The sequence below is a fragment of the Myxocyprinus asiaticus genome, chromosome 18, assembly GCF_019703515.2.
Source record: "Myxocyprinus asiaticus isolate MX2 ecotype Aquarium Trade chromosome 18, UBuf_Myxa_2, whole genome shotgun sequence".
Lineage (NCBI taxonomy): Eukaryota > Metazoa > Chordata > Actinopteri > Cypriniformes > Catostomidae > Myxocyprinus > Myxocyprinus asiaticus.
Window position 1 is genome coordinate 5,390,514 of NC_059361.1, and position 139,336 is coordinate 5,529,849.

The following is a 139,336-nucleotide window of genomic DNA, read 5'->3' on the forward strand; positions in this document are numbered from 1 at the left end:
TGTAAAGTCATGTTGCTGTAATTTAACAGGTTCAGAAAGGTAATTTAATTACTGAAGTATTTTAATCAGGTCTTCCGTTAAATAGGCATCACTCTCTGTATTTTTTCTATATTCATTTGTCTTTAGAAATATAGTCCGCTTATGCTAATGAGACTATTTCAATTGTCGGATTCTGTGAGTTAGCGTCGGAAAAGAAAAAATAAAGACATAATATTGGATGCAGCGTGTTTTAGTGTATTGTCGGGTATTATGACATGATGAAAACACTGATAGTAGATCAGTTTGAGGAACTGCATTTGAGCAAAATTGTTTCTATAGAAAATGATCAAGGAAATTTCATCTTATTTAAATGTCGGTGCTGTTTAACCTCTGTGCCATGTGCTGAAATATAATATAGCGTTATTAAAGCTTCATTATAAATTTGACAACGGGCCTTTGATTCAACAAATGACTCATTTTAGCATATAAATTGAAGGCCTACATCTTTTAAGAGATTTCACATTTATTATTATTATTATTAACGGCTGTTGTACTAAACTGAATATTAAAATTGTCTTATCGAAGTGAATGCTGTTCAAACTGTGAAAGATAATCAGTTTATAAAACAGACAATAATTCGGCTTCATCTTACAAATAATTCAGAATCTCTGGTCATATAATATCTTAATAGTTAGGCCAATTCCATAATTCCAATATAGGCTATACTGTATATATATATATATAATCAGCTTAAACAAGATTTATTTGAACACCTATTAACCTCATTTTGATATTTTGTATGTGATTTTCACCATCTTGTGCTGTGAAATAAATGTTAATCATTGTTATTAATTAAACGATTATATGTGTAGACGAAAAGAGTGGAGTCTGGTGATTTTATGATGATTTTACATAGGCTAATCATTCAATTACCGGCAAATAGGGTTGTGTCTTCTTTGCATTCTCCAATCAGAAATTCGTTGCACAAACAGAGAAAAGGAAATAAAGAAAGAAAGAAAGAAAGAAAGAAAGAAAGAAAAAGGATGGTATGGTAGCCTATACTTTGACAACATTTAAAAATATCTATATAAAAAGAAAACGTTCTCTACTATTGCGCTGCATTGCCTTTTTAAGATAACTCAACCCACCACTGTTTAACAGAAACAACATTTAGCCTGTTTCTCCATATCATTCGATTGCACCTTCATAATAACTTTATAATGAAGTCTAATTACCACCTTAACTTTAACCATGTCAAACCCTGTGGTCAGCTGGAGCAGACGGACCCGTGACGTCAGAAGGGCCCGTGATGCAGCAGCTGTTCTGCAGTTCAGACAGAAGGTCAAGTGCATGACCGCAGGACAAAAGCCCAGAGCAGACCCAATGTGCTTATCTGCCCATCTGCCACCTTTCCCATTTCTTCTTTTGATAACACTTCGCATTGCAGTGTCCTTCGTAAACAACGAAATAAACCATGTGTATTTACATGCAGCTCCGCACAATAATGACATATTAAAATAAGCACGTTTTGTTTTGTTTTATTCGTATTATTCAGTAATGCTAATGAAGGAGTGCTGCCATATATATATATATATATATATATATATAACATACAAATATTTAATGACAAAAAGTGAATGTTTGCTATATGCATTAACACTCATATTCATAAATATATAAAATGCTTACAAATCAGTGGTCTATTGGATAAGAGGATTTTAGCTCTCTTTCTCTCTCTCTCTCACACACACACACACACACACACACACACACACACACACACACACACACACACACACGTTGGTGCAGCTATCCTTATGAGGACTCTCCATAGACATAATGATTTTTATACTGTACAAACTATAGATTCTATCCCCTAACCCTAACCCTACCCCTAAACCTAACCCTCACAAAAAACTTTCTACATTTTTACATTTTCAATAAAACATCATTTAGTATGTTTTTCAAGTGATTTGAATTATGGAGACACTAGAAATGTCCTCATAAACCACATTTATAGCATAATACCCTTGTAATTACCAGTTTATAACCTAAAAAAAAGTCCTGTTAAACCACCTAAACCCTCCCACACACACACACACACACACACACACACACACACACACACAAATCATATCTAGGCTATTTAAATCCAAGATAGCCTATTTATGAAAACAAATATGAAAAGGAATGCCCTAACCAGGATTTAAGATTTATCCTTGAATTACTTGAGGTCATAGTGAGCCGATATGAATGTGTTCTGAAAATTATATAGGACTATGGCGAGAATTATTTTGTGTGTGTAAATATTACCTGTAGACCACTGGGCTTGTTAAACTATATGCTCACTGACAGAGAGATGGTGTTACATTTGAAAGTGGTAGTGTGGGAAAAATCTATACACAGACTGACATCTCCTGGCCTAAAGGAGAAATGCATGATGATGATAAACCAAAATTTTAATGATACGGAACGGTTCAAGCCATAATTATGGGCCTAATATATCAAAGGCACAGATTTCTCTCCATCTTTTTTTTAAATGCACTATCTTCTGTGGAACTCCAAAAGAGATTGATGAGGCCATTCTGACAGTCAAGCTCCAAAAAGACAACAAAGTTCTTTAAAAGTCATATAATGCTTTACGATAGCTTTTTGTGGGAAACAGACCGAAATTCAAATCGTTTTTTGTTGAAAATCTTGCCTTTCATTTCAAACCTGGTTGGAGAGGATGTTTGTTTACATACACCCGGAAGTGCCGCTTAATGCCATTTAAGGAGAAGAAGGTGGGGAGAAGGAAGTGTACACAAACTTCATTGATTTCTTGCATGTATCATGAACGCAAAAAAAAGAGGCTATATCTAGAAGGTAACCCTTCACAAGAGTCTCATTTGCCGTTAGGGTTAGGGTTAAGATCACATTTAGGGTTAGGGTTGAGGTTAGGTTTAGGGTTAGGGTTGAGGTTAGGTTTAGGGTTAGGGTTGAGTTTAGGTTTAGGGTTATTGTTGAGGTTAGGTTTAGGGTTATTGTTGAGGTTAGGTTTAGGGTTATTGTTGAGGTTAGGTTTAGGTGTAGGTGTAGGGTTTCAAAGTGTGTTAATGTCACATTCGGTTACCTTCTATTGTAGACATGACCACAACAAAAGATCATTTTAGCCAATTGCTGTTTAATGAAATCTGGCGGGAGTAAGCAAAATGGTTGAAATAATCACACCACATTTAATTTATGAATACGTTGTGGATGGTAAAAATAATAATAATAATAACAGTAACAGCACACTTTGAAAGCTAGTACAGTAAATACACATTGCTGCCCTCTACCTATGGTTTATATTAAAGCATTTTTTTATTTTACCCCTAAATCCTGCTTTTTTCATTTGCATTTCCTATTCATTTATTTACATTTTACATTTGGCAGACACTTTTATCCAAAGCGACTTACAGTGCCCTTATTACAGAGACAATCCCCCTGGAGCAACCTGGAGTTAAGTGCCTTGCTCAAGGACACAATGGTGGTGGCTGTGTGAGATCGAACCAACAACCTTCTGCTTACCAGTTCATTGCTTTAGTCCACTACACCACCACCACTCCAGCCATTTATAGCCTGTACATATTCAAAACATCAATTCAGATTGCTTTTTATATTTTAGATATAGTTCTAAGATATTGCAGGATCCACACTAAATCATATGGACTTATTCTTTACACTTCAACACAGATATTGGATAAAATGTAAGCTTAAGTCTTAAAAAGCAGGGCTAAAGGCACATTTAATTTCATTTTCTCCCAAAACACTAGCAACAAAAACTAGGCCACCACAGCACTTTCCTTTCACCTTTTTGTTACTATAATACACTGAAACATTTTCCTAATCCATGAGATCATTGCATGCAATGTCTAAAGTTCGATTTTGAGGTTATTTGGTCTAATATTTAATCATTTTTAAAATGTTGCAAATGTATGTAGCTAATGAAAATCCCTGAAATGAACACATTTATTTTGAGCCAAAATACTTGACAAAATGTCATTTTCAGGATAGACCGAGAACAGTTAAAACAGAGGGACAGTTGAAACACTGAATATTTCCCTTCTAACGCAAGTTTGAACTTTCATTTTCAGTATGTACTGTATATTCAAATTAACATCATCTCTCTGTGTGGAAAATGTCAAGAACGTAGTCCACATCGATGAAAAATGATTAGAGATAATCAGTTTTGGGGGTCATTTTTAAATTTTCTTACCCCTCTTTCATTGGGAATTAATAATTATTTCTGAATGACCATGAAAGGAAACTTTGCTTGTAGTAATTGCTGATTTGTCTATCTTCAGTTCATGTATTTTGGGACGTCCTAGGATGTAAGGTCATGGAGAATATCAAGCAAACATGCAAGGTGATCAGCGGGGGACAGATGAAACACTGTGTTACAACTGTAGCCATCCCATTGGAAACATGGTTGCCAATGTTCCTCCTAGAGATTTGTTAGCTTGTAATCAGTCAGAAATCTTAATTAATTCAGTTGTTTGGCTTACTTATCTAAGGTACATAGATAGATTTGCATGTGTGTGCATGTCACGGGATGCCTCGTATGAGGGTGAGGAAAACCAAGAGAGGAGTTCCAGATGATTTGTTAGAAATGATACAAATATTGATTGCGGCTTTTGGAAAAGGTCATGAGGCATCAGTGTACTACTCCCTGTTAATTCAGAGTATGGGGGACGGAGCCTTAACTTCTCTCGAGAGAGTATGGGAGAAAGATTTCAACTTGGCATTGGAGGAAGGAGTGTGGGCTAAGATTCTTAAAAACGTTACGTCTGCATCTAGTGATGCAAGGGTGCGTCTTATACAATTCAAAATTTGCATAGATTTTATTGGACCCCCTCTAGACTGTATAGGCTTGGTCTTAAAGACACACCCACCTGCTGGAGATGCCAGTCGGAGGATGGAGACATGGCCCATGTTTTTTGGTGGTGTGTCGAGAGCCAGAAATTCTGGTCGAAGGTTCAGAATTTTGTGTGCGATGTGGTGGGCACTCGGGTTTCATTTTGCCCCAGACTTTGTGTTCTGGGCGATGGGGCAGTCATCGATGTGGGGGATGGCCATATAGGGAACTGGGTTCTGACATGTGTGATGATCGCCAGGCAGGTTATTTTGAGGGGTTGGAGGTCAGCTGGTGCGCCCCCATATCCGGAGTGGTGCACGGAGGTGGGGAGGGTGACAGCTTATGAGGAGGTGTCATCTGGATGACGGGGTGGCTTGGATAAGTTTGTTCGGAAATGGGGCAGGTATTTTGAGTTTTTGGAGGGCTCTCGGGTGGGGTGTGGAGAAAGTAGTGTATTATAGTTTGTATGATTATTATGTGTGTGTATGTATGTATGTATGTGTATATATATGTATATGTATTTATGTTTGTATATGTATGTATGTATGTATATTGACCACAGGGTTGTTTTTTTGGGGGGTTTGGGGTCGGGGAGGGGGGGTTGTGGGGTTTAAATGTTGATTTTTTATATATATATAATTTAAATAAAAAAAAATTAAAAAAAGAAAAAAAAGAAATGATACATATACAAGCATTATAAATATCTGAAAACAGAGTATAACATGTGTCAGTATATTTCACTTAAGTTAGACATAATGCCTTATTTAGCACATCACAAATGAGTGTTCCAACTGTCCCAGGGTAGAGTTTCAACCGTACCCGGCTTGGGTACAGTTGTAACAACAGTGCTCTTTGTCTTAAAAAACAAACTGTAGAAAATAGGAACAACGTATGCAGGTTTTTGGCATTTATTTTGTTAGTAGACAGATAAAGGTATCACATGTGAAAAAATGGCATGTTTATTCAGCTCTGTATTTGCGCAAAAAGCAAAAAGTGTTCCAACTGTACTCAGTACCCCTTGAGATGTTATGAAATGCCAAATGTGATTGAAATTAACAGGAAATCGTGCACTTTTTCTGAAGAAGTTATTTTGAATAAGTATTATGTTAATTTGTTATTTAAAAAAACCATCTTGATGTCTCAAAACTATTTGCCTAAGTTAACAAATTTTGCCCTATAACTATTGTCCCTATATTTACACGATGCCACTATAACCCCCTGGGGTCCTTTTACTCCACGTGTGATATAAAAGGACCCCTTGCCACCTTTTTATATAATAATAATTTTCATTATTATCAAAACAACCTTTCGTTATTATTTCTTTTCAAACAAATTATATTTCTCCATAATTAATTAATAAAAAGAAATGTATTTTTATGATACACAAAAGCAAATTTTCCTTAAAGTGTGCCTTTAGCTCCATTGCATTGAATAAATTAATTGATGTTTATGGCTGTCCAGTAGTTCTTTATGTATCTAAGCCTTTCTGGACTGCAGTCATTTACAAACCTTGGCCACATCTGTAGCCCTGTGTGAGTAAAATCACTTCAGCACAAACATCACTAGGTGGCAACAAAAGCATCAGTTAGTTGATGACCGGCCTTTTATCCCTGTACTCCAAGATTACATAAGCCTCTTAATGCATAGGAACACTTGTGCATTCACAAAGCAAGTGTTAACTTATTTAATGCATTGAATATTTAATTATCATAATCATTGACGGAAATACCCCATGTGACAGCAACCCTAAAGCTTTGTACAGTTGTACTAGTTTACCACGAGAGCAAAGCTGCTTTCTAAGCTTTTGTATTTTATCTGTACTTTATTTTATTATTATTTAAATTGCAATTTCTTTGGCAGATTATGTCAACCTTTCTTGGCAGAAATCTCTTGATTATAACCTTAATGCACAGATTATTTTCACAGATTTCTTTGGCCAGTTTCTGCTTTTAAATTCCACGAATGTGTTTCATAAAATACAAGCCCAGACTATACTGTATCCCGACTTCCAATCTCCCAGGGGAGAAGAACATCTTTGCCGTGTCTGCCTCTATTGACTATAATGAGACAGCTACATCCTCACCACCAAATATCTGACTTAATTTGATCTTTTATGTGGACCAGAGGCTCTTCTGCAACCCTTGTTAATGCAAATGTTCCCTTTTATAGTGTCTTCCTTTGAATAGGTTGCACTTGACATGTTGATGTAATGAGGATAGGTATTCAAAGGAGAAAAGCAATGTTGCTGTGTCTGGCTGGTCAGGATGCTTAAACAAACAGAGCAATGTTTTAATACCTCCACAGAGCCAGTTTCGGAGAAATCAACCTACAATGGCTTCCTTACAGTGGTCTCTGCATATTAAGCTGGGATACAATAAAGTATTTTAACTAGGGATGGGCATTCAGAGTAATTTTTTTGTTGATTACTCTAACACACACAAAAAACAAAAACAAACAAGTAATCGATTACTTGAAATGTAGAATTTAAGTTCAACCTTCAACTTTTGAACCTGTTTTTCTTATGAAACAATCAGCAATATGCACAAAAACAAGATCTAGATTGAAAAATGAAAACAAACAAACAAACAAAAGAAAAACATTTGTACTCACACATAGATACATGCATTCCAAGTCTTCTGAAGTGGTGCAATCACTTTAAATAATGGCAGAACTTTATTTCTGGGAGAACTAACGGCAAGTTTTAATTGAAAGAAGCAGTTTCAATGATGCCCACGGCAGGCAAAGGCACAAAGGAAAATCGAATTGCAATATTCGAGTAGTGATTTTAATAGCCGAATATTTAAAGCTGAACGAGTACTCGATTAATCGATTACTCGTGCCTGTCCCTAATTTTAATATTGAAAAAATTACACGCTTCAGGCTCACACTTTGTACCACAAATTTTAAGTCACATTTCTGGAATTGGAAAACCTACATTAAAATGAAAACTAATGACATCTGGTCACAAAACACTGTTGCAATTTTGTCATTTTTGTAGCTTTTGCTGAATATGAGAAAGAACTGTAATAAATAATAAATATCCATGTTTTCAGAGTTGTATATGAATGCAACAAAATCAGAGAAGCAGACTGATCTCACAGTGAAATCAAAAACTGTAGGTTGACTTTTCTTTAGCTAAAATTGGCCTGTGCTTCCCAAAAATCAAAACACTGCCCCCAGTGGCCAAAGCGGTAAGTGTTGTTGGGCGTATGGGTACGTGGGAGCTCCATTTTCCGGGTGTAATGTCCAAGGAGGGGCACCATAAGTGAGAAACAACATGCCATCTTCCCGTGTGATCAGATATAGGACCAGAATTGTAAGAAAATCTACAGTTTTATTAAACTGATAATTCATCATCATCTGTACAGAATTACACAAAACAAAAAATGTGATTCATCACATCAATATTACATGGCGAATGAGAAAACTGAGAAAATATCACAGCCATAACATTTTTTTTTTTTTTTTTTACAATGTTTAGTTAATTTGCAGTTCATATGAAAACGATTTTTCAGATGAAACATGGAAAACTGGCTTCTAGCAGAGGTTAGAGTCACGTTCAGTTCATTGGGTCTTTCAGATGAGCAGAGAAAGGCCATTTAAAACAGCAGGATCTTCTTTGGCTCTGCATTTATGACTGTTGTGACTGGCTTCAAGAAGCAACATCACTGGAAACATGTCATCGGTTTTGCTCCTGGTTGTGGCCTAAAAAGCTTTCTAATGAGACTCCCTAATACACAAAAACAGTCTATCACCTAAATTAAGTCCAAAATATTTTTATGAACCTTAAAAATATGGCAAATATGAATTGTGCACAATTTAAATAAGCAATTAAAAACAAAATCAGGTGAAAAAAAGAAGTTGTAAAAGTTGGCAATGCTCATGCAGAGACAAGACATCCTGCACCTCTTCCAAATCTGTTTAAGGATCGCTTGATTGACATGAGTCCAGGGTCTAGATCGCCAAATCAGCAGAACACAGGCTCAATTGGAGGTTTTAAAAAGTTTGCTTTGATGCAATACTTTTCAAATTTTTATACTCCAATGACACTCAACTATGTGGCAATTTACCACAATAAACCAGTTATACGTACAATAGTAAGATCCAATGAAAAGGCATTAAAGAATGAATAGAACCAACTAAATGAAAACACCATCATTTTCACTCTGTAAAAATATGAATGAAGAGAAATATATTTGGAATAACATAAATTTGAACATTTACTTATCTACAATATATAGTCAAACATGATCATGTGATCTGTATAATTTTACTGTTGCAAGATCCCATCAACCAGAAAGCTTTTACATGGTCTGCGATTTGCACATTATTTATATTATTTACAGAATATCATTGATATCACCAATGCTAGAGGAATGCAATATGCCTGAGTCCTCCTAAAATTACTTTTAGACAAGTTTTTCATGCTAAAGTCTAGCAAAAAATTTAAGTGTACAAATCTGTTCCCAAATTTTGGGGTCTGGGATATTTTTAAATATGTAAATACAAGGATGATGGACATATTGATTTAAAAATCTCTTCCGAAAGAGACGTTATACTAATTTTGATAACATTTTTGATTTAGTGGTATAGCTCCCGGGAAGAAAATAAAAAGACCATAGAGGGGTGAATTTCAATTTTTTTTACAAGAACATGTCCAAGTTATATTTCCCTCTTTAAAAAAAAAAATAAATAAAATAAAATAAATAAAATTATATACAGTTGTGCTCAAAAGTTTGCATACCCTGGCAGAAATTGTGACATTTTGGCATTGATTTTGAAAATATGACTGATCATGCAAAAAAAAACTGTCTTTTATTTAAGGATAGTGATCATATGAAGCCATTTATTATCACATAGTTGTTTGGCTCCTTTTTAAATCATAATGATAACAGAAATCACCCAAATGGCCCTGATCAAAAGTTTACATACCCTTGAATGTTTGGCCTTGTTACAAACACACAAGATGACACACACAGGTTTAAATGGCAAAAAAAAGTGTATTTGCATGATCAGTCATATTTTCAAAATCAATGCCAAAATTTCACAATTTCTGCCAGGGTATGCAAACTTTTGAGCACAACTGTATATATTTTAAAACACACACACACACACACACACACACACACACACATATATATATATATATTTTTTTTTTTCTTTTTTTTGAGAAAATGTAGTCTTTTTTGTACTATACTATTTGGATTAATTTTTTTACATTTGGGATGAAATATGACCTGGACATGTTTCTGAGAGATGGACCTAGTTACCAAACCTGTAAAGAAAATGTCCTGGTCCGTTTTTCCTAAAAAACAATAAAAATAATAATATACACACAGTATATTAAATAGAAAATGAATCTTATTTTAAGGCCATTGTGACATTTACATTTAACTCTCCAATACTCATTACTGCAATGCGAAGAGATTTTTACTATGATATATTAATTACCACCATGTGAAAAAATGATATATTATTTATATTATTAAGTTATAGTAGTACTCCCTTGGTCCAGCCTTTCATTTTCTTATATTTTTATTTTACAAATCATTGTACAACAGCATATTTTTTACTGTAGTACAGTAATGAGAATCATGATGGAAAACAATGGAAACAGTAAATGTTGCAATGTCACAATGCCCCCCGCCCCCACAAAAAAAAACGTAAGGGTCCTCTAAATGTAGGCTTCATTTTCTTTATGCAAAATATAATTTCATTTTTTTTTTTTAATGATCTGGGGTATGACCAGGACATTTACCTGACAGGTTTCGTGAGAATCACCCATACTATACAAACCAGAAAAATTCACCCAGGGGGAAATAAAGCATGCAAAGGACCTTTTAGAAAAAGCTTATGTCTGTGCTACTGAATACAGACCTTCAGCGTGTGTTATGCATATTATCATCACAGTTATAGTTATAGTAACTTTGCAAATTTTTTTAAAATATGCCATTCATTTTCATACTAAATACTAAAAGAGAAGTTGAGGGTACAGTGGGCCTTCCCAAGATATTCTCCAGCTTTAAAAAAACTACATACCCAACATCCAAGCAGACTTATTGTTTCCTTTCACTGGTATGACAGAGAACGATAAAAGGCAACAATAGAACATATAATTGAAATAGGTTCTAAAAACGTATGCATGTCTATGCACGCACACACACACACACACACACAAGCATGCACACAGGCACACACATACAGGCACACAAATATGAAAACAAGCTCTGCACATTTAAGTTATAAACAATAAATAAGGCTTAGGCCAACATAACAAAACATCAAAAAGTGCAATCATCCTGTTAACATTCAAAATACCTCTGAAAAAATACATCCAATAGGGTATACAGTTGTGTTTTTAACTCTTACAAAGTTGTTCGAAGGAGGCTTGGCCCTGGACAGTCATATTAACTTAAATGTTTAACCTTGTGAAAGAGGTCAAGGTCTATTTATATTTCGTACTCTTCATAAAGTGATCACTTAGTGTCTAATGCATCATACACAGACTGTAAACGGCCTGTACTGAACATTTAGAATGCTTGATCAATGGGTGAATCTCGAAGATGTCCTGGTCATATTTTGCCCCAAAATCAAAAGAAACAAATGGAACACTGTACAATAAAGTTTATATTCGTTAACATTAGTTTAAATAAACTAATAAGGAACAATACTTCAACAGCACTTTTTTTTTCTTTGTAACATTTTCTTTGTAACAGCACAGGAATAGTTCACCCCAAAATGAAAACTCTGTCATCATTTATTCACCCTCATTTTTTAACTATAAATTGTCCCCCATGCCCAGTAGGTGGCGATATGCATGTACAATGCGAATCGCCAAAAACAAAAGAAGAATGTGAAAGTGAAAGTGGAGATTTATAGTAAAAAAGGACTTTAATATTGATCTGTTTCTCACCCACACCTATCATATCGCTTCAGAAGACATGGATTAAACCACTGGAGTCAAGTGGATTACTTGTATGCTGCCTTTATGTGCTTTTTTGAGCTTCAGAGTTCTGGACCCTGTTGACTTGCATTGTATGGACCAACAGAGCTGAGATATTCTTCTAAAAATCTTTGTGTTCAGCAGAAGAAAGATAGTCATAAACATCTGGGATGGCATGAGGGTGAGTAAATGATGAGAGAATTTTCATTTTAGGGTGAACTATTCCTTTAATCTTAGCTGATGTTAATTTTGACATGTATTAATACATTTTTTAAATGAAAAGTTCTATACTTTAACTTTAGTTAATGCAGTATGAGCCAACATAAATGAACATTTACTAAGATTAATAAATGCTGTTAAAATATAATGTTTATTGTAAGTTCATAACTAATGCATTTACTAGAACCTTATTGTAAAGTGTTACCAAAAAAGTATTAAATTATATTGTGTTAAAAGAGTATTAAGCCTATTTTAAGGACCATGAAATACAATTTGCATCGAAGTTTGCACCAAATCCTCATTACCACAATGCTCGTCTTACTGTAATGCAGAAACACTAATTATATATTATTTAAATTAAAAAGTATTTATACATCATCGTAGGATTTGTTTATCCTACATTAACATTCATTAGCATGTAATGATGTCTTATGTGCATAATAATTGTCATGAAAATAATGTCAAATGACCTAGACATGTTTTCATAAGATTCACCCTTAGTTAGACTAGTTAGATGACAAATGTCTTTGACCTGACGATTAAGATCAGCGTTTAATGTATCAGGATCATTAGAGACATTGGGCATCAACTGTCATTCCTCATTTCAGACTGGAAAACCATCTCTTCTCCCAATCGCCAAAACATCACACAACGATATAACTACACCCAAAAATGAATCCCACCCAAAATGGACTCCACCGTATGATTTAAAAACCCCAAAAAACTGAAGTGATGATCCACAAAACAAAAACATAAAGCTGGCTTCTGAATGTTCATGTAAGCCACTGATTAAAGCCCCATCTATGAGCAAACATTCTCAAAAAAAATAGGAAAAGAAGACAAATTACACTTTTACAGTCAGGAAGTTAAGGCCATCACTCTCATAATCAAAACAAAAACAAAAATAAAACATATACTATAATACATAATCAAGGCATAATGTCCCAAAACGTTAGGAGTGTTTTAGAAGTTCAGCATTTGTATTCGGATGGGTTTTAGTGGTTGCGTTTGGCTACAGTGGGTTCCAAACATGGAAAACCAGCCCAAAGAAGGTCCGCTGACAGGACTGAAACTCTCAGTAGGTACAGTATAAGTACAGAGAACAACTTGGACAGGAAATGTGGTGTGAAACAGGAAGGGTGGGTCAGGTGTGTCCTAGCTCTACCTGTCTTTTAGTTCTCTGGTCACGTGTTTGGTGATGCGGCCACACAGCAGCCCAATGAAGAAGAGGATGGACACAGCCAGCGCGATCACGAGCAGGATGTAATTCTTCGAGGGTGACGTCATCACTTGCACGGCGAGGTCTGAGAAACCTTCAGCTGGGGCCACCTAGAGGAGCAGTTACAATAACAGGTAAAAGGAGGTGATGTGTGCATGGGACATGCATCGTGTGAGCTTCTAACAAAGACATAATATGGGTTATTTGCTGAAAACTGTCCCAAGAAGAAAGCTGAACCTAGTAGAGGTAAACCAGTAGAGGTAGACCGATATATAGGTTTTACCAATTAATCGGCCCCAATAGCTGCTTATTGGAACCATCAGTTATCGGCAAAAAAATATATGCCGATAGTTTTATTTATTTGTATTCCTCTGTGTTCCTCTGTTGCGTGCGCTTGAGGATTCTACAGTTAGAATGCATCGGCGTTACAGTATAAAAGCGGCCTTTAGAGGGCGAAATAAAAACAATCACTGACACCTTGTGGGGATCTAAATCTGTCATCATTGGCAATATTCATACATATTTTTAACCTCACTTCAATGCATATTTTGTTATTTTGATTAGATAAGTGTTCTAAATTAAAACGAGAGCATGCAAAGAAAAATGTGACTATATGGAAAATGTGCCCCATCAGGACATTTAGTACATTGTGTCTTCAACTTTATATCTTGTGAATAATAATATAAACACAAAATACTTTATATGGTGAATACATTGCCTATAAAAAGCTTATTTAGGTAAGTACTTTTAAATAGAGCACTGTAACGGAGCAAAGTCTCTATCATGTCAAAATTTCGAGCTTGTTTGTAGTTTTGTAGTTAGAAGTCCTGTGTTATGCACCAAATTGCATTCCCACCCCCCACCACCCCCCATGTCTGTACCCGTCACAGTAAGGAAAGACTTTTTAGAGATTTTTTAAACATTCAATAAATCGACTAAAAAAAATAAAATAAAAACTATCAGCTGATTAATCCGTTAATGGCCTTTTGCACCACCTTAGTTGTCTGTATCGTCAAAATCCACTGTCGGTCGACGTCTAGTGTGTAGTGCATATGTACCAACCTTAGCTGCATAACTCCACATGTCAACACGGTCCTGTAATCTTCTCTTACATTCAGGCTGCAGACGCACCTGCTTGTCCTGTAGAGCTTCCATCAAACACGACATTTCTGGGAAAGACAACATAGTAATATTATTCACCAACACAAACGTTTTTCAAGTGTCACAAACAAGGTCTCTAAAATAGACCCACAATCCTGAAACCTTTAACCTTGTGTGACCCCATATCCACATGCGTGGACGTTGTATTTTAGCTTCACTATACACAAAGAATAATTTAAGTTAATTTAAACTGACTGAAAACAGTTCACAACACTCTAGATTGTCATTTAGGGGTTAAAATTCTGAAGCACCGAGTCACGTGACACAATAACATGACGTCAATTTCTGTGAAGCGCTTCTACAGGCGCAGATACAATAAAAGTGCCTCTGGTAAGATTTTTCATTGAAACCTGTTTGGCTGTAAAGAATATCGTCTGTAGTTTCGTTTGATATGGCGCTTTAAAAAATTCATAATTGTTTTGCGCATCAGTGCGCTGATAAACATGATGTCCACATACGTAGATTTTAGGACTTTATTCCCCCAAAAGTTGAAAAATCATGTTAGTTATTTTAATAACTTTTAACATTAACACATCTGTGGGTCCTTTCGCTTCATTTTAATATAAATTTTGTTATTTCTATATGCATTTTCACATTGAGAATCAATAGATGCAACCAAAAGCTGTAAAATGTTGCTTTCAGAGGCTTTATATGGAGTTAGGAGGAAAATAAGGTGCATTTCAAACTGTTCTGAGACCAGTGCAGACAGACAGCACACTGGAGGCTAAGTCATTCACTAAATAGGGAGCAAGGGAGCATCCTATAACTCTCTATGCAGCTAAGTGCATTCAATCCTAAAATCCAACCAAACGTTCAGTTTCAGGCTGCAGATAATGTTTGGATCACTCAACATGTTTGGTAGACATGGGACACTAATCAGTACATAGATTCAGGATTTATCATGTATAATTTTATTTTAACATGGTTGGCAGTGATTGGATGATGCTGGACATTACTTTGAATCAGAATGAATTCTGCTAATTTCTGATGTAATGTCTGTAACATCTCAAAAACATGAATAACCAACATTTCTGGAAACATAATAAACAATTTGATGAAAAAAATCTGACTTTTACAACTTAGTCCCGCTGTCCACATTTGTGGACATACATTTTTAAGAAAAGTATTTGCTCTAGAAAATGTATTTATTTTTTCCATGTTTATGAGGTGCTGATATTTACAAATCAAAAAGGGAAATGGAAAATGCACACAGCAGTCATGCTTGGGTCTCAGAAGGTTAAAACACATGTAGCTTTCTTAATTTGGCATATTTCAGAGTGAAGCAGAATATATAGCAGGAAATTAGGCAATCAGGTGTGAATTAAATGGATTGTAAACAGTAGGCAGTGACATCCGAATAATATATGGTAAATATTTGCATCTGCCCATGCAGCAGACAAGTCAAGGTTTACATACGGGACAGTTCACCAAAATAAGAACATTCTATTATTTACTCAGTCATGTTGTTCCAAACCTATATTACTTTCTTCTTTCATGGAACATAACAGGAGATGTTCCGCAGAAGGTTAACGCCACTCACCATTCACTTTTATTGTATGTAAAAACACTTGTGCTGTCAGTCTATAACATTTTTTAATCGCGATTAATCACATAATGTTTTTTTCCGTTAATCGTGATTAATCACAGATTTTGAAAGTGCTGAAATTTGACACTATATATACTTCTTTTCTTGACAAAACGTATTTATTTCCATCCTAGGAAAGAAAAGAAAACAATATGTAGCAATATAATGCTTTATTAATATTTTCCAAACAAAGCCTTTCACAGTATAAAGATAGAAATGCACTAAAATATCACTAATTTCAAGTAACATTAAACGTTTCCGAACGTCTAAGTGGGAGTTTGGCTAATTGAAAGAACTATTTTCATCACATAGGTTGCATATTCATTGCAATGGGCATTAAATCTCTTAAACTCTCAACCTCCACAATATTAATTGGCCGGTAGACTGAGGTTATCCACTTTGTTACAGCAATCGTGAAGCTGCATTCATGATTTGCGTGAGGGCGGCAACACCAGCATCAAGTTTGCTTTGAACTCACCATATGCCCTACAAAGGCTGAAAAATACTTGATTTCTGTCACAAGTCCCATCTGGGCATGTTTTGTACCTCAAATAGCATGAAGAGCTCCTTTCTCCATCACTTTTTCACTGACAGGGAAGCGCTGTCAGAGATTCTTTTATTTATGGAGATAACAACCTCCGCGGTGCTATCATAGGAGAGAGCATAATGGTCAACTAGCGTGTTATGACAGTTCCGCCTATAGAATGTCAATAGGACCCCTGTGCTATGCTTTTTAATGCTTAGCTTGTAGTCTCTTCTTGGTAGAAGGGCTCTGGCGCTGTGGCGTATGCCTCAGTGTAATGACTCTGGTCGGACACATTACAAAGTTTCCGCCCTTCACACCAGTGTTTATGCTGTATTATGCGTTAACATGTTAATTCTGACAGCTCTAAAAAATAAAATAACATTTGAAAAATGAATAGTAACTGCACTTAATATTCTGACAAATATCTCTTTTTGTGCCCCATGGAAGAAAGAAAGTTTTACAGGTTTGGGACAACATGACAGTGAGTAAATGATGACAGAAGTTTGGGGGGTGAACTATCCTTTTAAGTTACCTTAAATATATACATTTTAACATCCTCTATAAAAGGTAAAAAATGTTCCTAAAAATCTAATCTAGGAGGAAAACATTGCCTCATTATGTAAAAGTTCATTTCTGAGACTGCTGTACAGTGTTATTGTCTGCCTGCTAATGCACCCTAACTTCTGACAATGGATTAAGAAAGTACCTAACAACCTATAAACATGATTTTATTTGTCTTAAAGTATGAAGATAGCTTTCAAATACATCAAATAATCCTAGAAAAAACCCTCCAAAAGCAACACTCACGTCTGCCTCTGCCAGGGGTAATGGCAGCACAGTGATGCTTCAAATCCAGCGCGCAGGCCGTGTGTAGGACAGGATCCACGAAAATGTCTGCTTTGCTTTCTTTAAGCATGTTCAACACCTCCTAGACATGGAGAGAGGATGAAAATGTACCAAGGGTACAATTACTGTTTGTACAGTATTCAGCTGTCATTGTCAGTGTTCTACATCAAAACTCTCTAAAACAGTATGAATCTCTGCCCATCAGAAAAGCAGACATGAGTTCAAAAGATATAGATGTGTTTCCATAGGAACGGATACGGGAAACCAATAGCGCAAAAAGTGTGTACAGATGAAGTGTGTTTGAGGATGTGTGTACCGTCTTGCACTCCTCTTGTTTAATCTTCAGCAGGTTGTTTTTCAAACACTCCTCCACTTGACCCGTCTGCTCCTGTGCCGCCGCTTCCTCTGCACACAGACGCGAGATCTAACACACAAACACAAATATACACACACGTTTACATGGCATAACTAAATGGGCACATACCATACTCCTCTAATGTGTTTATATAAAGCTAATTATAATTACTACTGACTAACATTAACCCACACACTAACCCCATACCTAAAGGAAACATGCTTGCACATATAGGAAATTTTTTTTTTTTTTTTTTTTTTTTATAAAAAAAAAATTATTATTTGGGTCATTGAGAGAGAGAGAGAGAGAGAGAGAGAGAGAGAGAGAGAGAGAAAAAACACGTTGTTTTCATAGAAATTTAATCTTTGAGTCCATGTTGGTTTCACAAATGTTTGAAAAACAGCATAAAAACAGCAAAAAAAAAAAAAAAAAAAAAAAAAGTTATTGGCTTTAAAACTGTAAAGATATTAAAATGCTTTCCTTGCACCTTGAATACATGAGATCATACACAACTTAATCATTAATTTAAAAAAAAAGTTTTCAGACATATTTTTATAGGTGAAGAATATTTTTGACAATTTTCATGCATTTTTGAGTCAAGAATATTAAGAAGTTTTCTCAAAGTTGCACCAAATGACCTGAACAAAATGTGTCTTTCATAAAAAAGTCAAAATATTGTTATATATATATATATATATATATATGTACATGTTGGTTACACCACCTGACTTTGAATTGGTGGAAAAAGGGTTTTCAAATATGATTTTCTTTTTTTTTTTTTTTTTTTTAATAAAATTGCTTCACTGCTTTTTTTTTTTTTAAGAAATTAAACTAAAAGATTATTCTGCAGTGCTCATGCCAACATTTATTTTTACAAGAATTTCAGATTTGTATTTTTTTATAATTTTTATTTTTTTTACTGTCTCCGGACGGTTTCACCACATGACATTTTTTTATTTTAAGCCCCAGAAAAAGATAATAAATAAAATGACACTGAACTCAGCAACTGAAAACAAGATTTTTTTTGTGTGAAATGCATTTGTAATTAATGTTTTAGGGCTGTGAATCGCTTACATTTTTTAATTATTTAAATCATGCAGTTTTCTGTGATTAATCTGGACTTTTTAGACACGTTGGGTCTTTCTTATTCGTCACTGGTTCAGATGAAAGTGAGTTCGTTTTCAGGCGATGTGAAGAGATACAACTTGCCCTTATCTCTACCACACCTGGCTCACTGCTTGTGGGTAAAGTCTCCATTGTCCGTACAGTAAATCCACTCCCGTGTTTAAGCCCAGGACATGCATCACACGTATTGAATAGCGTGCACTGCTCAACATTATCAGTTTCTGTGCCAGTTGAGCAGAGCGTGTACCTCCTGGAAATTTATTCCAATTTTAGCCACAGGAAGTAACAGATATTTTCCAAAGTGACCAAAGATACATAAGCATTTTCTGTTTTCTTCTTAAAGATCCGTCTCTCTCATTCTGTATGTGGCCTTCTGCCAGCACAATACAGCTAAGAGATCACAGTCCATTTTCTTTACTGGCCCATCAAGAGCTTCATTTCACACCATTTCTGCTTGATCGCTCTCAGAATTCCTGCGGCTCATGGACAACATAAATAAAAGGCTATGCTCAGACAGGCTGCTTACAGGAGGGCCTCTGACTGTAACTGTCCCCTCCCATTACAAACAAGCCATATTCAATCACAACAATTCTTGTATAAATCTTTGGGAAGATCTTTGCTTTTCTTAATTTAAGATGCTCATTTTGGCATTAAATACGAAATGCAACAGCATCACACGCAACATTCGCAGATAAGGCAGAATGCACTACGACAATCTCATTGAAAATTTTCAATCGAGTTGGTGGACAGAGTGGAAGGAAATGTCAATTAAAAGTATATTTTGTTCAGTACTGAGAAGTACTGATAAGAAATAGTCAAGTCTAATCAAAAATGCCTTATTTTGGGGGCCTGGGTAGCTCAGCGAGTAAAGATGCTGACTACCACCCCTGGAGTTCGGAAGTTCGAATCCCAGGGTGTGCTGAGTGACTCCAGACAGGTCTCCTAAGCGACCAAATTGGCCCGTTGCTAGGGAGGGTAGAGTCACATGGGGTAACCTCCTCGTGGTCACTATAATGTGGTTTGCTCTTGGTGGGGCACGTGGTGAGTTGTGCGTGGATGGCGTGAAGCCTCCACACGCGCTATGTCTCCACGGTAAAGCGCTCCACAAGCCATGTGATAAGATGCGCAGGTTGACAGTCTCAGAGGCGGAGGCAACTGAGATTCGTCCTCCGCCACCCGGATTGAGGCGAGTCACTATGCCACCACGAGGACTTAGAGTGCATTGGGAATTGGGCATTCCAAATTGAAGAGAAAAATTATTTCAACCAACACAACATGCTAACGTCAGACTCTATTGGAATCAACTATGAGTGGTAGTTGAGTATCTTGCAGGCCTCACGTGACGAGCACTATTTGTATGGCACGCTTGAGCCCAGTAAGTATAAATTAGCCTTTAAGGTGTTGCTGTCCATGAAGAGCGCTTAAAATCAATCATTGATAAAGTTTCACTTAATTTAGGATGCTGGTTATGTAGATAAATTTGGAAGAGCCCACGTTTCCACTCACCTCATTACTGCAGTGAGCTTGAAGCTGTGAATCCAGCCGGTAGTCGAGCGCAGACTCCTGAAGAATCACTCTAATCTGATCCTCACAGTCTGAAGACAGACGCTGGAAACCATGACAACCGTTATGAGTTTTAAACCGGTTTCACGGTCACACTAAAAATTCACTGGATTTTCTTTTGGCCATTTCCACATCACAACACTCCCACACATGTTAATTAAAGTCTGTCTCATTTTTGTAGGACACATGTATAAAAAGTATAAATACATGCATGCAATGACTGTCATTTATAAACCATGACAAGGTCATCAAGACCCTGACACAAACCAGAGGGGTTTATTTAGCAATAATGACTAGCTGACTGTAAACTATTCCACTTATAACATGGATATTACCAAATAAATAAATAGACATGAAATATTGAATTTAGACCACAGAGTGATATGAGAGACATGAAACTAGCACAGCTATGAAGGAAATCATTTGCCAGGTACATTGGTCAATTATACAAAAATATTTGACTGCAGAATGCTGTGATTGACCAATCAGAATCAAGAATTTCAGAGAGCAGTGTAATAGGTCTAAATATGCTGGTAATATTCACATACCTGGTCTGCATACTTGAGTTTAAGGCAGGATATGACTTGACCCTCCAGTTCATTGGCGTCACTGGCTTTGTTGAGAATATTCTGACAGAACTTGGGGATGTCTGCTTTACAAGCCTTCCTCAACACTGGGTTCAGTCTGTAGTCTAAATATATGAAGAAAAATTCCAGCATTACAGAAATAACAATTCAAATGACATTTCAAGAAAAGGCCAGATATAAACTAGCTTCAAAATAGAACTCGCAAGTGACAAATTAACAAGTAAGAGAACCATACAAAGAGATTTAAACGACAAAGTTGACTGACTTTGCTAAATCATTATGTGGAAAGGAAGTTGTACTAAAGACATTAGAGGAGGTGTGTTTGGTCTGTACCTGTGTTCTGAGTGATCTGTCTTTTTGTGATCATCTGCTTACACTTGGGATCCATCAGCTCACTGTTCTTATTCTGCTTTAGACACTGCAGCATGTTCTTAGCATCCGACTCTGTGCAAAAACGCTAACACAAGCATAAAGTATTTCAGATAGAGACAGAGAAAAAGACAGAGAAAGAGAAAAGAGGAGGAAGGGAGCAAGTAGGTAAGGAAGAAAGCAAGCAATGATGCAAGGAAGGAAGGATGAAAGAAAGGAAGCAATCAAAGAAACAAGGAAGGAAAAAAGAAAGCAAGGAAGGCAGCAAAGAAGGAATGAAGCAAGGAGGTAAGCCAGGGAGAAAGGAAGCAAAGAAGGAAGGAAGAAAAGAAGCAAGAAAAGAAACAAGGAACAAAGGAACAAAGGAAGCAAGAAAGAAAGCAAACAATAAAGCAAGAGAGAAAGCAAGGAAGAAAGGGAGGAAGCAAGGAAGAAATGAACAAAACAAGGAATGAAGGAAGCAAGAAAGGAAACAAAAGAAGAAATGAAGCAAGGAGGGAAGAAAGGGAGAAAGGAGAGAAACAAGGATGGATGAAGGTAGCAAGAAAGAAAGGAAACAAATAAGAAAGGAAGCAAGGAAAGAAGGAAGAATGGAAGAAAGAAAGTAAGGGAGAAAGGAAAGAAAGAAGAAAGGAAGCAAGGAGGGAAGGAAGGAGGGAAAGAAGGAAGAAAGAAAGGAAACAAAGAAGAAAGGAAGCAAGGAAAGAAGGAAGAATGGAAGAAAGAAAGAAAGAAAGAAAGGGAGAAAGGAAACAAAGAAGAAAGGAAGCAAGGAAAGAAGGAAGAATGGAAGAAAGAAAGAAAGAAAGGGAGAAAGGAAACAAAGATGAAAGGAAGCAAGGAGGGAAGAAAGAAAGGAAGAAAGAAAGAAAGAAAGAAAGAAAGGAAACAAAGAAGAAAGGAAGCAAGGAGGGAAGGAAGGAAGGAGGGAAGGAAGAAAGGGAGAAAGGAAACAAAGAAGAAAGGAAGCAAGGAGGGAAGGAAGGAGGGAAAGAAGAAAGAAAGGAAACAAAGAAGAATGGAAGCAAGGAGGGAAGGAAGGAAGGAAGAAGAGAAAACAAAACAAAAAAGAAAAGGAAGAAAGGAAAGAAGGAGAGAAAAAGGATGGATGGAAGCAAGAAAGAAAGAAAGAGAAAAAAGAAAGCAAGCATGGAGGGAAGAAAGAAAGGAAGAAAGGGAGAAAGGAAACAAAGAAGAAAGGAAGCAAGGAGGGAAGGAAGGAGGGAAGAAGAGAAAACAAAAAAAAGAAAAGGAAGGAAGAAAGGAAAGAAGAAAGGAGAGAAAAAAGGATGGATGGAAGCAAGAAAGAAAGAAAGAGAAAAAAGAAAGAAAGCATGGAGGGAAGAAAGAAAGGAAGAAAGGGAGAAAGGAAACAAAGAAGAAAGGAAGCAAGGAGGGAAGGAAGGAAGGAAGGAAGGAGGAAAGAAAACAAATAACAAAGGAAGCAAGGAGGGAAGGAAGCAGGGAAGAAGAGAAAACAAAAAAAGAAAAGGAAGCAAGAAAGGAAAGAAGAAAGGAGAGAAAAAAGGATGGATGGAAGCAAGCAAGAAAGAAAGAGAAAAAAGAAAGCAAGCAAGGAGGGAAGGAAGAAAGAAAGAAAGAAAGAAAGAAAGAAAGGAAACAAAGAAGAAAGGAAGCAAGGAGGGAAGGAAGAAAGAAAGGAAGAGAAAGGATGCAAGGAAAGAAGGAAGTAAGGAAGAAGGAAGCAAGGAAGCAAGCAAAAAAAATAAAAATAAAAAATAAATAAATCACTGATTATCATTCAAACTAATGTGTGATGTCATTCAGCATCAAACAGGGCTAATCATTTTAAAAGTGGGGAATCCTTTCTTAAGCACTAAGTTTACTCTCTCTGGCTTCACTCATTAAAGACAAGTTGATGACTGTTTCCCAATTCAGGACCAATCCATCAAACCCTTCTGTTCATCCCCTTCCGTTGATCCTATCGAGCTTAATTAACTAAAACAGGGAGAATAAACTATTGCTATTGATCTGATAGAGTAAAAACATCAGATCGTTCTGTCAGACAAGGCAGCTTTAGGTGATGAGAGAAACATCAGTATGTGTCTGAAGGGATATCAAGATGAGGAACCCAAGTAAGTGAACTGCCAAAACATCTCACCTTTATCATCTGCTTGCACACTCTCATTAGCTGGTAGTCCAGTTCAGGGTCAATCATTTCAGTTTCCTGCAATTTAAAGATCTTCTGGTGACACACCTGAGACAGCTGCTTCTTGTTCTCCTTCAGGCACTCAATGATCTGAGAAGAAACACAGGTAACAAGAACAATGGTCATCTGACACTACAAAGCCAAGAAACTTTCTCGAACAAGAGTTAAAGGGGATATATTCTACACCAGGTGTTGGTCATTTTTATTTTTTCTTGTTAATCACTGCACCAGCTGGGAGCTTAAAGCTTTCTAGCAAAACCAAACAAAGATTTGCAAAAGATTTATTTAGATAAACATTCCCATAAAGCCTTTACCTGAGCATTTCCATAGGCAACAGAGGAACAAATCTTGTTGATATCCTTCTTGCATGCGTCATGCAGCTCAGGTTCCAATCGAATGTCTTCCGACTGTAACGAAAGAGGACAGCGGAGTGTGTGACAAAGCAGTAAGTGTGTTTATCTGGATGAAAGACAAAACACATCTGACTTAACATTTACCTTCTTTCAAACATCCCTCATCCAATCTGTCACACTGAAGCTAAGTTAAAGGTTGTTTTCAACTGAATGTCTACGGACAGCATCTGTGGCATGCTGATGATTACCGCAGACAAACATTTCAACGTGTTCCTCAGTTTGTTAATAAACTTACGATGGAGGCTTAGCAGAAATGTGATGCTCAAATCTTCATTCTTACATTAATTCTTCAGTAACAAAATGTTTGCTATCTGAGCTTTAATGTTCTCAAACGTCTTTTTGAGATGGGACTACTTTTCGGCGGATGCCACAGAAGCAGTCAGAACTTTAAGTTAGAGATAACCCGCAATAATCCTTTAAGCTCTGGTTTAACTTGAGTAAAGGGAAGGTCACCATCTCCAGCTCTTCCACTCTCAGCTGTTTCCGGCATTTCAAAGACACTCGCTGATCTTTCACGTCCTGCAGAGTGTCGTTTCTCACCGTGGTGCTCAAACAGATGACCACATCCGTCCTAAGACAAAATAAGGCACAACATGTCACATGAAGAGGGTAAGAGAGACACCAACAGGGAGAGAATAAAGTTTCAGCATTTGTAAACTCACTTCTTCTTTATGTTAGGGCAGAGTTTGAGTACGTCCTCCTTACAGGCCATTTTGAACTTGTAGGAGAAACGGAAGTCCTTCATCTGAACCTGTAGGAGGAGAAATATGCTTGACATTTATATACATTATATACATTTATTTATACAAAATTCAATCTAAAAATGTGCCAATGCTGATAATGTCTTCCTGGACCACACAACATCCAAGAAAACATTTATTTGTGGTCCTTCAAGCCATTTAAAGGAAGTATTAATTCAATTATTCGAACACAGGAAGTGCTTATTTTTAATGGCTTACCAGCTGGAAGTGAGTTACGCCAACAGCACATTTATCATTCATTTCTCGTTGATGTTTGTTCTGTACTAGGCATTCCAAAAGATTCCCTGTGTCTATCTGATTCTCTGCTACATCCTAGGAGGACAGAGGAGACCAAAGTGGGAATTGTTTACATTTGATAAAAAAGGGCTTGATAAATTTGAGCTGGGTGTCTGTGGTCACTACTAACGTGGCAGTGGTTCTGGATGACAGGTTCACAGGCTCGAATCAGCAGGGCTTCAATCTGAATGTCCTGTAAACACAATGGCCATTCATTTAAGATAATTTGACACTCATGCTTCCTGAAATATGAGCTTTAAGCAGAAATTGACTGGATCACTAAAGTCCCAAAACAATCTAAAAAACAGGCTTGGTCAAAAAATCAAAAAATAAATAATAATAATATATATATATATATATATATACACACACACACACACACACACTAGAGGTGGGGGAAAAAATCGTTTCCGCGATGCATCGCGATTCACAATCAAATGATTCTGAATCGATGCTCAAAAGAATCAGAATCGAATCTGAGCTCAGTTTAAATCACGGCAGAGCAGTGGCACATGCCAAAGACAGATGTAGAAACAAAGACGTGAGTTAAGTACAAACACTAAAGTCAAGTGCTCAAACACGACTGTTTGCAGATCAGCTGTATCAAACACATGACCATTTGTGCCTGAATGAAACTACGATCCCGAAATTCTTTCACAAACCCACGCACATAGCAGCGGGAGAGTTTATTCGTGATAACGAGCCAACAAACAACATGAAAGATGAGCTTGCACCCATTATTGCACTGACTGCACACAACGGGTGAAAACACAGAATAAAATAATGACGAGGCAGCGGTTCGGGAGATGTTGGTGATGTTTTCATTTAATTCTTTTTTTTTTTCTTCGATGCCTTTCTCTACTCTTGCACTCTCCATTTCACTGGCTTTTGCTTTATTGCCGGTCACTCGCTTGTCAGGACAGTGCGCACACCTGATGATAAAGGTTTGAAATCCATCGTAGCTTTTGTGACAGGGTTGTGCGATCTTCTACTCCCAGAGCAAGTATAATTTTTTTTAAAACAGCTGTTAAATAAAAGCTGAAAGGGAAAAAATAGAGAGTAAAAAATAAATTTAGAAGAAACGTAAAAAAGAAAGAAACTGAAGGACAAGATGCATCGTGATGCATCGAAAATCGTTTTATAATCGAATCGTTACCCTTTGAATCGTAATCGAATTGAATCGTGAGGCCATTGAAGATTCACACCTCTATTCATCATAGACGAATATCTAGGTCCATTCATATGACATGTTTATGCTATAGTGTGGAATATGCCGTACCTCAGATTCCAATTCCGTCATGTTGCCCACCACATCTCTGCAGTTTGCCACCAGATCTTCTAGATGGTCCTGCAAACACTCCAGCTCCTAAAAAACAGAGAAGTACAGCAAACAGAACAAACACTCATTGTTAACATGGAGAGATGCTGCACTTTAAAAGACAAGGAACTCGTCCTGCTGTAAAATAAATTGCTATTCATTCCAAAATGACAAGACTATAGGTTTTCATCCCAAACCTCATTTAATTTTCACCTGTCCAGTGTCAGTCTTCTCACTACACCATTTTCCCAGGTCGGTCATGCAGCGTTTCTGTAGCTCTGGGTCCAGCTTCACATCTAGAGCTCTCTGATGAAGAATTCTCTGGACTTCTACCTTACAGTCTCGTGTGAGCTGCGCAGACAAGTCAGGGATTTTATCACATTGGTTTTACAATAGTGTCCTTATACAGTATACAGTACATTAATTAAGTTCATATTGCCAAGAAGTTCAATGGCTGAATCCAAATTTGCATACTATCTACCACCTTAAATAGCATACGAGATTAAAGAGAATTTTCTACAATCTAAATCGTATGAACTAATTTAAAATAGTATGCCAAATGTGCCAGGATAGTGTACTATTTCCTGTGGGTTTTTAATTAATTCATGTTTTTGGACTTATACTGCCAACAAGCTCTTGCATTGTTTGTGATGGTATATTGTGGAAATGGAGAGTTTGTCACAGTACATTAGATCGGAATGCATTTAAACATGGTTTGTTGTGATCAGAATGATGACAGAATTTTCATTTTTGGCTGAAATATTCCTTTAAATATGATTGCACCAGACCATCACTGCAGAATGCGTCATTGTGTATCTTTTGTTTGGATGTTCATTTGTTTCCTCACCCTTCTGCCCTGCTCTTCTGTCCGGTAGGCGTGTCGGTACAAGCAGGAAAACACAGCGCTGGGAGGCATCAGCTCACTGCTCTCATTCCAGCCCGGTGTGTGGCAGAGTCTGGATGCATCGTTCTGACATTTCCGATATAAGATAGGATCAAGCCTAGAGGAAAGAAACACAGACAAAGAAAGAAAAAAAACAGTCATGTCCAAAGCCAGATTTGTCTCATCCACATTCCCTGAACTTTTTACCATGGTATTTGTAGTAACAAACGGAAAACAAATATCACATTCCATTACTTAGAGGAAGTGATTATCTCTCAAATGAGCCCACACACACAAGGTAATCGGATGCATAGATCATTAGATAAACCACAGGAAGCACAATGTTACATATGACCACAAGGAGATGGCACCAAGTAAATGAAACAGACTCACTAAGTCAAAAGGCACTCACTCTGTGAAATCTCATTAATAAAATTATGTCTCCATATTTTGTAAACATTTAGTCAATGTTGTGTGTGCATGTGTAATTAGTTCTTATGTACAATTATTGTTTTATATGTTTGGAGAGGCTTTTGGACACATGGAGACGATTTTGGACACTATGATAAATTATTTTGTAATGTTATAACTTTTGATTGCTTTGTCGTATTTTTCTGATACAGTTGACATGATTAGGAACAAAACAAAGCAGTTTTTTGGAGCCACCTTATTTACACCCAGAGATAAACAATGTCAAATAAGAAAAAGTTCATTGTTGACTCAATTTTTTGTGTGATTTTTCAGCAGCTTCTTAGGCTGAGAGTCTCCGAATGTATCATAATCTATAACATGAAAATGATTTGAAATGTTTTCTTTACAATGATACCAAACACTTGACCCTCCTTGTTTTTGTTTTTTTGTTTTTTTGAGTTATAAGCCTTTAATTTGGGTATGCCACTGAAACAGGAAATCTTTAAAAACACCCTCAGAGCTTAAAAGGTTAACTTACTTTTTTATAGTTTCTATATATATAGTTTCTGCAGGTAAAAAAACTAAAACAAAACATGGATAGCCTACAACAGTGGTTACTACAATATTACTAGTAAAATCATAGTTAAACTATGGCATTTGTATAGTAAAACTATACAAACACTGTGGTTTCACAACGAATATCATGGTTAAAATATGGTTACTGTAGTAAAACCATGTTACATTTACTGCGAGGGAATGCAAAACATATTGTGAGGGCACACAAAACCATTTCAGAAAAACAATTCCTGCCCTGTCCTCTAAAGGGCTCCGATCTTAAACTGGCTAAACACAGAAAATACGCTAACAAATCGGACATCATTATGGCTTGCATGTTTTACTCTACACAAGAGCAGTATCTAGTTAATGAGATATTTTAGAGCAGAGAAAAACTAAATTCGATTGGGTCATTTTGCAGTGAGTCATGGAAGTGTGCCAACGCTGCAGAGCTCTTTTGCCGTACTTTTTTGTTTCTGGAACAAGAGTGTTGCACTGTACAGGGAACAAAATGACAGTCGCTCTGAGCTTGGAACAAACAAAGATTTTCAAATAACAGTTCGAGAGGCCAGTGAATAACAATGGACCATCAAAGCAAATTACTGCTTTAAACTGCTGTAATTAAAAATCACTTGACTCTAATGGGCTGTGAATGAAGTTAAGACCAGTTAATGGTTTTATTATAATGACAGTGTGTGGGAATCTTTCTCAAAACTGAACACATGAGAGATTGTGTTAACAGATAGTAGAAGGTCATGCCACAGACCACACAATTCTACCTACAGAAAAGGGCTGAGCTATTAAATACAAAGAAGCCCTTTGAGCGACTAAATACATATTTTAGCTTAAATTACAAAACACACAGGAAAAAACTACTTTAAAAGCATTTGAGGGGTCTTATTTAGTATGAATCAGCCGGTAAGGTCAGGTGAGGTAAAAGGAAATGGAAAGGTTAGGTTAATTACTTCCAGTCTCTTGAGATGAAGTACTGGAGCTCCAGCAGTCGATTTTCACAGTCCTGGACCATCTTCTCTGTATACAGGTGCTCCATTAGACACGAGAGAATCCTACACACACATACACACACACATGTAAATGTTTTTAACATTTCGTCCACAAAATGCAACTAGTACAGGAATAATATATATTTTTTCAAACTATGCTATGTTTGATTTTTCTATAGTGTATCACTAAACAATAACTAACAATTTTTATGGACATTGTACCATGCAATACCATTTTTTATGGACTTTAGCACTGCTTCTCTGAAGTATCTTGGAGTAACATGTCTATACTATTGGTACATGAATATATTAATCATTCAGTACCATTGTATATCAGGGTTGCTGCAGAGTTTTGTAAAGTCAAATTTAAGACTTTTTTCAGACCTGAACAAATAGAATTAAAACTGTATGTCCATACCACAACAAACCCGCACATCTCAAAATAACTAATGTATAACAGATTCTTTTACTTTCAACACATTCAACACAGCCTTTAAACTTATCAGCAAAACAGGGTATCTGCAAGTTTAAAATACTCAAGACATTTAAAGACATTTAACCGTAGAAATCATTCCCTGACTTAGGTCAGTTAGGATCACTACTTTATTTTAAGAATGTGAAATGTCAGAATAATAGTAGAGAGAATGATTTATTTCAGCTTTTATTTCTTTCATCACATTCCCAGTGGTTCAGAAGTTTACATACACTGTGTTAGTTTTTGGTGGCATTGCCTTTAAATTGTTTAACTTGGGTCAAACTTTTTGGGTAGCCTTCCACAAGCTTCTCACAATAAGTTGCTGGAATTTTGGCCCATTCCTCCAGACAGAACTGGTGTAACTGAGTCAGGTTTGTAGGCCTCCTTGCTCACACACGCTTTTTCAGTTCTGCCCACAAATTTTCTAAATTGGATTGAGGTCAGGGCTTTGTGATGGCCACTCCAATACCTTGACTTTGTTGTCCTTAAGCCATTTTGCCACAACTTTGGAGGTATGCTTGGGGTCATTGTCCATTTGGAAGATCCATTTGCGACTGAGCTTTAACTTCCTGGCTGATGTCTCGAGATGTTGCTTCAATATATCCACATAATTTTCCTTCCTCATGATTCCATCCATTTTGTAAAGTGCACCAGTCCCTCCTGCAGCAAAGCACCCCCACAACATGATGCTGCCACCCACATGCTTCACAGTTGGGATGGTATTCTTCAGCTTGCAAGCCTCACCTTTTTTCCACCAAACATAATGATGGTCATTATGGCCAAACAGTTCAATTTTTGTTTCATTAGACCAGAGGACAATTCTCCAAAAAGAAAGATCTTTGTCTCCATGTGCATTTGCAAACTGTAGTCTGGCTTTTTTATGGCGGTTTTGGAGCAGTGGCTTCTTCCTTGCCGAACAGCCTTTCAGTTTATGTCGATATAGGACTCATTTTACTGTGGATATAGATACTTGTCTACCTGTTTCATGCAGCATCTTCATAAGGTACTTTGCTGTTGTTCTGGAATTGATTTGCACTTTTCACACCAAACTACATTAATCTCTAGAAGACATAATGCGTCTCCTTCCTGAGTGGTATGATGGCTGTGTGGTCCCATGGTGTTTATACTTGCGTAATATTGTTTGTATAGATGACTGTGGTACCTTCAGGCATTTGGAAATTGCTCCTAAGGATAAATCAGTCTTGTGGAGGCCCACAAATTTTTTTTTTTTTTTACAAAAAAACTATTTGGCTGATTTCTTTTAATTTTCCCATGATGTCAAGCAAAGAGGCACTGAGTTTGAAGGTAGGCCTAAAAATACATCCACAGGTACACCTCCAATTCAGTACACCTCCTATCAGAAGATAATTGTCTATTTGTCTAAAGGCTTGACATAATTTTCTGGAATTTTCCAAGCTGCTTAAAGGCACAGTTAACTTAAGAGTATGTAAACTTCTGACCCACTGGAATTGTGATATAGTAAATAAAAAGTGAAACAATCTGTCTGTAAACAATTGTTGGAAAAAGTAGATGCACAAAGTTGATGTCCTAAACGACTTGCCAAAACTATGTATGTAAACTTCTGACTTCAACTGCATATATATATATATATATATATACACACACACACACATATACACACACAAAAAAAATCTGCTCATTCAAACAAATGAGGGAAATAAAACATGTACTCTTACAATCATCAACAACATATTACAATATAAACACCTTAAAGCAAACATTTGTCAATAGCAGATCATTAGCAATCCCTTGTGATAAATATGTGGTACGCACTAATTATGAACTGCTCTGAAACTGCTGGAAACACAATATCACGAGCTCTCCACATGCTTGAAGAATGTGCAACAGGCTCTTCACTTTGAAGAACGCAGCGCATGCATTTATTTCATTAAATCGTAGATTAAGATCTGATACTATCACTGGACCAAGTATGGCTCTGAAAATTCTACAATACATTAACGTGACTCACATTGGGTCTCCGCTGCGGATTTGTTTGCAGGCCGTCTGTATCACAGACTCACAGGCTTCATTCAAAGCTCGATCGATCCGGTAATCAGCACCAGGGTCTGCTGATTGTATTAGAGTCTGGAGCTACAGGAGAGACACACACAAACATCTAAAGTTTAAAATCTCAAGGCTTCCTTCCATTTAGTCCAGTCCCAAAAAACAAAAAAAAAAAACAAAAAAAACAATAATTGCATTGTTTTATTGCATTAACCGGCAAAAATGACTCATTCTGAACTTCTGAAAATTTCAGAGATTTTGCAAAGAGACCGTTTTTGAAGAATGGAGCAATGCAAACTACACAACTAAACAGCAAACCTGCAACCAGAGAGTAAACACTATTACTTATTTCACATGTGGGCATTTCATTGCAGTCTTAAAGGAACAATGGCAAAAAAAAACAAAAACAAAAAAAATGCCTGCTTAATTTAAAGAGTCAGAGAGGGTGGAAAATTGTAATTACAAAAAAAACTATATTATGAATGTTTTGGTGCAAAACACTGATTCAATCATAATATCATAAAATATGATTAACAAATTAAGATAGGTTCCTTTACAAAAGCACGACCAAAGCACTTTCACACCTATGACATTAAGATAAGTGTATTTGCTTTTCAAGCAGTGAATATGACAAAACATAATGTATTTATATAGAGAAGTTCTAGTAACTAAGTGATAAACAAAAGGTTTCCTACTCGGTCAGCAAACTTCCATGGGGGTCTTGAGATGAAAACTACTAATTCAACAACTGTTTTTACTTTAAGAATATACATTTCTTGAGAATTCTGGAAATCACAATTAATTATTTTATTGGTAATGCTTTATTTTAAGGGTCCATAATAAAGCTCTAGTTAAGCATGAATAAGACAGTAATTAACAATTAATTGAATGTAGATTAAGGCTATCTTTGCCACAATTTACAATTAATTAAACATTTTGTGTAGAAAGGAATGTAATTAATGCTCAATATGCAGATATCATATGTCAAGTTTACTACACATTACTAAGCCAGTCGTTAAGGCTAATTTGGCTTTACAAATCTGTTACTAGTAAATTAATAACTTGACCTGTTTTTAAGTGAAAGTTAATCTACTCAAGTTATGGGGTTGTTTTGCACATGTTTCAATTACAAAAAATTTAATTGACTGCAAATACTGAAATCATCTAATAAATGTCAGGCAAATTAATAACTTGTGTAAGTAAATGTTTCACTTTAATTCAAGGAGTCAAATTGTAAATGTAAGATTTTAGCAATCCTTTAGTAACAATTTAGTAAAACCAATAATTAGTCATAATTACTGTCTTAATATAGTTGAATAAACTCAAAATACAAACTAATAAGTGCACAACAAACCAATAACTTGAATAGGTTCAACTTTTACTTTAGAACAGTGAGTCAAGTTATCTTTGGTAGAAGATTTTAGTAATTTATAAGTAACAGCTTTGTAAAACCAATACTAATTAGCCATAATTACTGGCTTGATATTGTTTTGTCAAGGTAATATATGATATACAGTATATGATGTCTGAAATAGGGCATTACTTGCATGACTTTCTACACAAAATAAGATATTTAATAAGTTGTAAATTATGGCTAAGATAGCCTTACTCTACATCCAGTTATGCATGAATTACTGTCTTGTTCATGCTTAACTAGTGCATTACTGTGGTCCCTTAAAATAAAGTGTTACCAAGTGAAAACAAGCAGCTTAGCCATCATTACGGCAAAGTAACAGATGGACTGTTGAGTACTGTCTTGGCAATGAGGGGCCTTGAAGTAAAAAAGGCTGAGAACCACTGATTTAGCAAAGAAAGTAGGACCCCAGTGATTCTTACTGCTGTCTGGCAGAGGATATCCACCATGCCCTTGTCTCCGCGGGCCACTCTCATGAGACAGTGGAGCGTTCGGCCCTTGCGGTGCAGTCCAGAGCAGTGTGCCTCGATCTCTCCTCGACAGTGCAACACGATCTCTGGACTCAGAGAGAAATCCTCCATCAGCATCCGTCTGTAGTCCACCATCTCACCCTGACAGTCTCCGGTCACTGTACGGCCTGCAATGACCAATGGTAAAACATGCAGAATGGAATGGAATGGAATGAAAATCATATTAGATTGCAGTGGCAAATCGATCAATAGCCCCAAACAGAGAGAAAAGAGAAGCAGACAGAGGAATATAATGGCAAACTAGCACAGTGCTTACTGCACAGCATATACAGTAAACTGCCTACCACTTTTTCAAAATAGAATGAAAAGTATGTAGTATGTAATGCGAAAGTTTCAAACAAGGTATAATGCTACATTGTTGCCACATGACCACATTCGTTACATGTTAATGTTTAATTTATGTGGCCTTTTGCAGATCTGCGTGATTAACAATACATTTTAAAGTGAAAAAAGCTGACTTTATATTATTATATCAAGTTTATATCATTTAATCATATAAACAGTAGTGAACCGTAAAATATACAGGCATCAAAATTATATCCCGTAAAGACTGAAACATGGTTTTTTTACTGTAAATTTAACGTTTTTCTTTATTTTATTTTTTTACAGTGATACATTCCTAAAGGGATAGTTCGCCCAAAAATGAAAATTCTCTCATCATTTACCTCATGCCATCCCAGATGTGTATGACTTTCTATTTTCTGCAGAACACAAAGATATTTAGAAGAATATTTCCGCTGGTCCTTACAATACAAGTGAATGGTGATCAGACCTTTGCAGCTCTAAAAATCACAAAGAAAGCATAAAAGTAATCCTTATGACTCCATTGGTTAAATCTATATCTTCAGAAGAGATATGATAGGTGTGGGTGAGAAACAGATCAATATTAAAGGATTCGTTCACACAAAATGTAAATTCAGTCATTGTTTACTCACCTCTGTGTTGTTATAACCTATATGACTTTCATTCTTTTTCTTAACACAAAGGGAGAAATTAAAAAACTATCCTTAGGAGCAAAACTGTGCTCAGTGATGTCATTCAATGGCAGGTTATTGTGACCACCTCTTCAAGCTTCAAAAGAACACAAAACTATAATTCAGAAGTCTAATAATTTATTCCATGAGACTCACGATTGTTATGAAAGCATACGATAAGATTTGGTGAGAAACAAACTGAAATCTAATGTATTATTTAGTGAAAATGTTCACTGACCGTTGATCTCCTGTGCACGTTCATGAGTCTGCACGCGAGCTTTAGAGCTCTTTGCACGAGAGCAACAGTAGTTCCACAGCAGGCGCAAGATGGGGCATTCAACAGGACCACCAGTGATATTAACAACAGAAAACACAACATAGCAGCACACAAACCAGAGAGCACAACTTACAAAACATGTCTGAAGAGTTTATAGTCGAAAAATAGATGCATTTCTATGCCTCAATCAAAACAGAGTCCTCAATCAAACAGAGAGCTGAGGCTGAAGTTAGCTACAGTCACACCATGTCCTTCTTAGGCGGCAAATGACACTTAATAAAAGTTATTTTCTATGTTAATCTGAGTTTTTTGTCCTAAGCAGTTGTGACAAGCAACAGGACATTCTGTCGATTGCTTGGTTTCTATATTTGGCTGTCATGCCCAGTAACCCTGTCTGCTATGAACTGGCACCTGTCAAATACATGGCGATTGTCTGTGTTCTGATTTGGGTCCTTGAATAAGGTTTAAATTGCAAGTAAGGGCAGCCGGTGGAGCTTCTGGTGCCCTGCTAAGGTAAGATGAAGCCCTACGCAGACCCCAGTAATATGTGTATTGGGAGCAGCATTACTGGTAGCTACCTTCAGCCTCAAGTTCAAACAAATAAGGTTGGACATTGAAATACATCTATTCTTCCACTACAAACTCTTACGACATGTTTTGTAAGTTGTGCTCTCTGGTTTGTGTGCCGCTATGTTGTGTTTTCTGTTGTTAATATCGCTGGTGGTCCTGTTGAAGTGAAACAAAATGAGTTTTTGCTTGAACGCCCCATCTCGCGCCTGCTGCGTAACTACTGTTGCTCTCGTGCAAAGAGCTCTAAAGCTCGAGTGCAGACTCATGAACGTGCACGGGAGATCAACGGTCAGTGAACATTTTCACTAAATAGTACATTAGATTTCGGTTTGTTTCTCACCAATCCTTATCGTATGCTTTTCTTGAGTCACACGGAATAATTTATTAGACTTCTGAATTATACTTTTGTGTTCTTTTGAAGCTTGAAGAGGTGGTCACCATAAACTGCCATTCTATGACATCACTGAGCACAACATTTTTTCACAATTTCTCCCTTTGTGTTAAGAAAAAGATAGAAGGTCATACAGGGTTATAACAACACAGAGGTGAGTAAACAATGACTGAATTTTCATTTTTGGGTGAACTATCCCTTTACGTCCTTTTTAACTATAAATCTCCACTTTCACTTTCAGGTGTGAATGTGAAATTAAACAGGCACCACATGTGACTTTCAGATGTAAAAGTGAAAGTGAAGATTTAGAGTAAAAAAAAAGACTTACATTTGTATCTGTTTTTCACCAACACTGTTATATCCCTTCTGAAGATTCAGATTTAACCACTTATGGTTTACTTTTATATTTCCTTTATGTGATGTTTGGAGCTATAAATGTCTGGTCACCATTCACTTGCATTGTAAGGACCAACAGAGCTGAAATATTCTCCTAAACATCTTTGTTTGTGTTCTGCAGAAAAAAGAAAGTCATACACATCAGGGATGGCATGAGGGTGAGTAAATGAGAGAGTTTTCATTTTTGGATGAACTATCCCTTTAATGGCTGCTTAAGACATTACAAAGTAGCTAAACTATTTAAATAACAAACACACATGGGGCATGGAATGTGTAGAAATTTGTGAATGATGTGTGTCCCATTTTATCTGCAGAGTTGGACCCACTTTATATATGGTGTCTTTAACTACTATGCTCTTAAGCATTTGATACAATCTACTTATTATGTACATTCATGTTGTTGCATTATACTTGCATTTAAAGTACCTGCATTTAATTACATATGTAGTTGCAATTTCAATCTAACTCTAAATCTAACTCCTAACCTTAACCCTACTCCTAAACCAACCCGTACCTCAATCTCAGTAGCAGCAAATGTGAATCTTGTGAGAATTTTGCAGAACAACACGTAGTTACACAATAAATACATTGTATTGTAAGTATTTTAATGCAAGCACATAGTAGTTAAAGACACCTAATAAAAAGTGGGACCACAGAGTTTTCTGCGCACGCAGATTCCATGTGGCTATCAGGAATATTCCTAAGGAGTTAGTTTAGTGCACTCTGATGTATGTTTTAAGTCTCACATGAACACAGTTCTCAGCTTGTTTTGGATGTGTTGCATGAAGAAAGAATATGGCTGTTGCCCTAAACAAACTAAGTTTTTTAAATGTAATTTCTATTCATGAAAATGAATAATTATGATTACACTATCAAGGGAAATAATCGACAACTATGATCTTTGTCATAATTGTGCAGCAAAAGCCTGTTTATTATGGTATCATGTCATATGGAATATTATGGTAGTATGTCATTTCGAATACACCCAGAGTCTGTGTAAAATCAGTATGTAAACAAACCTCTGTGAACTGCAGACTCCAGGCAAAGCAGGAGGTAGGAGAGTCTGGCCTCTCTGGCCCGGGGCATGCTGGTGTCCGGGTTACAGTGGTATTTGCGTAGATCAGCCTTACAGGCCTTGGCGAGGGAGTAACTGACCTTATAATCCTGGGCAATGAGCTTCTGCCGAGTGGTCAGGGCGTTTCTGCACTGTGGACAGAGATGCTTATTAAGGCCACAGACAATCAGACAGCACATACACATGCTGTGCAGAACTGACCACAGTATTACTGTGGATTCTTCTAGACTATGGCTTTGGTTCTCTCAAGCATTTCCATGTAGACTGACATTTTTTTGTACATTCTGTTGATTCAAAACAACTGTAAATCAAACCAAGTATGTGGAGAAATAAATCTGTGAATTTTGGTTGCCCTACTGAAGGAATGTTCCGGGTTCAATACAAGTTAAGCTCAATTAACAGCATTTATTGCATTTAGTTGATTTCCACAAAAAATGATTGACTCGTCCATACTTTATTTAAAAAAACAAAAACAAAAATTGGGGTTACAGTAAGGCACTTACAATAGAAGTGAATGGGGCCAATCAATAAACATTAAAATACACATTGTTTCAAAAGTATAGCCACAATGCATAAACATTATACACGTTAACATGATTTTACTGTGATAAAATACCAGAGTTTATCAGCGTTGCATCGTCATGGCAACAAATTTGCAATATTGGACATAACCTTACCCTGATAAGGTTAGTAAGCAATTTTATAACATTTAAATAATGTCAACACGTACAGTGGTTATGTCCTGTAGTCATACATTCGAAACAGTGATTATTTTAACGTTTATTGACTGGCCCCGCTCACTTCCATTGTAAGTGTTTCACTGAAACCACATTCATATATATATTTATTTTTTGTGGTAATCTTATGCCAAAAATGCTGTCGATCAAGCTCAACTTAAACCCCGAACATTCCTTTAAGCTTTCTGGATAACATCTGTGCCATGCTGTCGATTACCACGGACAATAATTTCGAAGTTCTCTAACTTGTTCTTTTAGCATTTTATGCATTACAGACGTAATTCCTGTGGGGGGGATTTTCCTCTGTGTTAACGGTTCACTTCTGGTATCCTAATTTGTATTGAGCAAATGTTACCATTTTTCCTGTCTTTACATTAGTCATGACAGGAGTTGAAAGATTACATACAACTTTGCACAGAGAAAGATATTAAGCGATTAACCTAAAAAAAGACATATTATTTTATAATTTGTGTCTATACTTTTGAAGCCACGAGTATGTTAATATTTATCCTGGTGCAATGTCTTGCCCCATAGACTTCCATTGTAAGGGCATTACCCTAAATATGATTTTTCTTAGTTCTTTGAAATCGAGGAATGAGTTTGAAAATATTTTAGTCAAACTTATGTGGTAATTGACAGCATGTCACAGATGCTGTCGTAAGAGCTTGTTTTGAACCCAGATCCTTCCTTTAAATTCAATGCATTACAACATATATACGTAATTATGAATGTGACGCACCTTTTCTGACATTGCTTCTTCAAATTTATGGTTGAACAGACATTTGTACACTCTGCCCTCTCCCACTTGGGTCTGCAACAAAAAGCATCCATGAAAATGTTAAGCATCGAGACATCAAACCAGGTCTATCGGGAGATATTTGACACTTAACAGTCACACATCAGATATGTGTCTACATCAACACATCGCCCCATGTCTCCTCCTACACAAAGCAGCTGTGTAGTCTAATCCTGTCATTCTGAGTCACAGCACCTGAGGGGCAGCTTTCAATCAACTCTCATGCCAGCCCGCCCCCTTCGTACAGTTACTGCAGCAGTGAGAGAAAGCCTGCATTCACAATTTGCATACTATCTGTCCCGTGTAGTAAGCAAGATTTTGATTAGTGCTTCCAAAATCATTGTATATTAAAAATAGTATGCCAAAAGGTGCCTGGATTGCGCATTATTTCCGTATTTGTCCATGTATTTGGCCTAATATTGCCTAGATTCTAACTTTCAACTTATTAATTTGTAAGAAAATGGCAAGGAATACAAGACCGAAGCTGACAAAGTAGTTTTTAAACGTACAAGCTAACACAATCTGTGGAACAAGACACAATGTTATAAAGTGGTAATATGTCCCAATAATGCCGTACTGTCTTAGTACATACTCAAAAGTAGTGTTAGACCGATATATCAGCCAGGCACATTAATCTGCAATATTTAGCCATTTTGCTATTATCGGCTTGGTCGATTAACAAGAGTGTCAGCTTTCACTTGGGTCAGTATTATGTTTATCAGCATTTATATCAGCCATGCTGCTCTCTAGATATCGTTTCGGCCATTAAAAAACCCACATCGGTCGAACGCTACTCATAATGACATACTTTCCCTGACTTTTCCATTTATTTGAGATTTCTGGAAACCAATTTTTGTAATTCATTTTTAATTTAGACTGATTCGCTAATGAATCATTCAGACAGATGTGAACCATTTCGGCCAAATAACTGAAAAGAATATACTCAAAATAGGGATTCGATCAAAAATTGGACATCGCTATGGTTTGCGAGCAAGTTCTACTCTACACAACCCTATCAAGAGCAATATTTCCATAACTTGATAAAATTTTGTTGATTTCCATACTTTTTCCAGGCCTGGAAAACACGGTTTTAAAATTCCACGATATTTCCAGATTTTTCATGGATATGAATTGCGATGCAGCCATTGAGATAGATTAGGGTTATCAATTAAACGTGATCATGAAAGGAGACGTTGGGATTCTGTGAGGATTAGGTGAGAAACAGACGAGCCGGCACATACGTTTTCACAAAAGCGTTCCCGGTCGTCTCGGCAGGAGAAGTAGAGGTAGCGGTCGAGGTGGAAGTCATCGGCTGACAATTCAGCAACCCTCATGATGGCCTTCTTACAGTCGTCCTTGATTTGATGGGACTTTTCCTGCTGCTCTGCCTCTCTCACCACAGCTCTCTCCAGACACGCGATCACCTCACCTTGAGAGTGCAGGTCCTGAAACAGAAAAACTAAATAAGTAGGCTTTCACACCTGGGACAACTCGGCTTTGGGTTGACCTCATATGCTAGTATGTAAGTTTGTTTACATACCAATGAAAGAGGAAAAAAGGAAGATTAAAGCAATAAAAGTCATAAATGAACCACAAGTAGAAATTCAAACTGGTTCAATATTTCACAGAACATGTAAACAAATAGTGCTCTTAATTTCCAACAGATTATAACTAACAGCGGCACAGATGCTATCTTTATAATGCGACAAAGAGACAAGAAATGAGTGCAAAAAGAATTGAAAAAATTGTCTGCCCACAATCCATTATTAAAACTGGAAAATGCTGATTGGCTGGTTTTGTTTAAGGCATGCAGTAGCAAGTAAAGTGGATATACACGAGCAAAACTTTATATGTCTGCTCGTGTAAGTGCCACACTGGAACCCAGATTTTTGCTTTTTTAAAGAAAAATAGGGAGTCGTCGAAATGTATTTTTGTGGTAATCAAAATTATGCCACAAATGCTGTTGATTGAGCTTAACCTTGTATTGAACCCGGAATATTCCTTTAACAGTTCAAATTACACATTTTTGTACTGTATTGCTCATTAATCGTCATTTTAAACTCTCCGGAATGTCTTTCCTCATAGACGTCCTTTGAAAATGCATTACTGTAAACATGATTTTTGCTTGTTTTTTACAAACCCAGGGTCTAAGTTCTTTTCTGTAGTAATCGACAGCATGTCAAAGATGCTGTTTTGAACCTGGAACGCTCCCGAAGGACACAGGAATTGACACGAAACAACTAGTGTTATTTTAAGGCCCTTTTCAATGTCTGAAGTAGGAAGTGTTAGTTTTTAACACTTACATAACTGTTCCTAATTACTGCATAACCCATGCTCTAAAAGACTTTAAAACAAGATGTTAACACTCACAAAGTAGGCAAATACAAAACTTTTATCCTAGCTTTCAAACTTAATTTGCCATCTTGTATGTGTGGCAGTTTGAGCTTAGCAATTTGAAGTCAAGGAGCAGACAAGTCTAAAATTATCTCTGGCCTTTTTATAATTTCAGCAGAGAAAATAAATTCTCATTTGCATGCGCACCCGGGGGAATGAGGGAAGTGTGGTGACCGGGTGCCAATGTTCCAGCATGCCCGGAGGAGCATCAACATTTCAGGAATGGCAGTGTCACCTGGTGCAAAGCCAACATCCTTTGGGATGTTCTAGAGCGGCCTGAAGGTTTGCGGTTTTAACCGGGCTGGGTGTCAAAGTGTTCTCTGCTATTATTGGAATGCAAGCTTACTTTTTCTCCAACGCTGATGCTTCCACACTGCAAGGTGTTGATGTCTTCTCTGCATTTGTCCATGAAGCCACAAATAAGCCGATAGTCGCTGAAGATGATGGTGATCATCTTGGTGATGTATTGATGGCACTGGCGTTCCGTGATGTTGCTGCGGTGATCCACCAGGCAGGACATCAGATAGCCTTTCCCCCTCTCCTCATCGGCACACTCTTTCAACTGAGAAACACATTTAAGAGATCGACACTATGGTATCAAGATTCTCAATTAAATGTCGAGTCAATTTCTCTGATGAAGATTAAATTGTCAATCTAACCACAATGTACATCAAAACACACACACACACACACACACACACACACACACACACACACACACACACACACACACACATTCTTGCAAATGTTAGTGAGAAACTTGTATTGTCCATAGGGATTCATTTTTTAATGACATTATCACAGCTCTGAGAGTGCAGTCAAACATGCAAGCAAAATGCATTAGTAATGCATTTTGCTGGCGAGGCAGTTCCACTACATTTATACAGACAGCAACACACCTGTGCACACACACACACACACAAACAGACTGCAGTCTCTAAGGGAGCATGCCTAATTTGTTGGGTAACTGAAGAACAATGATATGACCCCTGACTGAAACTGACCTCTAACATGGTGCTTGTGCACACTTCCAGTGCCACAGACTCAAACTTGGCATCTGTAGTGAGATTCAGCTTGTAGTTCCACAACAACTGCCAAAAAAAGAAGGGCAACATTTAAAAAACAGTGCATATCAATGTCAACCATTCAACAGTGGATTAGAAAAATCAGTGAAATGAACAACCACAAACAGCCCTTCACTGCATAAAAATGAACTACTGCTTCAGAGTTGACATGAGCTCTGTTAATGGACTGCAAAGACAAAGTGAAAGCACACACTTTGATTTGGGTTTTTCTATGCCCGATTCGGTGTCTAGAGAGTCAATACATATTATACACAATAGATAAAGCATAATTTACTAAATTAAACATTTATTTAACATAACAGATTGTTAATAATGTACAAATATAATTCAAAATATATTACAGTACATAAAATCAAACATTCATTTTAACATATTACTGTATTTAAATATATAATGATTAAAAAAAGTTAATAACTAATCAGTATATATATACAGTTTATAAAATTAAACATATTTTATATATTTTATTATGTAAATATATATTAAAAATATACAGAATACATGCAACACATAAAACCAAACCTTCATTTTACATTATATTTTATGTAAATATTGTATATACTTAAGATACCTGTATATTATATACAACATTTAACATAATATAATAATTGTGTAATGTAAAACATAATAATTAAGCAATATATAAAAGTATACACAACATATATATATATACAGGTGCATCTCAATAAATTAGAATGTCGAGGAAAAGTTCATTTATTTCAGTAATTCAACTCAAATTGTGAAACTCGTGTATTAAATAAATTCAATGCACATAGACTGAAGTAGTTTAAGTCTTTGGTTCTTTTAATTGTGATGATTTTGGCTCACATTTAACAAAAACCCACCAATTCACTATCTCAAAAAATTAGAATATGGTGACATGCCAATCAGCTAATCAACTCAAAACACCTGCAAAGGTTTCCTGAGCCTTCAAAATGGTCTCTCAGTTTGGTTCACTAGGCTACACAATCATGGGGAAGACTGCTGATCTGACAGTTGTCCAGAAGACAATCATTGACACCCTTCACAAGGAGGGTAAGCCACAAACATTCATTGCCAAAGAAGCTGGCTGTTCACAGAGTGCTGTGTCCAAGCATGTTAACAGAAAGTTGAGTGGAAGGAAAAAGTGTGGAAGAAAAAGATGCACAACCAACTGAGAGAACCGCAGCCTTATGAGGATTGTCAAGCAAAATCGATTCAAGAATTTGGGTGAACTTCACAAGGAATGGACTGAGGCTGGGGTCAAGGCATCAAGAGCCACCACACACAGACATGTCAAGGAATTTGGCTACAGTTGTCATATTCCTCTTGTTAAGCCACTCCTGAACCACAGACAACGTCAGAGGCGTCTTACCTGGGCTAAGGAGAAGAAGAACTGGACTGTTGCCCAGTGGTCCAAAGTCCTCTTTTCAGATGAGAGCAAGTTTTGTATTTCATTTGGAAACCAAGGTCCTAGAGTCTGGAGGAAGGGTGGAGAAGCTCATAGCCCAAGTTGCTTGAAGTCCAGTGTTAAGTTTCCACAGTCTGTGATGATTTGGGGTGCAATGTCATCTGCTGGTGTTGGTCCATTGTGTTTTTTGAAAACCAAAGTCACTGCACCCGTTTACCAAGAAATTCTGGAGCACTTCAGGCTTCCTTCTGCTGACCAGCTTTTTAAAGATGCTGATTTCATTTTCCAGCAGGATTTGGCACCTGCCCACACTGCCAAAAGCACCAAAAGTTGGTTAAATGACCATGGTGTTGGTGTGCTTGACTGGCCAGCAAACTCACCAGACCTGAACCCCATAGAGAATCTATGGGGTATTGTCAAGAGGAAAATGAGAAACAAGAGACCAAAAAATGCAGATGAGCTGAAGGCCACTGTCAAAGAAACCTGGGCTTCCATACCACCTCAGCAGTGCCACAAACTGATCACCTCCATGCCACGCCGAATTGAGGCAGTAATTAAAGCAAAAGGAGCCCCTACCAAGTATTGAGTACATATACAGTAAATGAACATACTTTCCAGAAAGCCAACAATTCACTAAAAATGTTTTTTTTATTGGTCTTATGATGTATTCTAATTTTTTGAGATAGTGAATTGGTGGGTTTTAGTTAAATGTGAGCCAAAATCATCACAATTAAAAGAACCAAAGACTTAAACTACTTCAGTCTGTGTGCATTGAATTTATTTAATACACAAGTTTCACAATTTGAGTTGAATTACTGAAATAAATGAACTTTTCCATGACATTCTAATTTATTGAGATGCACCTGTATATATACATACACATACACACTACTGGTAAAAAGTTCTGAAACACTTACTTATTCTTTATTATAATTTATTTCACATTTTAGAATAATAGTAAAGTCATCAAAACTATGGAATAACATAAATGGAACTATGGGAATTATGTTGTGACTAAACAAAATCCAAATTAAATCAAAACTGTGTTATATTTTAGCATCTTCAAAGTAGTCACCCTTTGCCTAGAATTTGCAGACATGTACTCTTGACATTTTCTCAACCAACTTCTTGAGGTATCACCCTGGGATGCTTTTTAAACAGTATTGAAGGAGTTCTCATCTATGTTGGGCACTTATTGGCTGCTTTTCTTTATTATTTGGTCCAAGTCATCAATTTCAAAAACTTTTTTTTTTTTATTACATTTGAGATTTACAATGAAATAAATTAATATGGTGGCACAATTATATTTTTGTCTACAAAACTCATTTCAAACATTTAAGCATATGCCTTCAGATCAAAAGATTTTTAAGCTCATGAGAAACATTTCAGTCAAGTGTTTCAAAACTTCTGACCGGTAGTGTGTGTGTGTGTGTATATATATATATCTTATATACAAAATTACACATTTATACATAACATGTAAATATATAGATATATTAGAGGTAGACCGATATATCGGTGCCGATAGTCGCTTTTTGGAAATAACGGTTATCGGCAAAAATCTATGTCGATAGTTGCTGATAGTTTTTCATAATTTCGTCATTTTAAAATAAGAGTTCCCGGTGTGTTTTGGGCTTGTTTATTTGGGCCGCTTTATGCACAATTTTTTTTTTCTGGTTATTATTGGGATTTTGGTTGAACAAAAACTGTCCAAAACTGTTTTGGACTCTTTGTCTTTGCCCACCAAGTAAAAAAAGAATAACGTTTTTTTGACATTCTATAAATCGATTTTAAAAATTATCAGCTGATAAATTGGTTATCCGCCTTTCCTAACACCTTAGTTATCGGTATCGGCAAAATCCACTGTCGGTCAACCTCTAAAATATATAATGTATAAATATAAAATATCTTTTTATAATGTAAAAATATAATATCTAAACAATATTTAAAATATATTACACTTTACACATTATTTACTCAACATTTACTCAAATAAAATTAAAAACAGATAATATCAATTATCTAATTGGTGGATTTTAGAAACTCCATCTAACTTGAAGCCTGTGGACTGTACATATTATGGATTACAAAATGCCATTATATTTTTAACGCATTATAATTTTCCAACTATGAATAAAGCTATTATTATGATGAATTGCAACTGTTATTTACAAGAATATACAATTGATTATAAGGTATATTGTAAGGTATTATGAATGCATTAAGAATGTAGTTGTAATGCATTATATACGCAGGTCTTATGTGTTTGCAAAAAGGAATCTCAACTGCAGTAAATACCCATATACTTACTCTATCACTCTCTATAGGTCAGCATCTTGCCTCTCCGAAACAAGATTGCACATTAGTGCCGTAGCTTCTAATAGTGGTGATAAATGTTTCTCTCTTTCGAGTTTTAGAAATGTATCAGGTCTTTATCATAATTACTGGCCAACTATGAGCTGGCATCATGAGAGGGGTGACTCAGGCCTAATTCATATGCCCAAATTTTCTCCATCTTCGATTTGTGGAGCAGGCCTGTGCACAGCGGCTGTGATGAGAACATCAAAAGCACTGAAAATGAGGGAGTGAGATCAGGAGCAGATACCTCTCGAGAGACCTCACCAAATTAATTGCAGGATGCAGCCATCATTACACAGTGATTAGGCCATTATTCTTCTAAAATGACTTGTTGATGTTCCCATTCTCTAAATCCTACTGACGCATTCTCTATGTAAAGCTACAAAGAAACGGTCTGAAAGAATGAAGCATGTGTAGGGTCTTGTAAACAGGTGAGGGGGGTAGAGACATCTAAAGGTGAAGATGATTATAGTCATATTTGGGCAGAACGTAGACGTTGTAAAGACAGACCTGTTTAAGCACTTACATGGTTACAGTCGGCAGCAATCTCCGTCTCCTGTAAAAGAGAGAAAAAAGAGAGCCATTTAAACTGTTTTTATGATACTTCAACATTGATTTTTGGCATTTTTAAAGCCCGAGAGTCCCAGTTCCCATTCACTTTTGTTTGTTCTATGAAAAGAGTAGCCTAGATTTCTTGGGTTACATAAAAGAAAAAATCTATCATATTTGAATAACATGTAAATGACGACAGAATTATACATTTTAGGTGAAATATTCCTTTTCGAGCCTCACAAACGGGAGCTCCTGTGTTCTGTCAAACCTTTCATTTTCCTCCTTCAATGTATTCACCTCAGCATGTCATGTCTGGTTTTCCTCAGTCTGGCTGCGTTAGACCACTATCTGCTAACTGTCAACAAACACAATCCACAAACGCTGAGTGACTCATAGTGCATGAAAATGCAATTAGCAGTTGTCAAGGGATGACAACAACAGAGTCAAACAGGCAGAAATCAATGCACATAATGAACTTTGAAAAAACATACAAAGTTCTAGCAGTGGCTTAACAATAACGTGTCAGCACTTCTATAAGGAACTTAACTGTCAAACTTATTCTACCTGTGTTAACACAACAAGGTGTGGTAAGTAACAAAGTTGATGGAATAGGTTATATCCAGTAACAATCATACACTGAATGTACAAAGCATTATCTTTCCAAACAAGGATGCACACATTGGCACAGGCATGTGTAGACTTTACAATAAATGATTGCATTAGGTATCATGAACTAACAACAAACAACTATTTTTAACAAGCAATTACCAAGCTATTTCAAAGACCAGGAAATGAAGGCATGATTTTTAATGCAGCTGTTCACTGGGAGTTTTAAGACATTTAAGACATTACAGTATGATTTTATGTAAAGCTGCTTTAAAATAACATGTATTGTGGAAACCACTTTCCACAGACTTTACAATAAGGTTATTTTAATTAACAATAGTTAAGCTCTGAGGGTGTTTTACCAGATTTCCTGTTTCAGTGACATACCCAACATTAAAGGCTTATAACTCTAAACCAAAAATAAGGAGGGTCAAGTGTTTGATATCATTTTAAAGAAAACTTTTCAAATTGAAAAACTGAAACATTTCAAAATGATATAGATTATGATCAATTTGGAAACTCTCAGCCTAAGAAACTGCTGAAAAGTCGCAAAAATTAACTTTTTTTCTTATTTTTCTGATTTTACATATATATTATAAGGGTGTGAATAACGTAGCTCTGAAAACCTTTTTTGTTTCCAATCATGTCAACAGTCAATAAGAGTAAAATTTTGTTTTGATACGAGAAAGCAATAAAAAGTTATAGCATTACAAATAAAATAAAAAAACATCTCCAAGTGTCCAAAAGCCTCTCCAAATAAATAATAACATAATAACTGTACATAAGAACTAATTACACATGCAAATACAACAATGACTAAAGGTATGCTTTCTCTCCAAAGCATGCAGGTATGAGTAACGAGATCTCATTCAGTTCCATTCTGTGTCATTTGAGCCATCGTTGAGTCTGTGTCGTGTACTTGGCGCCATCTCCTTGTGGTCATATATATTATTACAATGGACGATTCTCTTTGCCCATATTTGGTTGACTTCCACCTCTAGGCAAATGCAGCATCTAAGCAACACCTGTTTACAATAGCTAAGTATATGTCAAATACATAGCTGTTACTCGCTATATTTTTATCCTTATATCTGTTTATCAGCTTTCCAACCACATATAACACATGGCTATTTGAGTCATATACCTATTACAATAAAATGTGCAGTGCAAAACTATTAATAAATTATCAAAACAGAACACTTCTGGGGCCTGGGTAGTTCAGTGGTAAAAGACGCTGGCTACCACCCCTGGAGTTCACTATTTTGAATCCCAGGGCATGCTGAGTGACTCCAGCCAGGTCTCCTAAGCAACCAAATTGGCCCGGTTGCTAGGGAGGGTAGAGTCACATGGGGTAACCTCCTCGTGGCGTGAAGCCTCCACACGCGCTATGTCTCCGTGGCAACGCACTCAACAAGCTACGTGATAAGATGCACGGGTTGGCGGTCTCAGACGTGGAGGCAGCTGGTATTCGTACTACTTTAGTATTCGTACTATTAACTAACAATAAACAATACTTTTTCAGCACTTATTAATCTTTGTTAATGTTAGAAAAATGCTAGAAAATGAAGAAATTAACATTAAGCAATATTAATAAATGTTGTAAAATTGTTGTTATTTTATTGTTCATATTAACTATTGTGTTAACCCTCCTATTGCTTTCAGGTCATTTTTGACCCGGGAGAGGTAGATAATAATTTTTAAACACCACATATTTTTTAGAACAGGAAGCAAACTTTGGAACTTTGTCAAGACTATCAAAATATACATAATTTTTTTCCAGATATTTTTATAAAATAGTTTAAGAAATATAACAATTTAAAAAAATGTTTTACATCTTTTGTGGATTTACAATTTTTTTTTTTTTTTTAACATCTATGAATTATTTGTACTTGTAAACACTTAACTTACATTCTGCCTCTTTCCCATCCTCTCTCACACACTTTTTTTTGTCTCTCACTGGGTCTGCATCTTGTTTACAAACATGCAAACACACATACAAATACAGTCACACACAGACACACATTCCTGTACAAAATATGACAGGTAGTAAAAAAGTATTAATGTTGTATACTTGAGTTGTACAGTTGTTTTGATGATGTTTAGTTGAAAAAGAATATGTTGGTTTCATAACTTTTGAACACCAAGTTGTATTGAGCGGTTATGAATAATAGGAAATTCTTTCAAATTACTAGTAATTCTCACATTAGATGGTTACATAAATTGTATATTAAATTTAGATAAAATTTTCATAGAAATGTTGATAAATGTTGTCTTCACACTGGTTTTGCTGAAGTTAATATATATATTTTGAAATGTCAAAATTTCTACATTTTATTATTTAAAAAAATAAATAAATAAATGGCATATTAATAACTTATATTTGTCAGTTAACATGCCAAAACTATAAATCTTTTTACATGTATGAACAGTTAAGAACCTTTTAATGACATACAATATAGTTTTAGATGAAAGTCAACAGGTTATGAATGATTTTTAAGCTTGAATTCCACCGGGTCAAAACTGACCCGTGAATGCAAAAGGTGTATGCATATTCTGAAAGCAATAGGAGGGTAACTAAAGTTAATGTATACAGTTCTGTAAAGTGTTACCAATACACCAAATGAAAAACAGGAGCAAATTTACAAACTCCCCTGGCACCAGAGAAAAAAGGAGACACAACACTGAACCAATATCTGAGAAAACAAGTGGCACTGACGTGCAAACACCACAAACAACAGCTTCATCATCAAAATTCTTGATGTGGAACAGAAGATGATATCACAGCAGAACTACATAACACAGCAGTGGCCCTAAATAGGAACATACTGATATTTGAGATCAGTCGCCACACCCGGAACAATCCTCCAGTTCCTCGTCCACAGCCAGAACAGGATATTTCTATTTGTACAACAGGACTCAGTGCTTACAAGGCGGTTAAGAACATATGTGGATCCATTGCAAATGTAAAAACTGGTGTTTTTCTCTGTAAAATATAAACATTAAATATTTATATTGAACATATATATATATATATATATATATAAAGTATAATAAATATATGTAAAAATACAAGTTTTTGTGACAAAGTTTGAATACTGCAGTTGTTCAAATGTGAGGCTCTCGTTTTTTTTGTCACTTCATTTTCTAGTGTTGAGAAATCAGATTTAAAGTTAGTTTGGGCGGTTCACTTCAATGAATCGATTCAAAAACAGAGGACTGTTTTCAGAAGTCCCTGTGTGTAATTTTATGTTCTTTGTAGCGGAATTAAAAAAAAATAATAATACTGCTGTTTTTCCCTATATGTTTCTTTAATGCTACAAATTGTGTCAAATTTTACATTGCTTATGATCCAAACATGTCAACTCACCCCACATTGTTAATTCCAAACAAAAGTTCTCTCGTACAGTTGAGCGATTTAAAAACGGTTTGTGAATCGGTTCAAATTATTAAAAAATAATTGATTCAAAAGAAAGATTTGTTCGCACATCACATATTACAACAGTTTTAATCTGTGACATCAATCCTCTGTGTCTGTTTCTATTCAAAATAATTGTTTTCATGTATACTTTATTAAAAAAATGTAAAAAAAAAAAGCAAAATATCAAAGCATACGTTTTGGATCACATAGCAATGAGAGCTGGTCAGGTGGGTGAAATGGATGAAACGGTTCAAATGTCAATGGTATCAATGGAAAAAGCTTCAGTTCATAACTTAACCCTTAAAGTCTGGTTGATTCATTACAAAGCAAGAGGAAACATAACAGACCACTAGACTTAAACAGATGAGCTCTATGCTCAATGACCTCCAATTTCTCTATGCAATGCATATCAGGCAATGTGGTTTGAACAATAACTGAAGTCACGTGAATTTGGCAACGAAACATCCATTGCATTTTAATGATTAGATGTTGCTTGCCGAAGTAAACACAGTTAAAGTTTAACACAGTTCTAATAAGGCTGTCCTACAACTTTCAAAAAACAAAAATAGACAAATAACAACCAAGGCCAACTACTCGGCTGCTTATTGACTTCAAATGGATCAAATATAGAGAGTTGTGTGTGTTCAATTCAAGTTTAATCAGAATCTCAGTCCCCTGTGAGACTCTGTTTTAATGAAACAGGCTTCCAAGAGCCAAACAAAGCCTAAGGAAAAAAGGGTCTAAAGCAGAACAAAAACGAAACACTTTCACTTATAATTAAAAGAGAAGAGGAACTTTAAGGACAAAGGTCTTTCCATTATACAGTGCATTCAGAAAGTATTCAGACCCCTTCCTTTTTTTTCACATTTTGTTATGTTGCAGCCTTATGCTAAAATGCTTTAAATATTTTATTTATTTAATGATAAAGGAAAAAACAGATTTTTGATAACTTTGCAAATGTATTAAAAAGGAAAATCTGAAATATCACATTGACATACAGTTGAAGTCAGAAGTTTACATACACTTAGGTTGAAGTCATTAAACTCATTTTTTAACCACTCCACAGATTTCATTTTAGCAAACTACAGTTTTGGCAAGTCGTTTAGGACATCTACTTTGTGCATGACACGAGTAATTTTTCCAACAATTGTTTACAGACCGATTGTTTCACTTTTAATTGACTATATCACAATTCCAGTGGGTCAGAAGTTTACATACACTAAGTTAACTGTGCCTTTAAGCAGCTTGGAAAATTCCAGAACATGATGTCAAGTCTATAGGCAATTAGCTTTGATAGGCTAATTGGCTAATTGGAGTCAAGTGGAGGTGTACCTGTGGATGTAATTTAAGTCCTACCTTCAAACTCAGTGCCTCTTTGCTTGACATCATGGGAAAATCAAAAGAAATCAGCCAAAAAATTGTGGACCTCCACATGTCTGGTTCATCCTTGGGTGCAATTTCCAAATGCCTGAAGGTACCACGTTCATCTGTACAAACAATAGTATTCAAGTATAAACACCATGGGACCACGCAGCCATTATACCGCTCAAGAAGGAGATGCATTCTGCCTCCTAGAGATGAATGTAGTTTGGTGCGAAAAGTGCAAATCAATCCCAGAACAACAGCAAAGTACCTTGTGAAGATGCTGGAGAAAACAGGTAGACAAGTATCTATATCCACAGTAAAACAAGTACTATATTGACATAACCTGAAAGGCTGCTCAGCAAGGAAGAAGTCACTGCTGCAAAACCGCCATAAAAAAGCCAGACTACAGTTTGCAAGTGCACATGGGGACAAAGATCTTACTTTTTGGAGAAATGTCCTCTGGTCTGATGAAACAAAAATTGAACTGTTTGGCCATAATGACCATCGTCATGTTTGGAGGAAAAAGGGTGAGGCTTGCAAGCCGAAGAACACCATCCCAACCGTGAAGCATGTGGGTGGCAGCATCATGTTGTGGGGGTGCTTTGCTGCAGGAGGGACTGGTGCACTTCACAAAATGGATGGCATCATGAGGAAGGAAAATTATGTGGATATATTGAAGCAACATCTCAAGACATCAGCAAGGAAGTTAAAGCTCGGTCGCAAATGGGTCTTCCAAATGGACAATGATCCCAAGCATACATCCAAATTTGTGGCAAAATGGCTTAAGGACAACAAAGTCAAGGTATTGGAGTGACCATCACAAAGCCCTGACCTCAATCCGACAAAATTTGTGGGCAAACCTGAAAAAGCATGTGCAAGCAAGGAGGCCTACAAACCTGACTCAGTTACACCAGTTCTGTCTGGAGGAATGGGCCAAAATTCCAGCAACTTATTGTGAGAAGCTTGTGGAAGGCTACCCAAAAAGTTTGACCCAAGTTAAACAATTTAAAGGCAATGCTACCAAATACTAACAAAGTGTATGTAAACTTCTGACCCACTGGGAATGTGATGAAAGAAATAAAAGCTGAAATAAATAATTATTCTGACATTTCACATTTATTTATTTTTTATTTTATTTATTTTATTTATTTATCTCAGACGCCTCCGCGTCTGAGATCATCAACCCGCGCATCTTATCACGTGGCATGTTGAGCGCATTGCAAAGGAGGCATAGCGCATGTGGAGGCTTCACGCCACCCACCGCGGCAACCACGCTCAACTCACCACGCGCCCCACTGAGAACGAACCAGATTATAGCGATCACAAGGAGGTTACCCCATGTGACTCTACCCTCCCTAGCAACCGGGCCAATTTGGTTGCTTAGGACACCTGGCTGTAGTCAGCGTCTTTACCACTGAGCTACCCAGGCCCCCCAGACATTTCACATTCTTAAAATAAAGTAGTGATCTTAACTGACCTAAGACAGGGAATGTTTTCTATGACTAAATGTCAGGAATTGTGAAAAACTGAGTTTAAATGTATTTGGCTAAGGTTTATGTAAACTTCTGACTTCAACTGTATATTACAGTCTAATGTAAATAAAAAAATATTGTGACTACATTTACTTGCATGTTACATGTTTTATGTTGTTTATAAGTGGTTAGGTTTAGGAAATAGGTTGGGTTAAGGGATCTTAAATAACAATATGATAGTATAATGTAACTACACACGTATTTATAAGTACAATGAAACGCGTAAAAAACACGCAATAAATATGAAGATTGCCAAGCCTGTGATCGAATCGCCCGAACTGACGGTTCAGGAAAAAAGTCACTATGGTGACATTTTTGTCATGAGACTGTCCTGGGATGGATGCCGGTACAGTATACTGATCTCTGATTCATCTCATTTGAGCAGGATGCTCACTTTAGATGTAAAATACTTGGGTCCTTATTATCTAATATAACGTTTACTGTAGTTTGGTATATGGAGGTGTGTAGAGTATAACACTCTGTTTGCCTAATACCACTACTGCTAGTGAAATAAAGCCATTTTGAGGGACACAAATCCCTTCTCTGTGTGTCAGTGATATCACTTCTGCAGCACCGTGGACAGTGGCAGGTTTGAATCTGTCATAACAAATAAGGCATGAGAGAAAATGAAACAAGCCACAGATGAAGCGTCATCTACAAAAACAAGCTTCAGTCAGACTGACACCTGATAAAAAGGAGAATTTTCACTCAGTCAGGGATTTGGTGGAGATAGAATGCATTTTGTGCGAAGACTACACAGACTAGTGACTACAAGACACCAAGATCTCACATTTCAGAGAAAACTCATGATATTAGCACTAAGCATTACTAAAACCTGATATCACCTTCAACTCCAGAAAACAACCTCCCACACTTGCTTTTCACAGTGTTGTCTCAACTTGTGATTGAAATTTTTTTTTTCACCTGTAGCATCAAATTAATTAACTAATTGCTTGATCAACACAAAATGGGTGTTGTTTTAAAGTGCTTTTTAATTTTCTGTCAAGTTAGACGTTTTCCTTTTTTATAACTTATGAAATACAATTATTTTCTGTACATCATACTGTCAAACACCATACAGATCGGAAAGGTCTCGAGTAGTGCTTTTACTGTGGCGGTAACAAACCTCAGTAATCAAGGGGCCGAAAGAGTTACCTTCAAAAGTCTTACTGGATGTGTTATTATCAACCTAGTCTCATAGTGTTACTATAACTATATTTTTGCAAACTGAGTTTTGCGAGCCACTTTCTACGTTTTGCTGCAGTTTCCTGGTGAAATGAACACTAGAGGTGCTACAGCAACGGTGCGTTTTAATTACTTTCACACAAATCTCGGGTACTGTGGCTGTTTATGACTTTCTAAACATTTATTTTTCGCACTATTACACACTGCTATGATATTGAAACACTTTAACGCATCATTTGAAAAACAGACTCAACTACATTTACACACTTATTCCAACATGACTGGCTTCCATGGAAGCTGACCTGATAGTATGTTTGAATTTGGACTCTGAGACTGAGCCTCGAGCCCAGCCAAGGACGCTCAAAGTTAAAGTGAAATCAAAGTGCCATAGAAGCAACACAAAATGACGCGGTTGCTTCCGTAAATGTGCTTTTCATGTCAAATTTGCTTTAAAAACATCTGTTAGGTTTAGGTGTTGGTTAAGGATGTCTGTTTTGTTCACCTCTCATTTATCTTAGGACACTATTGGTTAGGTTTAGGTAACGTTTTAGGTTAGAGAGGTTAGTTTTACTCATTAAAACCTCCATCTAATATTCACTTTAAAAACCTCGTCTGATTACAACTTAATTTCACTCGCCTCTGGCGCCCCCCACTGGACACGTCAAGAGAAAACTGCAGCCAAACGTGTAATGAAGCACATCATTTTGGTTTTCAAAAATTTTGCCATTGTCAAGTAAATTTCATGAGATAAGGCTGGTTATTATTGTATTCAAGTGGACAGTTCACACTAATCTCGCTACAGTGCCCCTTGTGGCAATGTTGAGAATGTGATGTGTATTTACGTTGTGTTACGAATGGCGGTCGGACAAATTTTGGAACGCAACAATGCACGAAATAGAGCTTGTGTAGCTAGAAGCGTGTGCATTCACATACTTGTGTAGAATATGTTTCGGGATTTAAGAGAATTGTTCAAGTCCCTAATCCTAAGTATGAGAAATAGTAACAGTGTCTTGCCTTGGCAACAGTGGAAGTTAATGCCCAATTACTGAAACAATCCTACTTCAGACAAGGTATTATTTTCATAAATCTAAACACAGACTGCAAGCAGCATTACAGTAGAAGCAGACACTGTACAAATAATGTTAATGCTATTGTTTTACAGTATTTGTAGTTGCACAACCACTTAACATGCTGCCAGCTGTAATAATCACATTATGATTCCGAAAGATCTAAAAGCCAGTGAGGATACAACCCAACGTCTGCTCGCCTCTGTAGCAGAGACTGAAATGCACTGAGTGGAATTACAGTAAATAAAATCCATCCTTATGTGCAAAAGGGAATGCTGTGACCTGGAGATAATGCCAAAAACAGAGTGAGTGTGATTCTACAGGGTTCTTATCTTTATTATGAGTTAGAAACATCGGCCCCCTGTTTTTCATTTTACTCACTTGATTTACGTTGCAAAAAAAAAAAAGACAACGAGATCAAAACGAATGAACGAAAGCTTTCTCACTGTCCGTCATCCAATATGCCCTAAAACGATAGCTGTTGAATGTTTATGAATATTCTTTGGAGGCAAAGAAAATGGAAAAGTAACTGCAAATCATTTACACCGCTACAAGCTTTACACCTGTTCCCGGAACTAAGGAGGTGCACGTGAACAAACATTCCTCACTTCTGTTCATGCTAAATCTTTTATGTGACAAAACAAACAAGACAGAAACAGCCTGCAGCATGTTTATTTTTGGCATGTCAGCTTTGTAAACTGAATGCAAAACCACAATGAATAATAATTACAGTGTCAGACTAAGGAATCTGAAGAACATTCTGACTTTAAAAAAAAAATCCCATTCTCTTTACTCTTTTAAAAGGAATAAATCTCCCCAAAATGATAATTCTGTCATCATTTACTCACCCTCGTATCGTTTCAGTTCTGCACTATGTAAGATTTTTTGGTTAAAAATGAACAAATTGCCATTATTGATTGAGTACTTAAACAATCAGTGTTCAAAACAATGTTCTTTACCCCGATTCACTAAGGTAAGCCTATAAAAATTATTTGGGTTTGATTTGGCACGAAATCGCTGGCTTATGGCGTACATCTTTGCATACGTCATTTCCGTGAACACAGGAAAGAAGAACCGGCTGTCTCGTTCTCATGTAAACAGTAGATGGCGGTAATGCACTGTTTTAGTTAGTAGCTGTTAAAAAGAAGAAAGAAACTACAGTTAAGTTCAGTCACTCTCACACAGTTCAGGAGAGCATCCCAACAATCTGGATGGATGTTTATCTTTTATCCATTTGGCGAAGTTGTTTACCTGCTATAATGACTGGATATGTTATCTGGTAGGTTTGTTGAAGCTTATATTGCTTGTCATGCTTGTATGAATCGAACATTACTCGTGTGTTAACCGATCGCGATGTATCTTCGTTGTCGAAGGAAGTTACTGTGACATGTTTACAAATATTTATGACTTCTGAAATTTACTGTTAACTGTTATATTGCATTTTTAAGCATATTATTATCATGTTTAAAGTATATTTTATCCCCATCATTATAGAATCCTCGTTTTATGTTTTTAGTTTACTGTGTTATTGTGTGCATTCATAGACATACTATTGTAGTATTACGGTTCACTTGCATTATCAACTGAGGCTGTACAATATAATATAAAAATAAAGTCTTCCATTGAACTCGTATCAGCCATATCAGGAGTTTCACCTCTTAAATTGATAAGTGTAGTACAATACAAACATTAATAGTAGAATAAAACACTTGAATAATCATATTAAAATATAATGGTAGTGATTGAGTCCCCTGTTCTCGAAGTAAAAGCACTTTGAGTGTAGTGTCAGAAAAGTGCTATAAGTCTAAAATTCACTCATTCTAAATATGTAAATAAGAGTGTTGTTAATCTTCATCAAAGCAAGTAATATTTCAGTTTTAAATGTTTAACCGTATAGCATTATATCAACATGAAAATAGCACGTTATGACGCCAGCTCTGAATATCTCCAGTCATGAATGATCACACACAGGAAAAGCTGAAATCATAAGATTCATCCGCCAGAAGGGCAGTGCCGAAACACGAATCACATTTAGTGTTCTTTCGGAAGTTGTTTGCAATTTTAAGTTTCATCCACAGATTTCGCTAGAGAGCACAAAGTTACATAGTACAGCTTTAAATAGAATTAATGGATCAAAGCTGTTGTATAGTACAGTAATATCCTCTGCTTTGTCCTCAAAGGCAAGTGTCAGCAGGGAAAAAAAATAGCTGCCAATTTTACAAGTTTTCCCACTGTCATCAAAAAAGCAACAAAACTTGCCCAAACATCTATTGTGAGGTCAGCCGAGGTTATCAATTGGCTGAAGACCAACCACATAACTGCTCTCTTGCAGGCTTGTTTTGAGACAAAAACATATTTGATACTGACAGGCAAAATAAAAACACTGATATCTGATAGTTGTAGTTCAAGAAATTAACAATAGCTGTCAGCAGCCTTCCTTTGTTAAAGCATTACAGGACGTCTACACCATTAGTCAAAATAAAAGCAATTATTCTAACTCCGACTTCCACCAATTACAACACACTTACTGTTAATCATTTCAATCACATTTAAATCCAGACATATTCATGCGAGGATTTTTCATTCTCCTTTAGATCAAAATGTGTTCTTTGAAGAGATACCAAAACCTAGTGTGCTGCCTACGTAGGAAGCATTTCAAGGCCACATAGACACACTCATGACGCAAAAGCTGTCCCAAAAGCATAATCATCCTCTCTTCAAAGACCACGTCCATAGTAACGTGTTTTTGAAATACATTGATTTTGCTATATTTACACCTCTGATCCACACTGGAACAGTGTTTTTCTCCACTGAAAATAGAGACTTTAAAAAATACTCACTAGTAGAGATCGAGCGATAGTGGATTTTACTGATACAGATAACTAAGGTGGTGCAAAAGGCCGATAACAGATCGTCCGATAGTTTTTTTTTAAAATCGATATATAGAATGATAAAAAAAAGTCTTAGTATTTCCTTTCTATAAAGGGCACAGACATTGAGGTTTTAAAACGAATAAAATCCCAAAAGCAGTTTATTGTGCAACCAAAATTCCTATAATAACCAAAAAATTCTGCTTTTAACTATAAACAAGCCCAAATACACCGGGGGACTCTTATATTGAAATGACAGAGACATGCCTCCATTACGATGCTCTATATTTATTCAACACTTGAAGCTTTTTATAGCCTATATATTCAACAGAAAAGAGTTTTGTTTCAATATATTTTTCAGATGAGGTTTATTGTTGAGGAAAAAAACAATCAGCATAGATTTTTGCTGATAACCAATAGTTCCAAAAACCAACTATCGGCACCACTTAATCGGTAAAACCGATATATCGGTCTACCTCTACTCTCTAGTACTGTATAATTTGGAGAACGATGATGTTAGGAAACGGAAAACTGAGGCCACATTCATAGTAATCCTGTTTAGTTTCCTAACGCCACTGTTTTCCAAAGTATGCAGTAATACAGAGCGTTTTCAAAACACTCCTTTTTCGGTGAAAGAAAACCTCGATCTAGTGAGGATTAGAGGCATAAACGTAGCAAAATTAATGCATTTTCAAACTTGAGTTTTCAACCGAAAATGTATCAGTGTGGCCGTGGCCTTACTTAGCCTATACATTTTCATTTGAGAACTACGCTACAAAAATTTCGCTATGTTTATGTCCCTCATCCACACTAGAACAGTGTTTTCCTCCACCGAAAACCCTCTCCATTAACATATTCTTTGGAAAACAACGTTAAGAAATGGAAAACGGTGTTTTCAACCAAAAACGTATCAGTGTGGACATGGCCTAAAAAAAAAAGGATACCTTATTTTGACATTTACATTTATGCATTTGGCAGACACTTTTATCCAAAGCGACTGCATTCAAGGTATAAATTTTATTATTTTGTGTATTACCTCTTAATCAAACACTTGATCTTGGCCATGCTCTACCAGTTGAGCTACATGAATGTTGTTAGTTTACATTGTTGTATCCTTCACGCATAAGCCAATGCAAGAATGAATTGCGAGTATTCCAATTATAATTTCATTTAATACCAAACAGTGTCAATATAAACAGTTCAATCTAATTCAAATGGACTATTTTACCCAATATTTGTGTGGCATGTTGAGATGTGCAAAACTACCAATTTTCACTATTGACTATTTGGTTGGTTGTTTAAACGACTAGTCGACAAGTTGACTAGTTGGTGTCAAGGATAATAATGTATAAATAGGCTCCATTATGTTCACGTGACCCCGATCAGACACATTTCAAAAGGGATATACAGACATTAAGAGCACCACTTCAAAATGGTAACTAACAGATTTTCAACAAATAAATAGGCTAAATAACTATAACATTTTATTGCACTAAACTATCATAGTAAGAAAAGAACTAAGAAATGCTCCAATAAAGAACAGCACAAACCATTAATGCACATCCTAAACGCAGAATGACGTGCTTTAATGCAAACAGAGAGCTTGAGTCACAGGGATCCTCCTTGTGCATTCAAAAGTGCAAAACCGCAAGATTATATTGCATGCGCACATCTAGTTTACGACATCGAGCAGTTTAACCTTTATTACTGCAACTATTTAATTATGCATTGTCAGACAGAATAAGCAAAATACTTTAAACTCTCCCCAGCACCTTGCATATACGGGAATATTACTTACAGCAGAGGATTTAACGTCAGATAGTGACAGTCTTGTAATGTGTTGCTGATGCAGTGCTTTGATTGCTGTAACAACAGCACCTGAAAAGGATAAACTTAAAGCATTAAAGAGACAAACTTCTTGCAGAGGGTTTTACTGTGGTGACTATTATTCGCTTTTAGGTACAGCAAGCTATAATCACACAAAAATGCTCTCTAAGACGTTGCGTCTCAATTAATTTGAGAACTGCATCTCCCATTAAAGCCACCACCACTTAAAAATGTATGTTGTTAGTCAATCCCACTAATCGAATAGTCAGTTGTTAGATGACCAGTCGATCAGTCGACCACCATAGCACATCCCTAGTGGCATGCATTTTTATGCAAATTAGAATATCACATAATTAGCTTAGCAACATGCCAATGTCAAACTTTACTGAAAACAACTGCGAATAGACTCCAACCTGGTCTCATGACAAGTTGTAATAATAGTATGAGATGGCGAAATCAAATTGGTTCATTCAAAACAAACAAATTTTACTCCCAAAGAGAAAAAATAACAAACCAACGAACAATGTTTTTCCAATTTTCCCCCTTCCTTTTCACAAAGTTTTATCCCTCACCCAAACCTAAACCCAACAATATTTATTCAAACCATACACCAAACCATTATTTTATAGGAAAATAACTTGTGTACCAGAAAAGAAAGAAAACATTGGAGTTTGGACCAAGATGAGGAAAGCATATTAGTGGCTATTGACATACATCAGTCATTTGTATGCATAAATAAATATGGAACAAGTAAAGCCAAGTGCAAACTGCACAACTTGCAACAAACTGCGACTCACAATCGTTGGTCGTGCATCAGAGACTTCTAGACTTCTAGATTTCATTTCGTGTTGGATAGAAGGCTAGCTGAAATGTGATACCTACATTGTTTTGATTTGAAATTCTCTATGTTGATTGGTTAAAAGTCGTACATTTTCTTACGAGCCAAGTTGTACGATATCTTATGATTTCCACTTCTCGTACAAATAACTACAAGTTGTCATGAGACTATGTTGGTCAACTTGTTTCTCTTGTGCGTGAGGAGCACTAATAGTATCGTTCGGAGTTGTTGTCTATGTAGTAGGGGTGTAACAGTTCTCTGTAAAAAAAATTAAAAATAATAAAAACGTACGGTTCGCCACCCACGGTTCGGTAAGCATTGGCACTGCAGTTCACCTCAAGTTTAATGACGTGGAACACAAGGTTTGGTGAAGGAAACAAAGCGACAAATATACAGGCACAGTACAACCTCCACTAATGCACCTGTATGGCTCTGTAGATAAACAAGCTCCGGCTGTGTTTCATGAGGGTCAACTTGATCACATCACAGTTCTGCACACGTTATGTTTAGCTGAAAAAGGCAAGTGGAGAAAACGATTCGCTGAGAGAGAAGCCCCATGCGTTTCTCCTTTCTGGAAACATTTTCTTTTGGCAGTCATTTACAACAGCGATGGTCAAAAAACTTTTACAAAACAGGCACTGTTTGCCGACATCGCTTGACGTGAGTGCCGTATACTGGCAATTTATGTAAAAAATGCGAGCGAGGGTTTAAAATGCGCACGCGAGTCCTTCCTGTAATCTATCGAGCATGCGAGCGTCAATAATGTGCTTAGATTAATGCCATTAAAATGTCGTTATAGTAATACATCGATACATGATTAATCATTTATGCTGATATCACCCAGAGAAAGAAGGAGCCGCAGATGAGCCGAAACTGCACACACTCCCTTCCGTTTTTAAGCAGGCACTCAGTGCTAATTCAGACAGACATGAAACAATAACTAAAGCGCTTGGGGTGTTCATTGCCATATGTGGGATTTCCACATATGATTAAAATACCCGAGCCACATTATCACAACATCCCTTCTTGTATCCATTTTAATAGCAAGGTTTTTCCTTTTATAGTGATGTACAGATTCTGAATGTTGAGCACATGTTAAGTTTAAAATGCACTTTATGTTGATGCATGTAGCATTAAAGTCCAGGTATTAATTTTAAATGTTGATTCAGTAATTAGAGAAATGTTGTTTTTTAGTTAAGGAGCCTGATGAAAATTAACCATGGTTTTACTATAGTAATAATGTAGTAACCATGAACCAGAAGTAACCATCTGAGCAGAAATCATGGTTTTGATACAAATAACTATGGTTTTATAACAGTAATACTGCAGTTATCATATAGTAATCATGTTTTACTATATATTGTAACCATGACAGTAACCATGTTGATTTTGTGGTTACTATGGTTTTACTACAAATACCATGATTAAACTATGGTAACTGTTGTAAAACCATGATTTTTATTAAGGGCAAACCTGTTGAAGTGTTAACCAAATAGAGTATTCTTTGGATTTTGAAGTAATCTTTTTTTTCTGAACATAGCAAATACTGAACCGTACCGAAACCATGACCCTAAAACCATGATACAAACCGAACCATGAGAAATTTGAACCATTACACCCCTACTATGTAAAATCAATTACTTTTGAGGTTCCATTTCAGTTAGGATGCTGCCCAAGAAGGTAACTTCCTATTTGGACAGCACACTAGGTTTTGGAACACAGTTCATTAACATCACTGGCCACCGCAAAGACCATCACTCTTTGGTAACTGGGTTCATTCAACTTCATTTTAGATTCATTAATGTGGCACATCGAGATCTCCACACTAACAAATAACGCTAATAACTACAGTTGGAGCAGATAAAACGTCACACATAAACATAACAACAATCAGCGTAGCTTATTCATCATAAAGTTGCTTGATAAGCTGCAAAGACACAATATCTTAGCTGCCTCTCGAATTCGATTGCACCATATCAAATAAATGTTTGACTAGGAGCTAAATTCTTTCATTTACTTTATCTGGGTCTCCCCTCAGCACTGGACCCCTGTGGGAGGGTCTCACATCAGTCACGCTAGCTGCTTTGTTTACACCAAACCCACCACGGTGGCCCACCAGCAGAGGAACCTGCTAAAAATGCAAATGAAATTGAGAGACACGCTACAGCTGTGCCACGACCACGCTACAGCGTTTGACAGGGTTCATTCAAAAAGACCGACCCAGAGGGATCTGACCTTGGAGAGCTGCGAGAAAGAGATTTATGGACATCATTTACCTTCTTCAGAAGACCACAGCTGTGACCTAGCTTCTGCAAAGCAATTATGCCAATAATTAAAGCCTCAGTCCAGACTGCTGAACCAACTGTTTGGAGGTGAATAAACTTGGCATGCAGTGTAGGAGGAAGTGACTACGAGACGTGTCTTGATGTTTGATTCATTTTAGCAATAATTAGTATCTTCTCTCTGTTGCGTATGCCAAAATTGGTGGACTACTGATGGCGTGGGTGCTTGTACTGGGTCTAGGAAATCACAATGGAAGCCAAATAAACAGATTTTAACTAGGCTGCAGATTAAACTAGATTTTACATATTCTTTAGAAAAAATAGGCTGCTTGCCTGTGCGAAAGTTGCTATTTTATTTCACCACTGTTTTACAAATCTTACAGCGCGTACATCAACAGCATACGAAAACATCAAAACGAAAGTCATGAAAATGAATTCATATAAAGACACTATTTCAAGCCCTTTCAACATTTTATCACATCCAGGAAATTTATTATAGATATCTATAATTACATTTTCATTAGTAAAAATGCTAATTCTTGATATCAGCAATGGAATTACTACTAGTAAAAATGCAAATTTTTGATAACTGGGATTTGGTCTTCACTAGTGGCAAAGTTAATTTTAGATATCTGGAAGTGGATTTCAGATTAGAGGTAGACCGATATATCGGTTATACTGATTAATCGGTGCCGATAGTTGCTTTTTGGAACTATCGGTTATCGGCAAAAATCTTTGCAGACAGTTGCCAATAGTTGTTTTTTTTTTAATTTTTCAGTAAACCTTATCTGGTGATTTATTTAAGATATAAAAATCTTCAATTAGTAAATACTTACATCTAGAGCATTGTAACGGAGTCATTTCAAAGTAAGAGTCCCCGGTGAATTTCAGGCATGTTTATGGTTAAAAGTCCCATGTTATGCACCAAATCTTTGGATGAACAATAAACTGCTTTTGGGATTTTATTAATTTTGCACTCTTGTAGACTCAATGTCTGTGCATGTCTTTTTGATCATTCTATTAATCGATTAAAAACATTATTGGCAGATTAATCCATTATTGGCCTTTCCACCACCTTAGTTATCCCTCAATAGGTCACACATAACATTTTCAGATAGATGTTCCAGGTTCAACACAGTGTAAGCTCAGTCGATAGCATCAATGACATGCTATCAAATATCAAATTTCAACTTCTGTCAAGAACATGTAAAACCAGTAAATCCAGTAGTGTTAAAAAGCATGAGACACGCAAAGATACCAGAAAGGGACTGTTTACAAAGAGAAAAATTCACCAACAGGAATTACATCATTAATGCATTACCAGAACATTTTGAAAAGTAATTAGAGCTGTCAAAATTAACGTGTTAACACATGCGATTAATTTAAAAAGTTTAACACCTTAATTTTTCTTAATCTCAATTAACGCATTACCATTAATACAGCATAATCTCTGGTGTGAAGGCCGGAACCTTTGTAATGTATCTGCCCATAGTCGTAACAATGACGAACACACCACAGAGCCAGAGTCCTTCTACCAAGATGAGACTACAAGTTTAGCATAAAATAGCATAATGCGGCAGCCCCACAGACATTCTATGGGCAGTACTGTCTTAACACACTAGTTGACTGCGACGCTCTCTCCAATGATAGAGCCACGGAGGTTATTATCGCAGAAAACAGCGCTTCCCTGTCAGTGATAAAATGAAGAAAGAAGCTCTTAGCGCTATTTGATGTACAAAACAAGCCCAGATGGGACTTGTCATAGAAATCAAGTATTTTTCAGCCTTAGTAAGGCACGTTTTAATTACCACAGAAGCACACCAAGTCTTAATTATCACCAAAACGTAGAATGAGACGTTTTTGTCTGCAAGTGGTTTTCATGGTGAGTTTCAATCGGTGCTCGACACTGGCGTTGACAATCTGACATGAATCATGAACGCAGCTTCATGATTGCTGTAACAAAGCGGATAGCCACAGTCTACCAGCAGATTAATATTGCGGAGGATGAGAGTTTAAGAGATTTAATGCCTATTACAATGAATATGTAACCTATGTGGTGAAAATAGTTCTTTCAATTAGCCAAACTCCCACTTCGACTTTGGCAAACGTTTAATGTTACTTGAAATGATGCTATTTTAGTACATTTCTATCTTTATACTGTGGAAGGCTTTGTTTGGAAAATGTTAATAAAGCATTATATTGTTACATATTGTTTTCTTTTCTTTCCTAAGATGGAAATAAATAAATTTTGACAAGAAAATAACTATATATAGTGTTAAATTTCAGCAGTTTCAAAATCTGCGATTAATCGCTTAATTGTTTGTAGTCTTAAATGCGATTAATCGCAGATTTTGAAAGTGCTGAAATTTAACACTATATATAGTTATTTTCTTGTCAAAATTTATTTATTTCCATCTTAGGAAAGAAAAGAAAACAATATGTAACAATATAATGCTTTATTAACATTTTCCAAACAAATGTTTTTTTTATTAATCGCGAATAAATCTTTTAATCGACTGACAGCGCTAAAAATAATATTACATATGGTGGCAGTTCCAAAATGAAATGTCCACTCTGTGGCTCTAAAAGAGAGTTAAATGTTCTCCCAAACAGATGAGGTTAAGGTTAATGCTCTATTGAGTTTAAAATCAACAAACCTACCTCCCTACCCTAAACTTTAAACCTAACTGATAGTGACTGATAAAGCACATGTGATATGAAAAATCATATTGCATGTTGCAAGTCAACTGCCATCATGGTGAAGCAACAGTTCAAATTTAGTCAATATATTTATAGCAACTTACAAAAATAACAACTCATCCATTTTAATGACACAGACATTTTGGCACAAATAATTCGGTTGTACCTCTATCTTCCCCCTTACGTACTGAGAACTGTTACTGCCACAGTAAAGCAAGAATGCACGTTCAACCAGACCATGTACTTGTGTAGAGTATGTTTCGGCCTTAAGTGTTTAGGAACTGTTAATCTGCCTTTTTACTCAGGATTAAAAGTCATTGCTGTTGTAGCGCCGCTAGTGTTTATTTCACCAGAAAACTGCAGTGATACGAACAATGACCCACGTAAAAATTATTTAGCAAAAATGTAGGTTTTGTAAAGTGTTTCTATGAGACCAGGTAGTAGATTTCCATTGTATGTGCATTAATGTAAACACAAATTTTGCTTGGCTTTACAAAGTGAGGGACAAGTCAAAATTATCATCTGTGGTAATCAATTGCATGCCGCAGATACTATTGAAGGATCTTAACTAGGTCTGTCCATTTAACATGTTAATTCAGTTGGATTAATTTTATAAAAAAATAACGTGTTAAAAAAAATTAACGCAATTGATCATGTCCCCCGTAATAAGGAATATTCCTGAGCAATTCAACCTTGAAGTACCACCTGTTTTCTCCAGGGGGCAGTAAGTGAAACTTCAGCAGACAGCACAACATGAGGATGCTTGTGAAAACACAGCTTGATGGAGCCCATTGAACACTTTAAGTATTAAACTATGTTTAACTAGACACAGCAACCTAAAAATTGTATGTTTATGATGCAACGCAACCAAAGTGAGACACTCAAAGCATCTGTCTGATGCAGGTGTACACTGATGGGTCCTTAGACAAGCCCTTATAATAAATCTCAGACTGATTGACAAATTCAATTGCAAAATGAATTGCTGTAGGCCAATGATTGGCTTATGTTCAATTACATGCAAACAAACAATACATTGGATTCTAAAGCCACTTTTTGTATTGTCTTACCAATGCTCAACTCCTCTGCCACAATAATGTCATGCATTTCAAAAAACGAAATACCTGTCCCAGATTTTGTAGCCATTTTACCAATATCTTGTGAATTTGACAGAAAGGAAGTGTCACAGGGTTGGCATAAAATGTGTTCCATTACAGCCCGAAAAAGGACATTAGTTAGTTTAATGTTCAACAAAACAGATGCTTTTAGTTCTTCACTGCAAGAACCAGAAATTCCAATCTTACCGATAAAATTGTATTTTACAATAGAAAAAACACAATCACGTGACTTCAGCTGTGGTGAAGCAAGTGTCTAAGTCCAGTGCAGGATTAATGATATAGTTCACCAAAAAATTACAATTCTGTCATCATTTACTCACCCTCATGTCGTTTCAAACATGTATGACTTTGTCTTCCAAGGAACACAAAAGATGATGTTTTGAAGGCTGTTTTCAATACAACAAAAGCATGTAGTAACCAAGGGTTATCAAGAACCCATTTGCAACTGAGATTTGAGAGCTGTGATGGAGGGGAAGATTTTCAGCAAATAATGACTTAAATATCAGTCTGTTTGTCACACAAAGATATTGTATGGCTTCAGAAGACTTTATATAGTGCACAAGTCTATAGACTACTTTCATGGAGATTGACAGTCCTTGGTCACTGTATGCTTTTCTTGTAATTTTCTTGAAAAAATTATTGTGTTCTGCGAAATAAAGTAATATGGGTTTGGAATGAAATGATGGTAAGTATGTGTAACAGAATTTTAATTTTTGGGTGAACTATCCCTTTAATAAAGTATAAAATCCTGAGAAAAATAAGAATGTTTGCATATTCATTCTAATACAGATTGCATAGCAGGGGAGTCCAAATGACGGCCCATGGGCCATCTGCGGCCCGCCAACTGCTCTGATGCGGCCCGCAAGAGATTTTGGAAATAGAACATACTGTAATTTGGCCCGCTATTGAGAAATATGAAATATGATACCGCTATAGATTTTATGAAATTCATATTCTGAACGTTGGGTGTGACAATCACACACATAAACATTTCACAGTGCATTTGTCTCCACTAGTGTGTTCTCTTTAGTTGCCCCCAGCTTCATCCATTGGAAGAGTTCAGGAGTTTGGATTCCTCCAGATTTCCACAGATGAAGCGCCATGCAAATAGAATGATGCATTTGTTATAGGACTCGTATCGGGTTAGACACCTTACTCATGTACTCGTTCTTGATAAAATGTCCCGATACCATACATCGTATAAATGAGTAGAGCTGCCGTTGTCTGAGGTCCTGAGCGCTCTGGACCAGGTTTTCATTTAGGATATCTCTGTGTTTTGCTGCGTTCAGCTTTCCTTCAACCCTGACCAGTCCCCCAGTCCCTGCCACTGAAAAACACCCCCACAACATGATGCTACCACCACTATGCGTCACGGCTGGGGTGGTATTGCGCAGGTGATAAACGGTGCCTGGTTTCCTCCAGACATGAAGCTTGGAATTGAGGCCAAACAATCTTCGTTTCATCAGACTACAGAATCTTGTTTCTCACAGTCTGAGAGTCCTTTAGGTGCTTTTTTGCAAATTCCAAGTGGGCTTTCGTGTGTTTTGCACTGATGAGAGGCGTCCGTCTGGCCACTCTGCCATAAAGCCCAGACTGGTGGAGTGTTGCAGTGATGACTGTCCTTATGCAAGTTTCTCCCATCTCCACACATGATCTCTGGAGCTCAACCAGAATGACCATCGGGTTCTTGGCCACCTCTCTTACCAAGGCCCTTCTCCCCTGATTGCTCAGTTTGGCTGGGCGGCCAGCTCTAGGAAGGGTCCTAGTTGTTCCAAACTTCTTCCATTTAAGAATTGTGGAGGTCTTGGGAACCTTCAATGCAGCCGAAATGTTTTGTATCCTTCCCCAGATCTGTACCTTGACACAATCCTGTCTCTGAGCTCTGCAGGCAGTTCCTTTGACCTCATGGCTTGGTTTTTGCTCTGATATGCATTTTCAGCTATAAGAACTTAGACAGGTGTGTGCCTTTCGAAATCATGTCCAATCAATTGAATTTGCCACAGGTGGACTCCAATCAAAGTGTAGAAACATCTCAGAGATGGGATGCACCTGAGCTAAATTTCAAGTGTCATAGCAAAGGGTCTGAATACTTATGTCAATGTGATATTTCAGTTTTTTTCTTTTTAATACATATGCAAAGTTATCAAAAATCTGGTTTTTGCTTTGTCATTATGGGGTATAAAAAATAACTTTTTTTTTTTTAAGCATTTTAGCAAAAGGCTGCAACATAAAAAAAATTGGAAAAAAATGAAGGGGACTGAATACTTTCTGAATGCACTGTAAGAGAGAGAGAGAGTACTTAAAACACTTGCGCATCTCTGCTTGTACTGCGTGCGCTCAGCTCGCACTTGTGTATCAACCAAGGGAGTGCAATCATTTTGATCAAATTAAAATCGTATTTGTAACACAAGTAACAACAGAACAGAAACTATGATTGAATTAGTAATAAATAAAGAGTAATTTCTTGAATCATGTCATAGCAGGAAAATGTAACATATTCTGATTATTGTTATGCGTCACACCCAAAACTGCTTGTGCTTTGCAGTGACACTGAATGGACGTCAAAAAATAAAAATGTAAAATCCAAGGGCATTGAAAGTAACAAGTTCTTAACCAGTATAATATTTGTTACATTACTGCATTGTCAGAAATGAAATTTTCCATAAAGGGGCCAATAATTGCCCTATGAATATAATTTTCAGGGGAATTTATATGTGTATGAGGGCATTTTATCTAAACATATAAAAATGCAATTATGCTTTTTTAAAACCATTTTGAACTTAAGGACATTTTTTGTCACTTTTGGGGGCATTTTTGTCCCGAGTCCCTATTAATTTGACCCTGACTCAAAAAAGTATTTTTTTTCCTCAATTTGGCATGCCCAATTCCCAATGCGCTCTAAGTCCTCGTGGTGGCGTAGTGACTCGCCTCAATCCGGGTGGCGGAGGACGAATCTCAGTTGCCTCCACGTCTGAGACCATCAATCCACGCATCTTATCACGTGGCTTGTTGAGCGCGTTACCGCGGAGACTTAGCGCGTGTGGAGGCTTCATGCTATTCTCCGCGGCATCCACGCACAACTCACCACGCGCCCCACCGAGAGCGAGAACCACATTATGGTGACCACGAGGAGGTTAACCCAACGTGACTCTACCCACCCTAGCAACCGGGCCAACTGGTTGCTTAGGAAGCCTGACTGGAGTCACTCAGCACACCCTGGATTCGAACTCGCGACTCCAGGTGTTGTACGCATTTACATTTCATAATTTATCTTTAATACCATTTTAAAAAAATGTAAATGTTTAAAGTTTTATTAATTTAATTATGTTAAAAATTACACAATTTAATATGATGAAATTTTATTATGAAATAGAAATGTGCAAATCTTAAAAACAGGCTAAAATATTTGTTTGAATGCATAATGTATCAACGTACCAGTACATCAATGCATTCATTAATATACTAATGTATCAAACTTTCAATGCATAAAATATGTTGGTAACACTTTACAATTAAGTTGTATTTGTTAATATTAGTAAACTGCATTAGTTAACATGAACTAACAATGACCAATACTTTTACAGCACTTATTAACCTTCTATGTACTAATACATTTGTAACATTACAAGTTGTATACATTAACATTAGCTAATGCATTATAAACCAATATTAATAATGCACAATAGTGTGTAACATTAACCAAGACTAATAAATGCTGTACGAAAATTAAAAAATTAAATAAAAAGTATTGTCAATTGTTAGTTCATGATACCTAATGCATTTACTGGTGTTAACAAATACAACCTTATGGTAAAGTGTTACCAACACTATTGTATCAATTGAAATATATTAATCAATGTATGAATCCATCATAGGTAATGTACCAAATGTAATGTAACAGTCAGTGTATTACTACATCAAATGTATTGATGTATCAATGCATAAACTGTAATATAACAATCAATATATCAACTGTTTCAATCAATTTATCAATACATCAAATGTTATGCAGAGATAAGATGCAACAATGTATCAAATGCCAATCAATGTAACAATGCTCCACAATTAATCAATGGATCAAAATTAATTCATCAATAAACAGTAGTATGGATGGTAATATCCAGTAATTAGTAATTCAACTGAAATTAATCATTACGAGCTTAGATCTATTACTTTATCTTATCTACTCCACTTATCAGTGTGTAACTTAGGATGCCAAGAGCAAGACATAAAAGATAAAAGTAGTTTACTGATGCTCCTCACCCTGAGTTACACTTCAGATTAATAGTAATAATAAAGCAGGACCCCTGTCTCACCTCCTTCTTGTCCTGCAGGCATTCCAGCACGGACAGGTTATTAGTCCAGGTGTGTTTGGGACAGAGCCGGGTCACGTCGTCCCGGCAGGCCTGCTCTTCTGCCAGCTTCCAGCCGGTGGATCTCCTGGACTGAGAGCCGGAGGACACAGCAGCAGCGGCGACGGCGGCGTTTTTCCCGGGATTCGGAGCCGCGGCTCTCAGCTGCTGGTGCATAGCAAAGGCCGGAGGATGGACATTCCCGAAGCTTTGCGGAGGTTTAAGAGCCTTTACGGAGAGAAGACAGAGCGACATGAGGAGCAGCAGCTGAACACGTCTACACGCCGCCATCTTCGTCCACAACAGCTGAACAGAGCTCCGCTCACTCCCCGTGCTGAAGCCACAGCTCTCTCTGACAGGCTGGAGAACACACAATCTTACCATGGAGACGGAATGGCTCATGAATATTAATGAGTTGAGGTGACGTAGGCCAGAGGTTGGTAAATATGCGCTCGACAGCTGTCCAATGAACGAATCCGACTATGAGGAAGGCATGGATAATTAATATTAATTAGGTAAAGTAATTGGACGCGCCGGAAGGTTATCAATTCATATTCATTAGTAGTTGTTTCGCGATAGTCTGGACTCACTTCACAGCTCACTGCGGAGTAGACTTATAAATGTAAAGTGTGATCAATGATATTCTATTGTACATGGTGTTTTTGCTGTCAGACTTGTTCTCTGTTATAACGTTATAAAAGTTTAAGGTCGTCTGTTTATTATAATTTTTTATTCATTATGAATGAGAGTGGAAAAATAATTATATTAATATAATACATTATAATAATTACATTATAACAAATTATAAACAACTTTAAACTTCAAATAATATAATAAAATATAATATAATACGTTAAAAAAGTTTACTCTGGTTTTTAAAATATAATTGTATTAATATAATGTAATAATTATTAATTATATAACCCACAAACTTAAAACTCAAATATTATATCATATTATTTTATCATTTATTTATTCAAATATTTTTTAGTTTACTCTGTTTTTTATTTATTTAGCAGGAATATCCACTCTTTTAATATCATAAGATATTTTAATACCTTCTAATATTCATGTTATGTATATAAGCTTTAATAAAATGATATGTGATCACTAATGTCATATTGTTATGAACTGTGTTTATTGTGCATATTTATTGTGCTCTTGTCTTTGCTGCATTTATCCCGTATATACAGTGTCAAATATTTGCACTGTGGTTTTTTATGAAAATTCATATCTTCCCTTCGCTGTGCAGGCTAAATGTCAATAATCCGGTTTTGACTTTGCATACCAAACATTCATGCAAATGTTTTAAAGGGGTTTGGTTGCCACAAAAGGCTTCAACATCATGCCAATGTCAGTATTAACATTCTAACTGAATGAAATACTCGATTTAGAAAATATTGGTATGAAAGACTAATGTGCATATTATAACATGCAATTTACTGTGTGCTGCATACATGTTTAAAATATGACCAAATAACAACAGAAGGCCATATAATCCATTCACATCTTAGATACGTATATCTAGACAATAGTATTATTTGATGGAAGTTTCGCATTACCGGGATGTTCTGTATTGCTGTGGAAGTCTTTCCCGCAATATGACGTTGAATAAAAAGAGTCACAAGCAGGTCAGCTGGCTAACCAACTGTAAATCAATGAGTCCATTTTAATCCACTCAGAGACACAAAACAAGCACACATCAGTAAAGCCTTTCATGACTGAGAAAGACAAGATATCATAATCTAAATGCCTTATATCTGAAGAACACATGCAGGCTGTTATAAGCCATATAAAAATAAGAATGAGGCCATTTTTAAAATATTGTGTACGTGGGTATAAACTATGGGGCCTTAGCTAAATCTGACAAAATCTTTTACCCTAAAGGTAAAAATGAAGAATACATAAAGTAAACAATGTTTTTAATAATACAATTATTATTATTTATTTTTTTAAATTCTAAAATGCAAAAAGTTTACTTTAAGGAATGGGTTTATGGTTTAGGCAAGATTAGTCTGCTCTGTAAACCTTAATGTTTTCATAACTGGAAAAATCAAGTTGTCTTAATTATACTTGAAATGTCATGTTTTGGGCTCATAACTCAAATATCTTTTTTTTTTTTTTTTTTTCAAAATCAATAGACTTAAGATTTTAAGTGTTGATAACTCAATCTATTCAGCACATTAGTTATATAATGCCTTGTGCTTGAATTATTGAATTATGTTTCGTTGGTCAAAGGGAACACATGGAGTCATTTAAATATTTGTTATTAAGAATTCATAGAGGTTTTAGCACTTTTGTAGCAGTAGCAATTTTGTTTTGTTGCAAATAGTTGTTTCGTGTGATGTCAACATTAGAGGCCAGATTTTGAAGTTCCAAAAAGCACATAATGGCAGCATAAAAGTAACCCATAAGACTTCAGTGGTTTAATCCATGTCTTCAGAAGCAATATGATAGGTGTGGGTGAGAAACAGATCAATATTTAAATCATTTTTTACTATAAATTTTCCTCCCTGCCCAGTAGGTGGCGATATGCACAAAGAATGTGTCTCGCCAAAAACAAAAGAAGAATGTGAAAGTGAAAGTGGAGATTTATAGTGAAAAAGGACTTAAATATTGATATGTTTCTCACCCACACCTATCATATCACTTCAGAAGACATGGATTAAATCACCCGAGTCTTATGGATTACTTTTATGCTGCCTTTATGTGCTTTTTGGACCTTTAAAGTTCTGGTCACCATTCACTTGCACTGTATGGACTTCTTGGAAGATATTCTTCTAAAAATCTTTTTTTGTGTGTTCTGCAGAAAAAAGAATGACCTAGAATCAGCTATACTCTTCTGTATTTAAGCTTTGTTATTGTATGACCTACATTTTAGTCTGTTTAATTAAAATTATTAAGTAGAAACAACGTTTAAACAGCAAATCTGAGTTAAGTCTATTTGAATCTAGTTACTTTATCTTAAATATTATATGATCACCAAGTAAACTTAATTACACAAGTTTTGGAGACACCATTACTCAGTTCAATTGAGGGAACAAGGTTACTCAATGAAGTAAAGTCAACTTATTAGAGATTTCAATGTGTAGTAAGAGACTACATATAAATACTTTTGAGAAAGTTTTGTTCTGTTGTATTATTCACAATTTTTGCTATATAACGAAATAAAAATAAAATAAAAACAAAATCGGAAATTGACAGGTATCATTAAAAAAAGATGAAACCATAGAACTCAGTTAGTAGGAATTACATAGGGAATCAAAGCAAACCAGTCTTTTACTATCTTAGTAGGTTTATTTGTTATTCTTACCTTTAAAAAAAACAATATGAATTATGCCCATTGATTCATGAGGTAGTAAAGACAGTTAATATGTTTGATTTACACTTTTGTGAAGACATTCGAAAGAGAATTAAAAAGGGATTTCCAGCAGCATAACTACAACAAATCAAAGTGGCATAGCAAGTACTGATAAAGGTATTATCAAATGTATTTATATTCTTATGGCACACATACTGTACATGCTGGAAAATCTTCCAAAGCATCAGACATGTCTTATCTGCAGGAAAAACACAACTTTTTAAATATTCTTTTCAATCGAAAAGAGCGATCTGAAGAAAAATCTTTTAGAACCGTAAAAATCAGCAACTAACACTCTTTTCTTTTTATGTTTCAAAGATGAAATTTCTTGGCACCTTCTATACAATTCAACAGTATAATAGTGCAAAAAACAGCACTGTATAACAATTAACTCACTAACTAGGCTGGTTTGACCCATTATAAGTTTGATGTTTGTGGCTCCTTGTTTAACGGTATTCTACACTTGAACGAACAGTAAGATGGTCTTAGTCCATCCCATCTGATGCAGGAATAATAAATTTTCCTCAACATCTGTACACAGAGGAGTTGCTACAGTACCAAGAGCTTTGAGGCATATCGCCATGAGATCAAGCTTAGCTTCCTTAAAGGAACAGTTTACACAAAAATTTACATTTTGTCATGTCATTCCAAACCGGTTTGCTCTTTTTCAGAAAGGAGATTTTAAAGAATCTTCAAGCAGCTCTTCTCTATACAACAGTTCAAAGTGACCACATCTGTCAAGCTCCAAAAAGGACAAAAAGGCACCATAAATGTAGTCCATATGACTTGTGCACTGTATTTTGAGTGTTATGACGCCATGCAATATCTTTGTGTCAGACCAAATTTAGTCATTATTCACTGAAAATCCGTGGAAGCTCTAAAATTAGATTATTAGTGTATAATGTTTTATTTTCTTTCTGTTCCTCACACCAAGCTATAGTATGGCTTAGGAAGACTTGGAATAGAGCACACAAGTCACATAGACTACTTTTAAGGTGCTTATATGGTGTTTTTTGTCGTGTTTGCAGCTTGAAAGCTGTAGTCATCATTAACTTTATGTTGAATTTTGCTGCATGAAGATTCTTCATTCTCCTTTTGTTTTAAACTGAAATATAACACCAAATGAGATTGGAATGACATGCGGGTAATAATGTAATTATAGAGTAAATGTATAAAAGAGTAAATAATGACAGAATTTATATTTTTTGCCTTTTGGGTGAACTATACCTTTAAATAGATATTCCAGGTTCAATACAAGTTAGGCTCAATCTACAGCAGTTGTAGCATACTGTTGATTACCACAAAAAAAAAAAAACATTCTGTTATAATTCAGTTTCCTGTAAACGGCAAAGATGGTAATATACGTCACTAAACTCAAAGTAAACATTATACATGTTAACATGATTTTAATGTGATGAAATCGCTTACTAACCTTTTCTGTGTAAAACTATATCCAATAATATTTTGTTGTCATGAGGACATAACGCCGGTAAACCCTGTAATCGATTTTATCACGCTAAAACCATGTTAACATGTATATTGTTTACATATTGTGGCTATACTTTAGAAACATTGTGTATTTTACCGTTTATGGACTGGCCCCATTCATTGGTCTGCCTTACTCTATCAGACTTTTTTTTTTTTTTTTTTTATAAACGAGGGACGAGTCAAAATAATTCTGTGGTAATCAATATTATGCTACAAATGCTGTTGATTAAACTTATCTTGTACTGAACCAGGAACATTCCTTATTTTTTTTATTTCAAAAAGTGCTTTGTAAGAGGCAGTGGCACCCACAGCCTGTGGGACAGACCTCTTGAGAGCGGAACCAGTCCATCATGTGACTGGTGTGTCCGCCATGGCCACAGCTCAGGCAGAAGTTAGAAGAGCCGCGGACGGCCACGTGACAGATGGCGCACTGGAAGGTAAAGCGTTTGCAGACAGCACACTGGGTGCCTCGAGTCTGACTGCGACAGTGACAGCAATAAACGCCAAACTCTGCAAATGAGTAAAGAAATGACAGAGAGTAAGAAATCCAGTGCAGATGCATAAATATGACAGAATGACAGTTCAATAGTGTGTTAAACGTCCGTTAAACAGTTGAACATTGACTTTTATAGCATTTCATTGGAGCTTGCAGTTGTACATTTCTGAAATCCAAAAACTTGATATAGGTTTTGAACTAAATGACAAGCGACATGTGTCGCTTATTTTTCATAATAGTGTATTTTTGGACTCGGAAATGGGAGATATTTACATTATTATTTTATGTTAATAATAAAGATATATTTATAGTTTCAACATTATTTGGACTTCAGACCTTTGTTTTGTTGGGTGATAAAAGCTAGATTCATACCATGTGACCCACATTTGCTCTTTGACCATTGAAACTGGGTAGAATTTAACAATTTAGGCACATTGAGAGCCTCACATCTCTGGGACTTAAACACGTAGGGCCTTAAAAATGAAGGTACAAAAAGGAAAGTTTGTTCTGTACCAGAATCTATAATGATATTAAGGTATCTTTAATACTTTTAAAGTTGCAGGCACTCCAACTTTGGAAAAAAAAGTTTCATTTTTGGACTCACTTCATTGGCATATAATGAAACAAGTGGTGTTGAAGTTGACTGGTTTTAGTAATAGACCTACATATCCATGTGTAAAAATAAAATCATGATACTGCCACTTTTTGAAGGTAATTTTCTTGACCTGTAGTTTTGCTCCAAAATCATACGTAAAAATTGTCATTTTGGACCCCCTCTACAAAATAATGGATTACTTAGTAAGTATAGATCCATGGCATTTAATATTTTGGCCAAAACATCATCAATTATGTTTATCCTTCTTTAGAAAAAGTATCAACAAAATCAAAAATTAGTTTTTAACCACTGGAAATGTGTCAAATGTAACAATTTATGTGTGAGAGCCTCATATCTCTGGGATTTAACTACACAGGGCCTTAAAAATGAAGAATGAAGGAAAGTTTGTTCTGTACCAGAATCTAAAAGGATATTAATCTTAATATCCTTTTAGATTCTGGTACAGAACAAACTTTTATCTTTAATACTTCTGTCAAGTCAACTTTTATTTATAGAGCACATTTAAAAACAACAGAAGTTGACCCAAAGTGCTTTACAGATCAAACAAATAAATATACAATGACAGAGTGATATATAAACTCAGCAAAAAAAGAAACGTCTCTTTTTCAGGACACTGTATTTTAAAGATAATTTTGTAAAAATCCAAATAACTTTACTGATCTTTATTGTAAAGGGTTTAAACAAAGTTTTCCATGCTTGTTCAATGAACCATAAACAATTAATGAACATGCACCTGTGGAACGGTCGTTAAGACACTAACAACTTACAGATGGTAGGCAATTAAGGTCACAGTTATAAAAACTTAGGACACTAAAGAGACCTTTCTACGGACTCTGAAAAACACCAAAAGAAAGATGCCCAGTGTCCCTGCTCACCTGTGTGAACGTGCCTTAGGCATGTTGCATGGAGGCATGAGGACTGCAGATGTGGCCAGGCAAAATAAATTGCAATGTCCGTACTGTGAGACACCTAAGACAGCTCTACAGGGAGACAGGAAGGACAGCTGATCGTCCTCGCAGTGGCAGACCACATGTAACAACACCTGCACAGGATCGGTACATCCGAATATCACACCTGTGGGACAGGTACAGGATGGCAACAACAACTGCCTGAGTTACACCAGGAACACACAATCCCTCCATTAGTGCTCAGACTGTCCGCAATAGTCTGAGAGAGGCTGGACTGACGGCTTGTAGGCCTGCTGTAAGGCAGGTCCTTATCAGACATCACCGGCAACAATGTCGCCTATGGGCACAAACCCACCTTTGCTGGACCAGACAGGACTGGCAAAAAGTGCTCTTCACTGACGAGTCGTGGTTTTGTCTCACCAGGGGTGATGGTCAAAGGAATGAGCATTACACTGAGGCCTGTACTCTGGAGCGTGATCGATTTGGAGGTGGAGGGTCAGTCATGGTCTGGGGCGGTGTGTCACAGCATCATCGGACTGAGCTTGTTGTCATTGCAGGCAATCTCAACGCTGTGCATTACAGGGAAGACATCCTCCACCCTCATGTGGTACCCTTCCTGCAGGCTCATCCTGACATGACCCTCTAGCATGACAGTGCCACCAGCCATACTGCTCGTTCTGTGTGTGATTTCCTGCAAGACAGAAATGTCAGTGTTCTGCCATAGCCAGTGAAGAGCCCGGATCTCAATCCCCTTGAGCACGTCTGGGACCTGTTGGATCGGAGGGTGATGGCTAGGGCCATTCCCCCCAGAAATGTCCGGGAACTTGCAAGTGCCTTGGTGGAAGAGTGGGGTAACATCTCACAGCAAGAACTGGCAAATCTGGTGAAGTCCATGAGGAGGAGATGCACTGCAGTACTTAATGCAGCTGGTGGCCACACCAGATACTTTGTTCAAGGACACATTATTCCATTTCTGTTAGTCACATGTCTGTGAAATTTGTTCAGTTTATGTCTTAGTTGTTGAATCTTTTTATGTTCATACAAATATTTACATATGTTAAGTTTGTTGAAAATAAAAGCAGTTCAAAGTGAGAGGACATTTCTTTTTTTTGCGGAGTTATATATATATATATATATATATATATATATATATCATAAAAAAAAAAAAAAAACTTTAAATACAGCATCATGTATTTACCTATTTCAACCTATTCAAGAACGTATTCAAAATCTACAGAATACAAATACACTTTCAAGAAGATTTAAAAATGGCTATTGAAGAAGCTGACCTCGCATGGAAAGGGAGACTGTTCCAGAGATTAGGACCTTTCACAGAAAAGGCACGATCGCCCTTAGATCTATAGCGACAACAAGGAACCCTCAAAAGAAGTTGATCAGAAGACCTGAATGCTCTAGTGGGGGAGTGAGGGAGGAGATGGTCACTGATATATTGGGGCGTGAGACCAGATAGCGCCTTGTAGACATAAAGCAGAATTTTAAAATCAACCCTGAATTTCACGGGAAGCCAGTGTAGAGACACTAAAACAGGGGAAATGTGATCCCTTTTTCTTGACCCTGTTAAAAGTCTAGCTGCTGCGTTTTGAACCAGCTGTAGGCGGGATAATGCAGTTTGAGGGAGAACAACGTACAATGAGTTACAATAGTCTAAGCTTGATGAAATTAGTGAGTGAAAGAATATGTTTTAATTTAGCGATAAATCTCAGGTGGAAAAAGCTCCCCTTGACAACAGCACTGATCTGCTTATTGAAAAGTAAAGAGGAGTCTAAAACCACTCCAAGATTCCTCACATGATCTTGTACACTCGATGACAGAGGACCTAATTGGGCAACCAGGCCAGGTAAGGACGACATGGAGGAACCTAAAATCAGAACTTTGGTTTTGCTTTCATTTAATTGTAAAAAAGGAAGAGAAAGCATATACATGGAAAATAACAAGGATCCTAAAATCGACCTTTGAGGGACACCACATGATAATTGAGCTGACGTAGAAGAAATATTCCCTAAATTTACAGAAAACATCCTTTCTTTTAAATAGGAGGCAAACCACTGGAGGACCATACCCTGGATGCCAACCATACACTCAAGACGAGTGAGAAGAATATTATGGCCGAAAGTGTCGAACACGGCACTGAGGTCTAATAAAACTAAGACGACAGGTGAGCCTGAATCCATGGAGAGAAAAATATCATTAGTGACCTTCAGCAGTGCAGATTCAGTGTTGTGCAAGGGTCTGAAGTCAGACTGAAATGTGTCTAAAATGTTAAATGTATTTAGATAGGAGCAGAGCTCCGAATAAACAACTCTCTTTAAAATCTTGGAATTAAAAGGCAGTTTGGAGATTGGTCTATAATTGTTGTGAAGGATGTAGAATTGCATGTTTAAACCTACTTGGAACAACTCCACTTGCTAATCAGCTGTTAATTATTGCTGTCACACTGGAACTGATAGTCATGAAAACGTCTTTAAGAAGGCGCAGAGAAAGAATATCCAGCTTGTAACTGGAACACTTCATCTTAGAGACTACATCTGCTAACTGTGCCGATGTAACTGGTTGAAAGTGAGTCAGGGAGCTGGACGGGCAAGGAATCAAATTGTGAAGGAGCAATAGCACCTTTAATCTGCTCAATTTTGTGGGTAAAGAAGTTTTAAATTGTCTCACAGGTCACTTGAGTGGCGTCCAGAAAAGAGTTTCTTAACAGAATCGATTGTATTAAACAATACTTTTGGTCGATTTGCATTATCAGAGATTACTTTAGAGAAAAATGTAGCTTTTGCTTCCTTTACTGCTCTTTTATAGTTTGTTGAACAGACCTTTAAAATGTCAAAATAGACCTGAAGCTTGTCTCTTTTCCACTTGTGCTCTGCTTTTCTACACTCTCGTCTGAGAGTGCGGGTGACATCATTTAGCCAAGGCTGTGAAACACCCTTAACTCTCCTTGGCTTAAATGGAGCGAAATTATCAAGAGTAAAAGTACAAGATTTATTGGAAGCATCAACCAATGATTCAGTGTCGAGTCCAGCTGAAACATCATCTGTAAATTGCGAAATTCTAAAAAAAAATTGGCAGTAGACGAGTGAATGGCCCAGGAGTGACGTAAAGGCTGAGAAAAAGTAGGGAGAGGACAAGGACAGAAGACTCAAAAACTATCGAATAATGGTCAGAAATGCCAATATCTAAGACCTCTAAGTTAGATACAGAGATACCATAAGTTAATACAAGATTTAATGCATGACCCATATTGTGAGTAGGACCAGTGACATGTCGTACAAAATTTAAAGACTCAGTGAGGTAAAGGAATTCATTTACCAGAGGTTTTGATGGACAGCATACATGAATATTAAAATACCCAATAATCAGGAGTCTATCACCACGTGACACCAGTCTGGAGAGAAAGTCTGAAAATTATTGGATGAAGTCCCTTTTAAATCTGGGAGGTCTGTACACAAGTGCACAGAAAGCAGGACCCAAAATGTCAATCTTTAATAACTGGACCTCAAAAGTGGAATACATGTCCATAGGTTGTGTTCTGCATTTAATAGAGTTTCTAAAAACAGTGGCAATGCCACCTCCTCGCCCTGAAGTCCGTGGAGAATTTAAAAAGGTGTTAGAACCCCAAGGGCCATTTGTTCGCCAGGATTCAGCCAGGTCTCGGTGATAGATAAAATTTCAGAGAGCGAGATATAAAAAAGTCATTCAGAATAAAAGACTTGTTCAATATTGATCGTTTATAAGGGCCATCTTAATAGTGGTGACATCTGTGTTTTGCAGTGAAATAAAATATGTGTGTTTCAGCAAGCTGAGATTATCGAAACTGACACCTCACTTCACATCAATTTCATCAGTCGGAGGGCGACAGCGTGAAGACCAGATGGCCGGTACGTGGTGGTTATCAGGGGAATCAGCCAGTAATCTGCAGGGATGTTGGCGTGACCCTTGATGGACATACCGGGGGCGACGTGCAATTCCAAGAGCAGTGCAATAGTTATAAACTCCAGCTGCCGTAAAACCAGGGATGAGTAGTACAAAACCATGTTGGAAGAAAAATAACAGCATGAGCCTATAAACAAGCAGGGAGCTCCCCACTGAGACTGGCGAGGGCCAACAGCAAAACTCCAGTAGGCCAAGATGGTCAACAGAAGGCAGAACATCCACAATGGTCCACCAACACGACCCAAATTCAAAGTCCACGCACTCCAGCACCACTGGACATGGACGATGGACAGGCAATCAAGCAGCCCATTCAAGACTGCACGTAACAATCCCTGCGAAGACCATCGGTGAGTACAGCAGTGTTTATTTACTTTGAGGTAATCCAGTCAAACGAGAGGATGATGTGGAGATAAAAGCGTAGAGAGAAGGGTTCGAGTTGGTCTGGTGAAGGTGTAGCGTAGATTCCAAACAAACTAAAAAGGTAAATAGTCCATGAGATTATCCATAAAAGAGAAGCATATTTCCTGAGGTCGCTCCTTCAAAAGGCCACTAAACAAAAGCATCTAAAAACATCGAAAAGAAGCAGTGGCAAACAAACATGCCAGCGTTCACTCAACCGGAAGTTAGAGTCTACTTCTGGAGTTACAGGCACTACAAATTTGGAAAAACAACACACAAAAAAGTGTTTTTTCCCCCATTTTTGGACCATTGTCATATAATGCAACAAAGGGTGCTGAAGTCAACTGATTTTAGTAACAGACCTACATATCCATGTGTAAAAATAAAATCATGATGCTGCCACCTTTTGAAGGTAATTTTCTTGACCTGCTGAGTTTTGCTCCAAAATCATAGGTGAAAATGATCATTTTGGACCCATTTTGGCTTTCATCGTCATTTATTTTTATTCTTCTTTAGAAAAAGTATTAACAAAATCAAAAATTTCAGCCAGTTTTCCACCACTGAGGCTAATATCTCTGGGATTTAACCACATAAAAGAGCCTTAAAAATGAAGATACAAAACGGAAAGTTTGTACATGAATCTAAAACGATATTAAGATATTTTTAAAACTTCTGAAGTTACTGACACTCCAACTTTGGAAAAACTACACAAGTGTTTTTCCCCATTTTTGGACTTGGCATATAATTCAAAAAAGGGTGTTGAAGTCAACTGATTTTGATAATAGATCTACCTCTCTCTCATGATGCCATGCCACCAGACTTTCTTCTAAATTCATAGGCGAAAATGTTAATTTTAATTTCAATTGTCAAGCTGATCCATGACATTTAATATTTTGGCTTTCATCATCATTTATGTTTATCTTTCTTGGAAGAATATGTAAAAGTATTAACAAAAAAAAAAAAAATAATTCAGCCAGGAAGTTTCTGAAATTTGGTTGATTTGACAACCCCAATACATCAAATATACCAGAAAGGGACTGTTTACATAAAGACTAACATGAATTACGATAGTAACCAGAAGTTCATCCAACTAGAACAATAGTCCCCAGCTAAAAGAAAGATTTAGACAACTTCACAGATCAAATAATACACATTTTTGTATGGAAACATTTATTTAAGCCTATAACTAAAATATGAGCAGCACATTTCTGCTTTTGAACCCCGCGAAATGTCTTGCCCCATAGACTTCAATTTTGAATGCATTACTTTAAACACTATTTTTGTTATTTTTTCATTATTTTCTATATTAATACACATCATTCCTTTAACTTACCTATGCCTTTGTGTGGCTCTGGTGGGCAAGAAACAAATTTGAGCACCTCTGCCCTCTTCTCCCTCAAACCCCAACGGTGCAGAATCTCACCATAACATTTCTTAAAGTCATCAAACTGGAAAGAATTGGAAGGGTCCAGTAACCTGTGGATGAGAAGGATGTAAAGTATCACTTTGAATGTTTTAAGACATTCAATATGCAGTGTTTACCTGTGAATCAGGATGTTTACCTTTTGTTCATGTCGTGTTGCTCTTTTTCTCGCTCTCGTGGGTCAGTGTATATCTGGTTTGCATTGCGATAGTCATCAGGTGATGATTCACTCCAGGGAGGGGCGTGTTCTGATTCACGAACACCTGAGAGAATGGAAAAATTGGAAATGCAAAACAGTCATTCTTTATTGGTTACAAAGCACTTACATTTTTTGCACATTGATGATTAATGAATTTGACTAGCCTTCAGTTACACTGATTTAAGAGATTTTTTTAAAGCCTAAACATTTGACTTAATCAATAGCCTAATAAAATTTAAGGATTTATAACAGTTAATACAAAATCAGTAGTCATACTTGCACAAATCTGTCAATATATAAAAAAGCTAGACGTAATTAAAGGTAAATCAAAGTAGGTTATGCCAGGAAACACTAAAACTGGAGCTGCAGTGTGTAATTTTTGCACAGATAGCAGCAAGAAAGCCAAATTGCAATATGTCTGAGCAGCCCGACATAAGACATTGGCTCAACAGATGGTGTGAGTTTGGAGCATCAAAAGTTAAAAAAATAAATTAAAAAAAAAACTTCAAGAAAACTGTAAAGAAAATACCCTGGTCCTATTTTACTTTAAAATCAAAAGAAACACACAAGAAACTATATTTTGCATGTATTAAGTGAAGCCTAGATGTTTTACATGGTGACATTATTTCCATGACAGTTACGTTCATTTGATGATCGTTATGATATTCTCAAAACCACAATGTGAAATGTGAAATGATATATTATTTAAACTGTATTTATACATCATAGTAGTTCTCTCTTAGTACTGCCTCTTATTTTCTCTGATTTTAATTTTAAAGATCATTGTGCACCAGAATCTTTATTACTGTAATATAGTAAAAAATGGCAGCGTTTCGGTAATGAGAATCATCATTGAAAACAATGGGAATGGTAAAAGTACAACATCTGGATGAGTTATGGTAATTGACCCTTCGCTAAGACCCGCCCTAAAAGCATTCCTGATCAATCTTATCTTAGTAACTGTTGCTGTGCGCCACTTCTATAACAAGTGCTTGCTTTTTTCCAATGAGGGTCTATGGGAGTAATGTGTGTTTGAGTAGTTTTAAGCTAAATTATAGAAATTATCCACAAAAAAAAAAAAAAATTTTTGTTGCTGAGTCACTTGTAATAGTGACATGAGGGACCTAGAGAGGATACACGCAGTGTTTTTTATTTAAAAAAAAAAAAAAATCTTTAAATACATCTCAAGAAGAGCATGCTATGTATTAAACTGTGTCAGCCCTCATTCCTAAATGAACATGTATAACATTAACAAGGTAAATTAAAGCTAATAACTTGATGTTAATTCATTTATGTATTGATTCAGGTTTTAGTATAGGTGATAATAAATAAAGAGTACAGAGCATCATAGTGAGAGTGTTATGAGACGTTCTGTTCACTTACACTAATGTTATCAGGTTTGTAATCGCCATCAAATGATGCTTTTCTCTTTTCAAGTGACTGTGATAATCGTTTGCCTCAATTCTAATTCACAGTCTCCACAATTTTAAATCAAATTACTGTCATTTTACGATTTCTTTTACAAAAAACTTCAGATAAATATGCCACTCTACTTTCCAGCCCATTCCAGTTATGAGAATATTTTCCCAAAAACCGCAACATTCATGGCAAAATCCCATTCATTCCTATGTGAGGTTCTTCAAAGCTCGTCAGAGTGAGCAACGGTGGCCAAGGGAGGCGGAGCTTAGCGAAGCATCAATTCATAGGTAAAATATGCTTATATCCTCAAAGTAATGTCGCAACCACAAACAAATCGCAAGGTCCTAAATGTAGGCTTCATGCTCTTTATGCAAAATAATAATAATTAACCATAAACCTGTAAATCTCTCACCCATGTTCCAAGGAATCGCCGCAGAATCTGACGTACTTGAACACGACCCAGATGTTACAGAACTTGAGGTGAAGCTGGGCTAAACGAGAGAAAATATGATGCAAGCAAACATAAATTAAACTCATTAATATACAAGAAAACTACCCCACTTTTAAATCATGTTGAGAGTTGCACATTGAAAATGTGTTTTTCTCAAAGGCCAAATTATGTGTACAGACGTACATAGTGAGAGTGGTGGGGTGTAAGGATGGCTGGTCTTGGCTGTTGATGTCCATATAGAGTGAAGTATTCCTGAGGACTGCCGTGACCTCTGAACACACTACACAACATGGCCAGACTTTGAACATCACTCATCTGACTGTAGTGCTCCAGTCTGTGGAGGAGGAAAACGGATTTACAAATTAACGTCATTTACACAACTATGCAATGTTATATAATGTTCCAACTGAAACTCACAAAGTTTTCAGCAGGTGTTGCCCGAAAGGATGTTTGGCCCAGGGAGTTCCAGCATCAGGGTCAGGGTCAGGATTGAGGTCATGGCTAGTGGCTGCTGAAGCAAGAGCCCAGACCTTAAAGTGGACATATCATGAAAATACAAAAGGGTCGAGGTTTAGTTAGTAAGCATGGTCTAGTTTCATCTCCTGATAGATTCTGTAACTACACTATTATGCAAGAAAAAGCTTCTTTTGTTTCCGTTGATGACAATTCAAAGATAGCTGTGTATTCTGAATAAATAACATTTTAAAAAAGCAACATATCAATCACAATTATTTCATTATATTATAGTAGGCATTTAGCTAGTGAAGGACTTGAGTCTATGCATGCTCTTGTGGTGCCATTATCCAAATGGCGTTATCATGACGTCATTTGGGATATGGTCTTGTCAAAATTACTACTGTTTTTGGTGCAAGAAACCTTGACTTGCATTAATTGACTTAAATTCTAAAATTAAAATGCAAGAAAAGTGTAGTAAATGACCCCTTTAAAGACTAAAGTTCATAAAAGTCATGAACAACACAAATACGCTATTATTATATTCAAATGTTATTAAGTTATAAACAAATTTGGGTAATGTTTGGTAGGAAAATAGGATAGGGTTTATAAGTCACTTCTACCTGGTTTGGTTAGGTTGGGCCTAATTTTATTGGGTTATTCCATGTCAAATCAGCCAAATTGCAGTCACTTATTCTTAATAGGAGTGTATTTTGGACTCTTGAAAATCAAGATTGATTGACTGATTGATACTGTTTTTTCAACATTATTTGGACTTCACATCTTTCTTTTGTTGGACAAGATAAACTAGCTTCATGCGACCAACATTTCGTTTTCAACATTTGAAAATGGGTTAAATGTACAATTTTCTGATGGAGCCACACTGAAAGCCCCATACCTCTGGGATTTAACCATATATGACCTTGAAGATACAAAAAGGAAAGTTTCTTCTGCACCATATTCTAAAAGTATATTAAGATATCTTCAATACTTTCAGAGTTATAGGCACTACAACTCCCAAAACAAAGCGTTTTTTTCCCCATTTTTGGAATCATACCATTGGCTTATAATGTGACAAGAGGTGCTGAAGTTGACTGATTTTAGTAATAGACCTACTTATCTCTGTGTAAAAATAAAATAATGATGCTGCCACTTTTCGAAGGTTATTTTTTTGACTATTAGTTTTGCTCCAAAATCATAGGCGAAAACTGTCACTGACACACCTCTACAAAATAATGGATTACTCAGTAAATATTGATCCATGGCATGTAATATTTGGGCTTTCATCATCATTTAGCTATGTTTACCCTTCTTCACAAAAAGTATTTAAAAAAAGTATAAAAGTAAAAATAAATCTAACATTTTACACTAAAACGTGTAAAACTTAATAATTAACGCATGGAGCCACATTGAGAGCCCCATATCTTTATGATTTAACCACATAGAGCCTTAAGAATGAAGATACACAAAGGGAAGTTTGTACTGAACCATTATCTAAAAGGATATAAAGATATTTTTAATACATCTTGAGTTATAGACACTAAAACTTTGGAAAAACAAAAAAGTTTTTTATTTTTTTTTCATTTTTGGACTAACACCATTAGCATATAATGTAACAAGAGGTGCTGAAGTCATCTGATTTTAGTAATAGACCTACTTATCTTGGTGTAAAAATTAAATAATTATTTATTTATTAAATAAATAATTATTCTTTTTACCTGTAGTTTTTCTCCAAAAATCATAGGTGAAACTTGAAAACTCCACGAAATAATGGATTGCTCAGTAAATACTGATCCATGACATTTGGCTTTCATCATCATTTATGCTTTCTTTCACCTGAAAAAAATCTTTTCAGCAAGGGTCCTCTGGTTGAGTTGACACAGTATAGTACTATTCCTTGATACTTTCAGGTTTTCCATGACCATGCAAACCCAAAATACAAAAGCGTTTATAATCACCTTTGCTAAATCTCTGCGGCCTACAGCTAAGGCTGCAGCCCCGTTCTTCTGACAAGTGTCCTGTATGTCATTAACATTTAGTCTAGGGAGAAAAAATGAAAAAGACACATTTGTGAACAGAAAAGAAGATCATGATGACATTTGAGAGAAGGAATGACATAGTTTTGACAGTCAGTGCTATTAACGGATGATCCTAACAAGGCAGATTTAATCTAACATGAGGCACCTGGAATTCTTTGTTACAAAAAAAGAAAACAGAACATACACATATGTCTCCCCAAGGGCTTTGTGCACAGGAAGCAGACACGAGATCTCCTGGATGATGACTTTGCCAGCCAGTTTACTGGGTCTGTTGCTGTAGTCTGTTCCCTCTCGCTTGCCCTTCCAGCGACGTGATTTCTGAACCCCACAAGATTATAAACAACAGGATCAATCACCATTTGATCATTAACTGCATTCATCCTACATTAGAAAAAACCCTTTGAAATATCATTATGCAATGGCTTCCAAAAGTCTGAGACCATTTGTAAAAATGCTTCTATTTGGCATTCTTTTCTAATTTAATAAAAAATGGTACAATCTGATTATTCCTTTAAAACATGTAATCTGTTAGCCAATTAATTTGCATACTCTCTCCTTGTCTTACATTTAAATTGCCTCAGTTGTTTGCAGATAAGCTGGTTTTCCCTGCTGTGTGCTGTGAGAGTTTTCTCTGTGAAACCCTCCTCCTCTCCAGCACCACTGGTCTAGATCTTCTTCAAGAGGATTGTATGTATGTTTAATTGTGCAGCAGCAGCATCAGCCGCCTAGGCAGATCTAGTCCACCAAGACTAAAGCTACCAACTTGTCATATCCATTATAACACCATAAATTTATTCAGAGAGTTGTCATGGCTAAAATGATAAAGAATTTCTTAGTATTTGGCAAAACTTTTTGGAGAATGTTCAAATAAAAATTCTGTGCTTCAATCAAAGCAAGGAAATCAGACCTTTTGTGCAAATGAGTTAACATGGTTCAGTTTGCCTACATTTAATTAGAGAACTAGAAATAGTTCACAAAAAAAAACAAAAAAAAAAAACACTTTTTCATTTTAAGAATTTACATTTGATTTTCAGTGTGATCACAGACTTTTTGGACCCTACTGAATATATTAGATTATTAAAATGAATGCCAATATTATGATTTTAATTGTTCAAATTAATCATTCATAATTTCAAGAGTTTTATACATTTTACAATTTTTAAATGTGCTTAAATTATTATAATTAAATAATTAAATAATGCATAAACAGTTATATATTAAATCATTTTTATTCAGTTTAAAGGATTTCCAGGTTAAAATGAAGAAAATGCTAGATGTTTATTGTGATCTTAGACTTTTGGACACTACTGTATACAGTATATTATATAATTATAATGAATGGAAATATAATTAATTAAAAGTTGAGAAATTAATATACATTTTCAAAATGTTTCATATAATTAAACTTTTTTTCATATAATGTTAAATGCGCTAAAGAAAAGGCTTGAATTATAATGATGAATTTTCAAAAAATTAGTTCAATTATAGATAGAGTTGTTATTATTATCTCACAGGGCTATGAGATCTGACATCTATTAATACAAACCTCAGAAATATGCAGGGAGAAAAAAAGACATGATGTTGATATTGATCTGTGACTATCTGCTAAATTAGTCGTACATTATAAAGCAGAAAATGTTGAGCTGTGATTTGTTAAACGTGACCCACAAATGTAGGAAAGCAAGGAACAAGGGATTTGTCATAGAGGAAGTAGATGAGAGAGAGAGAGAAAAGGAGGGGCGGAGCTCAATACCGGACAGTCATGAATAGTCTGCACAGACCAACGGCGGGGAGCAGACAGAGGGGGCTTCTGATTGGATAAAACAGACCACAATATGAGTAAGGGAGACATGCCACCAAAAACTCAACAGGAGAAAAGACTATGAAAATACAGCACAGAAAACAACAGTGAAAATGAACAAAGAAAATTGTGCTTTTAAACACATGTGGAACAAGCAGGTGGCTGGGTGGGTTGTGAAAAGCAAGAATAACAACTCAGAACAAAATAAAAGTAGAAAAACATGTTATTCAACTATTGAGGAATAGAGTTCAACAGAGGGTTCAAGTGGTAAAAATCGAGCTACAGCTATTTTTTTGTATGTCCGAGAATACATAACACAATGCGTAATCGAATATTTCAAGAAAGGACGTCAAATACGCCAGGTCATACATGTCACGTGTCACCTGTCTTTCATTTAGTCATTTACATTTAGTCATTTAACAGACGATTTTATACAAGGCTTTTGTAGCAAGAGCACAACACAGAAGCCAACAGAGGTGTAACATGTAAACCGAGCTACAATCGCATTATTAGTTCTGTTAGTCCAACTTTGCAAAAATCGGACTGATATGATTTAAGTCAGACGTAAGCATTTGCATGAGTGCTACACTACCCACAATCATGAAGCGAGATCCAATTTACTTTTAAATTGACACAGCATCTAAAAAATGCATCGTTACTGCACGAGATGCTGAAAAAACCAGCGAGACATGATGCAACAGTCAAAGACGTCCATCTAGTGCATGCTTACATAGCAAAAGATGGTCGCATTCGAAGTGAACAACCCCCAGACATGGAGGTCTTTGGCAGTTGTGTCTTGACCATGCCTTGCTCTCTAATCAGCGTCTACGTACATACATACAACTGTATTCAATCAAAAACACTGTGGTACTGCTGGGTTTATGAAGCTCGAGTCCATGGCAGTACTATGGCACCGGTATAGGCTAATGTGCAACACTAATTTAACAAAGAACCATTTGTTGAAACTTTTCTTTTCTTGTTGGCTAAACCTTTTGACTTAATAATTTTACGCACATTTGTTAACAGCCAGATATGTTCTGTGCAATAAACAATCGCTCTAAATTGGTACTGATTGGTTTATTTCAAGAAGCTCTAAAAATACTATATACAGTATACTTATATTGAGGACATAGGAGTCAAAGTCAATTTAAAAATCAGGCTCTGGCTCTTTATTAAGGAATTTTCTAAAATGCCTATAGAGAAAATGAATGGAAAATAAACTTCCAGATCCCATGCTCCTGAAAAGTGGATGACCAGTGTTGAACTCTATTGCTAGTGTTAGCCCAGGCAAGCTTCCTGCTGTACTCATTGCTAACGCTAGCTGTCTCTACTCCATATGCTTGGCTGCTGTGTGACCAGTCATACCCGTTCTTTGTAGTAGAAAGAGGAAATGGAGACTTGGTCTTTGTCTGTGCGTGTGGGGCTCCCGCTGTACAACCTCAGTGTGGACTGAGACTCTGTTCGCATCTTCATGGGCGTCATCACCCCGCTGTGATATGCTGAGAGAGCTGACAGTGACCTACAAGCATGCACACATGTCACGTGTCATAATACATGATAATATGTCATCCATGAAATTACCATAATACTAAACTCAGCAAAAAAAGAAATGTCCCTTTTTCAGGACACTGTATTTTAAAGATAATTCTGTAAAAATCCAAATAACTTTACTGATCTTTATTGTAAATGGTTTAAACAATGTTTTCCATGCCTGTTCAATGAACCATAAACAATTAATGAACATGCACCTGTGGAACGGTCGTTAAGACACTAACAGCTTACAGACGGTAGGCAATTAAGGTCACAGTTATAAAAACTTAGGACACTAACGAGACCTTTCTACTGACACCAAAAGAAAGATGCCCAGGATCCCTGTTCATCTGCGTGAACGTGCCTTAGGCATGCTGCATGGAGGCATGAGGACTGCAAATGTGGCCAGGGCAACAAATTGCAATGTCCGTACTGTGAGACACCTAAGACAGCACTACAGGGAGACAGGAAGGACAGCTGATCATCCTCGCAGTGGCAGACCACGTGTAACAACACCTGCACAGGATCGGTACATCTGAATATCACACCTGTGGAACAGGTACAGGATGGCAACAACAACTGCCCGAGTTACACCAGGAACACACAATCCCTCCATTAGTGCTCAGACTGTCCGCAATAGTCTGAGAGAGGCTGGACTGACGGCTTGTAGGCCTGCTGTAAGGCAGGTCCTTATCAGACATCACCGGCAACAATGTCGCCTATGGGCACAAACCCACCTTCGCTGGACCAGACAGGACTAGCAAAAAGTGCTCTTCACCGATGAGTTGCGGTTTTGTCTCACCAGGGGTGATGGTCGGACTCGCGTTTATCGTTGAAGGAATGAACGTTACACCGAGGCCTGTACTCTGGAGTGGGATCCATTTGGAGGTGGAGGGTCCGTCATGGTCTGGGGCGGTGTGTCACAGCATCACTGGACTGAGCTTGTTGTCACTGCAGGCAATATCAACGCTGTGCGTTACAGGGAAGACATCCTCCTATCTCATGTGGTACCCTTCCTGCAGGCTCATCCTGACATGACCCTCCAGCGTGACAATGCCACCAGCCATACTGCTCATTCTGTGCATGATTTCCTGCAAGACAGGAATGTCAGTGTTCTGCCATGACCAGCGAAGAGCACGGATCTCAATCCCATTGAGCACATCTGGGACCTGTTGGATCTGAGTGTGAGGGCTAGGGCCATTCCCCCCAGAAATGTCTGGGAACTTGCAAGTGCCTTGGTGGAAGAGTGGGGTAACATCTCACAGCAAGAACTGGCAAATCTGGTGAAGTCCATGAGGAGGAGATGCACTGCAGTACTTAATGCAGCTGGTGGTCACACCAGATACTGACTGTTACTTTTGATTTTGACCCCCCCCCCCCCCCCCCCCACTTTGTTTAGGGACAAATTATACCATTTCTGTTAGTCACATGTCTGTGAAATTTGTTCAGTTTATGTCTTAGTTGTTGAATCTTTTTATGTTCATACAAATATTTACACGTTAAGTTTGCTGAAATTAAAAGCAGTTGAAAGTGAGAGGACGTTTCATTTTTTTGCTGAGTTTATAAACATGTTTAAAGTGGTCATATCATGAGGAATAAAATTTTCCTTTTGACATAAAAAAGCTTGATGTTCTATGAAAACATACTGTCATTTTCAAAACAAAACTTCCTCCCTAGTGAAAATAAAATGCATTTATTGAAACTAAAATGCAAAAGCGACTTGTTCTGAACGTCCACAATGTTCTGACATCAGGCCGATGAATACATTTAAACACTTGAATACCCACATTTAGAAATCAGTGACACCTTTTGGGTTTTCAGAAACTTGCGCTGTTACGGTGACGTAGTATGGAGAAAGTAGGATCGATGAGACTGAGGATGAGGCAGTAAAAACTAGCAGAAGTGCTATTACTCATTTCACAAGTGAAGGGAACGTTTAAAATGTGCAGCAAAAAAACTAAATGGTCCCACTTTATATAATGTATCTATAAAGCTGAATTATGTAATAGTGTGGGTTCGAGTCCACCTTAGTCGAGTCCGAGTAAAGTCCGAGTTTTTTTTTCCTTTTTCTCCCAATTTGGAATGCCCAATTCCCAATGTGCTTTTAAGTCCTCGTGGTCGCGTAGTGATTCGCCTCAGTCTGGGTGGCGGAGGACGAATCCCAGTTGCCTCCGCGTCTGAGATTGTCAACCCACACATCTTATCACATGGCTTGAGCGCGCTGCCACAGAGACATAGCGTTTGGAGGCTTCACGCCATTCACCACGGCAACCACGCTCAACTCACCACGCGCCCCACCGAGAACAAAACACATTATAGCGATCACGAGGAGGTTACCCCATGTGACTCCTCCCTAGCAACCGGCCAAATTTGGTTGCTTAGGAGACCTGGCTGGAGTCACTCAGCACACCCTGGGATTCGAACTAGTGAACTCCAGGGGTGGTGGCCAGCGTTTTTACCACTGAGCTACCCAGGCCCCCAAAGTCCGAGTCTTTAAAAAATCGAGTCCGAGTCAAAAAGTGGCCGAGTCGGACTCAAGACCAAGTCCATAACAGGCCAAGTTAGTTTCGTTTTATCTAAAATTATGGGTGAAATACATTTCATGTAATTAATTAAATACATTTAATGTGTTTAATACATTTAATTAATGGTAATATTAAAACATTTAATAATGTCCATAAAAATAAATACAACAACATAAAAAATAAAAACAGAAATGATCAGATACCATTAAAAAAATATTTATATACTACAGTATTACACTTCACACTTTTCAGTTCTCATGCTGTGTCCAGGTGTAACCTACTTCCCTAAAGTCAAGATAAAATTTTTGACAAACTCACCTTGGTCTGACGTTTCTTTTCACATTATATTTAGTATGGATAATAGGTGAATAGAGACTTCTCCCCTCACTTTTGTTCTTCATTGTATTTTCTGACTTTTTTGCCATTGAAACACAAGTGCCAGCTTTACAGGTAACAGGTTGCACTACAAATATGTGACGGACTGAGTTGTACAATTTCCATCATGGTCTATTTCATCCGTCATATTAGTTTAAATGTCCCTGATATGTAGTAAATTTGAGTTTGTCTCGATATAGTCAACATTTTCAGTTAGAAATGACTTTGCGTAGTAAGCGTGAGATAAAACGTGTTCTATTTAATAATTTGCAGAGTTGGGGAACGTACTTTTTATAGTGTACTTACATTATTTATATTTCTGGATGAGAGCGGCAGAGCACGTCTGGTAAATGGCGATCTCTTTCCCACAAACACATACAGCACGGGCGCACGGGCGAGAGAGTTAAAAAAGTACTTTGAAAGAGTGCGCGCTGCTGCTCTCAGCCAGAATAATCACACGTAAGGACATATACGCGTGAAAACTGATGCGCAGTATCAAATACACAGAATGTGTATAGTGCTAACTTTAGAGAGCACATCAATATGAAGACAAAGACAAATCCTGGACATTTAGAGACAATTTTTAAATCCTGGCCGGATGCTTTTTTCAGGTCTGAAAAAGAGGATATGTCTGGGGAAAAGAGGACGTATGGTCACCCTATGTTACATTATTTTTTTTGTTTGTTTGTTTTTCACTGCATCACAAATACCATGGACTTGGCCGGACTAATGTGTCCCAAGTCCGAAAGGCTCAAGTCCGAGTCAAGTCTGAGTAAAAATGCGTCCGAGTCCGTGACAAGTCCAAGTCCATTAAAATTGGACTTGTGACTCGAACTCGAGTACCCCAACTCTAGTCTGTAACTTTTTCAGTGCCAAAATTGTTTCTTCTATCCCAGCTTAATATGCAGAGACAAGTAAGCCATTCATAGGTTAATTTTTGCAAAAACTGTAAACACTGTGTCTCTGTTGCGCTATAAAAATTCCTGGATTTATTTTGAGCGACCCGCTTAGACACGCCCCAACAACATTACTCAACCAATGGCATGAGTTGGAGGTGGGACTATCTGATTGTTTGAACAATTGCAAGTGAAGGGGCGTGTTCAGAAAGCTGTTTTGAAAACAATGTAGCAGAAATTACATACATACATATGTTCTAACATTAAAATACATACAATACAATGTACATTTTGTGTAACTACATGTTATTCTGAAAAATTCCCACAAGATTCACACTTGCTGCTTCTGAGGTTGAGGTATGGGTAGGTTTAGGGGTAGGATTAGGGTTTAGATTAGAGTTAGGGATTAGGGTAAGGGTTGGGGTAGGGTTAGAGTTTGTGGTTGAGTTAGGGTATGGGGTCAGGGTTAGGTTTAAGGGATGGGGTTAGGGTTTAGTAAAAATGCATCAACACAATTGTGTATGATATGACCTCTTTAAAAGGCAGATGGGAGAGTTCACCTTGGAGTAGGTTCAGTCTGTGGGAGTGTACGATGCATAGTCATGGGCCGTGTGAAATAAACCAAGGAACCTAAACGACAAATTAGTGAACAAACAATTAAAGAACAGACCCATCAACATTAATGGATATAGTACATGGTAAGGAATAGAAGGTTATGACGTGTTGTCCTAGCCCACCTGTCCCACAGAAGCGTGCCCCTGAGGTGCGGGGGAAGGGGATGTTGGCGTCCTGGTATGAGCCATAGGTGTTGGTTACTCGAGGAAAAGCAGGAAGCGCAGGAGTCACTGGGTTGTTCAGTATGTAGGGGTTTGAACCAACCTCCTAGTCATCCAATAGGAGAGGACAAACAGTGAGGATCATTAAAAATGATCATGGTGGTGGTAATTAGAACAACTGGCAAAATTTTCAGAAGGATATGTGAGAAGTGCTTGCCCATGCAAAACTCACCGCCACAATGTGATGTTGCGGGTGGTTGCCAGGGCATTGCTATGCACTTAATGTGTTTGGAGGGGTTTTTAACATGTTGCTATGTGGTTGTTAGGGTTAGGGTTACTTTTCTAAGTTTAAGCACAAACAGTGCAGTTATGCAGAAAAGTTTAATACATAAGGTTGGGGAGCTTTGAAGGTCACAAGATTAAATATCACTTACCATATCTGACACTAAGCAAGACACCAGCTGTCTGACACATGGCTCTAAGCAGTTTTGGTTTCTCTTCACCTTCTGAAGGGATGTATCAGTCAAGATCTTCAAAAGAGTCGACCAACAAAATACTGTTTGAACATGGTATTACTCACAACATTGGCCAAAATGTCAAGTCGTCAACATGTTATAGTTTCGACCTTCTGTATCTTGGTCTTCATAGAAGACGAGATGTTTGTCGGAGGAACAAACTGGAAAGATGGAGCAGCATTGTTGGGGTACTGGGCAGGAAACTTCACAACAAGACGGACATGGTTAGCTCTGCAGTCGGCTGACACAAAGCAGCTGCGGTTAACGGCATCCATCTACAAGAGCAATGACATTGCATTCTTAGTATGGATGCTGGTAGCTTAAGGATCTATTAACACAAAAATCACTAGTACAAACCTTGCAAAACCAACTTACTGTTTTTGGGGGATGATCCAGTTACATCTTGCACATAGTGATTCCCAGACTTACACAATTTTGAGTGCAATACGAGGTAACATATCAGACATGTTCACAAGTCTCTGATGTCCAGCTATGTTTCTCAAATCCCTTTTAGTAACAGTTTTCTATTTGCTGCAGGTTAGTTTTATACTGTTGCAATTAATTTAATATTGTTTTTAAAATGTATTATTTCTAGGGATTTCCTTGTTTTTTAAGTTATACTTCTGTAAAGTACACGAGGTTTTACCTGAATTAAAGGACAATAACCCTTATATATATATATATATATATATATATATATATATATATATATATATATATTGTTTTGTTTTTTTCTCCCAATTTGGAATGCCCAATTCCCAATGTGCTTTTAAGTCCTCGTGGTCGAGTAGTGATTCGCCTCAGTCCGGGTGGTGGAGGACGAATCCCAGTTGCCTCCGCGTCTGAGACCGTCAACCCGTGCATCTTATTACGTGGCTTGTTGAGCGTGTTGCCATGGAGACATAGCACGTGTGGAGGCTTCACGCCATCCACCGTGGCAACCACGCTCAACTCACCACACGCCCCACCGAGAACAAACCACATTATAGCGATCAGGAGGAGGTTACCCCATGTGACTCTAACCTCCCTAGCAACCGGGCCAATTTGGTTGCTTAGGGGACATGGCTGGAGTCACTCAGCAGGCCCTGGGATTCGAACTAGCGAACTGCATGGGTGGTAGCCAGCGTCTTTACCACTGAGCTACACAGGCCCCCAGTAACCTTTATACTGTGTTCCGGTCAAAACTGACCGGACACTGGAAATGTATGGATTAGACTACAAAATACAGAAATATTAAGTGTTCAGGAGCATTCCAATTCTTTAGATGAACACATATGTGGATGTGTGTTTGCACACACAGAGTCACACAACATGTGTTGAGCACCCTTTTGTGCATTGTCTTTCCATGTACAATCTTTGAGGAATATTTCAAGATCTACATATCATATTATGTTGTGTTTGGGCTCGTTTGAATCGGGATAGTCTGCTGTAAGTTATGATATGTCATTGTCTATATTATATTATATTGTGTAAGGAAAAACATGACAAAAAGACAGTCCTGTTTATTATATTTATGTGTGTCTGTGGGAATTTCATACACTTAAACTCACTGCAGTTTGGCCTCTGAGTGAAACAAATTTGCTTATTGCATTCAAGAAATTGAGACCTTTCCAACAATATATAATACATGGCTATCTAATAATTTTATGAACTTACCAACTATAATTGTTTTGATGACAATAAGACAAAAACAGTTCTAATTTGTGAGTAAATTAAAAAGCATTATATAAGAATTGGTAGATATCAGCTATACAGGTGCATCTCAATAAATTAGAATGTCGTGGAAAAGTTCATTTGTTTCAGTAATTCAACTCAAATTGTGAAACTCATGTATTAAATAAATTCAATGCACACAGACTGAAGTAGTTTAAGTCTTTGGTTCTTTTAATTGTGATGATTTTGGCTCACATTTAACAAAAACCCACCAATTCACTATCTCAAAAAATTAGAATACATCATAAGACCAATAAAAAAAAAACATTTTTAGTGAATTGTTGGCCTTCTGGAAAGTATGTTCATTTACTGTATATGTACTCAATACTTGGTAGGGGCTCCTTTTGCTTTAATTACTGCCTCAATTCGGCGTGGCATGGAGGTGATCAGTTTGTGGCACTGCTGAGGTGGTATGGAAGCCCAGGTTTCTTTGACAGTGGCCTTCAGCTCATCTGCATTTTTTGGTCTCTTGTTTCTCATTTTCCTCTTGACAATACCCCATAGATTCTCTATGGGGTTCAGGTCTGGTGAGTTTGCTGGCCAGTCAAGCACACCAACACCATGGTCATTTAACCAACTTTTGGTGATTTTGGCAGTGTGGGCAGGTGCCAAATCCTGCTGGAAAATGAAATCAGCATCTTTAAAAAGCTGGTCAGCAGAAGGAAGCATGAAGTGTCCCAAAATTTCTTGGTAAACGGGTGCAGTGACTTTGGTTTTCAAAAAACACAATGGACCAACACCAGCAGATGACATTGCACCCCAAATCATCACAGACTGTGGAAACTTAACACTGGACTTCAAGCAACTTGGGCTATGAGCTTCTCCACCCTTCCTCCAGACTCTAGGACCTTGGTTTCCAAATGAAATACAAAACTTGCTCTCATCTGAAAAGAGGACTTTGGACCACTGGGCAACAGTCCAGTTCTTCTTCTCCTTAGCCCAGGTAAGACGCCTCTGACGTTGTCTGTGGTTCAGGAGTGGCTTAACAAGAGGAATATGACAACTGTAGCCAAATTCCTTGACACGTCTGTGTGTGGTGGCTCTTGATGCCTTGACCCCAGCCTCAGTCCATTCCTTGTGAAGTTCACCCAAATTCTTAAATCGATTTTGCTTGACAATCCTCATAAGGCTGCGGTTCTCTCGGCTGGTTGTGCATCTTTTTCTTCCACACTTTTTCCTTCCACTCAACTTTCTGTTAACATGCTTGGATACAGCACTCTGTGAACAGCCAGCTTCTTTGGCAATGAATGTTTGTGGCTTACCCTCCTTGTGAAGGGTGTCAATGATTGTCTTCTGGACAACTGTCAGATCAGCAGTCTTCCCCATGATTGTGTAGCCTAGTGAACCAAACTAAGAGACCATTTTGAAGGCTCAGGAAACCTTTGCAGGTGTTTTGAGTTGATTAGCTGATTGGCATGTCACCATATTCTAATTTTTTGAGATAGTGAATTGGTGGGTTTTTGTTAAATGTGAGCCAAAATCATCACAATTAAAAGAACCAAAGACTTAAACTACTTCAGTCTGTGTGCATTGAATTTATTTAATACACGAGTTTCACAATTTGAGTTGAATTACTGAAATAAATGAACTTTTCCACGACATTCTAATTTATTGAGATGCACCTGTATGCATTGTAAAGTCCAAAGCTTTAAAATGACACCTATTATGTTCAGATCAAGCAAGTGGTTATTCATTTATTACATCATTATTATTTTTATTTCTTTCTGCAGGGAGTGCTCCCCACTAGCCCAGTATGAGCTCAGTTCAATGAATCCTTATATCAATAAAATCAAAAAAGAAGAACAAAAGTCATAATTTAAAAAATAAAAAAAGAAGTTGATAAAAAGACAATGCAATATCTTGGGATAATATAATATATGCAATATGAGAGATTTATGAACAATCTTAGTGGGCTGGTCATTTTTGACCAGGACCACAAAATGTGTTAGTACAAAACAAACACAACACAAAGGTTAAAATAGCTGTTGCCATCATGTTGAAGTGCTGCTTTGCAGTACATGAGAAAATAACCACAAATACTCATGTGAAAATTGAGTGACAGAGAGTGCAATAGAGAAACACTTTTATCAAAACTGTGTTGTGTATTCATTGAAAATACTTCTTACAGACATGGACTTTTGTTGTTCACAAATCTCTAATTTACAGTCCAAGTCAAGTACATTTTTGTAACTTAAAGGAATGTTCTGGGTTTGAGGTGTAATGTTGATTACCACAAAAATAATTTCAACTTCAACTAAGCAAAAAACTGCGATTTGGCACTTATAATGGAAGTGAATGGAGCCAGTCCATAAACATTACATTTAAAAAGTATATCCATAAGATGTAAACATTATACATATAAACATGATTTTAGTGGGATAAAATCACTTACTAACCTTTTCTGTGTAAAGTTAAATCCAATGTTACAACTTCACTGTCAAGACGACATAATGCCAGTAAACCATGATTTTGTCGCACTACAAATCCTGTTAACACATATATTGTTTATGTCTTGTGGCTATACTTTTAAAACAGTGTGTATTTTAATGTATGGATTTTTGCTTGTTTTTATTATTATTATTATTATTATTATTTATAACGTACTGTGCAAAAGTTTTAGGCACTTAAGATGTTTCACAAAAACATTTGTCTTAAGATGGTTATTTATATCTTCAGCTTTAGTGCGTCAATGGGAAATATAAATGTTAGACTCCCAAACATTTCTTTTGCAAATAGAAAAGATTAGAATAGAAGAACAGGGAGCCCTGCAACAGATGTCATGGCCCCCACAGTGCCCCCCACTGAACATTGAGTCAGTCTGAGATTACATGAAGAGACAGAAGTGGTTGAGACAGCTGAAATAGATAGAAGAACTGTGGAGAATTCTCCAAGAAGCTTTGAACATCCTATCTGCCAACAACCAAGAAAAACTGTATCCAGGTGTACCTAGGAGAATTGGTGCTGTTTTAAAGGCAAAGGTGGTCACACCGAATATTGATTTAGCTTTTTTATGTTTACTGGACTTTGTATGATGTTAATTGATAAATGAAAACTATTTATGGCATTATTTTTGAAGACATCCTCACTATGCAACATTTTTCACAAGTGCCTAAAACTTACTTACTGCACAGTACTGTATATATATATATATATATAATTATTTTGGAGGTAATCAACATTATGCCACAAATGCTGTATATTGAGCTTTATTTGCTTAGAACCCAGAATATTCCTTTATATATAAGGTCATTCCTTTATAAAAGGTCAGCTCGAGTTTCCATCTTCTGTTTCAACTTTTCAAATGTAACTTATGGCAAATATTTCATCCTATGTTTTGGAATTCTGTGCAATATTAAAAAAATCTATAATATTAAAAATTGTAGAAAGTTACTCAGATTAAACAGTCATGAGGTTTTCATCAAACACCAGCAGCGACTGACCTCCACGTTGACATTACGAATCTGCAGGTTGACAAGAGAAAACTCCTGCTGTAGAGTCTGAGGTAAACCCAGGACATCATTCTTACCACCGGACATCAGGCCAGACTGTGGGCCTTCAAGCTGATCTGTGAACAGGCACTGAATTACATTATTTAAAACTAGGATCTGCAACATCCACCATAAGCATGCAGTAAAAAAGCATTGATGCATTGAATAAGGAATTTAATACTCAATTAGAATTACTACGATATTATTGTAGAATAATAATGTATTATGCATACTAATTTGCAAAATACAATCCTTGGCCTATTTTCCTTGCGTTTTCAGATCCCCAATATACTGGTGCTATCCAATTGACTGTCCCTCGAAATTCAAGACGGTCTTCAGTATATTTTCAAGAAGAATTATGAATCGAACCAAATTGTGATGCTTTTTCAGATTTCATGATGCACCCAAATTGTTGTCGGAGCAAATATTTACACCTCTAGCATTAAACATGCTGACTCTGAGAGAGCCATCCAGCTTTTACCCTGCGAGTTCTCCGCTGTGGGTCCAGGACCGAGAGGAGGCTCGGTGTCTTGCGAGCGCAGCGTCTTCTCCGTCTCTGTCGTGAGAGTCAAGCCCTCCATCAACTCCTCCACGATGTCATTCGCACAGCACAGCTGCAGAACACATGAATCGATAAGTCTCAAACTTACACTTACCAGCTGTAGTGAAGGGAAACAGTTCTTTCATTTCATATATCATGGGCTTCACCTTTTGGAGTTGCGGATCCACTCTCCATATCCTGAGGGTTTGGTCTCTGGACAATGTGACCAGCTGATAGTCTTTGGAACCTACAATGACACTGATACTCAGTTTTCATACTGGACTGATGCCAAATTGATTTGAGCTTACTGTCAACAGGGCTGAAAAACTAAATTATAATTTTTCCCTTAAGTATTACAAAAATTCAAATTAATTCTAATTTTCAAGTCAGGATATTTTTTTTTCCCTCCCCATTTCTCCCCAATTTTGGCATGCCCAATTCCCAATGTGCTCTAAGTCCTCGTGGTGGCGTAGTGACTCACCTCAATCCGGGTGGTGGAGGACGAATCTCAGTTGCCTCCGCGTCTGAGACTGTCAATCCACGCATCTTATCACGTGGCTTGTTGAGCGCGTTACCGCGGAGACCTAGCGCGTGTGGAGGTTCACACTATTCTCCGCGGCATGCACGCACAACTCACCATGCGCCCCACCGAGAGCATGAGCCACATTATAGCGACCACGAGGAGGTCAACCCAATGTGACTCTACCCACCCTAGCAACCGGGCCGATTGGTTGCTTAGGAAGCCTAACTGGAGTCACTTAGCACACCCTGGATTCGAACTTGCGAAGTTCCTTGAACGTATTGTTCTTAAAAATCAATAGACTTAAGATTTTTCTATACGAGGGGGCCTGGGTAGCTCAGCGAGTATTGACGCTGACTATCACCCCTGGAGTCGCGAGTTCGAATCCAGGGTGTGCTGAGTGACTCCAGCCAGGTCTCCTAAGCAACCAAATTGGCCCGGATGCTAAGGAGGGTACAGTGACATGGGGTAACCTCCTCGTGGTCATGATTAGTGGTTCTCACTCTCAGTGGGGCGCGTGGTAAGTTGTGCGTGAATCGCGAAGGGTAGCATGAGCCTCCACATGCTGTGAGTCTCCACGGTGTCATGCACAGCGAGCCACATGATAAGATGCGCGGATTGATGGTCTCAGAAGCGGAGGCAACTGAAACTTGTACTCCACCACCCGGATTGAAATGAGTAACCGTGCCACCATGAGGACCTACTAAGTAGTGGGAATTGGGCATTCCAAATTGGGAGAAAAAAAAAAGATTATTCTATATGAACACCAAGTTAGGTGAACTCAATTACACAAGTTTTGGGGACGCTATTACTCAATTCAATTGAGGGAACAAGTTTACTCAATCAATTGAGTAGAATCAACTTATTAAGGTTTCCAGTGTGCCGTGTCCAGTTAAAAAGTACTTTGACCTTTAAAAATGCATCTCAAGACACCTGCGTTCTATTAAACTGTATTTGTTGTGCTGCATCTAGTTTTTTTTAGCTCAAGAATGCGATTGGTCTGAAGTCCTCATCAGTGCATGGCACACATCCAAACAATTTGCATTTCTGTCATAAATTCGACGACCATTCGAATTTCAAATTTTAATTTGACAGCCTTAGTATAAACTAACATAGCTGCATGTGAAGTAACAAAAAAGAACAAGGTACTACCAGTCTTTTTGGGACATATCCCATGCCATGGTACTACTATGGATTTCTTTGAAGTGCATTAGAGGACCATGTAAACACAATGATACATGACTATAGTAATCATTCAGTAACATGGTATATGTCAAAGTACCATCTGGTACCATCACTGTACCATGGCACCACAACAGTGAAGTCAACATGAATGGGTATTTGCAGGTCCGTTCTGCTTCCATAGTGCAACATATTTTAGTGTGAAACAAAAATTATTACCATCGTTTCTCTCACAATCTGCTGTAAACTCTCACCTTCTTTCTGTGGCCTCCACTGAAACTCAAGCACGACATCATCATGACCCACAAAGGCATGAACGGGGCTGTTGAGTTCCAGCGTGCTCCACAGGAGGAGACTGTTCTCTCGCCGTAGCTGAGGAACCATTACTGTTACCAGCCCGTTAGAGAAGGGCTATTCTCAGGGGAGGAAGATGATTACAAACATGAAAATTCATGTTTAAATTCCAAGTTGCATTTCAATGTTGCATGTAAAACTAAATCATTACTCAATACTCTTCAAGCCATTAAGCCATTACTATCACAAAAGAGCCGTACCGTATATCTGGCCTTCCATACGGGCACCTGACAGGACAAGATATCAAGGTATTTCCGAGGTTGTCTGTAGTCCCAGAACTTTTTGGAGAGTAAATAAAAACAGACACAGAATATGTTAGACTGTGGTAAAAATGATAGAATCGGAGCGAAACGAGCAATATTCATAAAATATAATTACCCGGACAGAGTTGTCCTGACTGGAAGTGGCCAGGACGTACTCATTATCAGGGTGCCAGTCCAGTCCATGGATTTTTGAAAGGTGGGCTGCTACATACTCCACTGCAGTGTTGGGTTTCTGAAACACAGTACAATCAATCAAAAACAATATATTGCAACAGATGTACGCATTCCAATTTTCTGTTCTCACAGTCAATCGTGATTGATGTTTAATAACCAGCTACGTGGGGCAGGATTTTGGACCAATGAAATTTCACGGTGGGCGGAGCTAAATAGTGCAACATGACTAGATGAAATATAATAGATATAACACATTATATTAGATACTAAGACTAGACAGATACTAAGCTGGGTATTGATCCAGATTTCCTGATCTGATTCGATTCCGATTCAAAAGCTCTCGAATCGATTCGATATCGATTCATATGGGTATATTTCAATTATAATGTCCCTTATGCTTACATATGAAAGAAATTCTCTCCCAGCTTATGCTATAAATTATACAGGGGACCTACTAACTAGATACATTATGAAAATATGAATTTTACTAATTATATTTTATCAGATTTTCATCATTTTGGTCACATTTTAGCTTTTTAAAAATGAACAAATCCACGTATTACATCAATACATATAATATTATATTGCAAATATTATATTTTGTTACATTTTTATTGTTTACATGCATAGTTTGAATTATTTACAAGTATTTATATTAATTTGTTGAACACTTGCTAAAACCGGTACTGTCTCTTTAAGAAAACCGTCAGTTCTGTAAAGAGCATCTGTAAATGAGCGTATATTAACGAGAGATGACTCGAATGACTTTATCTCATCCGTGCTATTCGTGATTAGAATTAAATGTTTCTTTTTTGTTGTTTTTGATCAACAACTGACTTCAAAACACAGAAAGGGTATTAAAAGAGACATTATTCAATGACAAATGGATTGCATGGATCTCGTCTTTGGACACAGACAGAATGAGTCAAACCAAACTTGGAGCAAAAGGATATATGTACTGAACTTACACAGTCACTGGTGAGTAAAATCTGAACATGTACCAGCCAGTGGCTAATCACAGATATTCTAGTTGCATAGCACGAAATTTGGTCACAAATGCGAGTGATTTCATCTTATTGTTGTAGCGGGTTTCTGCATACAGTAAAAGATTGATCTCGAAATTTAAAAATCAATATTGAGATCGTTCAAACGAAGATCGTGATGCATCGTAAAAACTATATTTTTACCCAGTCCTAACAGACACACAAACAGACAGACTGATAATGATATAATCAATACCAATAACATTGATGTAACAAAACAGAGAATGACATACTCACCCTCTTGTCCCAGATTCTGACATCACCATCATGACTGGAGGCTAAACAATAGTGATTTCTTCTGTTCCACTTTACCTGAGAGGCTCCGGCTGATACATGGAGCAAAAGGTGAGAAAAAGAAAAGTTCTTAAAAAAAAAAAAAAGGACAGACAGTTAAATAAACTGATCAAGAACTCACGCAGTCTTTAAACTCACCTACGGCAGACAGCGCCACAGTCGGTTTCCGAGTGTCCCTAGAGATTCACAGAGATAAAAGTTAAATATGCGACGTTCCACAAACTCCATTCTCAACTCTAGTATTTACTCTTTTTCAACTATTACCTCGTGTCCCATATGTAGATGTATGTGTCCACAGAACTGGTGACAAGAAACTCCGGTTCAAACCAGGACCAGTCCAAGTCACTAAAATGTGAGTAAACCACCAGGGTTTGATTTTTAGAAATCAAACCACTATAAACACTTTTAACCAGCACTGCAACAGAAAGACCTAAAATGCTTTCACACTTACTATACAAAAAAAGAAAAAGAAAACAAGAAAAATAAATTACATAAATTAATACACAGTAAAAAAACATTTTTTTAAATAAATTACAAATAAATTAGCACACAGTAATTTAGAAAAAAATACATAACAAATGTAATAAAATAAATTAAAAATACATACTAACATTTATTGCATTATATTTACATTTTTAGGTCAAGTTCTGAACTTGTATGCATTTTGTAAGCATTTCTGTCAATGTTAAGGTTATGGTAGCTCAGAAGTAGCTTAAACTTTGTATATCTGTATTACCTTATAACACGCGTGTGTCCTTGCAGAGAATTGTTTGGTTCACCAGATCCATTACGCCAAACGTACAGGTCGACACGCTGGTTACTCTGTGCAAAGATGAGAAAAACTTCAAACTTATACACAAAACTGTTCATGAAAACTCACGATTCTCCAAAAAATTAGGCTGTAAAAAAATATTAGTGATGAGTCAACTTCACGACACATTACGAAACATACATATGAAACAATAAAGTTCATGAATCACTGATTTGAGATCATATCTTCTTTACGTACAGATGCAGCAAATAAATGGGCCTCCGTTTTGTGTGGATTCCACTGCACTGTTCCAACATCCCATTTGCTTTGGCGGCTGATTTTCCGTGGAGCTTCGGACGGCGTCTCCAGATTTACGACATATAAGAATCGCCTCCTGTCCAAAATATTTACATGTAAATGAGTGTGGCACAATGCTGCATGCAAAAAGACATTTTAACCTTTTTTGTGCAATAAAGTGTTGAGATATTATATAAGAAAGTTTAATAACAAACTACCAGCAACATTTAAATCAGAGATGCAAAAGGGGGCCAAAAAGCTATGCTACAACTGCAAATGATTAAAATAAGGGTGTGTGCAGAATGCTGCAGATGTGAAGGAATTTTCGCCTGCTGGTATGATGCTGGTTAAAGCTGTACACACCCTGAGAGAACAGCGTGCTGGCCGAGGCAGTCCACTGACATGGCAGTTGCCTAAAAAAGACAAAAGGTTGCCATAAGACAAGAAATCTCACAAAAATGTCTCCTTTTCCCCCTCCTCCATTGATTGTAATGCATTGTTATTGCCACTGTTATTAACTATGGACATGTTCCACTAACATTTGACAACCAGAAATGATCACAATATTTTTTATTGTAATTTTCAACAGTATATTGTTTAATAATTCAAAACCTAATAAACCTAATTTATCTGCTTTGATGTGTGCTTTTGCTGTTTTGCTTTAATATAAATGTAATTTGGTTTAATACATTGCAATGACATTCGCACATTTTTAAGTGTTTCCAAATGCTTTTGGGGTCGCTTTATGGGAATGATTGTCCACAAACTCCATACATCTATTTGTCTGTGTATTAGATTGCTGTACAACATATTCTAAACAAATATACACTGGCAGCCAAAAGTTTGGAATAATGTACAGATTTTGCTGTTTCAGAAGGAAATTGGTACTTTAATTCACCAAAGTGGCATTCAACTGATCACAAAGTATAGTCAGGACATTACTGATGTAAAAAACAGCACCATCACTATTTGAAAAAAGCCATTTTTGATCAAATCTAGACAGCAGCCATCACTCCAACACCTTATCCTTGAGTAATCATACTAAATTGCTAATTTGGTACTAGAAAATCACTTGCCATTATATCAAACACAGTTGAAAGCTATTTGGTTCGTTAAATGAAGCTTAACATTTTCTTTGTGTTTGTTTTTGAGTTGCCACAGTATGCAATAGACTGGCATGTCTTAAGGTCAATATTAGGTCAAAAATGGCAAAAAAAAGAAACAGTTTTCTCTAGAAACTCATCAGTCAATCATTGTTTTGAGGAATGGAGGCTATACAATGCTTGAAATTGCCAAAAACGGACAACTGGCTCTAACAAGGACAGAAAGAGATGTGGAAGGCCAGATGTACAACTAAACAAGAGGATAAGTACATCAGAGTCTCTAGTTTGAGAAATAGATGCCTCACATGTCCTCAGCTGACAGCTTCATTGAATTCTACCCGCTCAACACCAGTTTCATGTACAACTGTAAAGAGAAGACTCAGGGGTGCAGGCCTTATGGGAAGAATTGCAAAGAAAAAGCCACTTTTGAAACAGAAAAACAAAAAGAAAAGGTTAGAGTGGGCAAAGAAACACAGACATTGGACAACAGATAATTGGAAAAGAGTGTTATGGATCTTAACCCCATTGAGCTTTTGTGGGATCAGCTCGACTGTAAGGTGCGTGAGAAGTGCCCGACAAGACAGTCACATCTATGGCAAGTGCTACAGGAAGTGTGGGGTGAAATGTCACCTGAGTATCTGGACAAACTGACAGCTAGAATGCCAAGGATCTACAAAGCTGTCATTGCTGCACATGGAGGATTTTTTGATGAGAACTCTTTGAAGTTCTGAACATTTGTTTCAAATTGTAATAGTAATTTTTCACATTATCAATGTCCTGACTATACATTGTGATCAGTTGAATGCCACTTTGGTGAATAAAAGTACCAATTTCTGTCCATAAGAGCAAAATCTGAACATTATTAAATACAAATCATGAATTACAGGTTTTCTTTAAAAACACAGGCAGGTGTAAATAGGGATTATTAACTACTATTGCAAACTACACCCTTACAAAAATATACCATGGTAAGCATAGTTTCTGTAAAAGTCACCCCAGTTACTATAGTTATTGTTACTACTGTAATAACTATGATACATTAGTGTGTGTGTGGGGGGGGGGGCTTTAAACAGTGCAAGAAACTTTCAGAATCTTCAGTCATGACACTGAAGGCTACTGCTAATTTACCACAATTTTATTGTAATAAAAATAACTGTAATAACTGTAGCAAACCAAGTTAAGTTTTTGTAAGGGTGTTAATAAACAAAGCAAGTCAATTAAGTCAAAGTTGCTGTAGCAGCTGCTCAGTATTGACGCATTTGACAATTGCGCATGTTTACTAGCCGGATGCTTGTCAAAATCTAAACTTTTTAAGGCATTTATTGCATGCATTCTGTGGCAGTGACTGTATACCTGCGCATCCCGAAACTCTACCACCACATTCTCACTGCTCCAGCGCGCAGCCATCTTTCCCCCGTCCAGAACGTCAACAAATGACGTCATGCTTACGGCGCGGCGCTTCTACGACGCTGATTGGCTGCTTCGTTCCACCACGGTGAAGATGGTAGCTACTATGGTGGAGCATGTTGTGGCAGATGCTGGCGCTTTTCTCAAAAAGGCTCCATTGCATGTGAGTTACTGTGGATGACATTGACGGCGTATGTATTTAAATTGAAATAGCTGTCAATTAATGTGAGTTTTAATAGATCAATGACTAAACTGGGACATATGCTGTAACTGCGTAGGGTAGTGATAGATTTTTTTTTTTTACTGTATGCTGGCAGTGTTCTTGATTATTTTTAGACTTAGTACGATGGTAATACCATGTTTGTTATTATCTGACATGTACCTTGGACGACAACGTAAACATCTTGGTATTACCATCTAATACCATCACTGTACCTTTATTCATCTAAATGTAATTACATTCCAGTGTCCATGACATTAAATAACATGAGATGTTCTTGAACTTTTTTGTGTTCTTTTCTCACTTAAATGGTGTGACAAATGGAATTTTTAAAAGTACAGAAATATCCCATGTACTATTTACTGTATAATTATTACACACTGAAAAACATGCATCTTTTGGTTATTTCATGTGTGTGTGTTTTATCTTATTTTAGGAAATTGGAAAGAACATCTACACCTTGAAAGATGTTGTTAACGAAATCCGGGATAAACAAACTAAAAAGAGCTTGGCTTTTCTCCCATACACACTCAATTTCAAAGAACCTTTCCCCGAGTTCATACGGCTTGGTAATAGCAACTAAAACTACTACTAACGAATCTAACATGTCTGATTTGAATCCGGTTGATATATTATGGGTGATGCTTTGTGTGTCTTACCTTTTTTGTACTTTAACCTACAGTTACAGAATTTGCTAAAAAGACAGGAGACTACCCCAGTCTATCAGCAACGGACATCAAGGTGTTAGCTCTGACTTATCAGCTGGAAACTATGAATGTGGGAACTGACCATTTGAAGAAAGAACCAGAGAAAAAGGTATTAATGTTCAAGTAATTCAGATGGAGCATGATTAAAACATGCATTTGTTCTCTGTATGCAGACATGGCTATCTGTTTGAATTCCAGGTTCAGATATGCAGCACAAAAAGACACCCAGAGGCTCCTGTTGGTATTGCTGGTTTCCATTTTCCATCAAAAGTAAGACATCAGCTTCCAAACTATATTTGAATGATGTCAAGATACCTCTGTGTATATATACAGTGTATACATGTACACTGATGAGCCAAAATATTATGGCCACTCACAGATGAATTGAATAACGTTGATCATCTCCTAACAAGGCCGATTAGATAGTAAGTGAACAATCAGTTCACATAGTAAACGTGTTGAATGCAGGAGAAATGGGCAGGAGTAAAAACCTGAGCGACTTTGACAAGGGCCAGATTGTTATGGCCAGACGACTGGATGAGATCATCTCTGAAACGGCAAGGCTTGTGGGCTGCTCACAGTCAGCAGTGGTGAGTGCCTACCAACAGTGGTCCGAGGAGGGACAAACCACAAACCAGCGACAGGGTGTTAGGCATCCAAGGCTCATCGATGCGCGAGGGCAACGAAGACTATCCCCTCTGGTCCGAACTGACAGAAGGTCTACTGTGGCACAGAAAATATTATTGATGGTCACGGGAGGAATGTGTCACAACACACAGTACATCGCACCTTGCTGCGTTTGGGGCTGAATAGCTGCAGACCGGTCAGAGTGCCCATGATGACCTCTGTCCACCGTCAAAAGCACCTACAATGGGCACGCGAGCATCAAACTGGACCTTGGAGCAGTGGAAGAAGGTCGCCTGGTCTGATGAGTCCCGTTTTCTTATACATCACGTGGACAGCTGTGTACGTGAGAGCCGTTTACCTGGGGAAGTAATGGCACCAGGATGCACTGTGGGAAGACGACAAGCCAGTGGAGGGAGTGTGATGCTCTGGGCAATGTTCTGCTGGGAAACCCTGGGTCCGGCCATTCATGTGGACGTCAATTTGACACGTTCCACCTACCTAAACATCATTGCAGACCAGGTACACCCCATGGTATTCCCTGATGGCAGTGGCCTTCTCCAGAAGGATAATGCGCCCTGCCACACTGCACACATTGTTTTGGAATGGTTTGAGGAACAGGATGAAAAGTTCAAGGTGTTGCCCTGGCCTTCAAATTCCCCAGATCTCAATCCAATTGAGCATCTGTGGGATGTGCTGGATCAACAAGTACGGATACAGGGCGGCTCCACCTTGAAACTTACTGGACTTGAAGGATCTGCTGCTAATGTGTTGGGGTCAGATACCATAGGACCTTCAGGGATCCAGTCCATGCCTCAGCGGGTCAGCGCTGTTTTGGCGGCACTCAGAGGACCAACAGCCTATTAGGCATGGTGTTCATAATGTTTTGGCTCATCAGTGTGTGTGTGTGTGTGTGTGTGTGTGTGTGTGTGTGTGTGTGTGTGTGTGTATATATATATATATATATATATATATATATACATACACACACACCTGTTTTAGGATATTAGAGGTAGACCAATATATCGGTTTTACTGGGTAATCAGTGCCAACAGTTGCTTTTTGGAACAATCAGTTATCGGCAACTATCGGTACTGATTATTTATTTATTATTCCTCCACATTCCTCTGTGGAATTCTGCAGTTTAAATGGCTTGGTTCTGCAATATAAAAGCAGCAATATAGGTGAGATAAAAACATTCCCTGACACCTCGTGGGGATTTGCTGTATCTAAATCTTTCGTCATTGACAACATTATTCATCCATTTTTATATCCTCACTTCAGTGCATATTTTGATTAGATAATCAAGTGTTCTAAATTGAAGCGAGAGCATGCAATGAATCTTGTCTTCAGCTTCATATCTTTTGAATAATAAACCTTATTCCTCATTAACCCTTCATCTGGTTAATATATGGGCTATAAAAAGCTTAATTTAGAGTCCCTTGTGTGTTTCGGGCCTGTTCATAGTAAAAATGTAAAAAAAAAAAAATAACATTCTATGAATTAATTTTAAAAACTATCTGCCAATTAAGCCTTATCCACCACCTTAGTTATCGGTCTCGGCAAAATCCACTATCGGTCGACCTGTAATGGATGTTAGGGCTGTGCATTATGTACAAAAAAAATCATATCGCAATATTGTAAATATTGTGATTGCTAATTAAATTGCGATTTTGGCAAATGTTTTGCTTATTCACTCATTTTTAATTAAAAAATGCATTCAAGAGATGAAAAAATGTCTTTGCACAAATTATAGATGATATCATTGAATATGCAGATATAGCTAACATTGAGGGAGTTTATTCATTTCAGCTTTCTCCTCTTGATTTCAATAAAGTCTTTAGGTAAACCAGGCACTGTTCTTCAGAGTCCACCTACCACAAATGAGCCACAAGAACCAGAAGGTTCAGAATTCAACACCTTTCAGTACTGGAGGAATCCGCTGCCCAGCATTGAGATGGACCTTCTGGAACTGCTGGTGAGGAAACGATCTAAAACAGCTCTCAAAATCTCTTTAGGCAAAAGTAAAAGTTCAAGAGGGAAAAAATGTCTTTGCATAAATTATAGATATCATTGTTTATGTCTTTGTGCCTTTTTGTTTTTCTTTATTCATCATGCCAAATTCTGCTCTGTTCTCCCAATGGTACCTTTTTGTGCACTGCATTCTGATTGGGGAAATCTCGTCATGCTCAAAATATGTGCACCAATCAGAATGCAGAATTAAACAAAACAAAATTCTGATTTGTTTCCAAAAAAATAATAAAAGAAAATTGCACATGCTCATGTCGCGATTTTATGGCAATTGCGTAGCCCTAATAGATCATGTTTATATTGGCCAACTGCCATCCTGCTCTCTAAACATTGGCATCTGGATTGGCTGTTGAAATATTATATTGTTTGAGCACTACTACTTCATAATGAATATGCAGATATACAGTTGAAGTCAGAAGTTTACATACACTTTAGCCAAATACATTTAAACTCACAATTCCTGATATTTAATAATAGAAAACATTCTCTGTCTTAGGTCAGTTAGGATCACTACTTTATTTTAAGAATGTGAAATGTCAGAATAATGGTAGAGAGAATGAATTATTTCAGCTTTTATTTCTTTCATCACATTTCCAGTGGGTCAGTAGTTACATACACTTTACTAGTATTTGGTAGCATTGCCTTAAAAATGCTTAACTTGGGTCAAACTTTTTGGGTTGCCATCTACAAGCTTCTCACAATAATTTTGGCCCATTTTGGACAGAACTGGTGTAACTGAGTCAGGTTTGTATACCTCTTTGCTCGCACATGCTTTTTCAGTTCTACCCACAAATTATCTATTGGATTGAGGTCAGGGCTTTGTGATGGCCACTCCAATACCTTGACTTTGTTGTCCTTAAGCCATTTTACCACAACTTTGGAGGTATGCTTGGGGTCATTGTCCAATTGGAAGACCCATTTGAGACCGAGCTTTTATTTTATTTATTTATTTATTTTTTTGGGGGGGAGACTGTCAACCCACGCATCTTATCACATGGCTTGTTGAGCGTGTTGCCACGGAGACATAGCACCTGTGGAGGCTTCACACCATCCACAGCGGCAACCACGCTCAACTCACCACGTGCCCCACCGAGAACGAACCACATTATAGCGACCACGAGGAGGTTACCCCATGTGACTCTACCCTCCCTAGCAACCGGGCCAATTTGGTTGCTTAGGAGACCTGGCTGGAGTCACTCAGCATGCCCTGGGATTCGAACTAGCGAACTCCAGGGGTGGTAGTCAGCGTCTTTACCACTGAGCTACCTAGGCCCCCTTTGCGACCGAGCTTTAACTTCCTGGCTGATGTTTTGAGATGTTGCTTCAATATATGCACATAATTTTCCTTCCTCGTGATTCCATCTATTTTTTGAAGTGCACCAGTCCCTCCTGCAGCAAAGCACCCCCACAACATGATGCTGCCATCCCCATATGTTTCACGGTTGGGATGGTGTTCTTCGGCTTGCAAGCCTCACCCTTTTTCTTCCAAACATAACGATGGTCATTATGGCCAAACAGTTCAATTTTTGTTTCATTAGACCAGAGGACATTTCTCCAAAAAGTAAGATCTTTGTCCCCATGTGCACTTTTTATGGTGGTTTTGCAGCAGTGGCTTCTTCCTTGCTGAGCAGCCTTTCAGGTTATGTCAATATAGTACTCGTTTTCCTGTGGATATAGATACTTGTCTACCTGTTTCCTGCAGCATCTTCACAAGGTCCTTTGCTGTTGTTCTGGGATTGATTTTTACTTTTCACATCAAACTACGTTCATCTGTAGGAGACAGAATGCATCTCCTTCCTGAGTGGTATGATGGTTGCGTGGTCCCGTGCTGTTTATACTTGCGTACTGTTGTTTGTACAGATGAACGTGGAGCTTCAGGGGTTTGGAAATTACTCCCAGGGATTAACCATTTTTTTTCTGAGGTCTTGACTGATTTGTTTAGATTTTCCCATGATGTCAGGCAAAGAGGCACTGAGTTTGAAGGTAGTCCTTAAAATACATCCACAGGTACACCTCCAATTCATTACACCTCCTTTCAGAAGCTAATTGTCTAAAGGCTTGACATCATTTTCTGGAATTTTCCAAACTGCTTAAAGGCACAGTTAACTTAGTGTATGTAAACATCTGACCCACTGGAATTGTGGTATAATCAATTAAAATTGAAACAATCTGTCTGTAAAATTACTCATGTCATGCACAAAGTAGATGTCCTAAACGACTTGTCAGGACTATAGTTTGCTAATATGAAATCTGTGGAGTGGTTAAAGAATTAGTTTTAATGACTTCAACCTAAGTGTATGTAAACTTTTGACGTTAACTGTAGCTAACATTGAGGGAATTCAGCTTTTCTCCTCTTGATTTCAATAAAGTCTTTAGGTAAACCAGGCACTGTTCTCCAGAGACCACCTACCACAAATGAGCCACAAGAACCAGAAGGTTCAGAATTCAACACCTTTCAGTTCTGGAGGAATCATCTGCCCAGCATTGAGATGGACCTTCTAGAACTGCTGGTGAGGAAACGATCTAAAACAGCTCTCAAAATCTCTTTAGGCAAAAGTAAACTGTAGTGCTAACTTTTCTTTCTTTTATTTTTCTCTGTAGGCAGCAGACACTGTGAAACTGCAGCCTGTTGATCTGTCAAGTGACAGTCATGTGACTGACTCTCAAGATCATGAAGGCAATAATGTAGACAAACCTGAAAAAGAACAGAGTGATGATGATGGTGGGGGTTGGATTACTCCCAGCAACATCAAGCAAGTTCAGATGGATGCTGGTATCCAGGGGCCGTCAGCAGATGTTAAAGTGGGCTGTGTGACCACAGATTTTGCCATGCAGGTACTTGTGGTCATTGATTACATCAAGTATCGGAAAGAAAGTTAAAATAATATATTACATTGCTTGATGACACTATGATGAACTTGTCAATTATTTTGCATATTACTATTTTCCTGGCAGAATGTTCTGATTCAAATTGGACTGCATGTGCTGTCTGTGAATGGAATGCTCATTAAAAACACCAGGAGTTACATTCTGCGCTGTCACTCCTGCTTCAAGTGAGTAATGAGTTAACATAGGAAGTCATTTAACCATTAAGAATGAAACCAAAATGGACCCTATTTACTTTCTTAAAGGTGATGTGTGTCATTTTTGCATACTTATTCCTATTTCATTTTAGAATGCTAGTATTAATGCTATTCTGAGATGCAGGTTGGCACTGTTTTGGCGGCACGAGGGGGACCTACACAATATTAGGCAGGTGGTTTTAATGTTGTGGCTGATCAATGTATGTTGAGTTTCTTAACCTTGTGCGACCCCACGTAAACATGCGTGGATGTTGTATTTTGGCTTCGCTATATGCAACGTATAATTTAAATAAATTTATTCCGATTGATTTCAGTTCAAAAGACTCTAATATCAGTAAAGAGTTAAACTTTTGACGTACGGAGTCATGTGACAAAACAACACGGGGCTGACCACAGCAGAGTTTGTCTTTGGGTGAAACGCCAACAAAACTACATCTGTTAAGAAACCTAATTACGTTTTTACATTGAAACCTGTTTGAGTCCAAAGATTAGAGTCTCTAGTTTCATCCGATGTGCCTTTTTTTATTTTTTTTTTAAGCGTTTTGTCGTGAAACGCCACGCTGCTAAAGACAATGTACACAGATGTGTACTTTAGCAAAGTTTTTCCTTAATACGCAGTCAATATAGGATTTTTATCACATTGAGAATCGGTGGGTTCATCGAAAAGCTGTAAAATGTGGCTTTCAGAGGCTTTATATGGAGTTAGGATGAAAATAATGTGCATTTCAAACTGTTCTGAGAACAGTGCAGACAGACAGTGCACTGGAGGTTAAGTCATTCACTAAATAGGGAGCAAGGGAGCATCCTATAGCTTTCTAAGTGCATTCAATCCTAAAATCCTACCAAAAGTTCAGTTTCAGGCTGCAGATGATGTTTGGATCACTCAACATGTTTAGCAGACATGGGACAATAATCAGTACATAGATTCAGGATTTATCATGTATCATTTTATTTTAACATGGTTGGCTGTGATTGGATGATGCTGGACATTACTTTGAATAAGAATTATTTATTCAGCTTTAAAGAAAATCAGCTGTAATGTCTCAAAAACATGAATAACCAACACTCCTGAACTTTCTATAGCTTAGTGTTATTTAAAATTTCACAACGTAATCTCGCTGTCCACATATGTGGACATACATTTTTAGGAAAATTACTTGCTCTGGAAAGTATTATTATTATTATTATTTTTTTTTTTTTTGCTTGTTTATTAGGTACTACTAGTTACAAATCAAAAAGGAAAATGGAAAATGCACACAGCAGTCATGCTCGGGTCTCAGGAGGATATCCACCTCTGCCCCTAATAGAAACATTGGCTCAGCCAATGGTGTGGGTTTAAGTGTGCGATTTAACTATGCGTTTGTCCAACCAATGGAAGATGGGGTGAGTGCTTGGGAAAACCAATAATTTTTCCAACTCTGTCTAGTGACGCTTGTGGGGCAGAAATGACACGCTTCACCTTTCACATGTTCCTGGAAAATTCATTGGTGCACATTATTCTAAATAAATGTTTTTTTCATATTCCTAAAGTCTCCCTTTTCATATTAGGTCCTCCACCTCTGTTACCATTTTTCAATCTAAACTAACTCAGTCTAAAGTACAGTCTTGGCAAATGCTTTTTTATTGTGTAGTTTTTTTTTAATTTTTTTATTTCTTGCTTTTAGCTACTAGTAATAGTGTAGTACTAGGTCCATTTAAAAAATCTTTTCTATGTCTTAAAACCTGCAGATTTTCCCTCAAAATCTGTGCAGAAAAGGCAAAAAAAAAAAAAAAAAGGTCTGCAGATTCCATCTGGGCCTTAATAACTCCAACTTCACATTTCCAAGCCAAAATATTAATTATTGCTATCCCTTTTATTTCAGGACAACAACAAATATGAACAAATCATTCTGTCCACATTGTGGCAACGACACCTTGAAGAAGGTTGCTGTCACCATTAATGAGGACGGTTCCATGCAGATGCATTTTTCCAGAAACCCGAAAGTGCTGAATCCAAAGGGGAAGAGGGTGCGTAATGTTTTGATACAAGAGATGACTTGAATATGTTTGGCAATGTGTGATCATACATATGATTTTTTGTATTCTCTCACCTGTCTCTCCTCTCTTCCTCTACAGTACTCTATACCTTTGCCACAAGGAGGAAAACACAGCAGTAACCCCCACCTGGTGCAAGACCAGCGTTTCCCCCAGCAGAGAGTGTCTAAAAAAGCCCATCAGAGGACCGATGTGTTTGATCCAGATTACCTGGCCGGCAGCTCACCATTCTCAGAACATGATATCTACAGCAGGTCAGCTAGCTTACACCTGAAGGACACCCAGACCGGAGGAGGGAGACGACGGACAAATCCGAATGCAGCACGCAAAAAAATCTGATGTCCCCAAACTACATGCAGAATCATTGTGGAGAAAAACTGTCTGGTCTAGAAGTTTCAAACATTATTTGCATTCTCTAGTAAAATGATTTGCAGTACTTTAAGCATCTGTTAAATGCAATAAATCTTCTCATATTGTAACTGCAAACCAGATGAATTTGTGAAATGGAAAGTTAAATTTTTTTTGTGGTAATAAATACCTCTGACATGCTAATTGACTTCAGAAATTCTTTGAAAATACAGGATGCCATTTGCAACTTAACTGTTTTTTGAAAAACAAAAAACATTTGCTTCATGCTAATATTGAAGGGAAAAAAAGTCAGGGCTTAAATTTGACCAGTTTTAATAAACCATTTTTTAAATTTTTTTTTTTTTAAAACGCTGACAAACCAAAAGCATACATCAGAATGAAATTGCAATACAAACTTGCAATATTTATTTATTTTTATACTCAATTTGCAATCATATTGACTCTTAAGACTTTATAAATATTACAGTTTCATTTTCTGATAATGCGTGATTTTATGTAAAGCTGCTTTGAAACGATGTGTGTTGTGAAAAGCACTATACAAATAAAAATCACGACAAAAAAAAAAAAAAAAAAGGTCAAATTACAGGCATTTACAGTGGCCTCAAAAAGTAAAATTCTCTCATCATTTACTCACCCTCATGCCATTCCAGATGTGTATGACTTTCAGAAGCATATCTCAGCTCTGTTGGTCCTTACAATGCAAGTGAATGGTGATCAGACATTTGAAGCTCCAAAAAAGGAGATAAAGTCAGGATAAACATAATCAATCAGACTCCAGTGGTTTAATCAATGTCTTCTGAAGCAATCCAGTTCAATTTGGTTGAGAAAAGACCAAAAAAAATAACTATTTTCATAATAAACCTTGACATCAGCAGTATCACTGGCAATCATGATTTCAAGCTCGATTACACTTCCTACAGTTCCATCTAGCGCTCTGCGCATGCATCAAGAACTGGGAAGTGTAATCGAGCTCAAAATCATGTGAAGATGTACAGTTAAAAAAGTTATATTTTGGTCTGTTCTCACCCAGATTGAACTGGATCGCTTCAGAAAACATGGATTAAACCACTGGAGTCTGACTGATTATGTTTATGCTGACTTTATCTCATTTTTGGATCTTCCAAGGCCTGATCACCATTCACTGTCAATCTGCAATAGTTATGTCGTTCAGCGAACGTATCCTTTTGATCCGATTCGTAGAGCTTTTGGTGGATCACCTAAACTGTATGGGATGATTTTGTTTAGAAGTAAAACTGGAATGGGATCAGAGTTGATACTGGGAAAATGTTTAAATTAACATTAGTATAAATATTGGCAACACTATTGTTAGTGACATTCTTGCTAACAATAATGTTGGAACAATAAACAATATTTGACACAATCTAAATAGCCTAATAGTAAAAATACTGTGATAAATAGCCATTTTAATACAAATGTTTACCTTAAATGTTGCACAGAGATTTCAAAGACTTCTATTTTTTAATTAAATGAATCCTCCGAACAAAATCCCCAATGCAAATCTCCAAACAAATAATATTCAACCTTTTCTCAGAACTTAATTTGCTTTTCCGAGCCGTTTTTGCTATTTTAACCAACTGGTGTCACAGTGATTTTTAGTGGCTGAATAAAGTCAGTTCCTCTCAAGTTCACAGGTGGACTTCAGCACATGAACTATAAACAAGTTCCACTAAAGCCTGACAACCACAAAGTGTCAATATATTTTACATTTGCATAGTATATCTATTGGTTTATCGTTCCAAACCTAACCACGTTTTTGTGTGTGATAAGTTTGCCGTGAAAAGCGTGCTTGTTTGATGTTTCTTCCAAATAGATGAGACTTGGTTTGACATTTTATCATCTATTGCAATGACATCAATACATTTCAAAGTGTAGCTTAAATGTCCAAATCCTTTTTGTGCCCACTGATGCTCCCCTTTGATTCAATGAACATATATTTTCCCACAATTTAAATATCAACCGTGTTTATTTCCATCATATCTTAAATTTTTACCGTCACCAAATAAAATTGCTTATAAAAGATGCAGACCAAGCCCAGCCCTGGATTAAGTTTGTCTAGATGGTTAATTAATATCAAAACACCACCAGATCCCAACGTCAGGATTCAGTTTTTAGGACACATAGAAACATTGTTCAGACTGAAATACAAGGAACTGCAGTTATAGCGATTATATATAGCTGCTGTGGCTTATTCTGTAAATGTTTCTTCAACGTTAATGTCTGTTGTGGACAAATCCTCTACAACAAAAGTCATTTCAGACCCTGGAATTGGGTCATTTTGCCCTGTAGCAAGTGCTTCTGCTGAAATGTCCTGTTTTGGAGAAAGATGGGCATCAGAAGTTGTCTCGGGCTCTTCTGTAAACGTGTCTCGTTTAGGAGGTACAGGCTCTTCTGGAAGCTTTTCTTCAGTAGGTTCGGGTTTGATTGCAGGCAAGGGATCTGATTCAGCTGTAGTCAAATTGCTCAGATCAGCACAGATGTCCAGAACTGATGTCATGGGCTCTTTTTTGGGCAGAACAAACTCTAGTGGCTCCAGAACCATGTTTACATCGATGCAACCAAGACTGCCGAACTTATAAACCTGGGTTGGAGGGACACCTGGAATGAAAATAGGAGATAAATACAGTTATATTTACCTTGATTTTTCTTTGTTTTCATCTCAAGACAAGCATGCACACTTTTGTCCACTTGGTTATCAAGTACACCAACTTTTTAAAAAACTTTGTTAGGGGCAAAATTATTTGGTGTGGAAATGACACCACAAATGTGAGACAAAAATTAACAGAAATCATTTTCACACATTAAGTATTGAAATGGTTTATGTTTATTACACTCTTTGTTTAGATTGTCATCGTTTTAAACAAGTAATGGATTTTCATAGTTTAATATTGAAAGTCTGGGTCTACGACAAGGCAAAACAATAAAAAAGGCATTTAAAAAAACAAATAAAATTTAATTTAAATGAGGTAGACCGATATATCGGTTTTTACCGATTAATTGGAGCCGATAGTCACTTTTTGGAACTATCGGTTATCGGCAAAAATCTATGCCGATAGTTGCCGATAGTTTTTCGTCATTTCAAAATAAGAGTCCCTGGTGTGTTTCCGGCTTGTTTACACTTAAAAGTCCCTCTTTATGCACCAAATCTTAATTTTTTTCTGGTTATTATTCAAATTTTGGTTGAACAAAATACTGCATCTGGGATTTTATTTATTTTGGACTCTTTGTCTTTGCCTGCCATAGTAAAGAATGATATATTCTATAAATCGCTTTTAAAACTTAGCGGTTATAAGCCTTTCCCACCACCTCAGTTATCGGTATCGGCAAAATCCACTATCAGTTGACCTCTAGTTTAAATTGGACCTTCATATAACAAAAATTCAAAAAAGCTGAAATCTGTATATTTTAATCAAAATCACCGCCTTGGACATGAAACTGCCCGCATTATAAGGAATATGGTAATTTTTCTACCGTTTAAAATGTGGGACAAATGTATCAATATTGCAGATATTTACCTAGTATAAGAGCGAGCTGGGCTGGAGGAAACAAAACTTGCAAACATCGGTTCAAGAAAGGCACCATGTCCTCAGCATATGTCGAACAGAACTGAACAAAAAACTCCCTTTCTCGGCTGCTGAAGGCGGATTCTTCGGCTCGGTGGAAAACCAGGATCAGCTTGGTCACCTGATGAGATCAGAACAATATTATTGCATCAGATAATGTCAATGAACAGCCCCAAAAAGTACACCAAAGACACACTTTTATAATTTAAAATCTACCCAACAAATTATTTTATTGTGAAATGTTTGGCTATCTTTCTTTAAAATAATTTGATATTTTGTTATCTAATGCAATGAAAATGCATACATTATTAAGTGTGCCTTAAGTGTTCAAATACTTTTTGGGGCAACTGTATATTTATTACAAAATATTGAGTGAGTCCAAGTCAATCAATCTTCTTAATTATGCTCAAGAGTTACATGCTAACCTAAATCAAAGGAATGTTCTGTGTTCAATACAAGTTAAGGTCATTCGACAGCATATGGGGCATAATTTTGATTACCATAAAAAAAAATAAAAATCAACATCCTTTTTAATAAAAAAAAAGAAAGGAAAAAAAAGAGCTAAAATTATGGTTACAGCGAGGCATTTACAATGGAAGTTAATGGGGCCAGATCATAAACATTAAAATACCCGCTGTTTTAAAAGTATAGCCACAAGATGTAAACATTATATGTTAACATGATTTTAGAGTGATAAAATCGCTTACTAACCTTATCCGTGTAAAGATACATCCGATATTACAACTTCGTTGTCATCACGACAACACTGGAAAACCCTGTAAGCGATTTTATCATACTAAAATCATGTTGAACAGAGATTTTATCACACAAAAGTCATGTTAACATGTATAATGTTAACATTTTGTTCCTATACTTTTGAAACAATGTGTATATTAATGTTAATGGATTGGCCCCATTCATATACATTGTAAGTGCCTCACTATAACCATGATCTTTGCTTTTTTTTGTCTTATATAAACAACAGACAAATCGAAATAATTTTCTTTGGTAATCAATATGATGATACAAATGCTGCCGATTGAGCTAAACTTGTACTGAACCAGGAACATTCCTTTAACTAATAAAAATCCTTCAAATTCTACATTCCCTTTCCATATACTGTACCTTTATAAGGGCTTCCTCAACACATTTGCTAACTTCCTGCGCGAGTCCAATGGGGCAGCACAGTCTTAAGTCATTGAAGGCTGTTAGGACATTATTTAGGAAGCAGGCCAGAGGTGGGAAGTCCAACAGGGCCATGGGGGGCTGCAGTGTGCCTGGTTGGGTGCTTGGAGCCACTGAGGGAATGGTGCTTCCAAGTATCGTTGGAAGAGAAATCAGGGTATACAAGTTCATATCCTCTTGGAACTTGTCCACAGCTTCCTGAACAGCCTTGCGGAATGTATCAATGGAGACCCGCTGAAATATGGGGGCCAGCTGGCCACGGAAATCCACCCCGACCCGGCTAAACGAAAGGCCGAAATACATGCACTGGCCAAGCAGAGAGTCCAGGCGACTTCCCACACCACGCTGGAGGTCCCGATCCAGGGTCTCCATAAACTGCGCCGCCTGTTGCACGACCCAGCCATGAAAGATGGCGCTCTCGTTCAACATCTGACCACCAGGTGGCAGCAACGGATCCTCATCGGAGAAGATTGCGCGATATTGGGTGATGATGTCGAAGAGATGTACGCGACAGGTTTCAATGGTCTTGGTGATGTGGAAGTAAGGGTCGTCATCAGGGATCGCAACGAGGATAGAATGCAGCCAGCTTCCACGCGCTTGCAGGAACTTGACACGTAGCTCAGCTTCAGTGAAAACGTCCATTCTTCGCAGGTAGCCGATCACACGCAGGCACACTGGGAGCTGTGAATTGCTACGCAGTTGTTGAAGGAGTTGGTTCAGCATAAGCTGCGCAGACAGTCGAACTTCATGCACAATTCCCTAAATGAAAAACAAATGACATGAAAGGGATTAAAGCTAATGTGTGAAATGTCTCAATGTTTAAATCCCAGAGACAAAATAATCATATGTTGACTTACTGAAGAGTGTAAACACTTCATATATTGTACCTGGATGACAGGAAGTGATGAATGTTTTTTCTCCAGCCTCTTGACATAAGCTGCCAGCTCCAGTGCCTCTTCATAGTATCCGTTACGCACACATGTGTCCATCAGTTGAGGAATCTCGAGAATCTCCAGGATCTCCGTGTGTCGATTCAGTGTTAGGCTGTTCATTCGCCTGCTCACACTGATCTCCTCGGCTTCCTTTATAAAACCTCTGCAAAAATAGAAAGAGAATTCACAAAGCAATTCTGATCATATTTTACAGTAAAGTATCCACCGCATGAACTGCAGATCTTTTAAGCATTTTATAATACAAAGGTTTTTGGTAATGCCTTTTGAAGTTATTATAAAGTGTCTATGTATAAAAATATATAAAGTATCTATCACTGTCTTTTCTTTCTATCTATCTATCTACAGTTGAAGTCAGAAGTTTACATACGCCAAATACATTTAAACTCAGTTTTTCACAATTCCTGACATTTAATCGTAGAAATCATTCCCTGTCTTAGGTCAGTTAGGATCACTACTTTATTTTAAGAATGTGAAATGTCAGAATAATAGTAGAGAGAATTATTTAGTTCAGCTTTTATTTCTTTCATCACATTCCCAGTGGGTCAGTAGTTACATACACTATGTTAGTATTTGGTAGCTTTGCCTTTAAATTGTTTAACTTGGGTCAAACGTTTTGGGTAGCCTTCCACAAGCTTCTCACAATAAGTTGCTGGAATTTTGGCCCATTTCTCCAGACAGAACTGGTTTAACTGAGTCAGGTTTGTATACCTCTTTGCTCGCACATGCTTTTTCAGTTCTGCCCACAAATTTTCTATTGGACTGAGGTCAGGGCTTTGTGATGGCCACTCCAATACCTTAACTTTGTTGTCCTTAAGCCATTTTGCCACAACTTTGGAGGTATACTTGGGGTCACTGTCCATTTGGAAGACCCATTTGCGACCGAGCTTTAACTTCCTTGCTTATGTCTTGAGATGTTGCTTCAATATATCCACATAATTTTCCTTCCTCATGATGCCATCCATTTTGTGAAGTGCACCAGTCCCTCCTGCAGCAAAGCACCCCCACAACATGATGCTGCCATCCCCATATGCTTCACAGTTGGGATGGTGTTCTTCAGCTTGCAAGCCTCATCCTTTTCTTCCAAACATAATGATGGTCATTATGGCCAAACAGTTCAATTTTTGTTTCATTAGACCAGCGGACATTTCTCCAAAAAGTAAGATCTTTGTCCCCATGTGCACTTGCAAACTGTAGTCTGGCTTTTTTATGGCGGTTTTGGAGCAGTGGCTTCTTTCTTGCTGAGCAGCCTTTCAGATTATATCGATATAGGACTCATTGTACTGTGGATATAGATACTTGTCTACCTGTTTCGTGCAGCATCTTCACAAGGTCCTTTGCTGTTGTTCTGGGATTGATTTGCACTTTTTGCACCAAACTACGTTCATCTCTAGGAAACAGAATGCGTCTCCTTCCTGAGTGGTATGATGGCTGTGTGGTCCCATGGAGTTTATACTTGCGTACTATTGCTTGAACAGATGAACGTAGTACCTTCAGGCGTTTGGAAATTGCTCCCAAGGATGAACCAGACTTGTTGTGGTCCACAATTTTTTTTTTTTCTGAAGTTTTGGCTGATTTCTTTTGATTTTCCCATGATGTCAAGCAAAGAGGCACCGAGTTTGAAGGTAGGCCTTAAAATACATCCACAGGTACACCTCCAATTCAGTACAACTCCTATCAGAAGCTAATTCTCTAATTGTCTAAAGGCTTGACATCATTTTCTGGAATTTTCCAAGCTGCTTAAAGGCACAGTTAACTTAGTGTATGTAAACTTCTGACCCACTGGAATTGTGATATAGTCAGTTAAAAGTGAAACAATCTGTCTAAACAATTGTTGGAAAAATGACTTGTGTCATGCACAAAGTATCTGTCTTAAATGACTTTCAAAAACTGTAGTTTGCTAATATGAAATCTGTGGAGTGGTTAAAAAAATGACTTTTAATGACTTCAACCTAAGTGTATGTAAACTTCTGACTTCAACTGTATCTCTTTTTTTATTTATCTGTCTGTCTGTCTCTTTTTTATCTATCTATCTTTTGTTCTGTCTATCAATCTTTCTGTCTTCTATCTATCTGTCTGTCTTGACGTTCTGTCTATTTATCACTGTCTTTTCTTTCTATCCATCCATCCATCCTCCCTCTATCTCTCTCTATCATCTATCTATCTTTTTTAATCTATCATCTGTCTATCACTGTCATTTCTATCTATCTATCATCTATCACTCTTTGTCTTTTCTATCCATCTATCTATCTATCGTTCTGTCTGTCTGTCTGGATGTTTTGTCTATCACTCTTTCTGTCTTCAATCTATCTATCTTGATGTTCTATTTATCACTCTGTCTTTATCTATCCATCCATCCATCCATCCATCCATCCTCCCTCTATCACTCTGTCGTTTCTATCTATCTATCTTTTTTAATCTATCATCTATCACTCTGTCGTTTCTATCTATCTATCTATCTCTCTCTTTATCATCTATCACTCTGTCGTTTCTATCTATCTATCTATCTCTCTCTTTATCATCTATCACTCTGTCTTTTCTATCTATCTATCTATCTATCTGTCTGTCTTACTGTTCTGTCCATCTATCACTTCATCAGTCCATTTCCTGTTTCAACGTAAAGTTATAACACTAGTAAAGTGCTGACCTGCATTTCTCTCCAAAGCTGGGTAGTTTATTGAGTAGTTTAGACACACTGTTCTCCACTCTGCTGAAGTCAGTGTAGATGTGTTGTGTGCAGTCAGCTGTCCTGATGAAGGTTTTATAGTTACTGAAGGCCAGTTCTCGGGTCTGCTGCAGGATCTGAGCTCTCTCCTCCGACAGACGCTCCGGCTCACGGTTTAATTTATCCACACCATACGAGCTCAACTCCGATAAATACGTCGTGATGTCCGGATTCTCTCTCCAGTTGTCTGGAAAGCTGTCTTTAAAGATCGACGCCAAAATACTCTCATCTTCCACGTCTACGGTCGCCATGATCGAAAGAGGGTTGATTCGAAACTGAACAATAAACTTTATTTAAAAGGCATGAAGTCATAGATGTGCGACGAAACTCACAGCGCGTCGCCACGTGGTGTGTTCAGTGCGAATACTGCCGTGTTATATCAATACTTCAGGAACAACGAAATTATTACATTCATCATGCGTCCATTAACGGACGAAGAGACGAAAACTATGTTTGAAAAGCTCTCTAAATAGTAAGTGGCATCTTTAAATATTCTTACCAGCTTGTTTGATGTCCATTAAAGCGGCAACCAAGTTAAAATATAGAAATGCTTTTCGAATCATATTTGTGTTGTATATGGTGGCCTTACCAAGAGTATATAATTTTAGTGAATGTTATTCCTTATGTATCAAAACATCTAACTGTGTGTTTGAACAATGCAGTTTCAGTAGAAGACTAATTAGGCTAGTTCTAATTGATGATGACACATTTAATAACCAATCATCTCAATAGAAGCTTTATTCCAGCATCTTCCTTTTAATGGATGACATTTGGAAGTTACCTGGAATTTGATCTGGTCTCTTCCCCACAAATATTTATTAGCAAATAAGATAAGAGTTGCAGTTTAAAGTACTACATAAATGTTATATGTAAAAGTATGCTTTCAAAATATAGAGTTTACATGGTTTTCTTTTGTTATTGTGTTTCTGGAATGATTTGTGTTTTCACCTCAAATATTCTTTGCATATGGATCGACACTTTTAGTATTATTTTTTGTCTATTATGATGCTAATTCTCAGATACAGTCAATTATTTATTTTATTCATTAACTTTGGAAAGTTTTTTTTTTTTTTTTTGTGGATTACAATTTCTGGGTAACATCTATTTAATGTTAGGCACAAAATAAAAACCCCTGAAATGTCAACAATTATTATAATCTGTAACTGCTGCAGTTTATTTTGTAAGATGCTTTTGGCATTCATTAAAAAAAATGCACACAAAAAGCTCAAATAATTATGTTGATGTAGCTTCATTGTTTTTGTGTACTTGTGTTTCCAGCATCGGAGAGAACATCAAACTTCTTGTTGATCGACCTGATGGAACGTACTGTTTCAGACTTCATAATGATCGAGTTTATTACATGAGGTGAGACTGTTTGTAAATCTCCCTGATATGATTGGTCTAATGATAATTAATGTAAAGTCTTATGTTATAGTAATCTTTATTTTTTTGAACTTTTCATCCTAGTGGGAAAATCCTGAAGTTGGCTACAAATATCTCCCGAGGTAAACTGGTATCAGTTGGCACATGTTTCGGAAAGTTTACAAAGACACAAAAATTCCGTCTGCACATCACAGCTCTCGACTTCCTCGCACCGTATGCCAAGGTACAGAGTCATTCTGATGATATATGTGTTCGTATATAAATGTATAGGTTTCTGTATATAAGTGCTTTATGTTATGGTCAGAAATGAATGTTTGCTTGTGGCAAAAAAATCCTCCGAAATTCAAAATGTAAGGACAAAAAAGTGCCATATATTAAACTGGCTCTTTTTTTTATTCCTAACATCAAATATATATATATTGTCACAATAAAAATGAGATTTAAATGTATAGGAACAACCTTACTGAATTAATTTGTAATTTACTGTATATTCATAAATTGATTTGACATAAAAGGATGACACAGTTTTCTTTTTTATGCCATCACAAAGGTAAAAATGCCCCTAAAAGTTAGATCCATCAGGCAAATATTGCCCCATAACAAAAAGGTTAATTTCTGATGCCTATATGGCACTATATACACTTGAACAGCTGCAATGTAAAATCACTGATTCACACATTACCGGTCAAATGTTTGGACACACCTACTCATTCTTTATTATTATTACCGTTTTCCACTTTTTATAATAATGGTAAAGTCACCAAAACTATGAAATAACACAAATGAAAGTTTGGAAATTATGTAGTGACAAAAAAATAAATCTATGTATATATAAATTAGGGTTGCTACTTTGGCCCAGTAAAATTCCTGGAAACCTGATCAGTGAATGAAAAACATATTGCTAGCCATCATACAAGAAATACAACATATTATTTATGATTTTTTACTCCTTGTTTGATATGGAAATTATAGCATATATAACATAATTTAATCAAACAATAACATCAATACACTCAAAAAAAAACTTTTTTTTTTAGATTCACATTTCAATTTCATAAAACAATTCTATCTATAATTATTTTTAACAGAATACAATGTTTTTTAGTTTATTTTGTTAAAGACTACTAAATTCAATTTGATGTAATTTTGTTATGAAATTTAAATTTAGTGTAATTGTTTATATATATATATACAGTTGTGCTCAAAGGTTTGCATACCCTGTCAGCAAGTGTGACATTTTGGCATTGATTTTGAAAATATGACTGATCATGCAAAAAAAACTGTCTTTTATTTAAGGATAGTGATCATATGAAGCCATTTATCATCACATAGTTGTTTGGCTCCTTTTTAAATCATAATGATAACAGAAATCACCCAAATGGCCCTGATCAAAAGTTTACATACCCTTGAATGTTTGTCCTTGTTACAGACACACGAGGTGACACACACAGGTTTAAATGGCAATTAAAGGTTAATTTCCCACACCTGTGGCTTTTAAAATTGCAATTAGTGTCTGTGTATAAATAGTCAATGAGTTTGTTAGCTCTCACATGCACTGAGCAGGCTAGATACTGAGCCATGAGGAGCAGAAAAGAACTGTCAAAAGACCTGTGTAACAAGGTAATGGAAATTTATAAAGATGGAAAAGGATATAAAAAGATATCCAAAGCCTTGAAAATGCCAGTCAGTACTGTTCAATCACTTATTAAGAAGTGGAAAATTTGGGGATCTCTTGATACCAAGCCAAGGTCAGGTAGACCAAGAAAGATTTCAGCCACAACTGCCAGAAGAATTGTTCGGGATACAAAGAAAAACCCACAGGTAACCTCAGGAGAAATACAAGCTGCTCTGGAAAAAGACGGTGTGGTTGTTTCAAGAAGCATAATACGACGATACTTGAACAAAAATGAGCTGCATGGTCGAGTTGCCAGAAAGAAGCCTTTTACTGCACCAATGCCACAAAAAAGCCCGGTTACAATATGCCGACAACACCTTGACACACCTCACAGCTTCTGGCACACTGTAATTTGGAGTGACGAGACCAAAATAGAGCTTTATGGTCACAACCATAAGCGCTATGTTTGGAGAGGGGGCAACAAGTATTGTGCTCCTTGAAACAACCACACCGTCTTTTTCCAGAGCAGCCAGTATTTCTCCTGAGGTTACCTGTTTTTTTGCATGATCAGTCATATCTTCAAAATCAATGGCAAAATTTATGCAAGGGTATGCAAACTTTTGAGCACAACTAATATATATATATATATATATATACTTTTTTTGGTGTACAGGTTTAAAAAAAAACCATTGTACATTTAAACTAAAGGAATTCAAATAAATGTACATAAACATTTACTCAAAAAAATATTTTCATATCAAATTTTCATCATATTTAATTGAGAAATCTTTTAGTCTTGAGTAACCTTTGAATTAAGTAATATTTTAAGTTTTACTAATCACAAAATTCAATGGAAATTTATGAAATTGTAATGTGTAAATCCAGGACAGATGGCCAAAAACCAGGACGATCCTGGAAAATCCTGAACAGGTGGCAACCCTAATATAAATATATAATCTTTTCAAAATGTAATGCATCTTATGTATGTCATTGCAGTTTAAGGTGTGGGTGAAGCCTGGCTCAGAGCAGTCTTTCCTGTATGGCAATCACATCATGAAGTCAGGACTGGGCAGGATCACAGAAAACACAGTGCAGTACCAGGGAGTGGTGGTGTATTCAATGGCTGATGTACCGCTGGTAAAAGATTACTGTTTGAAAATGCTAAAGGTGGAAATACTGTTATCATGTGACAAGATGGAAGTTTCACAGCGTTTAACTGCACAGGTCATATTTATTAGGTGCTATTTTGTGAACAGTGACATAAACCTGGGAACCATCCTTAAAACAAAGATGTGCTTGAATTATTCAGCGAGTAGTGCAGCCTAGAGAATTTATACAGACTGTTTGTTTACATGTAACTGATTTTGACATTGCTAGTATGTGAATGTGTGACTAAAGAGAAAAGAGTATATTCATAGTACTGCATAAAACGTTGAGTATTTGAAAACGTAAAATTGTCGTCTCATTTCAGGGCTTTGGAGTCGCAGCAAAGACTACACAGGAGTGTCGGAAGGTTGACCCCATGTCCATTGTGGTTTTCCATCAGGCTGATATTGGAGAGTACATCAGAAGTGAAGACACACTGACATAAGACCATAACTCCAAAATTCACAGTGGACAGTTCATTTAATTTAGGCTATTGGGCAATATTTTACACATGTTTGGGAAGATCAGTATATAGTGCAGAATTTGTAATTTTTCAATGCATGGTTAGAGATCAAATTTATCCTTTCCTTGTATATGACCTTTTATTGACTTTTTCTGTATGTGTGTATATATATACATATGTGAAAAAAAAAAAATGAAACGAAAATGTGTTTTTTGTTTTATTTATAGATTTTTTTATTTCTTTTTTTACTGGTTTAAAACAGTAAAGTGAAGCTTGGCTTATACTCTCAAAAATATAGTTTTAAGATTTACGCATTTCAATTTCATAACAAAATTCCATCAAATTAAACGAGTAATCTTTAACAAAATAAAATTACAAAAACTTACATATTTTATGTATTAATGATTTCATTTAGTAAAAAATTGCAGAATGTAATATGATGGAATTTTGTTATGAAATTTTAATTCGTAAATCTTAAAAATAGGCAAAACTATTTGGTAACATCTTCTATGAAGCCCATGTTTATAATGCATTGTAAAGGCATTAAACTGCATTCATAATGTATCATAATACACCTTATAATAAGATATAACTCATCATAAATAATTATAACTACAGTTATAATAAGACTTCCCCTATTCATGTTTATACTTCAGAGTATAATGCATTAGAACACAAGCAGCATCCAATTTTAACGCAGCAGAAGTTAATAAAGTTAATCATATAAGTGCTGTATAGTGTAAACAGTCAAAAGGCTATATGACGTGATGTATACCTGCTCTAAGTTACAAAAGCAGTATCTTCTTATAAACATAACATTGACTTGTATTGCGTTACAAGTTTAACTTAAATAATGGAAGTTATTATTAAAATAAGTCTCCAAATAAGATGCACAAACATTAAAGTGTATTGAATAGAGTCCAGTATAGAATCAGTTTAATTTATTTATTTGTGTTTACACCCAAGAAGATTGGCTACATATGTGATCAACATACATGTTTTTCTGATATATTTTTACCTTGTAGCTTTACAAGTGTTTTTCGTAATATCTCAAAATTTACATTGAACGTGTGTTATTTTGTACATGTGTAATTGTAATGATGGGCTGGCAATGACGGGCAGATGATGATGATGATGAAGTGTAGAACCCAAGTGCAGAAGCGTGAAAACCAAAAACGTGACTACAAAACATGAACTAGACTTGACTTTCAAAAACAACATTACAACACACAATACCTGACCAAGAACCATGGCAAACATGAGGGTTTAAATACATGGACAAGGGTAACAAGACAACCAATGAACAGACAGAACTATAAACAAGATAACAAGACTAATAAACTTAAACCAATGACAAACTAGAACTGATAACGAGTTAAAGACAATAAACCAATGAAAACAAGACACATGAACATGGAGGGAAACAGGATGATCACATGACATGTAATCACATGACTTGAACAGGAACTAAACCTTAAAATAAAAGACATGAACACATATCATGAACAAAAACACATCTAGACGTGACATATTCCCCCCTCTAGGGGCGGCTCCCAACAACCCAAAACAAAAACACAGAGTTCAAGAGGGAGCTGTGGGGGGGGGGGGTTGCTGCTAAATGGCATGACATGGTAACATGGTACGGCAGTATCCTGACTTGGCCATGGTAGGCCTAGATGCCGACTCCTTAGCCGTGGCAGGCATGAGCGCTGGACCATGAAGCAGAGGCTTGCTTTTGACATGGAGCTGACTCTGGCGTGGCTGTGACATGGCATGGAGCTGAGCTCTGCGACCATGACGTGGGACCCTGGCTCGGCGTCCACCTCCCCCACAGTGAACGATGAACCACATATCAGTAGGGCAAAATAAATTGAGTCAGGATAAATTGAGTCAGGCTGCAGGTACTCTGGCTGCCTGGCATCAAGGAGATTGGCTCATTCAGCCCAAAGCAAAAACAGTCCTTGAGGGCAATCTCATTCAAATCGACCCTGCTGGCCAGAGCACAAAAGTCCTCTACATATTCCTCCAGGGGACAATTCCCCTGACGTAAATGAAGCTGAACTGCTAGGTTAATTTTGCGGTCAGGTATTCTGTAAAGATGGGCTGGCACTGACAGGCAGATGATGATGATAATGATGAAGTGTAGAACCCAAGTGCAGTTTATTACTTGAAGCGTGAATACCAAAAATGTGACTACAAAACATGGACTTGACTGGACTTGGACTTTCAAAAACAACATTACAACACACAATACCTAACCAAGAACCATGGCAAACATGAGGGTTTAAATACATGGACAAGGGTAACAAGACAACCAATGAACAGACAGAACTATAAACAAGATAACAAGACTAATAAACTTAAACCAATGACAAACTAGAACTGATAACGAGTTAAAGACAATAAACCAATGAAAACAAGACACATGAACATGGAGGGAAACAGGATGATCACATGACATGTAATCACATGACTTGAACAGGAACTAAACCTTAAAATAAAAGACATGAACACATATCATGAACAAAAACACATCTAGACGTGACATATTCCCCCCTCTAGGGGCGGCTCCCAACAACCCAAAACAAAAACACAGAGTTCAAGAGGGAGCTGTGGGGGGGGGGGGTGGTTGCTGCTAAATGGCATGACATGGTAACATGGTACGGCAGTATCCTGACTTGGCCATGGTAGGCCTAGATGCCGACTCCTTAGCCGTGGCAGGCATGAGCGCTGGACCATGAAGCAGAGGCTTGCTTTTGACATGGAGCTGACTCTGGCGTGGCTGTGACATGGCATGGAGCTGAGCTCTGCGACCATGACGTGGGACCCTGGCTCGGCGTCCACCTCCCCCACAGTGAACGATGAACCACATATCAGTAGGGCAAAATAAATTGAGTCAGGATAAATTGAGTCAGGCTGCAGGTACTCTGGCTGCCTGGCATCAAGGAGATTGGCTCATTCAGCCCAAAGCAAAAACAGTCCTTGAGGGCAATCTCATTCAAATCGACCCTGCTGGCCAGAGCACAAAAGTCCTCTACATATTCCTCCAGGGGACAATTCCCCTGACGTAAATGAAGCTGAACTGCTAGGTTAATTTTGCGGTCAGGTATTCTGTAAAGATGGGCTGGCACTGACAGGCAGATGATGATGATAATGATGAAGTGTAGAACCCAAGTGCAGTTTATTACTTGAAGCGTGAATACCAAAAATGTGACTACAAAACATGGACTTGACTGGACTTGGACTTTCAAAAACATGACTTGACATGGAAACAGGAGATAACATGACATGGAACCAAATGACTTGAACAGGAACTAAACTTTAAAATAAAAGATATGAACATGAAACATGAACAAAAACACATCTAGACGTGATAGTAGTGTATATAACTTCCAGCATGACATGTAATGTCTTATAAAAACCACAAATATCTTATGGATGTTTATAAGAAGACATTGCTTTTGTCACTTAAAGCATACCTATTATACAGTGTATATTACAAATACAGAATATAATGCATTAAAACTTCTGCAGATAAAACTGGATGTTGCTTGTGTTATTATGCATTATACTCTGAAGTATAACTATGAATATTATAATGTATTATAATTGTAGTTACAATTATTTATGAGAAGTTCTAACATATTATAAGGTGTATAATGAGACATTACTAATGCATTATAAATATTGGCTTCAGTGTTGCCTAATTTATTTATTTACTTATTTTTTTGAGTGCAGAACAAACCAAAACCAGTCTAGATAAGCTCAGCTCTAAAATGTATCATCGGCTATAAATTGTTCTTTGCGAGTGCAATCTCTCTCAAATGATGGAAAAGTTATGGATATACCATTTCAATTTGTGATTTGTGTTGTCAAATAATACACCACCAAAAACACTGACCGTATAATGCAAGGACAAGTGATACATACTCTATGTACTGTATTCAAGTAAAACTATCTTCACGCTATTTTATTTTATATTGGTCAGCTGAGATTTATGAACAAGCCTTCAGAAGCTTTTCAATCTAATGACTTTATTATGTAAAAGAACTTCACATAAGAAAGAACATCATACATTTCTGACACTTGATGAAAGTATCTGAACAATATTTGTTTACACTATTTATTACAGACATAACTTTATAATCTTTGCTTTCAGGCTGCAAACCCTGTTCCCATTCCAACTTCAGACACTGATGTAGTGAGCTTGAAGCTTTGAGATATTTTGGATCAATAACCCACATCCTAGTGAGTGAAACCTGCAGAATGACATTAGTCAAATGTGGAAACAAATTTTCCAGATTAACTTTTGTTGGCAAAATGATAGCTACAGGCACCACACTGATCATGGGATTATCATTAGTTGGAAGTTCAAGGAATTTAAAATAACCTGCGCTATATCTTTATCACTAATATCATTCTTTTGAGGCTCATCAAGGTAATAAACGGTAAAAACCATTTCCCTAAGTTTTTACAGTCAAGTAATATCTAGAATTACAAGTCTAAGTGTATTTTAAAAACAAGAGTTGAGGTCAGGCAAATACTGTAGTTATAGTAGTACATATTGCAAAACAGATTGGAAATAATTGTCCCTCTTCTATCCACTTTAAACCAAGGTACAAAAAGCATGAGATACAATCTTAATGATGTGCTGATAAAAGGCAAGTCTTCTCTTATCAAATTCTAAACATAATCTTCAAGGACTGCATTTAGTACACATTCCCTTTACAGAAAATGTCAAATGCTCACAAAAACATTTCATGAAATATAATAAATTACACCGTCATACCAGTTCAATCAGAGTTCCATCATACAGTACAAACCCTCATTGCTCTGACAATTTGTATGAAAAGCCAGTTATACTGCCACAACCCTCGTAATGATAAGATATCTTTAGGGAATGTGTAAAACAAGGGCTTTCAATGCCAGTTGTAATAATGGATAATAAAATTGGCACACAAAAATAACTTCAATATAAATAAAATGCTGGAATTATACTGATATTTATGGCAGAGTCATACGCCAAATTGGGAGACAGTCTTTCCAGTTATACACCAAAATATATGATTTATGGAAATATCAATTGTCAGTACCGGCTCAGAACTTCCATTTCTATTTATCTTTAGTCATTTTTGGTTATCGGTGTTGAAAACGCAGTTGGGGTTGTTTTGACTGGCCATTATACAAGGATGACAGTCATCAGATATTTAAATCAATGCTTAAAAATACATGACAACCAGTGTTGTTAACATAACACTCACTCACACGCACACACACTTCTGCTTGTTAAAAATGGAGTAGTGCTACAAAGCCTTTAATTATCAATCTAGACTACTACTGAGATATAATTCTCATGCACTGCCATTATTTTTCTTGTCTCATGTCAATTTATTCCTAAATATTTACTGACTGAGAATGAAAAATAGTTTAAATCAAACCAGTTAGTAGGGTGAATCTCGAAAACATATCAAGAACACATTCATATTTGACCCCAAAATCAAAGCAAAAAATAAAAAAGACTTTCATTTGAATTTTCCTTTTGCCATTTTCATTATTCTAAATGATTATTCTGATTAATTAATGTGTAATACAGCAATAAAAATCATCCTGTTTGAACACAATTATTATTATTATTTTATTAAAATCTGAACAAATTAAAAGCAATGCAACAAAATAGGACAAATTATTTATCAGATAAATAATTGTAATCATTTATTTCACATTGCATTAAAGAAAATTTTGGTTAGAAAATGTGCTTGTCATGAAAATGATGTCACAATGCAAAAACTTCCTTGGTTCTAAAACTACATTCAATTTTCTTAATGCATAAAAATAATTAGATTTTTTCTTTTGAATTTACGGTGAAATATGACCTGCACATGTTCTTGACTCGCTTCATGAGATTCACACAGTACGATCGATGCCAACTCTACACATGTTGTGTCAACCCAGCCAAATGAGTCCCAGCTTTGAAAATAAGTGGTCACCATGTTAAAAAAAGCAGTCTACTGACAAAGTGAAAACGACAAGAAACGGTATAAAACAAAACATGATAGTCAGCCTCTGTGAATGTGCAGCATAATTGATTCTCTAATAATGAGCTCACATGTCTAAGTTTGGAGGGATATACTGAGTAACGTGCCTGCATATCACCTCATTTCACTGCATTGTGTTTCATTTGTAAGCTACATGTTAATTAAGAGTTCCTGGCTCAGTACCTTTGGGCTTCATGTGCACAAAGGACATCCTTTATGTATACCATAGTGTGATTTGTCTTTATTTATCTCACAGAACAACCTAAGGTCAAAGAAGGAATTATATATTTACACTGTCCATATCTAGCTCTATGCATTTTTATTTTTTGGGACTGGCATTCATTTCCAGATTACGGAAAGAGGCTATAATTGTCTCTACAATATGAACACAATATGATTTTAAAATGACTTCGTTATTTAGGTTAAGCGCTAAAGATAAGATGAAGTCAGCCAAAAAGCTAGCTGCAAACTCTTAATACCTAAGAGGGTGAGTTTCCCGAAGACATGCCCGGGTTGAATTCAACCCCAAACTCAAAAGACAAAAATAAAAAATTATATTTTGCATCGTTTTTTATTTATTTATGACTAGTATTTTGTAATATATTTTGTATTTTTAGGACCATTAAGATTTTGTGCATTAACACATTTTCTCGCCAAAATGTCTCAACTGTAAAGCAAAAAAAAAAAAAAAAAC

The 139,336-nt window shown here is 36.9% G+C and overlaps 5 protein-coding genes across 7 annotated transcripts; 2 read left to right on the forward strand and 3 right to left on the reverse strand.

Annotated features, from left to right (window-relative positions):
* Window positions 1–8,210: 8,210 nt before the first annotated feature.
* Window positions 8,211–72,055, reverse strand: LOC127456431 (Golgi apparatus protein 1-like). Its single transcript, XM_051724921.1, has 26 exons — window positions 71,705–72,055; window positions 46,558–46,587; window positions 42,203–42,289; window positions 41,545–41,760; window positions 40,046–40,249; window positions 38,748–38,819; window positions 37,216–37,402; window positions 33,481–33,695; window positions 31,610–31,731; window positions 29,106–29,207; window positions 27,139–27,292; window positions 26,505–26,642; window positions 26,253–26,339; window positions 25,104–25,166; window positions 24,896–25,009; window positions 24,599–24,687; window positions 24,390–24,507; window positions 23,838–23,930; window positions 23,476–23,613; window positions 21,318–21,441; window positions 20,946–21,088; window positions 20,341–20,442; window positions 17,671–17,778; window positions 17,316–17,436; window positions 14,299–14,405; window positions 8,211–13,346 (listed from the first exon to the last, which is right to left on the reverse strand). Exons 1-26 carry the CDS (start codon window positions 72,029–72,031, stop codon window positions 13,179–13,181), a joined length of 3,429 nt encoding a protein of 1,142 aa, XP_051580881.1. The 5' UTR covers window positions 72,032–72,055; the 3' UTR covers window positions 8,211–13,178.
* Window positions 72,056–75,024: 2,969 nt separating this feature from the next.
* Window positions 75,025–110,503, reverse strand: LOC127456435 (GATOR complex protein WDR59-like). 3 transcript variants are annotated; one of them, XM_051724937.1, is made up of 27 exons: window positions 110,438–110,503; window positions 108,345–108,394; window positions 107,943–108,078; window positions 107,670–107,755; window positions 107,198–107,278; window positions 107,072–107,109; window positions 106,877–106,965; window positions 105,538–105,654; window positions 105,360–105,437; window positions 105,060–105,216; window positions 103,271–103,350; window positions 103,044–103,176; window positions 102,515–102,639; window positions 97,472–97,636; window positions 97,281–97,376; window positions 96,808–96,952; window positions 96,631–96,700; window positions 92,110–92,263; window positions 90,697–90,753; window positions 89,128–89,261; window positions 88,863–88,944; window positions 86,869–86,981; window positions 86,635–86,785; window positions 86,413–86,491; window positions 84,522–84,645; window positions 84,293–84,435; window positions 75,025–77,099 (listed from the first exon to the last, which is right to left on the reverse strand). In XM_051724937.1, the coding sequence occupies exons 1-27, from the start codon at window positions 110,489–110,491 to the stop codon at window positions 76,864–76,866; spliced, it is 2,973 nt and encodes a 990-aa protein (XP_051580897.1). In that variant the 5' UTR covers window positions 110,492–110,503; the 3' UTR covers window positions 75,025–76,863. The 3 variants fall into 3 exon arrangements, 2 of the variants coding, with proteins under 2 accessions (XP_051580897.1, XP_051580898.1); XM_051724938.1 differs by lacking the exon at window positions 90,697–90,753; XR_007899835.1 differs by lacking the exons at window positions 75,025–77,099; window positions 84,293–84,435; window positions 84,522–84,645; ... (6 more) ...; window positions 92,110–92,263; window positions 96,631–96,700 and having other exon boundaries at window positions 96,915–96,952; window positions 97,281–97,352; window positions 97,427–97,636.
* Window positions 110,504–110,546: 43 nt separating this feature from the next.
* LOC127456440 (RNA-binding protein NOB1-like) lies at window positions 110,547–119,730 on the forward strand. Its single transcript, XM_051724945.1, has 10 exons — window positions 110,547–110,654; window positions 111,148–111,280; window positions 111,394–111,527; window positions 111,617–111,688; window positions 113,880–114,020; window positions 116,443–116,583; window positions 116,675–116,908; window positions 117,029–117,126; window positions 119,019–119,163; window positions 119,272–119,730. Exons 1-10 carry the CDS (start codon window positions 110,586–110,588, stop codon window positions 119,527–119,529), a joined length of 1,425 nt encoding a protein of 474 aa, XP_051580905.1. The 5' UTR covers window positions 110,547–110,585; the 3' UTR covers window positions 119,530–119,730.
* Window positions 119,731–119,879: 149 nt separating this feature from the next.
* LOC127456439 (conserved oligomeric Golgi complex subunit 8-like) lies at window positions 119,880–128,283 on the reverse strand. Its single transcript, XM_051724944.1, has 5 exons — window positions 127,923–128,283; window positions 125,213–125,420; window positions 124,266–125,084; window positions 123,093–123,261; window positions 119,880–122,175 (listed from the first exon to the last, which is right to left on the reverse strand). Exons 1-5 carry the CDS (start codon window positions 128,249–128,251, stop codon window positions 121,766–121,768), a joined length of 1,935 nt encoding a protein of 644 aa, XP_051580904.1. The 5' UTR covers window positions 128,252–128,283; the 3' UTR covers window positions 119,880–121,765.
* A 21-nt stretch (window positions 128,284–128,304) lies between these two features.
* Window positions 128,305–132,822, forward strand: LOC127456444 (60S ribosome subunit biogenesis protein NIP7 homolog). The gene is made up of 5 exons (XM_051724949.1): window positions 128,305–128,472; window positions 129,279–129,365; window positions 129,468–129,606; window positions 131,995–132,135; window positions 132,470–132,822. Exons 1-5 carry the CDS (start codon window positions 128,315–128,317, stop codon window positions 132,587–132,589), a joined length of 645 nt encoding a protein of 214 aa, XP_051580909.1. The 5' UTR covers window positions 128,305–128,314; the 3' UTR covers window positions 132,590–132,822.
* Window positions 132,823–139,336: the final 6,514 nt, after the last annotated feature.

Excerpts from the sequence above, each read along its gene's own strand:
- LOC127456431 (XM_051724921.1), bottom strand. The coding sequence starts at position 72,031 with ATGGCGGCGTGTAGACGTGTTCAGCTGCTGCTCCTCATGTCGCTCTGT. Across the intron at positions 23,931-24,389 it reads GAGTGGAAGAGCTGGAGATG|TCGGAAGACATTCGATTGGA; the intron begins GTGACCTTCCCT and ends CTTTCGTTACAG. Across the intron at positions 21,089-21,317 it reads ACAGATCACTCAGAACACAG|ACTACAGACTGAACCCAGTG; the intron begins GTACAGACCAAA and ends TCATATATTTAG.
- LOC127456435 (XM_051724937.1), bottom strand. The coding sequence starts at position 110,491 with ATGGCTGCGCGCTGGAGCAGTGAGAATGTGGTGGTAGAGTTTCGGGAT. Across the intron at positions 96,953-97,280 it reads CTTGCTTAGTGTCAGATATG|GAGGTTGGTTCAAACCCCTA; the intron begins GTAAGTGATATT and ends TTGGATGACTAG. Across the intron at positions 84,646-86,412 it reads GGCGATTCCTTGGAACATGG|GTGTTCGTGAATCAGAACAC; the intron begins GTGAGAGATTTA and ends CCATTCTCTCAG.
- LOC127456440 (XM_051724945.1), top strand. The coding sequence starts at position 110,586 with ATGGTAGCTACTATGGTGGAGCATGTTGTGGCAGATGCTGGCGCTTTT. Across the intron at positions 111,689-113,879 it reads GTTTCCATTTTCCATCAAAA|TCTTTAGGTAAACCAGGCAC; the intron begins GTAAGACATCAG and ends ATTTCAATAAAG. Across the intron at positions 116,584-116,674 it reads TGGACCTTCTAGAACTGCTG|GCAGCAGACACTGTGAAACT; the intron begins GTGAGGAAACGA and ends TTTTCTCTGTAG.
- LOC127456439 (XM_051724944.1), bottom strand. The coding sequence starts at position 128,251 with ATGGCGACCGTAGACGTGGAAGATGAGAGTATTTTGGCGTCGATCTTT. Across the intron at positions 125,085-125,212 it reads CATCACTTCCTGTCATCCAG|GGAATTGTGCATGAAGTTCG; the intron begins GTACAATATATG and ends TTTTTCATTTAG. Across the intron at positions 122,176-123,092 it reads CCAGCTCGCTCTTATACTAG|GTGTCCCTCCAACCCAGGTT; the intron begins GTAAATATCTGC and ends TTTTCATTCCAG.
- LOC127456444 (XM_051724949.1), top strand. The coding sequence starts at position 128,315 with ATGTGCGACGAAACTCACAGCGCGTCGCCACGTGGTGTGTTCAGTGCG. Across the intron at positions 129,607-131,994 it reads TCCTCGCACCGTATGCCAAG|TTTAAGGTGTGGGTGAAGCC; the intron begins GTACAGAGTCAT and ends ATGTCATTGCAG. Across the intron at positions 132,136-132,469 it reads CAATGGCTGATGTACCGCTG|GGCTTTGGAGTCGCAGCAAA; the intron begins GTAAAAGATTAC and ends GTCTCATTTCAG.